Genomic DNA, 143,584 nt, shown 5'->3' on the forward strand with positions numbered 1-143,584 from the left:
TAGATTGGATATGTGACAGGAATTGTTGTCTGGGAGGGTGGTGAGGCCCTGGCACAGGTTGTCCAGAGAAGCTGTGGCTACCCCTGGATCCCTGGAAATGTCCAAGGCCAGGTTGATGGGGCTTGGAGCAACCTGGGCTAGTGGAAGGTGTCCCTGCCCATAGCAGGGGGTTGCAACTCGATGATCTTTATGGTCTCTTCCCACCCAAACCAATCTGGGATTCTGTGATTATTTTTCCATATATTTGTTTTTGGTTTTTTCTATTCAGTTGCTCCAAAATCAAATTAAAACCTGTAAGAGGAAGGTAATAAATTGCTCTCTGCATCGGCTGGCAACAAGCAAAGAAAGTTTAGACTAGAGCAGAGGAGAACTTCTAACCAAGAGGGCAGGGATTCCACTGCAGGAGGGGAAAGCCATCATGAAAGGTGGTTTTGGAACAGAGAAATCCATTTGCAAGAAAGGGGCTTGGACCAGATTCCCACTGTCCTTGTCCCATCTGTTCTGGGGACAGCTGATGGCCACCAGCACTGCAGGAGGGGAGCACACAGTTCAAAACCAAACCATACCCAAAGCAGCCACATTCACATGAAAAGGAGAAAACTTCGGGAGAAACTGTACATGTAGTAATGGCATTGATGTGATAGTGGCTGGGATGGTTTGGGGGAGCAGGAAGGCAGAGGAAAAGGGAAGGTAATACATGGCTGGGTAATTTTAGGTAGATATCATAAGAGGATGCTTGAATTTTCTTCCCCCCCTCCTTTATCATTCAGTTAAAATAAGCTATTTCCTTATTCTTTTTGCCTCATTGGTTAAGACATGAACATTCAAAGTGTAGCCTGGCTTTTCCTAGATTTCAAATAAAATTGCCACAATACAAAAATACCATCAAAACATGCATTCATCACACAACCTTCACAAACCTCACTTACAACAACAAAAATAACTCAACCCAGCGAAGCCAAAAATAACATCGTAGAATCATTCAGGCTGAAAAAGAATATCACCACAATCCAACAAAAAGGTGGGCAATTTTCACACACTCCACCCCTCACTCACAATTAAAATCAAAATCCCACAAAATTCTAATGCTCTGCAGCAATGTCCAGTCCAGGTTCTGCCCACTGCCTCTCCCAGTTACTGACCTGATCTCCAGTTTCTCAAGAGTTCCATGTTTGGGAACAAAAGATACAGCAGTTTAGATTTGAGTCATCCCTTGCAATCACTCTTAGCCTGTTTTTCAATGTGCTTGAAGACCTGGGGTCAGCTGGACACAGGAGCCAGCAGAGCTGGACTTGACCTCAGAGGGACAAGCAGCAAAGATTGATCCTGGCTTCCCAGAGCATTTTTGGATGTTCTGACCAAGGCAAGGCAACCCCACCTTTACAAACACCTAAATATTATCATTTTGCCACTGTTCTGCATTGACTGTGAGCAGGATCCATTTTGCCCACCTCTGGAGCTGGGAAATGCTGCAGGAAGATGCACCATGGCCAATCTTCCTTTGCAGAGCAAGGGAAGAATCACAGAATCGTGGAATGGTTTGGATTGGAAGGGACCTTAAAGATCATCCAATTCCAACTCTTTGCCACGGGCAGAGACACCTTCCACCCAAGGAACCCCTCTCCTTGTTATAAACCCTGGAGTGCATGCAAATGTTGATCTGCCTAAGTCCTAGGATAACCTCTGCCCCAAAAGGATAAAAAAGTGTAAAAAAAAGAGGGAGGAAAGAAATGTAAAATATCAAGAGGGAAGGAGCTGTATCTCTTTCCAGCTCAAGTCCAGCAGATCGTCAAGGTCCCAGGCACTCAGGGACCTCTGTGTGCTTTTTACTTCAAACCCTTCAGTTCCTCCACGAAGACCCACCCCAACACTTTTATTTGGGTTTAAGTGCATCAGTGTAAACCTGTTCCTCATTAGTTTGAATTAACCATAATGGCCCTGATTTAAACACAAACAGGGAGACAGACGAAAAGCAACGGTGGTGAAAGGACCATAATGAGCTGATGATGTTCTTCAGCTGAGCCGGGGTGACAGCACTGGAGGTGATCTCTCCCTGCCCTGGCTGGGACAGAAAAGGCTTCTGTGCAGCCTCAAGGGTTTTAATCATGGTTGGGGGAGGTCCATCCATCCCGAGCAGCTCTTGAAGTGGCAGTCCCCAGCCTTACCCTCACCAAAAGGTTCCCCTTCCTCTCACCCATCTCAACCCTACATCCCGCTCAAACCCTGCTGTCAAACCTCTCAGCAACATGGACAAGTCGCCTCTGGAGACAGCAGGAGTGGAGGAGAGCTCACCCAGGGAGGGCAAGATGCAGGGCAGGTGCAACCCTCACCCTGATGGCATTTCCTAGCACGGCACTTGGGAGAAACCCTCTTTTCGTCCTACGTGGTTCAAATCCTGCCGTACGTGAGAAGCTTCAGCCCAGCCTTAGCTCTGGAGAAAGGCACATGTTTTCTTTATCTCTGGATGTCACTGGATAGATTAGATGAGATATATTTATCTAGACAACGATCTGTGTTGCTGCAAAGATATGGCTACAGAATTCCATGGGTTGAGATCATCCCGTGCTGAGTTTAGCACCCGGGTGAAAAACGATCCTTCATTTCGGTGGTTGACATGTTTTCACCAAAACATGAGGAAAGTGAGTAATTTGGACTCGAGTGTTGGGTGTTTGGGCTTTTTTATTTATTTTTTTTTTTTTAATTCACATTCAAAAAGCAGTAAAGAGTTTGTGGGGTGGATGTTATTTTAAGCAAAACCATCCCTATGAACGTTGTCCTGGTGCAGTATTTGTTCCTGCTTTCTTGTATTTTCCAGTTTGCTTGTTCCCAGCAGGGTCAAAAACCCAGCTCAAGGAAGGAGGATGAAATCTTAAGGAAGAAGAGAGTGCATGAAAGAAATAAGGAAGATAAAAAATTGTGCCATTTCCTGCAATTATTTTGTCAAGAAAAATAAAGAAATAAATATGCTATAATATTTTTTGTCCGCTCTCATACCCAGTGTATCCACAGATCTCCCATGCTCTGACAGCAGCAGTTAAATCACCCCACTGTCCACTTGGACTGCCCTTTACAATAACTTTTTTTTTTTAAGAAAGAAAAGTTGAAAAATCATGGATAAACACACTCCAAGGAAATATTTCCTGTGTACAGCAGAAAGAAGCTGAGGGAGAGCCCCTGCTCCACACTGGGGTCAGTCCCCGTTGCAATGTATGGAGGCAGGTCATGGGGAGGAAACCAGTGTAAACAGGATCTGCTTTTATCAGTGGGAAAAAAAAACCAGCCGCGTTTAAATTGGTCAGAAATACGTGTCTATATGTTATAGTCACAGGCTGCTGTGTCCAAGTCTTGCTGCAGGGTTAAGTCAGAGGCATAGAGCTGATGGTCACACACCATCCCTGCCTGTCCCCTCTGCTTTGGGAAGGAGTTAGTGAGGGGCAGCCCATGCCTGGACCGGGGTGTTATGTCACTCATGCAGGACATCGTCCTGGTGGGATTCTAGGGCTAGGGGGGACATGCCTGGCAGGGCATCTGCCTGCTGGGACGCTGGGGCTGAGGGGGGCATGCCGGACTGTCAGAGCATCCTCTCGGTGGGACACCTGTGCCGGGGGCCACGGCACGGGTGGTCTCCAGGGGGGAAGGTGCAGGCGGTGAGGTCTCCGGCGGGAGGGTGCAGCTGCCCCCCAGCCGCAGGACCCCCGCGCCGGGGGGACACACGGACCCGCTGGGGGGACACACGGACCCGCCGGGCGGACACGGACCCGCCGGGGACACACGGACCCGCCGGGCGGACACACGGACCCGCCGGGGGGGGACACACGGACCCGCCGGGCAAACCCTTTGCTCTGCTGCCGCCCGGCGGTGACGGCCGGGACGGCTGCACCCGGTACCCCCACCCACCCCGGGGGTCTGCACCCACAGCTGCGAGACCCCTCCGCGGGTGGGTTCCCTCCCCGCCCCGTGCGTGTCTGAAACCCCCCTCCATCATCTCCCTCTCCGCCCTGGCTCTGCTCCTGGCTCTGCTCCCGCCTCGTCCTGCCCCGTGCTCGCCCAGTCCTGCACAGCAGCGCTGCTGCCGCCCCCGCCGCCTCCTCCTCTTTCCCTTCCTCCTCCTCCTCCTCCCCCCACGGCAGCACCTGACGCGCGGGGCTCCCGCCCGCCCCCGCCGCGGTCCCGTCCCGCCCCTCCCGCCGCTCCCGGTCCGAGCAGGGAGCGGAGCCGCCGGCGCTGCCGCCCGAGCCCAGCGCAGCCCCCGGAGCATGAGAGGGCGGCGGGGGGGCTCCGACCGCGCTGCCCCCCCGGGCTGAGCGGCGGGGAGAGCCCGCGGCGGGGCGGGGGGCAGCGCGGCCGCACGGCGTGAAGCCCTCTCTCATCCCTCTCTCTTTCTTATCCCCCTCTCTCTCATCCTTCTCTCATCCCTCTTTCCATCCCTCTCTCATCTCTCTCTCATCTCTCTCTCATCCCCCTCTCCTCCTCTCCGTCCCTCCATCCCTCCCTCCATCCCTCCATCCCGGCCGGGGGAGCGGGGTGCGGAGCGGGTCTAGGCGGGGGCTGCCGGCCGGGGATCATGCCGGGGGAGCTGCGCCTCGGCACCGCTTTCTCCTCGCCCTCCATGGAGCCCGGACTTTCTCTACAATGACTTTCCCCGAGCTGAGCAATGGCAGCTTGAGTGGGAACCGGACGGGACAGGGCAGCCAGAGCGGTGCCAACCGGTCCTGGGGGCTGCAGGCTGAGGAGGGCCCCGACGGCAACGGCACCACGCTGACTTTCGCCTTGGACGTGCAGGCGGTGGGCGTCGGGGTCTTCCTGGCCGTGTTCATCCTCTCCGCCATCGTGGGGAACATCCTGGTCATCCTGTCGGTGGCTTGCAACCGGCACCTGCAGACGGTCACCAACTACTTCATCGTCAACCTGGCCATCGCCGACCTGCTGCTCAGCACCACCGTGCTGCCCTTCTCGGCCACCCTGGAGGTGCTGGGCTTCTGGGTGTTCGGGCGCATCTTCTGCAACATCTGGGCGGCGGTGGACGTGCTGTGCTGCTCTGCCTCCATCATGAGCCTGTGCATCATCTCCGTGGACAGGTACATCGGCGTCAAGTACTCCCTCAAGTACCCCACGATCATGACCGAGAGGAAGGCGGGGGTCATCCTCGTGGTGGTCTGGCTCTCCTCCATGGTCATCTCCATCGGGCCCCTGCTGGGGTGGAAGGAGCCGCCGCCGCAGGACGAGAGCATCTGCAGCATCACGGAGGAGCCAGGCTATGCCCTGTTCTCCTCCCTCTTCTCCTTCTACTTGCCCCTCATGGTCATCCTGGTGATGTACTTCAGGATCTACGTGGTGGCCAGGCGGACCACCCGGAGCTTGGAGGCAGGGGTCAAGAAGGAGAGGAATAAATCCATGGAGGTGGTTCTGCGCATCCACTGCCGCAGCGTCCTGGAGGAGCCCCTCTCCAGCACCCGGAGCAAGGGGCACAACTTCAGGAGCTCCCTCTCCGTGCGGCTCCTCAAGTTCTCCCGTGAGAAAAAAGCAGCCAAGACTCTCGCCATCGTCGTGGGCGTTTTCATCCTCTGCTGGTTCCCTTTCTTCTTCATCCTGCCTTTTGGTAAGTGACCCTGTCCCCCCTCCCAGCCCTGTGACTGGACCCCTGGGGACCTGCTCCTTGGGACAAACTTCCAGGACACAACTCACACACGGAGGTGAGGGATAGATAACTGATAAGTGAATAAGCCAGCAATGAATTAATTCAATTAATTAACACTTACTCAATATTTATTAACTGAACTCACATAATCAGTCAAAGTAAATAGCAAATGAATAAAATAGGAGCATACTAATTGTTTTAATTAATTCATTCAGCATTTTAAATAATGAAGTTCAGGCTGAGGAGGAAGCAGCTCTGTTTCAAACAGGTTGTCATTATGGCACAGTGGTCTCCAAAGAGTTTTGCTGTCCTCCCTTCCTCCCACTTTGGGAAAGGCACTTGGATGTTCCTCTGTGGGTCCAGGGCTCCCACCTCTGTTGGAGATGAGTGAGGTTTGATTTCCCCAGAGAGTGTCAGAGCATGAGTCTCACTGACTTTGCAGGATGTCGTTGTTGTGCAGGGACCTGGAGCAGGACCAGGTATTATCTAAAGGTGATGGGAGAAGATCCTCTGTGATTTCCCAGGACACTGGGTGCTCCTTTAGGGTTGTCTGACAAGTTGTGCTCTAAAGTTTTGGCAAGTTGTTTGTGAAAAGGACGCAGCCACCTGCGTGCAGAAGAGGCTGAGCAGGCACAGAATGTGCTGGGGACGTGTGATGTCCAAAGCAGCATCCCCCTCTAGCACCAGTGCAGGGATGCCAGTGCTCTTCCTCACCACCTCACTAAACAAGCACCCAGCTCAGGGGACCTGATGAGCCCTCTGGAATGCTGTAACTAAACCTGGAGGGGAGGAAGTAGAGGTTTAAAATATCTTCTGGGTGTCAGCAGCAGCCTTTTGCACAGAGCTCAGCAAAGCAGAGAGGTCTGTCACTCCATCTGCCAGCAGGGACCCACGTGTCCCACAGCCCACCGGGGACTTGTGTCCCACCAACCCTGTGGCCAGGGAAACATTACAGCTGGTTCTGCACTTTTTCTCAGGGTTTTGCAAATCCTCTTGCCTGGGGCTTCCTCTCAAGTCAGTGCAAACAGCATCGTGACCACGGGACCACCTGCTGAGGTTTTGAGCTCCCTCCAGCACTGGGGCTGTCCCCCTGGGACAGCTGGAGCCCAGGGCTGTGAGACACCCTCCAGTGGAATAAATCACCAGGATTGATGGTGTCTTGGGAGCTGAGGTGTCCCTGGAGTGGTGGATCAGGGCTTTGCATGTCTGCTGTCACCATGCTGCTGTCTCGTACTTCTTTGCTCCAGTTTCTCTGTCTGGGTGAGGGTGTGTATTTGGGGAGTTTACCCCAGCTCTCCACGGGGGTGAAATCGCTGCTGTGGGGAGTTTTCACCCTGTGTGAGCATTGCAGTTCGTGGTAAAACTTAGGCAGGGAGTGTAGGGCTGCACTGAGCTGCTCCCTCTGCAAGACCTGAGATTAATTACCTTGTCAGACCATGCCTCACTTTCCCTTTCACTGAACAGGTACGTGGGAGGGGGTTGCAGCCTGCAAATAAATAGTTTGGGAATTGTGGGGTTCAGGTAGTACCCAAAGGCTGAGCTCTCTGGGCAGCCCCTGTCTGATACTCCCCTCCTCAGCCAGAACAAGCAAGAATCAGCTCCAAACCTCATTCACACCTTGACACCTTAAAATCACAGAATGATTTGACTTGGAAGGGACATTAAAGATCATCTAGTGCCAAGCCCCTGCCAACCTTGCAGCTAATGAAGCTGGGAACTGGGATCCCATTCCTCTGAGTTACTCCCAGTACTTGGAAATAGAGAACAAACATCAGGCAAACACTTCTCAGTAGAAATAAAAAATATTTTGCTTTGCTGTATCTGTTCTCCCTTGAGCCAGCTTTTCTGCTGGTGTTCATCAAACTACCCCTGTGCAGAAGTCGAAGGAGACAGGGTGATTTCCACCAGCTAAAAATCCAAACTTCATTCCTAAAGTACCTCCCACCAACCCTCCGAGCACCCAACTTGCCAAGTCCTTTATAAACAGGGCTTTGATCTTTACTTCCTGCTGTATTATGTGCATAACATAAACACAGCAAAACTTCATTTATTTTATGACTACAAAATATTCTGCTTCTCGTTTCTCCACCCTTTATTAATTGCAGTTTTCCTGTTCAAATCTCAGAATCGTTCGGGGCTATCTGGGAGGAGAACAGAAACTTCTAATCTCGTGTTTTACAGCTCAGGAGATGGGTCTGAAACTCACAGAAATCAGCAAATTCACAGCTTGAAACATGCTGGGACCAATTCTCCTTGAAAAGAAGGTTGTAAATGGTTAGGTAGAATGGGTTTTATTTATTTGTTAGACCAAAATAGGTGAAATAATTTGGGACCGAGTGGAAAGTACATTTATACACATTTTAAATGAAAATCAAAATTCTCGTGAGAAACTGAATAACTTTCCACTGAAGTGAAATGTGTTGTTTCAATCTGAGTAAATGGGAGTTTATTAAAAAACGAGTGCTCAGAGGCATTTCAAAGTGAGCTGTTGCCTTAAAATGAAGTGAATAAGGGAATCTATTTTCTTCCGAAAGTATCCAAATGTTTTGACTTTTTTTTCCTCCTCTTCAACACAAATTCACAAGAAACCGTCCTCGGCTCGCACTGCTCGCTGTCACCTGATTATACTTTTTAGGGATAAGAAAATTTGCCAAGTGAAAAGAGACTCCTCTCAGCTCTTCTTAGCATTCCCTGAGAGCTCAGAAACTTCCGCGCTGGCTCCGTCGCCGGTGTCTGTGAGCCTGCACGGATCTTTGCAGCCCTCTGCAGAATAGTTTCCACATTAGTTACACGGGAGCAGCATTTATCACATCAGGGCTGAAAAGCTGAAATAACCGGTAATTTTGAATAACACAATCTCTGTGTGTGTGTGTGTGTGCTAAGTGCTGTCAGCTGTTTCTCCGTGCTTCAGCAATCTGCAGCGATCTTTCTTTAGATCAGCTCAAATCCCCCCAATACCTCCGTGGGTCTATTTATCAGCTGAATAATTTAGCCCACTCTTGGGTGTGTGACACGTGGGATGCCATCACCAGGAGTTTAAACAAAATTAGCGGTTTTGTGGGTAATGAGACTCCTCAAGCAGCGAGTTGTTGGAGCCGAGATGAAATCCTAATTCCCCATGTGAGGGTGGTGTCTTTGCTGGGTGTGCAGTGGAGCTCTAAAAACTGCTCTGTCTCGGGATCCTGGGTGATGGTGGTGGGGTTTGAGGCAGGATTCCTTTTCCCTTGGCAAACACCCGTCAACAGAACATAACTGGAGACTCTTCAGAGGTGTGGGCAAGGAGTTTAAGGCTGGTTTATAGGACAGGATTCATCTCCCTTTGGTTGTGTCAGACCACGAAGATGATCCAGGGGCTGGAGCCCTCTGCTCTGGAGCCAGGCTGGGAGAGCTGGGGGGGTTCACCTGGAGAAGAGAAGGCTCCAGGGAGACCTGAGAGCATCTTCCAGGACCTAAAGGTGACTTAAAAAAGGAGACAGAGCAACTTTCTGTATGGGTAGATAGTGACAGGACAAGTGGTAATGTATTTAAACTGACAGCAAGGTTGGATGTTAGGAAGAAATTCTTCACTCAGAGGGTGGTGAGTAACTGGCAGAGGCTGCCCAGAGATGTTGTGGATGCCCCATCCCTGGAAGTGTTCACAGCCAGGTCAGGTGGAGCATTGGAACAGGCTGCCCAGGGCAGTGTTGGAATCCCCATCCCTGGAGGGATTTAAAAGCTGTGTGGATGTGGCACTTGAGACATGGTTTAGTGGTGGCCTTGGCAGTGCTGGGGGAACTGTTGGACTTGATGATCCCTGGAGGGCTTTTTCAGATTTAACAATTCCCTGATTCTAGAGAGTCTTCACTGGCTCCTCTGCTAATTGGAAAACTCTGCTAAAAGTTGGGTGCTGAGTTTGCCCTTGCAGTGGGGGCACCTGTGCAAGGTGGTCAAGGAACCAGAACCCCCTACACAACACCTAGAGATAGATAGTCCCCTGCTTTCTGAAGCCTGATCCAGGGGGAATTAATTAAGAACAGGAGGAGGGATGGAACCCTGGTCCCCATCCACTCTTCAGCTGGGGAGCATGCAAAGGCTGTGGGGGTCCCCAGATGGGGCCATCTCAGGAGTGGAGTTAGAGACCTTCTCCGGTCAGATTTCAGATGAGACCAAGTCTGTTCTGGTAGACATGGAGGATCTAATTCTACTCTGATATAAGAGAGCATTTAGCATGGTTTCCTGTTGAAAATAAAAAGGGCTTATGTCATCACTCTGTGCCTAAGAGCATGGAAGTTTTCAAGTTTCAAGAGCTCATTTTGATGAGCTCTTTCATGATAGAATCATAGGATGGTTTGGGTTGGAAGGGACCTTAAACACCATCCAGTTCCAATCTCCTGCCACGGGCAGGGACATCTTCACCTCTCCCAGGTCACTCCAAACCCCATCCAGCCTGGCCTTGGACATTTCCAGGGATCCAGGGGCAGCCACAGCTTCTCTGGGTAACCTGTGCCAGGGCCTCTCCACCCTCTCAGGGAACCATTTCTTACTAATATCTAATTTAACCCTGCCCTCTGGCAGTTTAAAATCATTTCCCCTGCCCTGTCCCTCCAGGCCTTGTCCCCAGTCCTTCTCCAGCTCTCCTGGAGCCCCTTTAGGCCCTGCCAGGGGCAGAGGGAGAGATTCCCCTCTCTTGACCTGCTAGTCACCCTGGTTTTGGTGCAACCCATCATCAAGTTCAATCACATTTGATAAAATTATGAAAGTCCTCAATATACCAAGTTCCAGTAAAAATGGAGAGATGAGTAAAGGAAACTTTTATACTCTCCCTCACAGAAGAAAGGTTGCAGAGCAAGCTCAGCCCCTGCTTAGACATCAGAAAATACTCACTAAAAATCTACCACAAGACACAATCCTAGAAAAAAAAACAACTTTAATGTGGTTTTACACAGGGGGACCTGATAGGAAAGGTGATTTGAAAGTAGGAGGGTGAAAGATAGAACATTTAATCACTGTGATTTTCAGGGTAGTTCCTTGTATCTCCACAAGTTTTCTGAGTTACGGTGAAAGTGGTAAAATTGACATGGAGAAAGGAATGCCAGTTGGTTCAAATAATTATTTATGGCCCAGAGCATCAGATCAACCTGGAGCAAGAGCAGCTGGGATGAACTATTCCATCTGCCACATGTGCCCCCTTGACCCTGGTTGATGGGAACCATACACTGATTAAAAACACCACCAAAGACATGGATGGAGTCTCAAAAGCTCTGGTTGGATTTATTGGACATCATTCAAACAAGAGGCACCACAGGATGTTTCCATGAAATGAGCTCATGAAAAATTAGCATAAATTCATTACATTATAGGGAATGGATGGATGGATGGATGGATGGATGGATGGATGGATGGATGGATGGATGGATGGGTCTTCCAGCCCATCTCCCTTTCTCAGGGAAAGACCACCTGGCCCCAAACCATTCCTGAGCCATTTCAAGGCTATTCTTAAAGCTCTGAAGTGAGGGGAAATCCATTGCTTTTCCCAGATGAATTTCCCTATTGCTTCAGCAGCCCTCAGGTGTGATTTCTGCCGCTCAGAGTGCCTGCAATAACCCCAGGGCTGTGTTGAAGCCTTCCAGGGTGTCATTCCTAGGGCATGGCAGCAGGGATCCTGCAGTGGGCCCAGCACAGGATCGTGTGGGGGTGTTCATCCCACTGGGATAGCACTGGAGGAACAGTCCAGGCACAGGGCACCTGGCTGGGAGTCACCTGCAGTGATTGTGTCTGTCTAGAGAAACTCTGTAGAAAACAACCTGGGAGCTGGGCTTCTCCCCTGAGAAAACATGTTGACACCCTGCAGAAGGGCACAGGGGAGAATTTATGAGTAGGCACGTGGATAACAAGCCTGTGAGTAAGTTATGTAGCTAAAGCATCAGGCAGTGTTGATTCCCTCCCTGTGCCCCAGTGCAGAAGCCCCCAGAGTGCAGAACAGCAGGGAAACAGTCTATGTTTGTTTGGAAACAGCCAGCAAAAACCAATTATTTGGAGCCCAACTGAGTGCATGGGGTTCCTTTCCTGCCCATCACCTGTGTGGAAGGCCAGAGATGGACAGAGGGGCTCAGTCCAACTATTGCTGCTGTAAGAGATGCCTCATTCTGGACCTCAGATAATGATTTGAGCACCCAGATTTGAATATCTGCTTTGCCCCTGCCTGGCCAAAGGAATGCAGGGATTGGAATTAGGACCCAAATCTCCCACGACCTGTGTGTGGGATTGCTCTGCTTCCAGTCTATCCACTGCACCACCAAACAAAACTATTTAAAGCCAAATGTCTTTTTATATGGCAGAGTCTTGACGCATCTGGAGGCAGTTGCTAAAGGGATGTACCACAAACAGGAAAAAAAATAGATCTTGAAAAACTTAAAACTACTGGGATTCAGTGGGCAAAATGTTATAAAATCTCTCAACAGGGGTTTTGGAACCAATACAAAAATACAGCACATAACCTTAAATTCATCTGTGTCAAGCTGGGTCTGGTGGTTTTACTACATTTGACAAAACTTCATCCTGAATATTCTGAGAAGGAGTTTTCAATTAGTCTGATCTATCCTCGTTAATTTGTATTTGGGTAAATATTTTCTTGTTAGTTCTTATAATCTGGTTAACGTGATGTAACAAAAAACGAGCAGAAGAGTGGGCTGCTGTTTTGTATGGTCATGCCAGGTGGTTGGCTGATCTCTTATTGCCAACTTGCTTTTAGTTGGTTTTGCCACCAAAAAAAAAAACAAAAACAAACAAACAAAAAAAACAACACCAAAAAAACCCAAACAAAACCAAAAAACCAACCAAACAAAAAAAACCAAAACACACACACACACAAAAACAACAAAAAAACCAAAACAAAACAAAAACAAAACAAAACACAAAAAAACCACAAAAAACCAAAACAAAACAAAAAAACCCAAAAAAACCAAAACAAACAAACAAAAAAACCCACCACCTAACCAGAATGCATTAGGTATGTCATGTTAGCAAGTAACAGGGTCAAGGCTTCATGATCCCTGTAGGGTTTTAATTACAAGTGCTGACTTTAGTGATTACATGCAGCATTTTTGCTCAAGGCACTTCAGAAAATGAGTGTATTTTCTTGAGAGAGCAACCTGAATTGTCTTCTGATTGATCAGTCAGGAGTTTTCTTTGCTGTGATTACTGTGCTCTATTCTAGGTAGGGCTGATGGTACCTTTTGACATTATGGGATCCTTCTGGGGTCAAGTCGCAGTTTTTGGTGCCAAACATCAACTTTTAGGTACAGTTTTCCATCCTGTGCCTTTGTAGCAAGCTGAGTTTGTTCTGCCAAATGTGAGAGAGCATGAGATGGCCACAGCTGAGAAAGATGACAGGAAAAACACAGCCTTTGATTCCTGTCATGAGTCCTGTGAGATCAGGCTGGAGTGTAAAAAGCTCTGGCAGGGCCCTGTGTCAGAGCAAAAACATTTCACTCTGGTGGGGTTTAGGGATTCTTTATGTCAGGACAGGGCAGGAATTAGACAAAGCTGGTTCAATATGGCCAAATTCTGTGAAGAAGGAACATTTCTGAGGAGCTGTCAAGGCTGGGAAGTTTAGCAAGGCTGGAGTTTGCTGAGGAAAGGCTTTTAAGAGCAATGACCTGATGGTGTCTGATGGGCATTTCTGCTGCCCTGCAGTCCCCTGTGGCACCTGGGGACATGGTTCAGTGGTGGCCTTGGCAGTGCTGGAGGAACAGCTGGACTTGATGATCTTGGAGGTCTTTTCCAACCCTAGTGATTCCTTGATTCTGTGATTCCATGATTCTGCTTCTGCCTGCCCTGCTTTCCCCATCTTGGTGCTGTATCAAACTGTCCCATGGAAACAGAAGAGTGTACTGCTCCCTGCACCGTAATTTAGGGGTGAGATCAGCCCAAGGAGGGATTTACTGGAGTGGCAGGAACAGGATATGGTCTTTTAGCTGCTCCTAATGAATAGCCTTTCTCTGAGAGGTCCCGTAGCTGATGCATTTGGAGCCAAGCCCGAGAACCACCGAGGTCTGGTGGCAGAAAACCAACTGCCAGCTCGATCAAGAGAGGGCATTTCCTGCTCCTGGGAAGTTTCCAGCCTGAGGGAATTCACAACTCAGTCATCAAGGCCCCTGAAATGCAGCTTTTATTTTTACCCCCTCTAGTAGTTGAGGAAAAAAAAAAAATTTTTAAAAAAGCGCCATTTACAAGGGATTCCTGCTGGGAGAAATCCCTGCCCCAGACAAGTCCAAGCTGCCTTTCCTGTTGCTCACAGTGGGTTGTCACATTGATGACATTCAGCTAAGGAAGATCAGCAGGATACAGGGAATACAGGACTGGCTCCAGCCAGCTCTCCCCAACACAAATCTGCCTGAGAAATGTGCCTGGAGGTGCAAGGAACATGAGGTTGTTGGTGCCACGTGGGTTCAGGACCTGGAATCAGGCCTTCCCCTCTTGTGTTTGGGAGTTTGTTTATTTATCACGTTTAATGGGATCTGTGTTTCCCCCAGTGAGTCAAAGGCTGGAACAAATCACAGGGGTTATCCTGCCTGATCTCCTGAATTACAGAACTCCTGGCTGCATTCCCCTGCAAGTGTTGAGAAGCCCAAGGGCCAGGCTGCAAAAGAGGTCCATGATGGGGGGGAAAAAAAACCCAAAAAATAAGGAAACAAAAAGATCCCCAATTAAAGGATCAATTTTGCAAACACTGAGCAGGAAACAGCCCCCACTGCAAAAGAATCCTGCCCCAGACTTTGCTGGAAGGGCTGTGCCATAGCTGAGCCCAGGAGATGTGGGCAAGACCTTTGTGAAAGCATTTAGGTAGGGAAAAGATAAAAAATAAACTTGTTTAGAGGGTCTTTTCTTGTGCCAGTGAGGCCAGAGGAGGTTAGGGCAACTTGACCAGGAAAGGGACAGGAACCTCCACCTCAACCCTGTCAGTTTTCCAGCTGCAAATTTCCTCAGACCAGCTTCACAAATCACTGAGGGACAGCCCATGGGTAGTCATAGGGGTCATGGAGGGCAGTGACCCCAAAGTCCAGGGACTCAGACCCACTTTTGATCCCCCAGGTCACCAGATGAAGCTGGCAATGGTGTTATTTCTTGCCCCCTCGCCTGAGTCCCAGGCAGGGCACCTGACACCTGTATTCCCACCCCAGATGTGTTCTCAGAAATGCAGTTTGGAAGGGCATGGGGCACACACACACACAGAGCACAGCAGTGGGGGCACCACCAGCTGCTCACTGCCCTGGTTTGAGTGCAGAGAGCAGAGGATTTGGGTTCAGAGGAGATTCCAGCTCTTGAATCTCAGCCTTTGAAGCCAAATTCTCGCAGAGACACTTGTCAAAGGTCACCAGAAAGATTTTTCAGCCACGGGCTGTTTCAGTTCCCAGGGTCCCTTCCATAGGAATTGCCTGGAAAGCTGTGAGGATGCAAGTGTGAAGTTCCAGCTGGCATCCAGCCATGGGCTTGTGGGGATCTGGGGAAACAAAACAGAGTGACTTCACATCACAGGGTTTGCTTTCTGTGTATTCCTCACTCAGGAGCCCCTGGTGGTCTAGTGGTAAAGGCACTGCGCTATCACCGCGGAGACCCGGGTTCGATTCCTGGTCAGGGCCACTCCCGGGCAGGTGGGGCTCGTTAGCCCTTAAAGGCAACCCACCTACGTCCTAAGGACCTCGCTGCCACCGTCCAAGCTCGCTTGACCCCGGCAGATGAACCTTAGGATTAAAGGGTGGGCTCAGTTCCGCGCACACTGTGTCTCACCTAAAAAATCCAATGCGCAGGCTGGAAGGTGTAAGACCTTCCCCGGATCTTCGCTTGCGAAGACTGGCCATTATTATTCCTCACTCAGAGAAGAGCGTAGGATCGTAGACTCATGGAGTCATGGAATGGTTGGGGTGAAGAGGGACCTTAAAGATCATCTTGTTCCACCCCTGCCATGGGCAGGGACACACCTTCCACTAGCCCAGGTTGCTCCAATTCCCATCCAACCTGGCCTTGGACACTTCCATGGATGGAGCAGCCACAACTTCTCTGGCCAACCTTTGTGAGGGGCTCACAACCTTCCCACTAATGAGGCAGAAGAAGAAGAAGGAGCAAAGCAGAGAGTTTTACAAATATTGCATCTCTCCCTTTTTTCTGCCTTGTAAAAGCCAAATTGTTTGGGATTAAATCCTGAGGTGCTTCCCTTCCAGTGACACCACACAGTTACAGCCCTTCAGGGCTCTCTGCAGACGGATCTACCTGAGATCCTTCATGATGCACAAGCTCATCAATCACGTGCTTCAGCCCCTGTTGTGTCAGGGAATGTACAAACAGGAGTGTTATTTCTAGCCCAGAGGAGCTCAAACTTGTGGATCCAGATGGATGTGGGAGGCAGGAGAGCACCCAGTGGTATCTGAGTGCAGGCAGACTGCAGTTTTGCCAGCATTTGGGCAAAGGAGTGGGGAATAGGGGTGTATTGACAGGAATATTGGCAGGGAGCTTCTGGGAATGCCAGCAAGGAGAAGGGACCAATTTTTGTTGCATCTGATTGCCTCCTTGGCCACCACTCTCCCTCCCTGGGTGTCCTTTCCATGGCTCTGACAAACAAGGAATGCAATTATTTCTGGTGTGCAGGTAAACAAAGAAATTAGGACCAGACTCACAGTTGTCTGTGGGTAGGTGGATGTCTCAGCTCCCATTGCTGACCAGAGCTCGATTGTTGACCAGGTTTGGATTGCAATTCACTTCCCTAGAACATGTCCAAGATCCCCTAAGGTAGATGAAGCAACCACATCAGGTTTTTTTTTTGTTGCAAGACCTCGAGATGCTCTGTGCTCTCCTATGGGGACATCCAGAGACCAGGAGGGACATGCCAGGGCATTTAACTCCAGTGGCACAAGACGTGTAGGCAACCACAGTGTCTTCTTTAAGATGACTTGAATTGCACCCTTGGATTGCTTTCCCAAGAAATTAAAAAGAAAACCAGGCACCCATGTGTAAGATACATCTGGTAACACGCCCACACAAACATTTCTTTCTCTGTCCCACAAACTGGAGTGTAGGATGTGCCCTGAAGGTTGATATCTTGGCATGTCAGTGCCTTTCCCTCAGAGACACCTTCCCAAGGCTCATTCCAAAGCTGTGTCCTGAAAGTAAAAATAAATGGGTCACTACAGCCTTCTCAGGTGGCCTGTGAGGAATCAGTCTGGCTTCCCTGATGTCGCTGCCAAGCATTAAAGGGCACACCTAATGCTTCAGGGCAGGAATAGCAGGAAATATACACAAAAGTCTTTGAAGGAATCTTTGCTGATGGGCAGAGATAGAGAAGAAAAGTCAGCTGAGGGTCTGTTTCTTTTGTAGTCTCCATCACTTGGCCTGTTTATCTGGACAGCTTGGGCTCCACTGACTTTCAAAATAGATGGAAAACACGGAATATCAGTGGTGGGCTTGGCATCTCCATTTAGGACATGCAGTGACAGGAAGGTGTTGGGTTAGGTGGTGGTGCACACAAAGCTTCTCCCATCCCAGCTTTGGGTCTTTGCCCACCTGCCAATGCTGAGACAGCAGAACCAGCTCAGAGACACACAGCATTCAAGGCCAGGTTGGACAGGGCTTGGAGCAACCTGGTCTGGTGGAAGGTGTCCCTGCCTGTGGCAGAGGGTTGGAACTCGATGTTCTTTAATACTCTTTTCAACCCAAACTCTTCTGTGACACACCATGATGCTCAGCCTCTTCCTGGGATTCATTAGCATCCCTTAAGGACCCCAGCAGGCAGTGTGGCTCCTGCTCTCCTACAGGAAGGATCCATGAACTTCCCCCAAAGGTCGGGGGAATGAGGACGTGGGCGGTTTGATTTTCCTGCAGCGACCACAGGGCAAGGGAAAGTATTTACATTCAAAACAGAACTTTCCCAGTGTCTGTGGCTGCTTGAGTCAAAGGCAGTGAGGGAAAGGGGGCTGAGTTGAGAGTGTTTACACTGAATGGGGCGTTCAGCCTGTCAGGATGTATTCCACAAGTTCTGGAAAAGGTCTGTTCCTTCTCCCTGTGTACTCTCACTGCACAGCCAGCAGCCTGCACTCAAAAGAAACCACAGGTGATTAAATTAACAGCCTAATGTATGGAACAAAAATAATTTGCTGCAAACCCAAACATTTACTGCTCAAAGCAGAGCTGGGTGACTCACAGCAGACTTCAGATGAGAGAACTGGAGAGCAACACTGCAGAAATGTGATCATGTCTGCCACCCCACCATGTGCAGTGGCAATCCTCAAGTGCCTTCTTCCTTCCTAGCTCTTCATCTTCTTCTTCTTCTTCCTGTTTCTCCTCCTGTCTGTACCCCCCTGTGGCTCTGGCGTGCAAGTACCACAGAGAGCTGTCACCACCTCGAGACAGGATTGACTTCCACTGCAGATCCCCATGGCTCAACCATGATCCCATTCAAGATCACCTGAGCTTCACATGTGCCCCAGTCCCAGAAACTCTGCTGCTGTGCCTTTGGAGAGGCCATTCTGGATCCTTATTGCATCCAGTTCTTGGAAACTTTATTGTTTGCAGCGGGAACGTATCAGTGTCTCATTGCAAATTCGTTTTGTGTCCACGCCATCTTCCTTAAGAAGTTTTTTTTTTTTCCTTGACTTTCACCCTTCTGGCAAACAGCTGGTCAGGGGTCTTCCTCCCCTGTAGCTTCTTCTTGTTGCATTGAACAACCTAATGAATTCCCTTTTGCCTTTATCATCCGTATTCCCACCCTGGTCCATCTGGATTTACTCCCCTTTAGATCACTGGTGGTTTGGATGCTTTGGGAGACCAAGCTGGTACTTCAACATTCAGGTTCTTGAAGATACACCAGACAGATCGGCATCTGGGCAAGTATTGCTTTGTGGTAATAACCCTGATGTCCCTGCTAACAATATTTGTGGCAGATCACACTTCCCACCTGGAGAAGAGATGGAGAAGGCAGCCACCTGGACTGTGTTGATGGACATCCCCTGTGACTGCCATGGCACAAGCTGTGCAATTTGTTGCTCTGGCTATTAAGTTGGCACTGGGTTTGGACTCTTCCAGGTCGTGCCACAGAAATTTCCAAGGCAAAGTGCCTAAAAAAAATAAATGGTTGCTCCCTGCCATGCCCAAATTCATGCTTAGGATTGTACCATCTTGTAAGCTCACCTCTTTTGCTGCTGTTTTGTTGTGACTCTCCAAAGGACCCTCCTTCCAAAATCAGCTGGAAACACCTCCCCAGGTCACTGGAGGGGTCGCACCTTGGAGTCTCGAGGTCCCCATCAGCCAGTGCTGGAATGTGGATTAAAAAATGTGGTTCCACTGCCAGTTGTGAGTCATCTGCCTCTCGAACTTATGGTCACCGTGGTGACCGTGTCAGCCACCTCAGCAAATGGTCTGGGAAAGTCCATTTTTCTTCTTCCCTGTTTATTTCTTGACACTTCCAGATGACTTCCTCTCACCCTTCTCCTTCTCCAGCCCAGGACTGACTGCATTTCAAGCTCACAGGGGACCACAGAGGCTTTGTTTTATCCCATCTCTCAGGCACATGGTGTGTCCTATGTGCATTCTTGGGGTGTCCTATGCGGGGTCAGGAGTTGGACTCCATGATCCTGATGGGTGCCTTCCAACTCAGCATACTCTGTGATATTCAATTCTACCACCAATGCATTTGAAAATGGTGTCACAGTCCATGAAAAATCACTTCACTTGTGAAGAGAGAGACAGAGGGTCTGAGCCAGCCACAGGTGATACCAGGACCTGGTTTCCTCTTTTCCCATCAAATAGTCCATCAGTAGAGCTTTCAAGTGGACAGACATTGTAAGTTAGCCCGGGCTGCACCTCTTCCATACTGGTGATCATGGATCATACCTCTGTCTGCACTCAGGACCCAAGAAGGAGAAAACACCTTTGCACCAGTCACAGGACCAAAGAATCTCAAGGTTATACGACTTCCTTGGATGAAAAATCTAGGAATCTCTTGTCTTAGCTAACCCTTAGTTTATGCTTAGCCTTGCTGTCCCATCCTTTCCCAACCCCAGTGCCAAAAATGTCCTCTGGGACCTTTGCAAGCACCTCCCAACCCTTCAGACAAGAGGCTCAGCTTTTCTCCCTCCTCCATTTCTCATACCAGTGGACAGTGTTAGTAAAAATCCTCCTGAGGGATCTGTCAGGCACCCAGGCAATGGTTTGGGCATTTTTAATGTCTCTGCAAAGTAAGACACTGAATTTAGGTGTCTGCATTGGGGTCACCACTGTTGTCACCCTGGTACTTGTACAAGTCCTTGTACTCAGAGCTTGTTTCTTTCTTTCACAAGGTTTTGTCCCTCCTCCTTGAGGGGCTCTTGGTCTCCATCCCACTCTGAATGTCTCTTTTAACCAATTCTGATGCTGGTGGGCTCGTCACTTAAGAAAGTTCCAGCACCAGCAAGTTTTCCTTGGTTTCATCCTCTCCAAGGTTATCCTTATTCCACGTTGCTCCACTTCATTCCCTACACAAACCAGAAACACAGTGGCAGGTTTTGACAGGTGGACTGGAGTTTTGGGTCCTGCAGACTTTGTCAGAAACCACCAAGGCTGACAAATCAGTCACAGTGCTAAGCTGTGCCTCTGTTACCCCAAATACTGGTAAGGAGTAAAAAAACATCCCACTAGACAGATGTTTCCATTAAATTTGGGAATGTCTGCAAAACCACACAGAAAAGACTTACAAATGAAAAGCAAACCGAGCTGTTTATTGCCATTAACAAATAGGAAAAAAAACCCAACCAACCAAACAAAAACCAAACAACCAAACAGCAAAACAACAGCGAATGCAAGAATGTGATCATTTGGGAACAATTCATTATTTGTTATTCCTACTAATAAAATCTGTTTGGACTGCAGTTCCATCCAGGAGCATGCGTGTAGGAGCTGGAATTCCCATTACAAAATGGTAATTCCTCACTCTAAAGACTTTATTGCTTTGGTTTTGTGAGCTTAACTGTGCAAATTGTTGACCTCTGGGCTCCATTAGGTTGTGGAACTACCACAAGTGGTCCACAGCAGATGCACAGAAGAATATCAGGCATTAAGATGTGTATGTTTTCATTGGAAAGATGGATAATGATGTTGTTGAATCACCCAAGGGAGATCCAGAAGGCTGATGATGGTCCTTTATCAGCAGGTTTAGGATCAAATGAGGGAAGAGTTGGGCCAACAAAAGGAAATTAAACTCTCTTTTTCAAATTGACCCATAGTGTCCTATTTCCTCTTGAGTTTTGATTATATTTGTTTTGTAAACTAAAATATAAGCGAATTTTAATGCAAAGCACTTTGGAACGTGTTCCTCCCTACCCCAAAAGAAAAGGTTTGCTTAAAAAAGTTTCAGCATTGAAACTTTGCCTTTGTTTTCCAAATCCTCTCTTTCTGTCTCATCTGCTTTGGCCCAAATAATTTAGTGAGTTTGGTCCTACATGAAAATTTGTGTTTGTCTCCTCTAATCTGTGAATGAAAGAGACAAACAATAAATTTTTGCCCTGCTATCATCAGATGCCTCTTTTTTTCTGGCAGGCTGCATGACAGTGGTGTGAGGAGAGAAAGCCTGGCACGGCTGGAAAGCTCTTGGGAATCTCTGTGTAAAAAGTGATTAAGAAGGTTGTATAATGAAGCAGACACTTGTTATTGCTATTAACAGCTACAATATTTCTTGGTTGTGCCAATTTTTTGGATTTCCTTTGCAGAACAAGTCCCAGGTTGAAATGCACCATTGTTGCTCTGTATATCCCAAAAGCCATTTTAAGTGGCCTCTTTCCAAGGAAAACCATGGGCTGTTAGCAGTGGCAGAGAGCAAGGAAGGATGTCACCAACCCTTAAAAACTAATCACCCTTGAGCTATCCCAAAATTCAGGCAGGAGGGGTCACTTGGATGTTGTTGGTCTGCAAGTTGTCAGTGCTCTTGGCCATGGGAGCCTCACTGAGGGTCAGGCACCAGGTTGGGCTCAGCCACAGGGAAAAATTCTTCCCAGTGTTACCTCAAAATCCCTCCCTGGGGCCCTGGGATGGATGGGATCACCCACAGCTCCTCGTGTTGGCCACAGCTGGGACACCTGTGCCACAGGAGATGAGGAACAAGGGCAGGTTCATGACCACAGAGGTTCCCAGGCCGAGGACCAGAGGAGTCTGCAGGGCCAGCCCATAAACTGCACTGCTCCCTCTCTCTCAGTGGATTTCTCAGTGCCAGGACATCAAAGAGGAGATTATAACCAGCTGTCTCATGGAGCTAATTGATAGCAGACCTCTTTACTCCACAGGGAGGTCCTTGAGGGAACCCAGCCAAGGGAGGTCGACAGGAGTGAACAAAGGATCATGGATTTTCCAGAGTGTGAGGAGGGCAGAGACCACCTTCACCCCAGGGTCTCCTCCAGGGAGCAATGTCCCAGCTGGTCCAACCTCTCCTCCTTCCCTGAGGATAGAGTCCATCAGTGGACTCTGGACTGATTTATCGCCCACCACCCAGGGGAATATCTTATGTCACTCGACTTCGTCTTGTTTAACTGGCCCAGTGCAAGGACAGGGCAGGACGCCAGTACAGGCTGGGGGATGAAGGGAGAGCAGCCCTTGGGGCCCTGGCAGAGGAGCATCTGGACACAGCCCAGCAAGTGTGTGTTCACAGCCTGGAAAGCCAGCAGTGTCCTGGGCTCATCCCACGCTGTGGGCAGTGGGAAGAGGAGGTGATGCTGCCCCTCCACTCCACTCAGGTGACACCCCACCTGCAGTGCTGCCTCCAGCTCTGGGGCACCAGCACAAAAGAGAGATGTGGAGCTGTTAGAGCACGTCCAGAGGAGGCCATGAAGGTGCTCCAAAAACTGGAGCACCTCTGCTGTGGAAAAAGGATGGGAGAGTTGGGGGCTGTTGAGCCTGGAGAAGAGAAAGCTTTGGGAGACCTTGTTGCAGCCTTAAAGTACCAAATGGGGGCTTTTAAGAAAGATGAAGAGAGGTTATTTCATCAAGCCTGTAGTGACAGGGCAGGGGGCAACACTTTAAAACTAAGAGAGAGTGGGTTGAGATTGGACTTAAGGATAAATGTTTTTACAGTGAGGGTGGTGAGGCCCTGGCACAGGTTACCCAGAGGAGCTGTGGCTGCCCCATATCTGGAAGTGTCCAAGGCCAGGTTGGATGGGGCTTGGAGCAACCTGGGCTAGTGGAAGGTGTCCCTGCCCATGGCAGAGAGTTGAAACTGGATGATCTTTAAGGTCTCCCTTCCAACCAAAATCATTCCATGATTCTGTGATGCTGTGTCACTCCAGTGACTGGGAATCATCCTGAAACTGTGGCTTAGAAAAAGCAGCCATGATCCCTCACTGTCTCCTCCACAGGGTCAATGAAGGATTTTCTGCAACTCAGCAGTATTCTTCCTTGTTTTGATTTTGCACAGAAGCAAAAGTTGCCTTATTAGAGAGCTCAAATGGGAATTTTTCCCTCAGGGTAATCTGAAAATCAGCATCCATTTGTCAAGGCATGTTTCGATCTTCTCCAGTAACTGGAAGGACTTTCTTCTAACAGAAAGTGAACTTGTCTGAGGATAGAAGCATTTTGTCCTCCATTCTTATCATATATCCAGAGTAAGAAGCTATTTCCCATAGCTTGCATCACTTCTGTGCTTTCCAAATCATCAGCTGAACTTGGTGCCCCATCCAGCATGGCTGGAGATGGAAGTGTTGGAAGTGATGGAAGTCAGGAGAGCAGGGCTGAAATGCCTGATGGCATCCAGAGTTATGCAAAGCACAAACCTTGCCGTGCAGACCTGCCTGCATTTGCATTTTTCAACCCGAAAAATGGCTATTCCAGGTACAAAACTGGCAGTTTCACTGCCTGCAGGTGATTGATCGCCTCTTTTTGCATCGAATTGCTGGGAAACGGCGCATTACACATGTGAAGAGGTGAGAAAAAAAAAGAAAAGAAAACAATTAGGCAGAGGTTAAAGTGGGAACAGAGAACAGATCCATCTGTGCAACCTCTCCCCTTCTCCTTCATGGATGAGGTTATGCCAGAAGGTCCTGTGCTCTCCAGTGTCAGTCCAGGGTCAGAAACAAATGCAAATCAGCCACGTTTGACTTTCTTGTTGTAATATTTGGGGCCTGGACTCAGCCTCCTGCACACCTGCAAAGCACTTGCCATTCTCCTGGGTGTGGTGGCCCAAAGTGAGTGAAACATTTAGAGCAGAAGCCGAATTTAGGAGATTCCAAAGTATCTGGCCTGGATGTTGGCCAGCCAGGGAGGGTTTCGTTGGGAAACGCCAGCTGGAAAACCCAAGCGGAAATGTCCCAGGTTTAGCAGCTCCGCTTCAATCACCGCTCGTGGCTCCAGGGCAAGTCCATCCACGCCAAGTTTCCATGGCTTTCTTGCCATGGAACCATCAGAGTGAAACCTTGGCAGCTCTCTGCTAACCCGGGGTTGACTCCTGGATCCAACGCCAGTAACCTGGAAGCCCTGGAGCATCCTGGCTCCAGAAAGGATTTGCTCGTACTTCAGGGCTTCCCACCACGAGTATGTTAATTTGGGGAACTTTGAGACACTCCAGGTTCCCAGATTGATAAATTCCAGGGATTGCAGGGCTCCCATTGCCTGGACTCCTGTGTTGCTCTGTCCAGGGAGAGCCCAGGGAATGCAGCTGGCCAAGGACTTTTCATCTTCTGTACCCTGTGGCTGGGGAAGCTTGAGGAAGGGGAGAGGGGAGGCTGCAGATCCATCTAGGAGTGGTTGACTGTTGGCATGGTTGTCTCCATGGATTAAGAAGTGTTTCCACATCATGTGGTAGTTGTCAGGTTTCCAGGGATACATCCCTTTTAGACAACAGTGTGCACTGGAGGTTCTTAAAATTAATTTTTTTTAAATTTATGGTCCCTTGGAAATTTTCATTATTTTTTTTTATTGCTGCTTTTTTTGTTTGTTGTTCTTTTTTTGGTTTTTTTTTTCTTGTTTGTTTTTTGTTTTTGTTTGGGTGGGTTTTATTTGTTTGGTTTTGGTTTTTTAAAGAAAATAAATATCAAACACTGAAATTTCCCACAAACCAGGCATCTGGATTTCCAGATAACTCTGTTCCTGAGTATGGATTGGCATGCTCTGCAAAACCCAAGTCTTAACAATTCCATCTCGTCACATTAAAATCATGGGGGTTTGAGCCACTGGCTTTGTGTAACTGTAGATGATTGAGGATGGGAATTGTTTTAAGGGATGATCTTGTCCCTCCCTTGACTCCAGGTCAGAGAAAATAGATCTGGCATGTAAAATGAGCACACAGTGGAGTATTTCCATTACATGGGAATGTCTGGTGGTCCTGGTGTTATGAAACTGGTTCCAGTGTGCAAATCTGCTTTTGCTGCTTCATGTAATTCAGACAGAATCTTCATCACTGCAAGTCAGTTCTGTACAGATGTCACTGAGGACAAAACTCTTCCCCCCAACAGCAGTGCAAGTACAAACTGTGTGATATAAATTCACCCTCAGTCCAATTCCTGATTAATACCTTCAGCCTTCGCTGCCTCCTCTTTCCCAACACCCCCTTTGTCCCAGTCTTGTGCCTGACTTCCTTCATCCTAGAACTCCCCTACACACAACACACCCATCCTCACCCTTCCCTGAAGTTGAGCTGGTTGTTTTAGGATGTGAATTGTCTGAGAACGTGGTTTTCTAGCAGATGCTTCCAAGTAGCACAGCTTTCAAAGGACTACAGATTATCATATGTGTAAGTGAAATGCATGAACCCAGGGTATATGTTGTTCAGAAGTGATTATTTATCTCTAATACTGGTTAAATACAAAGCCTGATTTGATTCTAATTTCGTGGTGCAGCTCAGTATTGTCACTTGTTAAAAGCATAGTGTCATTCTTGGGATGCTGGAATTTTGCCACCCTCAACCATGGCATGTTTTGCTGTTCCTTGCTTGATTTAGTGACTTAGAAAAAGCTCCAAAATTCTCGCCAGACACTTGGAATCCAGCAGGAGAGATGGACACCAACACCATGCACTGCTGTTTGCTCAGAAAACCTTCTCGGTCCACATTTTCAGTAGTGGTTGTGTCAGATACCTCCAGAGATACCCAAACTCACTTATTCCGTGTCTCTAAAGTCAGATCCAAGTGGAAAACCATATAAATCAGTAAAGCTATAATTGATACAGCTTGTTACACTTCATTATTCCACTCTCAGCCTTTTCTTCCAGCATGTTATAATGTCCATATCATTAGATAGCTGACTCCCACCTGCATCCCAAAATTGCAGAGAAGGGTCTATACCAGTGCATTAAATGCCTGGGAATTAAATGCTGGGGAAGTCCCCAGCTGGTGAAACCAGCTGGCAGATGACAGCCTTCATCCCAGCCTTCAAAACAGGGTGGCTGTGTGCAAGCCACCAGTTGGGAGTGGACCTTGGCGGGTTCCTCTCCCACACCACGCCTTGTGCTGGTTGCACAGGCCAAAGTCATTCCCTGCTATTTTCATTCAAGGTGTTCTAGGTTTCCCAGTTAGATCCAGTTTCCACTCCAGGAAGGGGCAGGCCCTGGGTCACAGTTTCCAGCCCCCTGTGAAAGTTTTGGATGCCCTGTCTCCTGCCAAGCAGCACAAGGCACTTCTGCATGGGCACTGGAATCGAGCCTTTCACTCACAAGCAGGTAACTAAACGTAGGTGTCAATCTGTGAGATGAATCCTACCCTTGAAGATCCCAATAGTCTGGTCCCAGCTGTTCAGGCTCATTGAAATCATCTCCCTTATGCTTCTTCTCTGTCATTCAGTGGATTTCCTCCTTTTTAAGGGTTTTGTTCCAGTCCAGCCATGACAATTAACAAAGTCTGGTGTTGTGCTAATATTTTGTCCACACTCTGCATATCATTGCCTGTATTTATTCCAACAACTCCACCTTCAAGTGAGCCTTGACTTCATGTGTGTTCCAAAGTCCCTTGCTTGTCCTGGTCTTTGCTATAGGAGGTAACTGGGATCCGTGGAGCCTATCCTTGTTTTAAATGGATATTTATTAATTATCAAGGGAGGACTCTTGAGCTGACGCATCCCATTTCTTTACCAAAGCAGGGCTCAGAAATTTCAGTCTTTTCATTTGTCCTTGTTTTTCCCCATGGATGGAAAAGGACACATCTGCTGAACAGTTTGCAGCTTTGCTTTCCAGAAGAGAGTTTACTTGGATCCAGGATCAGTCCAGGCTCAACTCCAAGACCGGCAAGGAGTTCCTTCTTTTCTGCTCAGACGTGGATTTAATGGTATTAGGCAGGGTGTTGATGGTTTATAGCTACTTGTAAGAGGTATTAAAGAGGTTGTCAGACCAGGGCAAACACAACTGAGGTAATCTGAGCTTTCAAGCTTGGATAACAGTAAAAAAAAAATACACCTGGAAAAACTCAATGCCTAGAAATCAGTCACTGGGTAGCCACGTGGTTGTGTGCAGTTTGGAACTAAATAAGCCCTACTTTTGTGGAAAATCTGTCTGTGGAGTGGAGTGATTTGGGCTTTCTGAGTGTAACAGGACACAAAAACAAGCATGGGTGGTAGGGAAAGCATCACCTGCAGATATCCAAGGATAAAGGCAGAAGTTTTCAGCTTCAGGTCCTCCCTGTGGTTTGGCCCCCATGTGCAGGAACAGCATCCCAAACACCTTTTTCTTCACCCCAGCACGCACAGAGGCACATCCAGATTTTAAGAGCTTGGTTCAGTTAGAAAAGCAAGGTTTTTTTAAACACCAAAAGAGTTGTCTGGCTGCAAACAGTAATTGCTACCTTAGGTCATGCCCTCTGAAATTCAGACCAGAGTATCCCAGTGATTCCTTGAGGCCTGATGAATAACTGGGAGGCAGCATCCACTGGCATGCACATTGGGAAGAGCTGGGATCAGGGGACTAATCTGCTTTCCTCTGGAGACAAATGCCAGGAGGTCACTCTGGGTGTCATCAGGCTTATCCCAACAGAGAGCTGGGCATCCAAGGTGCACTGGGAATAAATTACACTGATTAAGACACTCCCCAGCAGGGGTGGCTTGGAGGCAGTGGAGGAGACACGTGGCCAGGCCAGTCTCTGCAAAGCCTCCCAGAGCTGCCACTGCCTCCTCAGCTTCACAGTCTGTGTGTGGTTTTTCACAGCTTCATGTATCCCCTTTCCAGACATCCAGGATGAATCCAGTGCTGCAGCTCCAGCTGGAGAGCTGGCACTGAGGAATATGTGTTTGTTGGCCTGCAGTGTTTTTCAAGATATTTGCTGAAAAAGAGCCATCTCTTTTCTCTCATAGTGTTCTTGTGCACAAGGACGTCATTCTCAGGTTCCAGGCACTGCTCTTGCACACTCACACTCAGGCTTTCAGCCCCTCTCTTTTATATCCCATAAAGTGTCCTGGCCAGTTCACCAGATTTTTTTTTTTTTAAATTTTATTAGTATTCATTTTATTTTGGAAAGTGGACCAGCTCTAACTCCCCAGTCTGACTGAGGAGAGCAGTCAGGTTTTGAAAGGATCATCCCTCAAGGATTTCCCTCAGCACCTTGCAGGGAGAGGTGCAGGTGACGTTCACCCCAACCAAGTCACAGAGGAGAGCAGCCCATCTCCTCTGGGCCAAGCAGGAAGGAAGGGAACCCCTCAAAGACAGAAACAAGGGAGTAATCACTGAAATCACCCACAGGTGGGATAAAATAATATCCCAGCTGCTTCTGTGCTACAGTCATGGGATTTGAGAACTTCTTTATGAGAAAGCCCATATCACCCATGGGGTATCTGACACCTGGAGTCAAAGGATTTGGCTGAAGGTGAAAAAGACCACAGTAACAGTGTCCCTTTGCATGGATCTACATGTCTAGGAATGGAAGGGTCAGTTAGGTGCACTCACCCTGAGAGACATTTGTGGACAGTTGCCTTGCTTTGTCTCTGACTTATCTTCATGGGGCTGAGATAACCTCCTTGAGGGAAAATATGAAAGCTTAGCAAAAAGGAAAAAGGTGGAAACACCTTATGGAGAGGAGTCTTGTGGAGGGAATGGAGAAACAAGGGAGTCACCTACCCACCAGCAATGCCAGGTGATGGGAGCACTGGGATGAAAAACCTCCCTGCTCCTTGTGTTAATACCTGTGGCTTGTGGGACTCCAGTGCCACTGAACAACCAGCAGAGTTTGCCAAGTGCTTGCAGGCAGGGCTGCCCTGGGTTTGATTTTCCTCATTTGGGCATGGCCAGGGACAAGTGTGTGTCCTTTGGCACCTGTCCCTGTGAGAGTGAGGCATCGCCGCAGGGATGAAGGCACAGGAGAGAGGCACTGGCAGCAGATGCTGTTTGCTTGGCCCAGCAGGGAACAGGGAATTTTTTGATGGGGATCTTCAGACAGTCTTCCCAGAGAAAGCATTGGGTGTTAGAAGGAGGAGCGAGATACTTATTTATAATAAGCCATTTTTGGTTTTTCGAGGGTTTTTACTTCTCTTGATCTTGGTTATACATATTCTGCTGGACTGACAGGGAAGGCTCACAGATCAGGAAAAAGGCATGTTATTAGAAAAGCTCTTTTTCATGGGGTCTTGCATCAATATATCTGCTGTTCCAGTTCCTTCAGGGGTCCTTAGAACCACTCCCAGGTGTGTGCCCCACAAATACAAGGCAGTATTAGCAGTCAGACACCAAACAGCACAAGGACACCCCAGGTTGCCCCCACCAGCTGTGCCCAGAGCTGCAAAGCAGCTTTAGCATGTCACAGAATCATCATAGGGTGGTTTGGGTAGGAAGGGACCTTAAAGATCATCCTGTTCCCACCCCCTGCCATGGGCAGGGACACCTTCCACTAGCCCAGGTTGCTCCAAGCCCCGTCCAACCTGGCCTTGGACACTTCCAGAGATGGGGCAGCCACAACTTCTCTGGGCAACCTGTGCCTGTGACTCACCACCCTCACAGGGAAGAATTTCTTCCTGCTATCTAATCTACCCTCAATGTCACAGACTGATTTCCTCAGCAGCACAAAAAAAAAATGCAGCTTTAATGCTGCTGGGACCTGAATGACTCTTCACAGCTGGCTCCGGGCTCTGCTCGTGGCATCCACAAGGTCCTTGAAGACCTTGGCATCTGTGTCAGCTTGCTTTGAGAGGAAGGGCCCAGGAAACCCTCAGTGGTGCTTATTTCTTCCCAGCTTTGTTTGCTCTGGGTAATTACTGACGCACCAAAGACATTAGCTCTGCATGTGAGGGTGCAGAGAGACCGAGTGCTCTCAAATACCAACACCGTAGTTCACTGTAATTAATTAAATGTTGACATGATCCCCAACAAGCAAAACCTTCATTATGCCCAAATTAAACCCCTTGACACAGATGTTTGAATCGTTGTCGGTCCCCCCTAATTGCGATCAAGTGCACAGAAATGTAGACGCACTTGTGTTGAACCCGGGGAAAGAACTTACAGCAGGGAATAAAGGTCACTGCCATTCCTAATTAAAGCAGTTTCTGGAGCAGACAAAATGATTTTTAAATAGTTCTTACCCTTATTGTGCTTTAAGACCCGGGATAATTTTTACAACTCTTCTATATTCAAGACCTACCGCATTTTGGAGAGGAGTTTGCAAGGCTAGAAGGGACTTCTCCGAGGATCCACTGTGGTTTACAGACACCTGCAACCCCAAGGGCCTCCTTAAGGATTTCTTGAACTCCTCCATTACTCAAAACCAGGTTTTTTTTCCTTAGAGAGACACTCAGCATTAACTCAGGACTGGAAATAACGGAGAGCCCATGCTTCTAGTTATGTTTTTCCCAGTTGTTTTACATCCTTGCTATCACAAATTACATCTTTCTTTCCAGAGTAAATTTATCCTGCTATAACTTCAAGTCTGTACATTTTTCCCCATTCTTGGCTAGATTAAAGATGTGTTTGCTGTCAGAAACAGCTTCCCCTGCATTTCACTACGATGCATGAGCAAGTTGCTTCAGTTTCTCCTGAATAATGCAAATAGATCAAGACCCTTTAATCTCATGTCTAAGCTGAGTTTTCCAGACCTTTGTGTTGTCCTCAGAGCACTTTCTGTCTCTTTGACTTCTTTTCTGCACTGTGGGCACCCAAAAGGGACGTGATTTTCCGTGTGAGCAACCTCCATTTTTCAGTCTTCTTGGTCTGGTTCATCTGTTCCTGTTCTTGGCTTTTTAATGAACTGATCATGAGTTATTACTGTTAATTCTCCATGACATGTTGCTCCTAGGTGGATTACACGTGTCTTTTTGCCAACAGCCTTGACAGTCACTCAGAGAGGGAGGTGACTGTAAGAGCAAGTCATCAACTTGTTCCTGGAAGGAAAAATATTCCTCCAAGGAACCAATTCACCAAAATGTTCCCACGTGCTACTGTTCAGGGTGAGCACAAAAATACCGATCCAGAATTGACATTATTGCTAATATATGCAATACTGGGATTGATAGTGGCAAATGCTCATGTTCAGGAGATATTTTCATGCTTAATGCCCATGATTTTAGTGAGAGTTCAGTGTGTAACTACCTTTAAAATCTGTGCCATGACCTTTATGTCAGGGATCATCACACGGCTTGGCTTCACTCAGTAGCAGAAGATACCTGTCTTTAATTACAAGCAAGTTGATGGTACTGAAGAAGCATATCAGTGGTGTTTTCTGAGACAGATGGTTTGAGTTGCCAGGGAAATTGCTCCTTTGGTATTTTGAATATCTGGAGGCAATTTGTAGGGGACCTGCATTGAAGGCAAGCTCAGTCCTGCCTCACAGCAGATGTGGAACCTCCTTACCCAGCCATAAATTCATGGCACAAAGCTAAGACTGAACAACTCTGCTTGAAGACCTGCTGGCCAAGACATCCTGGGGATGAGTTGGACCCCCAGACTCCCTCCCTTTAGACAGCACTGCTGGTGGAAGGACACAGGCAAACCAGGTTATATATGGCATGGGTTTCTGTCCCCTCGACGTGAGAAGCCATCAAAGTGCCCTAAGAGGGAGGTGGCAAATCAGAAACTACTTGGTGATGATGGAAGAAAGGAAGATAATAATTTCCTGGGATGATTCCTTTCTTGATAGGGGCTGTCTACAAAAGCAGCAGTTTCCCAAGGAGGGGTGGAAAGTCCTCCTAAGGTCACTTCCCTGCAATGAGAACTAAATATGCAAAATTAGCATATCCAAAAGCTAATTAAGAGTCAAGCCCTCATGACTCCCTAGGCAGGGAGTGCACCCCATATCCCATGTCTATTAGTTCTGAGCAGTGAGTGAAGAGCACAGGAGTCAAAGAGACTTGTTTATCTCAGGAAAAGGCGAAAGGCAGACAGATATCTCCTGGGAGGTACTCAAATTGCCATGAAAATTGAATGCAAATCTTCATCTTTTCCCTTCAGGAGCAGAGATTAAAAAAAGAACTAGAGATAGGGCTGAGATGGAGTAGGAAGCATGTCAGTGGAGAATGAGCCTCATCACCATAATGAGGCACTTTGAGACACTCATCTCTCCTCAGCAGAGACCCCATTGCCCTGTGCAGGCATCTAAACCAGGCAGTGCAGCACGGGTTTTGCATTCTCTCTCTTAAACAAAACCACTCTGATATGATGGTTGATCTGCTGCTACATTTCTTGGTCCTTCCAGCATTGTCTTTGTGCTTGTCCCAGGCCTGGAGAAGACAACCAGCAAGCAAACTTTTACCTCTTGTGTTGTTTTACTTTCTGTTCAGCCATGACATCCTCAGGTAACAGAAAACATTGGTAATCTGGGTTTTCTGGGCTTGTCATCCCTTCCCACTGTCAGGTCCTGACACCACTGCACGTGATTAGGCTTTGGTCACCCCATCATCGTTCATAGATTGGAAAAGACCTCCAAGACCATCAGCTCCAAGCTTTGACCAAAAAGGGATCAGGGTTAGATTTTTAGCCATGTGCTTGGAATTGCCACAGCCAGACCCTCCCAAAGAGGGATCTGCATGCAGGTACATCCCTCAGCTCTGCTGCCCGCTGCACCATGTGCAGGCCAAAGCCACCCCAGGGTCTGTGCTAAGGGCCTGGGTGCCCCTCAGGTGAAATGTTGGTCCCTTGTGCTGTCCCTGCTTGCTGTACCCAAAGAATCATGGCTTAAGTGCATCGAGAGCAACCTGATGTAGTGGGTGGCATCCCTGCCCATGGCAGGGGGTCTGGAACTAGATGGTCTTTAAGGCCCCTTCCAACCCAAACCATTCCATGATTCTGTGATTCTGTGCAGTGCTGCTCACATCAGACAGATGACATGACTCTCCCTGTGGAGATGGTGGAAAGGACTGTGTAATTGGGATCCTGCACGGGCAGCCAGTGCAGCATTAAACAGGAGACCTTATCCCTTCAAGTTAAGGGCTTCAGGAACTGTTGGGAGTGATGAGGATGTTGTTATCTCACCATTCCTGTTATATTTTTGGAGCCCTGTTCCACTGACCCATTGTTTTCTGAGAGGGGGGAAAATGTCTCTTTTTGAAGTGCAGTGTTTTTAGAGCTTCATATCAGCTGAAAAGTGGCTGGGGTGACACAGACCAACTCTCTGCTATCTCCCCTGAATATTTCCAGGTTGGGGGAGAAGACAGAAATGCGATTTTTTTATTTTTTTTTTTTTTTTTTAAGTTTCCCTTCTTGATGCAGAAAAAAAAAAAAACATAAAGAAAGAGAAAGCGAGTGATGAGAAACTGTGGATTTTTCCATGCAAGCTGAAGCCAAAAGGGCTGTGCCTTGGAGCCGAGCGCGGAAACAGGGCAGGCGTTGGAGGAGGATTTTCCCCTCCGAGCCTGAAAAGAAACCAGAAGTTGGCTGGCTGGTCTCGAACAGCCCCTCCTGAGCCTGTGAAACCGGTCACAATTTTTCATCAGAGCCGAAAATATCAACCTCCCCTGGCCCAAACTTTCTCCCCCACCCTTTCCTCCGTGACGCCACAGCTCCCGTGTCCGGCGGTGCGGCTCTCTGGAGGGTGCTGGTCAGGATCCCTCAGAGCCAGCAGGGCTGGCAGGGGGGGCACGGGCTGCAGTGCCAGGCTCTGTGGCCAGTGACGTGCTGTCTGCCCAGTTCTGAGAGAAACAGAATGTCCTCGGGGCTGGCACGGTGGAAATGTGCTGAGGAAGCTCCCACACTTCCCCTCGATAGCGTGCTTTCCAAGCGCTGACAGTCCCGCCACTGGAAGGTTCTCCAGGCTGGGAGCCACCAGAATTCCCAGCAGTCAGTAAACCTTCCACTGTGGCACTTTTTCCAGCTCAGCGGTGTCGCCTGTGTTCGGGTCCCGGCAACACTCACCCGTCCAAGGTGAGTTCTGCTCACCCTGAGCTGTAAATTGAGGTCTGGGATCACGTTCTGGGTAAGGAATATTTTCCTGATTTGAGTTGGGCCCAATGAAAAATTGCCTTTTTCCTCTGCGCGGCTCAGATCTGGCCTCGCTGTGCATGGAATGCCATGTGTTCCCAGCAGGATTCAGCCCTTCCAAGGCCTACCCTGCAGCCAGATCTGATCTACATATTTACGAGCTTGTAAACAGGACAGGGCGGGTGAGTTCACATTCTTAGAAAACCAAGTACAGAGAAAAGAACTTCTGAGTTGGAAAAACAAAGAGAAGTCTTGGGTCCGACCCAGCAAACACAGTGGTTTTTCCAAGACTTGGATGGATTGCTTGAGAACCATTCCCCACCATTCCTTTTCAACAGGATTCCTCAAGCTTACTCTTTCGTTTGGGGGGAAAAAATGCTCATTCCCAATGTTTCTGACCAGAGTGGAAGAGGCAGCTTGATAGAAAAGGGACATGTTATCTTGGAGGTGAGTGGAAGCCAGGCTTCTGTTTGCAGCAGTCACTGAGGAACAGCAGTTCCTTGCAAAGGGAGGTTTAGGGAAGCTGTTAAAGGCAGAAGGCAGTTGGAGGGCTCACCACGAAGTGCCACTGTCAACAAATGCAAGGAGTAGTCTAGAACAGTAGTGGTTGCCAGATCTTGATAGTCCATGAGGGGCTGGTAAATGGTCCATGGACAGCCGGAGTGCAAGGGAGCCAGGCAGCAAAAAATTAAGGGGATTAACAGTTTTTCAGAGAATGACAGAATGGTTTATGTTGGAAGGGACCTTAAAAACCATCTAGTCCAAAAGACACTTTCCACTAGACCAGGTTGCTCCCTATCCAACCTGGCCTTGAACCCTTCCAGGGAATGGGGCATCCAAAGCTCCTCTGGGTGACTGGTTCCAGAGCCTCACCACCCTCTGAGGAAAGAGCTTCCTCCCAATAACTGATCTAAATCTCTCCTTTTTTAGATCAAAGCCATTTCCTCTTGTCCTACCACTATCTACCTGTGTAAAATCAATGCCTATGGCTGCGTTTTTGCCCAGGAGACATTCTACTTATGTCTTACACTGGCAGAGGCGGCGTTAGTCAGCTCTCCCATGAATTCTTCCCTTTCCCTGAGGGCTGATCATCCTGGCTGTGGTACCCAGAGGTGCCTCGTGCAGAGTAGAGACCCCCCCAGCCTCGGACGCAGCACGACCGTCGCGCTCGGGATGCTCCCGCTTGGGGAACGGAGAGCCACGGGAATGCTCCTCTCTGAGCGTCTCTAATGACAAGCTTAGCATTGCCCTGGAGGGAACCTAGCAACCCCACAAGGCCACTGTGTCCATTCACATCCCGAGCCAGATGGAAATTTTCTTTTTAGAGGCTGCCCCGAGCGTGTTTCCTCTGTTGAACCATCCAGGCAGGAATCTCGCTGTGGTCTCTCACATCAGCACATGGATTCCAGTCTCCTTTCTGCTCAGACAGCAACACAAGAGCTCTTGACATGTGAATTGGTTACCCTGACTTTTTTCCTTGTCTCAGGAGATTTTTTTTTTTTTTTCTTCATTTGCTTCTGGTAAATAAGGACCTTCCTGATATCTCCCTTTGGATTTGTCAGACTGGTCAATCCTTGCTTTTTTTTTTTTTCCTCCTTTTTTCCTAATTTTATTTATGTCCTTTTGCTGAGTCTCACGATTCTAAGATTTGTTTTCAAGTCCCCTTGGGGGCTGCAGTCAGGCTATTATTTGTGAATCATTAAGGAGCAGGCAGTTGGATACACATTTATCTTTCCCAAGCATAAGAAACACTGCAAAAAAAAAATATTACCTCTAAGGGAGTCTGTACTAAAAGTCAGATGTAAAAATCCTACACTTTTGTCTTCTATTTAATTTTGTGACTAATTTCAAAGACCATCTTCCTGCTGACCCTGCTCTATTCAGCACTGCCTGAATGCCCTGAATCTGCTGCCCAGCCCTTCTTGGAGGATGAACCAAGCAGCTAAAAAGCTATTCCAGGGCAGGGGAGTGCTGAGGTGAGTTAAAGGACAGCTTGGTTTGAGGGCATGGAGAGGGCAGTGTCTAACACCAAGCTTGGGGCCATCAGGCCCTCTGTGCAGTTCAGTGGAAGAAGTCCCTGTCCATGGCAGGGAGTTGGAATTAGATGGTCTTCAAGGTCCCTTCCAACCCAAACCATTCTGTGATTCTCTCCTGAAAGCATTGCCTTAACCATTTAAAAGATTTGTTATAGAGTGAGCTTGGTTTGCAGTATCCAAGCCTAGATTTGGTTTCAAAATCTCTTTCCCTTTCCTCTTCCTATTCCTGCCTGGGCAAAGTCCACAGAGCTCCTGATAAAAAATCAAGAAGCAGGAAAAACTCTTCATAGAATCACAGAACACCAGGTTGGAATGGACCTCAGGGATCATCTGGTCCAACCTTTCTTGGCAACAGCACAGTCCAGACAAGATGTTTCAGCACCCTGTCCAGCTGAATCTTAACAGTGCCAGACACTGGGGAATCCACCACTTCCCTGAGGAGATCATTCCAGTGGCTGATTGTTGTCATGCTGAAAAGTTGTGTGCAGTAGGAATATCCCCAGGGGTGAGCTATACCCATTGCCCCTCACCTTTTCCATGTGACTCGTTGTGAGGCCAGGTTGGACGGGGCTTGGGGCAGCCTGGGATAGTGGCCCATGTCAGGGAGTGGAACTGAATGATATTTAGGTGATATTCCCTTCCAAAGCAAACCATTCTATGATTCTGTGACTGAACCTTCTTTGAGCCCCCTCACCTGTCCATAATCATGTCACATAAGCACATTCCCAATGCTATCCAGCAGATGACAAGTCTAGCTACACTTGGCTCAGGAATCTAGCTAACTACTTAGATGTCAGCTATGCTGTTAAAAATAAAAGAAGAAAATGGGGGGGGAAAAAAAACAACAGTTTATGGTCACAACCCCCCAGAACAAGGGCTGTAGAGCAGGCCAGAGCAGACTAAGTACTTTACAGGACCTTGCCCAAAGCCTGTCCTGTGCAACATGCAGTGCCCCCATGGTCCTACCACATAATTACTCTCTTGTGGAGTTGTGAATCCCTGGAAGAGCAGGGGGTGTTGTGTGGGAGCCCACCAGAGTGGATCTGCAGTCTGAAGCAGATGCTTTGCATTTCATGCCCTGTGATGTGGCACAAGGGCATATGGAGGTAGTTAAGGGTGCAGAGCCTGCTGGGACAGTGTTGGAGGGCAGCACATTCAAGTCTTTATGTTCTTTTGAGGGTGGTCTCTGGAGTGAAGTGTTCCCTGGCCCACATGTATGTGGAGGGGTCTGTCTGGACCATGGTAAACAAATTAGCACTGTGCACAGTCCAAGACTTGACATTGCCTGTGAGGTTTCTGACAGGTAATAGTGTAGATGTATCTGTGAGGCCCTTCACTGTCACCCTGCACTGGTGAGAATTCTCCCACTGGTGAAAGTCCTGTCCTGCACAGGAGAGAAACAAATGCATGGGAAGCTTTGGAAGCTCCTGAGAGAGGATCAGACAACCAGATACCCTAAGGGTGAAATCCATCAGGTATTCAGGTGTAACCTTGGGTTGCTGGGATGTGGTTGCCTGTGAGCCAGGATCATCTGAAGCCTGGTGTGATCCATCTGCCCAGGGAAGGCTTTCACTTAGGAAGAGATGGATCACTCCATTCTCACCACAAGATCCATCATCTAAACCACTGAGCCCAAGGACCTGCTCAGATACCTAAATTCAGTCGGGTGATTCACAAGAGAGACCCACAGTTTTCAGGAAATTTGATGTCTCAGAAACATCCTCCTGGCAATGGCTCCCACCAGTGGTCCAGATTCCTGGGATTGCCTTGAGGTGAGCTCCAGTGTGAGATTTGAGGGGAGTGGAGGGAGATTTCAGTCAGAGTCCTACTGATGTGCTGCAACTCATGGGAAAGCTTTGGAGACATCACTAGGACCACACTCCTGGAGGTTGGGGGACAGGTTTGGGGGCCACAGATTAGACCAGCAAATGATGAGAACAAGGCTCTGCTGCATTATCCTTCTCTTGTAGACGGGCAAAACACGCTCAGACCTTAACTTTGAGATCCTGCTTGAGAGTGATGATGTTTTTCAGAGCCCTTGACACTGCCCAGGCTGATCTCTCCCGCCTTTGCAACCACCCCAGATTAAACCAAGCTCCCCTGGTCCCCACCACACCACAGGCCTATCGCCCACCCCCTGGGGACCCCACACACCAGGTATCACACCCCACCGTGGGCTCTGGCATGGCCAGGGGCTCTCCAACCGTGGTCTGGAGCAACATTAGGGACAATCTGGAACAGTCTAGAGTGTCAGCAATGATCAGGGGAGTGGTGGCTTCTCCCTGCCTTTCTTCTGGGCCAGCTCAGGGTGCAGGATTGGAGCAGGCAGGGAGATGCACAGGCAGCTCATCGGGGCTTTCACTGCAAGGCTGCTGCTTATCTGTGACACTGTTTGTGGGGTTGGCTGAAGGCTCACAGGCTGAGGAATTCCACCCGATATCCCAACGCCGTCATCCTCCAGGGAAAACGCCGGAGCCGCTGTGGACACGCTGTCCTCCTCCCTGCGCCAAGCAGCTCTTGGATCCATCCTGGGAGGGCAGTGAACTCCCTCATCCCTCCAAGACACACCACCAGCTGCAGGGAGGTGTTAACCCTCTAAGGACCCTGCAAATACCCAGTGGAGGTGGCCAGCAGAGGGTGGAGGAGAAGGCTGGGAGAGACTGATGGGAATCTGAGGCTCCCAGTCACACACAGAGAGGCAGAAATCCTTGCTGATATCCAGCCCGCTCCCCCATAGCTCAGAGCTGCATCAGAGGGATTATCCATCATAGAGGGCTGGGAAGGAGCTGGCAGGGAGAGAGGCAGGCTGGGTAGTGAGCAGAAAGGGGCAGTTCATGATTACCTTGGAATAGATTTAATTAGTTTACTTTGTGAGAGTACAAAGAAGGAAGAGACAGTGGGTCAGGTTGGATCAGATGTAAGGAAGAAGTTTATTACAATGAGGGTGGTAAAACACTGGCACAGGTTACCCAGGAAGGTGGTAGATGCCCCATCCCTGGAAGTGTTCAAGGCCAGGTTGAATGAGGCTTGGAGCATCCTGGCCAAGTGGAAGGTGTCCCTGCCCATGGCAGATGGGTTGGACCACATGATCCTGAAGGTCCCTTCCAACCCAAACCATTCTACAAATCTGTGATTCTGTGATTTTATGACTCTTTGTCCAGGAGAGCCCACAGTGAGCTTCAGCAGCTACAGTACCTCCTGTGTCAGGGCTTTTCCTATACCAACTGCAATTCTCTTGACTTGCTCCTCTGATACGTCCCAAGGGAGTCCTTAACCCCCTCCTGAGTCTTTGAGGCCACATTCAGGAGAAGCTCAAGCAAGAGACACCTGTCCCCACCACAATGCTAATCCTATATATGGCTTTCTGGAGCTTCCTAACTCAAGAACAGATTGGTTGGCAACTTGGCAGATTTTATTTTCCATGAGTTTAGCCAACCAGCTTTTAGGATCCACGGCCTCCTGCTGCAGCTGAGCAACCTGCTGTGAGATGGACCATCTCCTGTAAGGTCCAGCTCTCCACAAGCTATTTCTTTCCAAGCCCATCTCTGATACAAAGTCCACACCAAGCAACAGCAACACCCTTGCCAGTGTGAACATCCCTGCTGGTCCTCGCAGTTCCAGGTTCATGGTGGGACAGCACTGGGGCACCACTTTGTCACTGTGTTTTTCCCACCTGCTCTCACATCTACAGAGTTTCTGTGCCATGGACCTTTCAGGACGTGCTGTAAAGCAGGGAGCTTTTAAAACAAAGATGTCCTTGCCAACTGCAGCAGAGAGCAAGCCTGCTCACAGATTCTGGCTGTGCACTGGGAGCCAGGGCCAGAATTTAGATTGGACTGGCTCCATTTTCGTTAATGCATTTGTCTTTTTTTCTTGTTTTGCTTTATTTTTTAAGCACTGAACACTGGGACCAGCAACTCTCCAAACAATCCAGTGATATCACCTTCGAGTGAGTCATGGGGAGGGCAGGGTGGAGAAGTGCAGGCAAGGAAAGATCATGAGATTGTGCTAGCTCAAACAACCCAAAAAAAAGTGGGATATGTGTTTGGATATGTGGAGGAGAGATTGCATTCACTAGTGACCCATTACACAATGTCACAGCATTGGGGAGCATGCCTGTGGCTCCAGACGTTTATACCTGGCTGCTTCTTTCCCAAATATGAGCAGGGTGACCAGGAACAACTAGGGAAAAAACGTATGAACACATCCTTCATTGCCTCAACTTTTGAGCCACCAAAAAAAATAAAGTTTAATCATCAGATCATGTTAAATCTGTGACTTCAGTCACTTTGCACAGTGCAAACAGGCTTTCCCTGAGCTCACCCGCAGCTTTCCTAATTTCTTAATGGTCCTGATAATAATTATTCAGGGTTACAACAGGATCTTCAACCCTTGCTCAGACCCAGCTCTATCACTAGGATTCAGGTTCTACCAAGTTGTGAAACAATCTTTTATAAAATGATGAAAGGGATAAAGTCCCCACATGGACTTAATAACACTCAGCATTATTATTAGAAGGTTTTATTTATTAGAAGAAGACAAAGTCCTCAGCAGGATCTCCATAAGCCAACATGGAGCCTTCCCCATAAGACAGTGGAAAATAGAGAGGATGAGGCTCTGTATCCCACCCTACCTGGGAGCATCCTGCACTGAAGTACAACCAGGATCCTCTATCCACCAGGAGAGGGAGAATCACTGGGCAGGCAGCCAGGGTGGAGAAAGGGCACCTCAGAGGTCTGTCCCTACTCCCCAGCCTGTCTCTGTGTTGGATTAGGTTAGGTTGGATGGAGACTTCCCTGCTGGGAGCACTACCCCCAAAAGCAGCAGTCCTGTTCAGGAACAAGCCAGGTCTCCATTGTCCTCTCCCTGTGAGGGCTCTGGGATCCCAGGTGCTCCAGCAGGGCAGGAGGTTGCTGGATCCCAGCACAAATACTGTGGGGAGTGTCAGTGCCTACTAAACCAACACCACTCAAAGGGTGGATGTCCCCAAGGTGGGTGTGACAGCCTCCTCCTTTGGAAAGGACACCAGGCTTTGCCAGGAAGTGTGGAGCTGGATGCCCAGGAGAGGTGCCCTGAGGGCTGATTTTGAGTGAGTAGGAGGAGCTCCTCTTTGAAACAAGACCAGGTTTCACTCTTTTACTGTGCCACAGGTCCTACAGTAATTGTTCTTCCTGGTCTTTGATATTGCCCCATTCTGGCTTTGATGTTTTCGGGGCCAGATCATCAGAAAGTGCTCTTACACTGAGATATCGGGTTAAAGTGCTGGTGCATCACTCTGTGTTCCTGCTCCTGATCTTTTACTCCTGTTTTCTATTACTGGGCCTTGGACACATCCTTCTGTGTTTCCTGAGCTCTTCCAAGTGTCCACCACTCAATACTGCCTTCCACACATTCTAACACTTATACTCCTATACAGTAACTCTTTTACAAACCCCAGCCCAAAAAACGCTCCCTCCCTCAAAGTGTCATTGCATATTCACGTACATGAAAGCAAGAGCCAATTTCTTCCATTCTTTACTCAGTCCCTAAATAAGACCTCCCAACCCCTCCTTAGGTGCAGCCTCCCAGGGCCCATCAGAAGACCCCGATGCTCCAGCATGTACAAATTCACCAGCCAAGGAGCTGTTCTGGGGACTCCCTGCCCGGTTCTGTTCCTCCCAGAGCAGTGAGATGGGGAAACTGGTTGCACTCAGGGCACTGTCCCTTGCAGGGGGCACGCTTATTTGCATGGCAATGAGGATGCTAATGAGCCCCTTGTCTTCAGATGTACACGGGGTTCTAGCGGGTGAAAACCAGGCCAAAGTTGAAATTCAGACGATTGGCGGCTTCTCTTTCCTTTCAATCTGTGTTTTGTATCTGGATGCAAAAGACAAAGCAGGTAGTACAGAGGCTGAATTGTGCAATGGACCACTAAACTCTGGGTGTAAGTTATTATTTGAACAACCATCAGGCTGTTTAAGCAAGCACCAATCTCTTAAGTAGCCTGGCTCAAGCAGTAATTACTGGCTGAATTTCAAAAGAGACCCTTCTTTTATTTGCTTTGTTACCATAGCTTTTTGTTTTCTTTTCCTCTCTCTTGAAGCTAAAAAAATGCGCTGCATAAAGCTGCAGCTCCTCTGAGAGCCCAGTGTGCTGCGAACAGGGTTCACAACAGCACTGTGAAAGAGTTCATGGTAATTAGCCCCTTTCTCCAGTGGGGAAACTGAGGCATGAAACCTCTCCATCACAAGGCAATGAGCAGGGTTACATGTTTAGTGAAGTCCTTCACCTGCCTTGCTCCCCAACACACGGAGTTACGGCAGGATCAAGCTGGGACAATGCGATGTTGAAGGGCTGAGAGCCAGGGATTGCCTTGCTCAGGGCTCTGGGTAGAGGCTGGTCCCCAGGTGGAATCAAAACATCATAGAATTCTAGGACAGTTTGGGTTGTAAGGGACTTAAAGATCACCTGGTTCCACCCCCCTGCCATGGGCAGGGACACCTTTCACCATCCCAGGTTGCTCCAAGCCCCATCCAATCTGGCTGGGGTTTGGAATGAGATGATCTTTAAGGTCCCTTCCAACCCAAACCATTCTGTGGTTCTGTGATTATTGCTCCATTCAAAGCCACTGACTACACCACCAGCAGCTGCTCATTAAGCTGCAAATGCCATTGATTTCCATGAAGTCCATGGGTATTCCCAGCACAGAGATGTTATTCCTGCTTCCTGCCCTTGTCCAGTGCCTCCTTCAGCACACACTGACAGCCAGCATGGACTCCAGCCTGGCTTGGGTTGGCCTTCAGCAGATGTTTAAGCTGCATGGCCACCTCTGTGCCTTCCCTGCCCAACCATCATAAAATGCTGGGATCTGTCTGTCTCCTCCCATGTCCCCATGATGGAACAGCCCACATACCTAATGTTGAGTTCTGGCTGTAATTTCTCCACTTTTTAGGGATGGGTGGAAGGAAGTTTTACTGGAACCAGTGCTCTGAGTTTCCTGGATGATGGTTTTCCTCCAGCAAACAGCCTGGGGAGCTTTTATGCAGCGTCAGTCACGAATTTCTGGCTCCTGGCACCTGTTTTACTGTTTTGACACCAGGCTTTTTAGCTCAGGGAAAATAATAATGATATCCAGAGTTAATGTTATTTACTAAAATACAAATTAACGCTCAGTCACATGGCACGATTTGTCATCCAGAGCTAAAATTAAAAGAAATTAAGGCTGACTCAGAAAGTTATTTCAGATCTGAGTGGGGAATGCAAAGTGTTGAGGCCATGTGGGAGCAACACTGACATCTTCTGGCTCCATGAAAAATCTGCAGCTTTTTCACCAAGAAAATCGCTGGGAAACTCCACCAAAACCTAAATAGGAGTTGGGTGGACAAAAAAGTTTTCAAGTGGGAGGGACAGGGTTTGTGGCAGTGGATATTATCTGAGCCCACTTTAACAGCCCACTTTATTTTGAAAAAATAAATTTGAAGGGAGGGTGTGTGACACTGATGATCCAAAATGAACAAGTGGAGGAGTTGAAGGGGTGGTGCTCTTCTCTCAGTGCAGGTGACAGAGCTGTGTCCACACTTTCAGGCTGCAGTGGAAGGGCAATATGTAGGAAGAGGCAGGCACCAAGAACTGATCCATGCAAAACAAACATTTTTTCTTGCAGTGGGGGCTAGGAGAGTCCTGCCAAAAATACAGTATTATCGATCGCACTCTTAGGCACAGGGTGTGACTCTTGGGGATGATCCTGTGCAAGGCTGAGAGTTGGAATCGATGATCTTTGTGGGTCTTTTCCAACTCAGCATATTCTGGGATTCTGGGATCATTATCACTGCAGGGTCGATGTTTTCCAATCCTGCAGGGGCCAGATCTTCCCTCTGGTGGCAATGGCATTCCAAGTCAAGGACCTAACAGCAGAATCAGAGAATCACAGAGCGGTTTGGGTTGGAAGAAACCTTAAAGGTCATCCAGTTTCAATTCCCTGCCATGGGCAGGGACACCTTTCGCTAGCCCAGGTTGCTCCAAGCCCCGTCCAATCTATCCTTGAACACTTCCCAGAGATGGGGCAGCCACAGCTTCTCTGAGAAACACGTTCCAGTGTCTCTCCACCCATCACACCTTCAGTCTCTTCCACATGCCTCCACCTCTCCCAGGTTGGATTGACCACCGCCCTTGCTCCCCCACGCTCCCGCCCCCCTTCCCCTTCCTCTAACCCTATTTCTTTTCATCTCTTCCAAGGCTCTTTCTTCCCGTCTCTGAAGCCCTCCGAAATTGTCTTCAAGATCATCTTCTGGCTGGGGTACTTCAACAGCTGCGTGAACCCCATCATCTACCCCTGCTCCAGCAAGGAGTTCAAGCGCGCCTTCATCCGGCTGCTCAAGTGCCAGTGCCACCGCAGGAGACGGCCCATCTGGCGCGTCTACGACCACCACTGGAGAGGGGCCTCTGTCAACAGCTCGGTGCAGGACTCTGAGACAGACCTGAGGCCCAGGATTAACACCCTGAACAGCTCCTTCATATTTAACTCCTCCTTCCAGGAGAGAGCCAGCAAGAGGCGAACGCTCAGCTTCAAGGGCTGGAAGATGCTCACTCCTTTCCAGAAGCCAGCGTCCACCCAGCTGAAGGAGAAGATGAACAGCCTTTCCAACAAAATCCGGGGTGGCTCCAGCAAAGGGGGGGTGACAGCCACCTACAAAACAGAGGTGGAGTCTGTCTCTATTGGGATCCCCCACGATTTCACGGAAACCATCGACTATCAAACCCATGACTTAACAGACTGCTGTGGGCTGAGAGAAACAGATATTTGAACCCTCTGGGACAGCTGTCGATGGTTTCTTTAGAGGTATCCAGCAGAAATGTGGAGGGATACCATCTGTGGGTCTGTCAGGCAGACTGGAAGCAGCAATCAGGTATAAAATGCAGGTGCCCAAAGGTTAGCCAAAAATCCCCCACGTGGAGCTCGGCCCCTTCGGTGGGATTATGGGTTCCTCAAATAAGAGCCAATGGCATATCCCATTTTAACGAGCCTCAGCAGGGGGGGAAGATGTGGGGTGGATATGGCCTTAGGAGAAGAGCTGTCTCCCTCCAGGGGATGGTTGTCTTTGACTTTGGGAGAAGCTGTGCAATTAAGGGAAACCAGGATGTCTCCTTTGCCTTAAAAACACCACCGTGAAATCTAATGGAAAGATCAAACCCCAAAAGACGCCAACCCTGCCTTAGCCCACGTGATCACATTTCCACCCAGAGGCAGCATCCAGGAGGGACACTGCCGAGCAGCAGCTGGCAGCTGATCCTTTAGATGGTGGATTGGGAGCTTGTAGGTCTGCAGGGCTGGACAGGACCTCCAGCCGAGCCCTTGGCTCTGGAGGCTGAGCAGACTGGGGTGTTTCCAAGCAGAGTGGGGGGATCCTGGCTCTCAGTCATCACCTCTGCAGTGATCACAGCTTTGCCCCTTCCACATAACCTGGTTTTAGGTCAGAGGAGGAGCCCAGATGCGTACACAGGGTGTGCGGGTCTCTCTCCTCTAATTCCAGCCTGTGAAGCATTTCCCATTTCACCTTCCAGTGAAACACTTGCAATCCCCCTTGCTTTAGTGCTCATCCATCTGTGATACAGAGTGAAACTGGCTCCTTTTGGTGTCAGTCATCCCCAAACTTGTCTGTCCCCCTCTTGCTCTAGTTGTTTCTCTCGAAAACCACAGGATAAAAATGCACCCCGGGGGCTTCACTCAGGACGAGAGGAAATGGCCTCAGGTTGCACCAGGGGAGGCTTAGGTTGGATATTGGGAAAAATGTCTTCACTGAAAGGGTGTTCAGGCATTGGAACAGGGAAGTGGTGGAGTCACCATCCCTGGAAGTGTGCGGAGATGTGTGGATGAGATATCACCTGGTGAGATGTGCCACGCAGTGAGCACGGCGGTGGTGCCGGGTTAATGGTTGGGCTCGATGATCCAAGAGGTTCTTTTCCAACCTCAGTGATTGTGTGATGCAGGTCCTCAACCAACCGACCTGCTCTGTGGCTCAGGACAGGTGGGATGGCTGAGTTTGGAAGTTTGCATTCCTCCTGCCCATCGGGTCAAAGCTAAAATGGAGCTGACGTGCGGATGGATCTCCTCCCCGGTCAGGGTCACGCTCCTGACTCTTCTCCCAAGGGACTTCCCACATACCTGATACATCCAACCTTTGGTTTTGCCTCGGGTGTGTGTCCACTAACACGGTCAAAAGCAATGACAGTAAGGGTTGGGTTTTTTTCCCTGCTCACAGCCCCAGAGTGTGAGCACCCCTCAGGAGGGCACCATGGGCTCCTCCAGGACACTCAGGGAGTTGGGGCCATGACAGGCCCACCTCGGCCAGGCAACTCAGAAGGTGGTCACCCAAACTCTACTTGGCCATGTGTTGCAGGCACTGGTTTCAAAATTCAGGCTGGTTTTGCCAAGCTTCAGATAATGATCATCAGGTTAAGCCGTGAGCAGGAGACACGCAGGTGATGGAGGCGAATTCTGGGTCTGAGCTGCAGCACCCCAGGCCAGGTGACTAAAGAACAGGAACATGAAGTCAAAGGGTGGAAACGTGGCACTGAATGTGTCCTGGGTGGGAGCTCATCCACATCAGCACTGTCCCCCAAACCTATGAGGAGTCTTTCATGAAAGTGCCTACAGCACATGCAGCTAATCAAGGGTGGCTGTGAAAGGGAAGATGAAAAGCTCCTCAGCACATTAGAGGGAATGTCACCTTTCTTTCTGCTGTTCACTCACTTTGAAGTAAAACAAAACAGGGAGAAAGTTGGACTTTTTTATTTTTTAGTCTTTTGAGCAGTGCATATTGAGACAAGATATCTGGGGTTGGCCCCATCTCAACACCCTTTAACACCCTTTACTTGATGCAGGACTCCAAACTGGACCAATTGTTGCACCAATACCAGGAGATTTTGTCCAAATATTTTCCTCCCAGCAGCAAATCCCACCAAGGCACGTGGGCAGCACTGCATTTACACTGAACCCAGACTCATCACCTTCTCCAGCATCTGCAAAACCACACAGAGATTCAACCCCAAAAAAGCAGGGACCCAACACCCCATGGGAATTTCTGTGGGGAAATACATCTCTTTTTTTCCCCTATATCTTTGGCTTTTCAGGGAAGTGAGACCCTGCAGTGACAGTGGGGTGACACAGAAAGTCATTTTGCAGTGTAAGGACTGCAGGTGCCACTGGTTTCCTGGGAGCTTTTGGGATCCTGATGGGAGGCACTGGAGATGTAGTAGAGAAGGGACCAGGGAAGGGGCAATTCATGAGCGCATCCATGACCAGAGAGATACACAGACACACTTTACTGTAATTATATACATGGGTCATCTCCAAAATACGAGGCATTCTCCTACAAATGGGCCAACATCCTCCTATAAATGAAGATTCAGCAAATGCTGGCAAGCAGTTCATTCCCATAAATGAGTTGGTATTATTGCTTACACTTCTCCCTGATTTTTTTTTTATATATATATATTTTTTTTTTTTTTTCTTCCACTATTGAAATATTTACATTTACAGCCTCCAGCCCCTTGAAAGCACCCAGAAGGGAAAGAAAGATTAGTCTGGAGGTTTGCTGCCTCTCCACCTCAATTCTTTACACGCCTACCAGGGAGAAAACAAGGATAAATATTTAAGTGCACATACACACACACATAAATGCCCAAACTCTGGCTCAGTTACTTACTGAGCTTGATCTGGCCCCAAGAGATGCCGTAGAAGGTGCTGTAGGGAAACCTTGAGCTCTGCTGTGCTGCATTCAGGCAAAATACTTGTTTCTCACCTAAGCCAGAGCCCTCCCCACCCACCCTTTCATTTGGCCTCTTGCAGCAGAAGCAATGCCAGGACTGGACTCTGGAACTGCTCCTGGAGGGAAGTGCTGGGAGCAGACAGGGCTGTCTGTGCTGGCACAGGGTGGGGGAACAATTTTATACAAAATATGACCCAAGTGTGTAAAATTGAGCATGTCTCTTTGAATCCCTTACTTTTCCAAACTCCCCCAAGTTTGGAAACACGGGCTCAGACCTTCAGGAGGTAAATTCGGTCTGATCCCGCGGATTTCTCTGGACCCACAAGGGTGTGACCAGCTGAGGGAATGGCCCTGTTTCTCCAAGTTTGCCCCACAGGCCGTTCCCCAAAGCACCTGCACCTTGGTTTTCCAGCAGATCTCACCTCACTGCACTTGGTCCATGTCACTGTTGCATTGCCAGACCTTGCTGCTTCAAGGAACCAAGTGCTGATGAGTTTTGATGTCACTGGACTCTCCCAAGTCCACGAGGGAAGGAAGGTCCCTGTCAGCCTGAGCTGGACTGCAGTTGGGTTGCATTACTATTGTTTACAGCGTGTATATAAGTGTACATTTTCTTTAGCAGACGTTGGAATTTTTTATGTATAGATTTTTATTTTTCATCCCCAGATGTATTTATTAGCCAGAGTATTTCTGTTTTGTGTTCCGAGTTCTGTCAGATCGGTGTAAGCTCTATGGAACAGAATGCACATATTTTTGTTTTTGTTTGTACCAAATACATGCACAAACCTGTCTGAAATGCTGCTGTGAAGCGTTGCTGTGTCTGATTTTTAAAACAAGGGCAGTAGGGGATGAGGAAAGGGAGGGAGGGAGGAAGGGAGGGAGGGAGAAACACCTGAAAATTATCCACTCGTGGCTATTTCTCAAAGGCTTTTTTTGCCATTTCACAAGGATAGTCTTTCCCACATGGAAGAATTTGTGATGAAAGCAAGTCAGGAGAGGACAATCTCAGGGATGAAGGGGTTGCACCTGCCACATTTAGAGAGTAGGTTTAGATTAGATATTAGGAAGAAGTTCTTCCCTGTGAGGATGGTGAGGCCCTGGCACAGGTTGCCCAGAGAAGATGTGGATTTCCCTTCCCTGGAAGTGTTCAAGGCCAGGTTGGACGGGGCTTGGAGTAACCTGGGATAGTGGAAGGTGTCCCAGCGAGGTTGGAACGAGATGGTCTTTAAGGTCCCTTCCCACCCAAACCATTCTTACACGTGTGTGTATATATATATATAGAGAGAGAGAGATGAGATACATCTCTATAAATATATATGTGATACATATCTGAGACAGGAAAGGGAAAGGCAAAAGGAAAAACCAAAAGGAGAAAAACACTGGATCAATATTTGATGGCAGTCAGAGGTGAAAAATATGTCAGGGAATTTGGGGACACAGAATGGAAGGGATGGAGAACGACCTTGAAAATACCTTTGCATCTCTGAATACATCGATGACGTACATGTAATTTGACCACTGTTTGCTTTTGATCAGTCCAGCTCTAACAAGATTGAATGGACCTAGAATGGATCAAAGATACAGGATAGTTTCCACCTAAAGGACAATTAAATCAAAGGGCACTTTCCCGGAAAACAGAGATGACTGAGGAAGAACACAGTGGGGCTCTATAAAACCAGGAGTGTTGGGGACAGGATGAATAGAGGATGGCTGTTCCCTGCTTCTCATAAAACAACATGAAACCCAATTATCAAAATGAACAGAACGAGGTACATTTTTGAGCAGTGGAGCTCATCACCACGAGATATTGCATCTGCCAGAAGTCTGCAGGGGTTAGAACAGCAGCTGGGGGCTTTGGTGACAGGTAAGTCCATCAAGGGCTGTTGGAAACATTTATATAATCTCTGAGCTGAGAAAGCCCTTAGGCAGCAATTGCTGTCAGCTGGGAGAATATTTCAGGGGATATTTCACTGCTGGCTTTTTCTTTCCTTCTGTTCCTCCCAGTTTCCATCATCAGAGAGGGGATTCAGCTGGAAGGACCCAGGCTCTGTGTGTCCCCTCCAGCTGAACTGGGCCCATCCATGCCCCAGTTACATCGTTCATTTTCCTGCTCATAGGCTGAAATGAGAAAATAAACATAAAATCCAAGATTGGTCTCCAGTGCACATTAAACCATCAGGGTTATATGATTTTGCCATCACCGTGTGCCAGGTCCTGCTGGGAGTTCCTGTTACCACTCAGAATTTGAAAACCACCCCCTCAATAAACTGACTTTTACAATCTTTCCACAGGACAGAGATTGTAGCTGGGGCTGGGATTTGCCCAGAGTTTTCCCAAGAAACTTCAGCCATCCTGTGGAAGCAAAGGCTTCCACCTCTTTTTTTTTTTTTTTTTTCCACTTTCAGACATCTGAATGTCCCTCCTTGGAGACACACATCGTGGAGAGTGACATTAAGGTCCCTGATAATTAGGTTTGCCTTTTCTCAGTCCCGTCTGTGGGATTCAGCTCATGGATTAAAACATCTCCATTCCAATAAGGTCTGTGTGTGAGTCATGTTTAAACCTCACTAGAGGAAAAAACCAAAAAACCCACAATAATTTATGCCTGAATATAGGTGTTTCATTGCATTTGAGCCATCCCAGGCTATCCAAGACATCTGCACATGGAAATAGGATGGAAAAACCTGTTGTGCAAAACTGACTGAGGATCACAACAGAAGGACCTGACCTGGGAGCTGGGAGCAGAAGTAAATGTTGGGCAAAGAACAGACAGAATATGAAGGTCTGCTCCCTTCTCTTCCCTCAGGAAAAGAGGACACAGGGTATTTGCTGAGGTTGAACTCATCATCAAAAGTCAGATCAGTGCTTGACTTGCAGGGTGGACCAAACCACCCCGTCCCTGTGGCATCCTGGAGAGGTCCTTGGAGTCCTGGCAAGGCGGTGGAAAAGGACAAATCAGAGGCAGAAAACGACACTGAAGTCCCACGAGACCAGGAAAATGAAAGGTTTATAGCAAAATGTTCAGTTCCATTCAGTTCAACAAACCAAACTTACCCAACATTTCTGCCTGCAGTGCTGGTGGATAATGGGTGCCTTGGGGTTTGAGGGGAGGGTGTGGGCATCCAAAATAGGCTTTATGCATTTTTATATTTATGCCCATAATAATTCAGCTGACCAGGGCTAAAAGTCTCACTGAAACCTCAGAGAGGGCATTTGGATTTTCACAAAAAAAAAAAAAAACAATCCAGGCCCAGTCCAGCTCCTGTGCTGAGTATTTACTTTTCTTTCCTTCACAGCTGCTGCTTTCTGGATGGAAAATAAATAAATAAATCATTCCCTAAGGGCTGTAGATGATTCATAAATCTCACTGAAATGTGACCATAATTAAGTAACAGCACCACTGCTCTGAGACACAGCCTGTCCAAATCCCTCTGCTCTCTCCTGGCAGATCTGTGGCTGCCTTAAAGCCTCACAGAATAACTCATGGATCAGATATTTGAGTTCAGTCGTGGCAGGAGGGTGCTTTTGGGAAGAGAAGGTCCCAAATCTCTGCCCCTTCCGTGGCCAGGAGGTTCCAGGCGGCATCATTAGGAGAGCAACACCATTGCCTTTCTCCTTGTCAGTGGGGACTTTCCATTGCCAGGGTTTGCAGAAGGTGTTTGAAATGCAGAAAACTGACAGGAACACGAGAAAAGAAGACCCCAAAAGCCTCAAACACAGCATTAACCAACTAGAACCAAATTTGCACTGAGTTATCCCAAAAGCTCCTTCTCATCTACAAGTTGCCTTGGCACAGGTTGGAATTTCTTGGCACTTTCTTGGAAAAAGGGAATGCCCTTGGGTAACCCTGTTTTTCCTCACAGCAGGGCAGTTTTATGGGTTTAAAAAGGTTTGCTACCTCGACAGCACAGTTGTTAACCTGTGAGTAAATTGCCTTTGTTTTGTGCATGTTTATCACCCCAGTGCTCAGCAGATGATTCACAGTGCAAATCCAATTTAACTCTGATTGCTGTGGCACTTCCATTTCTAACCTGTTTTAGGCTTGCAAGCTTAAATGATGCTTCTCAAAGCTCCAGGGTATGTGGGAGGGGGGCTGACAGAGTATAAATATATTTGTGTATATGTACATATATATTAATATGTATTAATAGATGCATCTACACAGACACAGACATAAACATGGATAGAATTTATCCTTCTATCACTTTTTGGTGCTCTCTTTACTCCTCTGTCTGTGGTCACCATCATACCCAGACTGTGTCTCACATCCTCCTCAGACTGCCCAAAAGTCCACGTGTCGAGTGCAGCTGCTGCATCATCGTGTGGGTGATGCAGAAATCAATATTTTCTAACATTCCATGACTGGAATCAGCTGCCCAGGAAGGATGTGGACTCTCCCTCACCGGAGTCCAGGTAAATATTTACCTTGGGTGGCATTTTAGACAGGATGGGTCCTGCTGCAGGTGGTGGGGCAGTTCTGAGCTCCCTGTGAGCTGCATCATTCCATACTCTGAGCTGTTCCATGTGTTTGCTCCCACCTTTTTTAGGGAGCTTGTGGGAAAAAAAAAAAAAAAAAAAGAGGGAGGGACTTTTTACACAGGCAGATGGTGATGGGGCAAAGGGGAATGGTTTTAAACTAAAAGAGGAGAGAGTTAGATTAGGTGTTAGGAAGAAATTCCTGGCTGTGAGGGTGGGGAGGCCCTGGCACAGGTTGCCCAGAGAAGCTGTGGCTGCCCCGGGATCTCTGGAAGTGTCCAAGGCCAGGCTGGATGGGGCTTGGAGCAGCTTGGGATAGCGGAAGGTGTCCCTGCCCATGGAATTGGATGGTGTTTAAGCTCCCTTCCAAACCAAACCATTCCATGATTTTATTATTATTCTTCCCCAACCTACCCCTGAGGAATTAAAAACTGGGTTTTTTTCAATTTTTTGTGACTTGCCCATCTATTCCTGGTTGCACTGTAGGTTTTTATCCCACCTCCAGCTTTTCAAACTGAGCAAAGACGAATGGCTGTGCCAACAAACTGCCTGTAAAATGTAATTAAACACACCCCTGCTGATTAATTTAATATAGACATGATTTTGTGCAGTCTCTACTTTCTCCTGTCAGCCCCTAAATGATCATCTTTCCCCTGGCATGGTGCTGTTCCTGAGGGTCACACAGGCTCCAGCTGAGCCCCTGTCTCTGCACTGACCTCTTGGGATCTGGGAAGCAGGACTCTGTCATTCCACAGGCAAAGGATTAGTAAATCCACTGGCAGGAAGATGAGGTCAGGGAAATCGAAATTAAATCCAAGTGGCCACAGGGAGTAATTAACAAACTGAACAGTTTTTCTCAAATACTTGAGGAGTTCTTGAAATGCAAAACCTGGGAGAAAGGAGAGAATTATTTTGCAATACAGGAGAGAAAAGGAATGGGCTTGATGCAAAAGTTTGCTCTCCTGCCCTGCTTACGCAGGAGGTCAGGCTCAATTACCAAAATATGCTGCCTGCCCTTAAAAGCAAACTGTTTTCTGTCTGGTTTGGCAAGTCCTGCTGAGCTTAAACTATTGGCCCAAGATTGCACCTGCTCTGCTGAAAGGAGAAAATACCCTGTGCTGAGGCATCTGCTGCTGACCTAAAGGAACCTGCATGGAAAGGTAAAAAGTCTCCTCTCCTCTCCTGTAATTTATTTATTTCTAACTTTATTTTTAGCACCCATTTTCTTCTGAATTACATTTTTCTACCGAGGGCCCCTTCAGCTATTTTTGCTGCTGGAAATTGGCCTGACAAGTTATTTCTTTTTATTTTTTTTTTTTTTTTACCACCCTTTTCATTTAGGTATTTATGTTGGAGGGATTTATTAGCAGAGGAAAGAACCTGACTGACAGCCTGAGAGCTCTCTCTCCATCCTGCCTGTAAGCCAAGGAATCGGATTTTGACACTCAGGGCATGCAAAGAAGTTGTCACCAATGGGCCTCGGATCACTGGATTTTTCTAATTCCTTTTTCAGCCCCCTCTCTGCTTTCAGCCTCCAAGTTACCCCGTGGCAACAACTTCTGCCCATTTGCTCTGCATAAATGGGTGTAATTAATTCACAAATTACAGACCACCACGTCCATCCTCACCATCCCTTTTCTGAGGGAGGATTCCTGTCACAGAATCATGGAATGGTTTGGGTTGGAAGGGACCTTAAAGCCCATCTCCTTCCACCCCCTGCCATGGGCAGGGACACCTTTAACTAGCCCAGGTTTCTCCCAGCCCCCTCCAACCTGGCCTTGAATATTTTCAGGGATGTGTATCCCAACCTTGACCTTTTCTAGGTTTATTACATCCTTTTTAAGGGCTTGTGGCCAAAGTTAACCTGACTATTCCAGTTGCAGTTCCACCAGGAATAACATCCCGTGCATAACATCATCATGGTATTTGTCTTTATCCTCAATTCTTTTCCCAGCAATTCCTACCACATTTTGGCCTTTCTGACCGCAGAGATGATGTTCCCATTTCAGCTATTCCCAATGATCCAGCAGCCCTTCCCTGAATGCTAATTCCCTGCTTCCTGAGTGCATGGCCACCTCTGCATAGCTTTTCCCTCATCTGCATTATTTTGCATTCATCAGCATTAAATTCACCACCTGCTAATCTGATATCAAGACATCTCCTGCACAAATATTCACATTTAGCACTCGCTTTGACTGCCCTGAATAATGAGAAATTGTCACCAAACTCTCACCAACCTATTCACCCTTTTCCCCAGATCTTTTGAGGACCTAATAAACTTTGTCCAGTGTCAGAAATGACTGCTTCATCACCTTGGTTGGGGTTTTTGGGTTTTTTTTGCTTCTTCTCTTGTTTATTCCTTCTGTTATTAAGCCAGAGGACCTTCTACCTTGTCCCATGACAGCTTTAAGAGACGGGAACTTTGTCAGGATAAACTGCTGAATGTAGAAACAGGACTATAACCACCATGAAACCTTTATAAAAGCAGCCAGTAGATCCAATACTTTTGGGAGTAGTGGGCAGTCAAACAGCAGATTCCATGTGAGAGGCAACTGCAAAGTGAAAGGGCCATGTGTTTATTTTAAACAACAAAATGGTGTTTTTGCCAGTGTATTCCTAAAAATACTGTTAGCAACACAGAAAGAAAGAGCTCATGGGCAGTGAACAGACACAGCTCAGGCTTTACATAAATTAGTTTATTCATTTTAGTAATTTAAGTAAATAGGAAAAAAAATAATCCAGAATGGCATCAAAATATTACAAAAAACATTCCAAATCCTAGCTGTCTTCAAGAGGTAATACCTAATGGAGCCATAAGGTACCAAAATAACTAAAGAAGGATTTGGAAATGCCTTCAAATGAAATTGGAATCCCTCAGCAGAGTGCAGAACAAAAGGAGGAAAAGGCTTCCAGCTCTGCAGCTCAATATGAGGGAGGTTGAAAGAGGAGCTGGGTGAACCTCTTGCTTTGAGAGTCTCAGATCAAACAGAGCAGAGAGAATATAATCATGAGCTGAAAAGGGGAAAAAATAAAAGAGTATAAAGGAAAAGAAAAGGACTTTATCATTTGCATAAGCCATAAATAATTAACTAATCAAGGAAAAGGAAAGTTAAAGCAGTGTTATGCTTCCCCATCCAGGGGAGACATCTGGGCCTCTCCAGACGTCCCTGGGATCCACAGGTTTGGGAAGGGTTGTCAGTTTGCTGGAAGGCCAGGCTGCCCTGCAAGGGTGGACAAGTGAGTCCAGAGGTCACAGAAGTGGTCAGGAGTTTGGAGGGTGCACATAAGGAGATACCAAGGCAGCTGGGCTCACCCATTCCAGAGAAAACAAGGTTTGAGGTGGGCATCTGGTTGCACTGCTCCAGTGGGACTGCAGAGGAGACAGAGCCAGGCTCCCCTCGAGGGGATGGGCTCAATATCCAACAAGAGAAATTCCCATTTTTCCATATTTCCTGACCAGGGGTCCAGAAGGCTGAGTAACCTTCACCTTGGAGAAACCCAAAACTAGATGGAACAAGACCCTGGGCAACCTTGAGGTTGGCCCAATGTCGAGCAAAGGACTGAATTAGAGACCTCCAACCTCCTTTATTCCCCAAAACTAAGATCCTTTGGAAAACAGATCACATCTGTGCAAAGCTTCCAGCTCTGCCCTTTAGGAGATGCTTTTTTTGTAGGCTACCATTTGTGTGGGGTTAAATTCCTCCGAGGCTCCAGTGAGAAATGTCACCCCTTTTTCCACAACAGGCAGAGTGTGGAGCTTTACGTTTTGTTTTGTTTTTTTTTTTCTGGAGAGGAACAGCCAGATTAGAGGCTCTGAAGAGCCTCAGGAGCAACAGTTCCTACCAGGCCACAGAGCAGCCCCACATACACCCCTTTAAACAGCCACATTTTTCAAAGACACTTCATCCAGGAACATTGGCTGCTGTCCAGAATATTAAAATTATAATTAAAAAAAAAATAAATAAATTAAAACTGCTCTTCTTCCCTGCTGGTTTTGATTTGTTTGCACCAAGGGGAAACCACAGTCCCTTGTTGTTCCATTTCAGATGTGCTCCGAAGGTCGGCACACCCCGCACCCCGACAGCGCTCGTAAATCAGGAGTGAGCTAAGTTTTCATCATCCAAATTCGTTCTGACTGGCTGGAGCTCTTCATTGCATCTCCCCCATCACCAAAAGGGTCAGCAACTCAAAGGGCTCCAAGGCCAAGGGATGTGTTTCCAAGAGAAAGATCCTCTCACCCTGACATCCCAGTACTTACTGTTTGAGTCTCACTAAAAAGAGAGGAGAGGATTTAGGAGCTGGTTGTGACCCATCTCTCCAGGACGCTCCACATGCTTGACAGCACCTCCCAGAGCTCGTGTTTCCAGCCTCAGGAGATCCTGGGAGTCATTCAGGAGCACAAACAGCATTTACCCAGACAGTGGAGGAAGTTAACCAAAAATCCCAGTGTCATTTGGGTTTTTCTTCACTCACTCCAAAACAAAATGTGTGTAAATATCATCAGCTGGTAAAAAAAAAATTGCTGATGGCTGGAAGTGAAATTTTTCATTACAAGTGGAAAATAAATGGGGTGTACTCAGAAGCATCTAGACACAGAGACTGAGTCACTTTTATGCTAATATGTCCTCATCAGACCTCCCCAGTGGATACAAAAAAATGGTCCTATTTACTGTAATTGAAGTTTATGATAAAAGCACTTTCATATTCTCTGTGTACATACACATCTATTCAGGTAAAAAACCACAAACCTTCTTTTTCTCTCCCTTTTTTTGTTCTCCATAATTTCTCTCTTTTTTTTTTCTCTCTCTCTTTGGAAAGTGTGGCTTTCAAGTGAAGCAGCAACACCTGCTCAGAGGTGTGAAAGCAGAGGTTGGCTCAGGTAGGTATCACACCACCACCACCCTTATCCCTGGTCACTGGGGCTGCTCTGACACCAATTGCCTCTCTCTGCTGAGGTGCACAACTTCATTTTTTGTGCCCTTCTCCTGCTCTTTTTCCTCCTCCTTAATGACTCTGAGCTAAGAAGAAAATTGTTGCAATTACTGGAAGGCTCTTGCTCTGATCTAAAGGAGTTGCAGTTCAATAAAGGCCCCAAATGCAGCACTTGGCTGCAAAGCACCTTGATGTGGGGTGGTGAAATCAGCTGCAAAGGAAATAAATACAGCTCTGACAGTTGGTCTTGTCTCTGGAAGGGTTTGTTGCGTGTGAGCATTCCCATATCAGAGTCCACTGATCCCACAGATGATCTATCCCAGTGTTTTCCATCTCTTACTTCTGGCTGGCTCAGATCTCTCTCTAACCAGGAGCTTTATGAACCACACCAGCATCTTTTCTCCTCCTTCTAGCTCCTTTCAAAATCTTGATGGTGGTCAGAATATCCTCCATTCATGCAGGGATTGGGAAAACCTTCCTTGCTCCCAAACCCTTTTGCCCAGCATGCAATTTAACTCCCACCTCCACCACAGCACAGAGATCTGCTCCAGGCCACCCTCCCTCCTCCACACCCACACCAATGACCTGCAAATCATTATACTTTGAATGATTTGTGCTCTTCTTGCACCACAGCTCAAGAAATCCACCAGCACCTGCGCTCCTGCCCTGGCACAGAGGTGGGATGATGCCCAAGGATACAGCAGTGCCAGGAACTGGAAAGCTGTTTCAGTGTTGGTCAGAGCATTCAGGGACCTGCTGAAGGGCTGATGTGACGTGGACATCACAAAATCTCACCAGATGAAACCAGAGACACCCCAGTGGGTCGAGTGTCCTGCCAGGTACATGAGAGGGAGGTCAATGTTTTGATTGCATCCACATGGAATCACAGAATATCTCAATTTGGAAGGGATCCATCTCGATCATCGAGTCCAACTCCCTGCCCAAACTCATCAGTGAGGAAAGTCCAATAATCATATTTGATGGGACAAAACTGAGAGCAGATCCACCAGAAACTGCCTACATCAGGGAAAAAAAAACACACAACAAAACAAAACAAAACAAAACAAACAAACAAAAATCCAGCAAAATTTATCTTTACCCCTCCATGAACGACTCAAAATGTGCAGAGAAGCTGCCAGATTTTTCATATGGCTGATGCTACCAGGGGTTTTGGCTTTCTGGAAAAGGGCCAGCACTTATGATCAAGCATCTAAAAATCGTGTTTGGTCAGAGCAGCAGCACTTGCAAGGCTTTGTGGCTCTGGGAAGGAAAACAGCCTGTACCAGGCAGACCTGGGGGCTCCAGAGGAGCTGCCACCTCCCATGGCCATCTGGAATTTTTGCATGACAGGCACTGGGAGGAAGGGATGTGAGATAAAAAAAACCACATCACCTTTTGACAGTGGGAACAGGACCTGCCATTCCACGACCCAGCAGCTGCCATGTCACTGCAAGTGCTTAATGAGAGCTTGTAAAATAAGAGAGAGACTTTTTAAACAGGCAGAGCGTCAAAGGACAAGGGGCACAGTCTCAAACTAAAAGAGGAGAAGTTTAGAGTAGATGTTAGGAGGAGATTCTTCCCTGTGAGGGTGGGCAGGCCCTGGCACAGGTTGCCCAGAGAAGCTGTGGCTGCCCCTGGATCCCTGGAAGTGTCCCAGGCCAGGCTGGACAGAGCTTGGAGCAACCTGGGATAGTGGAAGGTGCACCTGCCCAGGGCAGAGGGGTGGAACAAGGTGGTCTTTAAGGTCCCTTTCAAACCATTCTTTGTGGTTCTGTGGTTTACTGGTAGATTTGGCAGGGCTGGGTTAATGGCTGGACTTGATGATCTTAGGGGGCCTTTCCAGCCTAAATGATCCTGTTTTGATGACACTGCAGGAAGGAAACACAGGCTCACCCCTGTGCTTGTTGGCCTCCTCTGGAAGGAGAGCTGGCCAGATAACCTAATCCCAGAGTTTGTTTGCCTTTGGAATCTGCAAGACAACAAGTCCCAGCACACCTGTGGTCTGCTGCATCCTGTGACATCAAATAGCCTCTATTATTTCATGTGCTTCTCCAAAATAACCCCCTTATTTGTGTTGTAAACAATGCAAGTGGTTTTTTTAGTCTCTCCCAGTGACTCAGCTGCCTCAAGCCCTGGGCCCCAGTGACGACAATCTGGGTGACTTTGCTGTTACTTTTTTGAAGACAGCAGACTGATTTTTCTGTGAAGGTGCTACCAGCATTAGTCAGCTCCCCAGTATTTATAAACCACACTGGTTTGTTTGCTTTCGTGACTGCAATTACAGAGTGAAGAGAGGTTTGTATTGAGCTGCCTGTCCTGATGCTGAGGTGTCACTCTCCACCAGGCACAGGTTATCAGGGGACCCTGTCCAGCTTGGGATTTGCTTGGGTTTCCCTCTTCTGTGTTAGTTTGTGTTCTGTCAGAGCTTGACGTTCTCTGCTGTGGTGGTGCTGATTCCCTGGGCTTGTTTAGGTGTCTCTGAAGTCCCTCCTTGCTTTTGACCACCTAAATTAGTCCTGTGCCATCAGCAGCCTCACTGGCCTGTATTTCCAAGCTGTGCATCAGCCCATTAACCAGCACAGCACGCCTGGGGCTAATCCCTGCACCGTGACCTTCTGCCACAACTGACCATTTCATTTGCCATTTGCTTTCTCCTGCTCACCCTGAGACCCCTTATCTCCCTCAGGAGGCTCTTTAGACCCTGTCAAAGACCTCCTGGGTATCCAAATGCACCGTGTCCACCAAAGTCTCCCTCATCCACCCTTTTCCTGGTGCAGCCATTGAGTTGCAATCCCTCTGTGAGACCTTTCTCCTCCACAAGCTGCTGGGTCCACGTGCTCCTGTGCTGAGCTACCTCCCTGAAACTTCGTTATCCTGGTTTTAAATACCATTTCAAACTGATTTCCCCAGGACACGTGTAAGGAGGCATGGCCTGTCATTTTCCCAGTCTCACTTGAAGGGTTTTTGAATATAAATGGAAACTTCCCTAAATCCCAGTCCTTGCTTCTTTTCCTTAGTAAGCCCATCAAATCCCACCTAAATTGCTTAGAAATGCTCACCCAGTTTGAACCTCCAGGAAAGAGCTGGAGTTGTTCCTTCTGGAGAAGAGAAGGCTCTGGGGAGAACTTAGAGCCCCTTCCAGTACCTAAAGGGGCCTAAAAGAGTTGGAAAGGGATTTTGGACAAGGGCCTGGAATGACAGGACAAGGGAGAATGGCTTCCCAGTGCCAGAGGGCAGGGATAGATGGGATATTGGGGAGAAATTCTTCCCTGTGAGGGTGGGGAGGCCCTGGCACAGGTTGCCCAGAGAAGCTGTGGCTGTCCCATCCCTGGAAGTGTCCAAGGCCAGGCTGGACAGAGCCTGGAGCAACCTGGGCTAGTGGAAGGTGTCCCTGCCCGTGGCAAGGGGGTGGAACTGGATGGTCTTTAAGGTCCCTTCCAACCCAAACCATTCCACAACTCCATGAAAATTTCTCACTGAAATGTGGTGCAAAAACACCTGCCCAACGAAAAACTGTGTTTCTTCTTGATGTTTTTTCCATCCAGCAGCTCACACGCTTGGCATTGTCCTAAGAGCACCTGCCTGGAGACCTCTCTTCCCGAAATCACAGCTTTCCTCTGCATTATCTCGTTATTTGCTCTCTCTTCCTCCTCACCCACAGAACAATTCCTGTCTGTGTTCCCTGGAAGGACCGATCAGTGGATTGGCACATCCATCCTGACCCAAATCCTCCAGGAAAAGGGGATCTACCCCATCCCAGGATGAGCTGAGGTCCTCAGAGCAGGGATGAGTGTGGCACTGGGCCTTGCCTGGTTCAGCAAAGCTCCTTCTCTCCCACTCCTGCATTTCCCAGTGGAAATATTTGTCCTGGAGCAACGGGCGTGGCTGCAGTGACGCTGCTGCATAGCAAGGGCACGACACGGTGCACAGGCTGAGGGGAAGGGGAAGGAGGGTGGAGAGTGCAGGGCTGGAGCAAGCTGTGGGAAGGGATCCTGCTGGAGAACGACTTCAGAACTTATCTGGGAATTCAAGGCCATGCAGACACTTTACAAAGTCCACTGCATGGGCAGCTCCTGCTTAGGAGAGCAATAAATATGCACTTTTTAATATATATAATTTTTTCTATTTTTATAGTAAACAAATTATATCTATAAATTTTACATTAAATTCTATTTGTAATCCTTCTAGTGGGTATTTATATATTTTTATATATATATTTAGATCAAAATATATTTCTATATAAATATACAAAGCAGAATATATGAGTTTATATATCTATATGTATATATAGATATATACATATATTTATCAGGTGTTTTCACTTCAGCAAATAAAATATGACCCAGCTGCAATAACAACTGAGTCCAGGTAATTTGAGGGGCATTTTATCCCAAATCCACCCTTTTCCACCCACCTCTGACTTTTTATTATCTACTCTGGCTCTCTCCCTACCCCAATATCTGAAAGTAGGGGTGTCTTAGCATGATTTTTCATGAAGTATTTCAAGTACAGCTTTTCCACCTAAAAATGTGGTTCAAAGAGGTGAGACAGAAGAGGGTTTGACCAGAAGGGCCATCTTTTGCTAAGCCATGCACAGAACACTGACTGCATCATCTCCAGATGGGATTCAGGAAACAGAGATAGCCTAAAATTAATCCTCATCTGAAAAGGTTTTAAGGGAAAAAGCTGTCATTGCTCTGCCCTGAATGTCCTGAAAGCCTGGCCCAGTTAGGGCCAACTGTGCCAGCAGGCAGCTTTATATTCCTGTTCTTCAGGGACAGGGAAGTTTTTATGTCATTTAAAAGTGATGTCAGGATGGTGTCCTTGGGCTCAGCATCACGAAAGAAGGACATGGAGAATCCCCCAGTCCTTCCCAGCCATCCTGCCAGAACCACATGGGAATTAAACTGGTGTTTTGTTTGAAAGGGGAGCAGAAATTAGAGGATCAAACCTCTTGGGTTGTCCCCAAGCCTGGGGATAGCAGGAAGGGATTGGGGTCTGACTGAGAACCCCCTGTCTGAGGGAGGAGCAGGACGAGTGCCACCAGCCCCAAGCACAGGGACCAATATGCATAAAGGTGGGGTGGCCACCTCAGACTTACTCAAAACAGGAGCCTATCCTTATCCTAAAATGTCCAGTCTGGGCTCTGGTTCTGCTTGCAGAGAGATCCAAAGGCCCATGGACCATCTTGGGGCACATCCACAAATCCCCTGCCAAGCCTGCAGTGTCCAGGAACGCGACCAAGGTGGCACAAGGTGATGGACTCAACCTCCAGACATCCCACTGTGAGAGATGGAGGCTCAGGTAAACAAGGGAGGGACAGGTGTGGTCCAGATGACAGAGGCTGGCAGAGTGGGACAGGACAGGAGCCTGGAGAAGAGGACACTGAGGGGAAGCCTCATTGCAGCTTCCTCACAAGGGGCAGTGGAGAGGCAGCTCCAGCCTCTGCTCTCTGTGATCGGTGACAGGAGCCAGGGAATGGCTGGAGCTGTGCCAGGGCAGGTTCAGGGTGGATCTCAGCAGAAGGTTCTTCCCTCAGAGGGTGGTTGGCACTGCCCAGGCTCCCCAGGGAATGGTCACAGCCCCAAGGCTGCCAGAGCTCCAGGAAGGTTTGGACAATGCTCTCAGGGACAGGGTGGGATTGTTGGGGTGTCTGTGCAGGACCAGGAGTTGGACTGGATGATCCTTGTGGGTCCCTTCCAGCTCAGGATATTCCATGATTCAATAATTCCTGCCTTGTGCAAGTCTCTTTTTTTCCTACCACACAGGAGCACAGGGATTGTCATCACAAAGCAGGTAAAAATTCAACCCATTCACCTGGGAAGCAGCAGCATGACAAGCCAAGATTGGTGCCTGTGTTTATGGGCACAAACATATCCAGCTGTTGTCAAGATGGTTTGAACATCCCCAGGTAAGGAAAAAAGCATCTATTTGGACTTTGATGCATTCTTACCTCTAAGCAGGTACATTCAGGGCTTCCAGTCGTGTTGTAAATGAAGGCAGGCAGTGCAGGGAAGGAGAGGTTTGTTCTCATGTCCCTGTGCTGAAGTTTCCTGGAGATTTACAGCCCTCAGCTGGTGACTCTCGGCACAGCCCTGCTGCAGACACCGGCACATCCACGTTCCCATCTCAGGATGGGTGTGTGCCCTCTCCCCTGGCTAATCTGTCATCTGCACCCACCCACACCACCCATGGCGGCCACAAATCCTCCCCTGGGCATCCCAAAACTCCTCCTGGTTCCTGGCATCCCACTAGCTCAGCCCTCACCTGCTGCCCGGCCAAACGTGACATATTTAGCTCTGCTATTTTTATTATTATTTTTTTAATCTCTCCCCTTATAAATCAACTTCCCCAAGCCCTGAATCCCTGCCTGTGCTGCTGCCTTTCCACTTGGCAATGCCCGGTTGCCAAATGCCTGACAAATTGCCCTCTGGCAGCCACCCCGCCCGGGGCCACACTGCCCGTGAGAAAAGTGATGCTGTTCCTCCTCCTCCCAACATAATTCCTGCTCCTCCCAGCATAATTCCTCATTTTATTGCTGCTCTCCCACTCGTGTCCCTCATCCTACAGACACCCACAGCAAACCTCCTGCCAGCAAGGGACTGCAGTAGGGAAGAGCAGGGGAGCAGAGAGGTCCTGGAAGGTGCTGAGCTCTCATATGTGGCTGCCCCATCCCTGGAAGTGTCCAAGGCCAGGTTGGACAGGGCTTGGAGCAACCTGGGCTAGTGCAAAGTGTCCCTGCCCAAGCCAGGGTGTTGCAACTGGATGATCTTTAGGGTCTCTTCCAACCCAAAACAGTCCATGATTTTATGTCCCTGCAACTCACGGAAATCCTCCGCATCCAGCACATCACCCTTGGACCCTCACACGGGTCCTGATTAATCACTGTTATCTCTCCAAGGGGACACCCAAATGCCCCGGGGGATGGGAGGCTCCTCAGCCAAACCCACTCCCCGCACACTAAGCAGTGGGCACTCGGTCTCTAAGGGAGCCTGTAGCACGGCCAAAACCTCACACACACGTGGGCTCTGACAGATGGGAGATCAGCCAGCTTCTTCCCTCCACCTCCCACAGCTCCTGCCAGCCCCTCAGACATCCCAGGGCATCCCAGGAATGGAAACGCAGCTCAGTGATGAACAACCTTCTCCCTGGGCCGTGTCTGTGTCACCCCTCTGGGCTCCCACTGCTCTTACTTCACTCACACACACGTGTGTGAGTTGGCACGCATTTCTCACAGTGTCTATTTTAAAATAGTTCCAGGGAATATTTTTAATGCCACGAGGTGGCAGCAAAAAATCACCTTTCCCCCTGTGTGTTCGGGTTGCAGAAGACCCTGTGGCAGGGAGCAGTCAGTGCTCTCACCCCGGGGATGGCCCCAGCAGGAGAAGATATCCAACCCCATCAAGTGCAGAGCCAGGACCCTCGTTTTTCATCACTGAACCACCTGTAATTTCAGCATCCCCTCATTGCAGGCACTTTTCTTTCCCTGAGCTTGTCCATCTTTCAGGCACTCGTGTAATAACCCCAAGGTGGCTCTGAGGGAAAAAAACACCTCACAAGAGGGGATGTTTGGGCTGAGAAAGAGGAGATGAAGGCCACAGGGAGCCCTGAGCAGCAGCAAAGTCAGAGGAATATGCACAAGTCAAGGTAATGGCATGTCTGGCACAGAGGCACATCACAACCTGCTGCCAGTCCTACACACCTCAGGGGGTCCCAGTCTCCTTTTCTGCTTTGGGTATGTGTTTCTTACTGGCAAATAAATCAGCACCAGGGAAATTTCCTGGGCACCAAGCTCTATCCTGTACACTGCTGTACAATCAGCACCCCCTGGTGCAGCCTGGCTTGTGCCCATTTACACAGCTTGGAGCCCAGCATTGGCCCTGGACAGCTCCTGCAGAGCAAGGGGGAAGGGATTAACACTGCAAACATCACAGAAGATCACGCTGGGAGCCTTAAACATGCTGGTGAACACGAGTCTGGATGGTCCCCACTGTGTGGGGCAGCACAGACACCTGCAGGCCACTTCGTGCCACCAGCTCGGGCTTAACTGCTTGGACTGGATGAGCTCAGAGCTCTTTTCCAACCTTAATTCCGTGATTCTGTGATTAAGCACAGTGTTACCCTGAAGGGTTCTCTGCTCACCCTTGTGCCAAGGAGGGATAAAGGCTGAAGCCAGGACCTGGCCCACAGTCCCACCACCCTCCTCGTGCAAGAGAAGCTTTGAGCTCTCACTTCAGCTTTTCAAAGAACCTCCTTATAAAGCATTTCTTGCTGCTGAGTTCAAGGATCACAGAATCACAGAATTTAGGTTGGAAAACCCTGAGATCATCCAGTCCAACCGTTCCCCCAGCACTGCCAACCCCTGTCCCCAAGTGCCACATCCACAGGGCTTTTAAATCCTTCCAGGGAAGGCGACTCCATCACTGCCCCGGGCAGCTGTGCCAGGGCTGGGCAGCCCTTTCCATGAGGAAATTTTTTCCTAATAATTTTCCTAATAAAATTTTCCCAACCATTTTTCCTGGATCTCCCAGGAAAGGGACAGCCAGGGAGAGGTGTGCCCGTTCCTCCTGTGGCACCATCACCTATGAGGCTTCAGAGACCCACCTACCGCCTTCCCCACCCAGCCAAGCAGGGGAGCTCTCTCTAATTAATCCTGAGCAATTAGATGCCTCTTACCTTCCCAGCACCCACACCTGCTTTCCACCCACCTTCATCTTACTGCTGAGCTCTTGGTGGACATGGCTGGAGTGAGTCTTGGAGAAGAGGGAGCAGGTGGGGACGGTCAGAGAACCCTGTGATGACACCACCTCCCCTTGTCACATGCTCAGGGTGGCCTTGGCTGCTAATTTTAAGCACCTCTTAGTAAACAATCGCTAAATTTAGCGTCTTTGGAACATGAGCCTCGTTTTAAAGGCTTGGTTGCTGGTGACTGATGGAAGCAGAGGAGTGAAGGGGCGAGGCAGGATTGCCCTGACACGGATCCCTGCTTGGCAAAACCAGACACCGTTGTCACTGTCTGCACAGAGCAGGAGAGGGAGCTTTGAAACCCTGATCACCAGCACAGCAGCTTTTCTTGGATGTCCCATGATTAAGAAGCCACAGGAGTCACAGAATTACAGAATCATTCAGGTTGGAAAAGGCCTCCAAGAACATCGAGTCCAACCTGTGACCAACACCCGCCTTGTCACCCAGCCCAGAGCACTGAGTGCCATGTCCAGGCTTCCCCTTTTAACACCCCCAGGGGACAGTGATTCCACCACCTCCCTAGGCAGCCCCTTCCAATGCCTGACCACCCTTTCAGTGCAGAAATTCTTCCTGAATTTCTTCACTGAAGGGAGAAAGCAACTCCTTGTTTTTTTCCTGGGTCGCAGCCTCATATGCTCAAAGGCTTTGGTTTTCTCCTCTGATTCCACTTTGCAGCAGATCTGGCTGCTGGGAAATCAGCTCTGGCTCCTTGAGGTTGAGCTCTGAGTGACTGAAGCAGGACAGATTTTTTTTCTCTTTTGTTCTCTTTAAGGGTGCTGTGCTCTCCTCCCACAGCCCAGCTCTCTTCCAACTCACCCTCGTCATGAAAAGGGGGTTGCTCCTGAGATAAAACGGGAGAAAAACATCATAAATTCAAGACACCACCCTCCTTTCCAGCTTTCCAGCAGCCAAGAAGGCATCCCACCTCCACACTACAGCAGGGAATCAGCACAGCTCAGCTGAGCTTGGAGACAGCCAGTCAAAGTTGGTGCCTTCTCTGCAGACATCTATCTTGGGATGCACTGACTCATCCTCTGGAGAGGGATTTTTCCCTTTCTCTGCCCCTTTTCCTCCTCTCTGTAACTCGTTTATCAGCATGACTCCCCCACAGACACACACACACAGCTTCACATGGGGCAGCAGATGCCAAACCAGACACATCCTTCAGTCCTCACACGGAGCCCTGGGCCAGCGGCCAGACGGATGGAGAAACGGAATGCAGGGAGATAAGGCAGCAGCTGAACACCCCAAGTCTTCATCCTGAAAACTTTTTTTTTTTTATTTTTGGAAACTGTTTAGACGTTTTTAAACTGTGCTGATGGCTGCACTGTGCACGCTGGACTTTAGAGAGGAGCAGGATTTCTCTAAGGAATTAAAGAGAAAAAGAAAAAAAACCGCTTTTCGCATTCCAGATGGCAACTTTCACGAGGTCCAAATGAAGATCATCAAGTCCCACTCTGGCCCTGCACAGGACAACCCCAAGAATCCTTCCAGGTGTCTGAGTGCTGTCCAAACCCTCCCTGAGCTCTGGCAGGGTTGGGGCTGTGACCACATTCACCACAGTCCTGTCAGCTCTGCCCTAACTGGACCTCTTTGGCCTGGATTGTATTGCTGGAACAGGAAAACCCCACAAACAGCATTTATGTGATGTATTTCTAACCTACTTTCAGCCTCAGGAAGGTTTGATCCTGGATGCTTTCCCAGAGGTTTACACCATCCACATCAGGACAGGCTTGTTGCAGTATCTTTATTCTTTCACCCCAAGTTCATTTTCAAAGATTTTTCTTGATAACTTCTCCTCTTTCACCAATTTTGTTCATAGACATTTTTGATCACTTCTGAATGAATTTCCAAGCAGTTCTACTCAGTGACCACGAGAGGTGGCACTGCCAGAGCTGCTGTCCTGATCCCACCAGGAGGAGCTGGCAGGCTCCTGAACAAACCTGGTCACACAGTCCTCATCCTTGGCACCGGTGTTTGGTCTCCCTGTGGTTCGGCAGCACTGGCCTCTCTGCCCCAAACAATGAATCCTGTTGATGAACCAAGGCATTTACACACAGCTGGGCCCAAGCTGAGCACAAAGGAAAGGACGTGGTGACACCGTGTGTCTGAGCTCTGGGGTGCCACCACCTCTCAGAGAATGTGCTTTGGTATCCAACCCCCCATCTTGCCCTGAACTGATCCCCCAGCATGGGCAGCAGGACAGGGGGGGATTCTGCCCCTCTGCCCCCTCAGTGAGACCCCCCTGCAGAGCTGCCCCAGCCCTGGGAACAACAGCACAAGGACGTGGAGCTGCTGCAGAGAGTCCAGAGGAGGCCCCGGAGATGCTGCCAGGGCTGGAGCCCCTCTGCTCTGGAGCCAGGCTGGGAGAGCTGGGGGGGTTCCCCTGGAGAAGAGAAGGCTCCAGGGAGACCTGAGAGCCCCTGGCAGGGCCTAAAGGGGCTCCAGGAGAGCTGGAGAGGGACTGGGGACAAGGCATGGAGGGACAGCACACAGGGAATGGCTTCCCACTGCCAGAGGGCAGGGTTAGATGGGATACTGGGGAGAAATTCTTCCCTGTGAGGGTGATGAGGCCCTGGCACAGGTTGGGCAGAGAAGCTGTGGCTGCCCTGGATCCCTGGAAGTGTCCAAGGCCAGGCTGGACAGGGCTTGGAGCAACTTGGTCTACTGGAAGGTGTCCCATGTCAGGTACAACATGTAGACATCATGGAAAATGTATTTTTAGTCCAGATGTAATATAACTAAGCCAAGCTTTCACATTCCTTCAAAATTCCTTCCCAGTGGGAACAGCCTTGACCTCCCTGAGCAAACTCTTCAATATCAAAGTTGTCATTCAGACTTTTGGGCCTTCTTTTGTGGGGACAGGGATGAAAACCTCACCTATTCTGGGTATTGCTGTCCAACAAAAGATGGAGTTCTACCACAGAGGTACCTGAAGGAAGCTGGTTCTCATCACTCTTCTTGCCCACACTCCCACACCAGTCTGCATGTTTTTCCACTTGGATTAGAGCACACTCCAGCTGCACTTGCATTCCCAAGGTAGTCTGGTGGGCTTAATTTGCACTTTAGTCTGCACAGACCTGAACTCTCCTTCCCCAGTGTGGTTCAAGAGTTTTTGAAGGAAAAAGGACAGGTCAGGCTTTGACTCTCCCTTTACTGGCAGTTCCTGGAGAAGCACTCCTGGGTTAGTTTCCTTAGGGAAAAGCCTGATTTCCAAACATCAAACCCATTTTGTGAACCAAAGGAGTTTAAAGTTACTGAACAAAGCATCTGGGAAGTACCACAGCACCCCCAGACTTTTTATTACAACATTTATTTTAGTATAGAAGGCACTTACAATACAGAAAGAGAAACAGAAAAACAAAAAAAACCCCAAAACATATGATAGGCACCAAAAGTGAAATTAGAATTAAAATGACAAAGAAAACAGTTTACCAGACCAAAGGAGCACCCTTCCCTGCTAACAATACAGCACATGGAAATGAAGCTATTGATGACTAACATTTTTAACAATTAGGGGGGTTTTATTTTTTTTTAATAGAAAAGATAAAGGCTGTTCTACTGTGAAGTAAAAAAAAAAAGAGCCCCTCCACACACCTGCAGGAGGGCTGGGGAGGTGTGGTGGTCACTGGCAGGGCTCTTTCAGGTCCGGCACTGCAGGAGGTCCTGGTACATCTCGATGAGACGAGCGGCCTCTCTCTGCCCAGAGAGCACAGCACCGTGGGTCGTGGAATAATACTTCCTGTGAGTGGCCTCCCCCGAAAACATCACCTGCATCGGCTGCAGAGGGCGGGAAAAGGGGCACAGCTCAGCAGAACTCGCGGGAAAAGCGGACGTGAGGCCAAGGAGACAAAACTCCCCGTGCCCTCCCGCATGGAATCGTGGCTTGGGGTTGGGAGGGACATAAAAGCTCATCCATTCCAACCCCCTGCCACAGGCAGGGACACCTTACACCGGGTTGCTCCAACCTGGGATGGGGCATCCCCACGGGTTGGCATCCGTTTTGGAATGTTGGCTCTCCAAATCCCAAACACGGTGTTCCAGCTCCAAGAGCCTTAAACAAACCCGCACCTCCTCTGTACCATCTCCTCCCCTAAATTATACCTCGGCCTTTTAGGTATTAATGTCATTTTGCTTCTGGGCAGCAACTTCAGAAGGTAAAACCAGTCATGTCTCAAATCCCAGAGGGTGAGAGTCAGTGTTGTATCTCTTACACCAATACTTGCTACGACTCAGCTCCAAGGCAGGAATTTCAGGTACCTCTCTTCCCTGGGAACTACACAGAAAGATTCCTAAAGCTCCTGCTGGTTGTTCTTTTTTTTTTTTTTTTAAGTAGATTTCTGTGCTGAATAAAATTATTTCTGCTCTGGTGGAGGGAACAGACTGGGCAGCTGCTTGGAAGGCTGCATTTCCATCAGCCTTTGTCTTTGGATTTGGACACATAACCCTGAATGATGGGGTGAGTTTGGCTTAATGTGTTCCTGCTCGTCAGCTGAGCTGTGGTAACCATCTCCATGTGTGCTCCTTGCTATATTCAGAAAGCAAAGGCACTGTCTGAGGAGAAAATCCATCCTCCCTTGCCAAGAACTGGGCCTCCCTCAGCCTGCACTGCCAACACAGAGAGATTTCCTAATATGCACCTCTGACACATTCAGACCTACGACATCAGCTAAGACATGTATTTAATAATAAGCTTTAAAACAGGTGAACATGTGGGTTTTTCTAAGGGATTCTGAGCTGGACAACAAGGCTAATGGCCATTAAACACAGAGATCACAATTCCAAAAGCCACATGGATGAGCAGCTCTTGATAAACTCAGGGAGAGAATGCGGGAATGCCGGCATTCCGAACACTAAGGGGATAAAATCCTACAGACACCACTTGTTCAAAGGGGTACGTACAGCTTAAAAAAAACAGGAACACACACTACCAGAAAGCCCAACCAGGGACTGTGTTTTACAACCTCCCTCCCAGAAAACTCTCTCCCCGGTGAAAATCCCACCATTTTCGCTGCCGCAGCCCCGTTTTGGGCCCCACTTACAGGAGTTTTGGAGCTCTCGGCGTAAGGCAGTGGTTTAGCGAGTTTCTCCACGTCGGCCCCACTAGACCCAACCTGGGTGTAGGAGTAGGATCCACGGAAGTGGGGGTTGCTGCCCCAGGAGGACCGCAGGATCCGGCGAGGTTTCGGAATGTTTGGATTCCCTGGGTGGAAAGCACAAGAGGAAAGGTAAGGCTGTGCCCAGGAGCGCAAGGTGCGGCCTGACAAATTCGGTCTGATTTATTGGACACCCACCCTAACAGAGCCTGCAGGTTACAGGCAAGAACCCCCCCAAACCAGATCTTTCTTCCACTGCTAAGTTCTAACTACCTGTATAACAGAAACAGCATCCCTTTTCATCTCAGCTCTCCCATTTTCCAGGGAGGTGGTGGAGCCCCCATCCCTGAAGGTGTTCAAGAATCGACTGGACACGACACTCAGTGCTGTGGTTTGGTTGGCAAGGTGGGGATTGGTCACAGGTTGGACTCAACGACCAGGGGAGGTCTTTTCAAACCTAAACGATTCTGTGGTTCATTTTGGGGAAGATCTTTACATTCCTGAAAGGCTGGGGAGCTTCAGTGAAACCCTGGACACGGTCTAGCTGGAAATACAGAGCATGTCCTGCTCTCCTTTGTGGTGGGGAGACTGCTGGTGATGAAGCACGTGATTGATCTCACCTAATTTTAGGTATTTAACTGGGTGCCTAGTCTAAATTGGATTTTTAGGTAGTCTTGAGAGAGAGATGTTACCTCCGAAGAGAGGTAGATAAGGATGTTAGAAGGCAAATCTTCATTATGTGGGGGCACAGAAAAACCTGTCAGGAAGTTCCCAAAACCCGCATTACTCATTCCAACTGCAACCCTCCCCTCAAATGAACCTAAATTCCAACAGACCCATTTTGCAGAACACACACACACAGCATGGAGAGAAGACTTTTGAGGCTGGAAGTAGGATTTCTAGATTGCTGTAGGATTTTCAGGACCTCTAGATGAGGGGCACTTGAGTGCACCGATGATCATCAGCCACTGTTCCCACTCCAAAGTGCTCAGGAGCACACGGGATGCAGGAATGCAGCCAAGGCAGCCGAGCACCAGCTGGTGGCAGAAGAGCTCCAGGTACAAACAGAGAGAGCCAGGTGTAAATAGGGAGACCCCCCTTGCTGGGCTGGTTTGGGGCCATCTCAGTGTCATCGACTCATGTTGGAGTCCCATGATCATATTGGGCTTGTCAGGACAAGAACAGGGAGATGGGACACAAAGAATTCCAGTGGAGAGAAATGCTCTCAAGATCTCAAGATCCACCCTTGAGGCAACTTTGAGGCAGTGGTGGAGTCCCCATCCCTGGAGGGATTTAAAAGCCATGGGGACATGGGTTAGAGGTGCCCTTGGCATTTCTGGGGGAACAGTTGGACTTGATGGTCTTAAAGGGCTTTTCCAACATAAACCATTCTGTGATTGTTAAGAGGCTGTCACAGGAAGGAAGGGTTTTGAGACATGTGTGCATCTCACACAGATCCTATGCCTGCTTCAGACCCTGGCTCTGTGACAACTCAACAGGTTCAGCCTGCTCTGAGACAACTCAAACTCCCCACAGCTTAAAGAGGGAGACATTCAACTGTAAAGACTAGGTAGGCACTGTGTTGTTTAGTTCTACTAAACTGTTATTTAGCTGTGCCTTCAATTCTTTGAAATCAGGAGCAGGTTACTTCCCTGGTTCAGCTGTTGCTTTCAGGAATATTGTGTGTCAGCCAGAGTTATGGAATACAGGGCTGGAACAGAGCAGAAGCCCTTGGATGGCCTGCCCAGAGTACACTGTGAACACTTTCTAACCACCAGCCCCCAGATCAAAATATGTCCCAGACTAGAAAATAAATACAGGCCATAAACAAACACATCCTACAAACCAATGTTGTTTCAGGAGCAACGGCTTCGCATAACAAAGTGTCTAAAATGTGCTCCTCCAAGACTCTTCAAAGCAGGAATGCCTGGAAGTGGAAAGCCCAAGGGAGTCAGAGAACAGGGAGCTCTCAGACGAGTCAAAGAAACAAGTCATGGTGTTTTATTTTTGAGGGCTGTGGGAAAGCCCAGGGGAGCACACCATGGAAGCTGTCAGACATCACCCTCCCCCAGGCAGGGCCATCCATCACCCTGCACTGTACAACAACCAGCACACAATGGATTTTCCAATCAAAGGAGACTCTGCAGAGGGCTGGGGGTGCCTCTTCCTGTAGCTGGTGTGTGTTTCCATGTCCAGGTACCCAGAAGAGTCAACAAGATGTCGATAAACCCACGATTAACATGAGGAGCACCCTCATGAGATGAGGGTTTGTCAGCCTGCAGGTGAGGCCACAGGTCTGTGAGACGGCTGAAATTTGTTCACAGAAGGGTTTGTAGGGCCATCAGCCCAGTGACACAAACCCAGCAACGTTGAGCAGAGCAATCCTCAGACTGGAAAAATCCTCAGGCAGCTCTGTCCTTCTGCAGTGTTTCCCACGGGTGACCTCGCACAGGCAAACACCAGCCTTCCCACAGGGAACTGCTCTTCACGTAGCAACTCCACCTCAAGGGAAACTGCAGCACAGCACAGGCAGGTGGCAGAGCTTCGTGGAGGGATGTCTGAGCCAGCTGCCAGTGTGGAGCAGGGGAAGGAGCCTGGGTGCACCAAAACACAGCTGTACCAGCTCCCAAAACCGGAGCCAGCATCCCTCCCCAGCTCTGAGCTGCAGAGCTCTCATGAGCTCCTTCCAGGCTCTCCAGCACCTCAGACCATGTTAGCAAGACCCACGAGCCCGCTGTGCAACCACTGTGCCTCCCTGCATTCCGCATTTCTGCACCTTTTAATGTCAGCAACTGCTTCTAAGAGTGAGATCAGGAGGCCTGCACTTCTGCTGCAGGCAGAGAGGAGGATTCTGGCTGAAGGTCAGACAGAAACATGTAACAGGAGCTCTGATCCTGAACTGTTGTTTGCAGGACAGAAAGTACAAAGACTGGGAGCCACACTCCTTCAAGGAACATATTTAATTGGACTTAATCTGCTTTTAAATAGGGTAAACACATACACGCCTCTGCCTACAGATAAAAGTAACAACACAGATGTGGAAAATTCTCAGTTTTCACTGTCCAAAGAGAGATAAAATGGCTAAAAAAAGGCTCGTGGCCTTCACTAAAGTAGGAGGATACATACTTTTCTGCCACAGATTTCCACTTGTGAAGCTATGGAAGATAAATCCAGATGCCTCACACAATCCCATTCTCATTCAGCTCCTGGGAGGTGAGGCTACAGAGGCTTATTCCTTATGGGGCTGACGAAATTATCATAAAATCAACTCACAGATCTAGATTAAGACACCCAAATTTAGTTGCTCCCCTGAGAGCAGGGATCTGAGATCCCATCAGGGGAGATCTGTGGCACTACTCACACACTAGGAACTACAACCACCAGAGAGGCATCGTGGTACCCCAGACACCCACGTGGGGCTGGGGAGATGTGAGGCAGAACCTAAAAGAGATCTGCTCCCCTCTACACAAATAGCTGGAGCTCAGAGAGGACAACTCAGGGCATCTCCATCCTGACAGGCTCCAGTGATCCAGGCCTGCAGCGACTGCCGCTGGCTTCTAAGTCTTGGAGCTCAGCCAACAAAGAGAGCAGAGCAAGACTCCTAATTGCTCTGAGGTATTCCATTTAATCAGATCTGGAGGACACTGCTTTTCACCATCCAGTTGTGAAAAGCAGTAATTGTTGATGGCTCTTGGGTCAGAACAATCCTCAGGGCTTTTCACAGCAAAGCCAGATAATCTGCAGCCTGCGGGTGAAATTTAAGGTCAGCTCGCAGAGAGGGATTCTCAGTGTGAGTCCAAAAGAATGGATCTAACTTAGGACTGGTATAACCAGCTCTGAAGCCAAAGGAAAGGCCACCACGGGCAGCAGACTGGGAAAACACAGCAGAAGGTGGGAACCCACCTGGTATCAATTCTTTCTTAAAAGAATAAGAAGAGTGTGGGGGATTTCATACCCAGAACATGAAAGGCACAAAAGGCAAAGTGAACATTAAACGGCTCAAACTGTCTACTTTCATTACTGAATATAAGGCTCCCTCTAAACTCAGTAGAGAAAAGCTGCTTCAGAAGATGTCAGAGAGCAGCAGGTGAGGTGTGGAAGATCTGAGCTGCCTTATGGAAGATCCAGGCTTTCCACTGAGCTTAGGATCCTGGCAGGACTCGTTTCCTAACTTGGTTAACTGACTTAGGCAAACTTGAGTGGTGGGAGAGGTTCTAAAAGGTGAGTTTGGTGGTGTGAGTCGGACCAGAGGAGTCCAGCCGTGCTCAGAAGTGACTACAGGTGTATCACAGACAGCAGGCTGCTGGTCCAGCTCCCTCTCCCACTCCCAAAGGAACAGGTCAGCGGAGAAGGCAGGAGGTGCACAGAGAGCTGAGCACACTTCTGTTATTTCAGCCAGCCTGGCACCTGGCCCAGCACCTAGCCCTGCTCCTCCTGTGAACCTGCTAGGGAAAACGGGAGCAAGGGCAACAGGATAAACCCAGCACACCAAGCCAGGCTGTGAAAAGGTTTTCTACAAATTAACAGGTTTTCCTGGGGCAGAAAGAGGAACAGCTCATGTTGTGTAATGGGTGCTCCAACAGCAGGTCTTCTTCTGTTTTGAGCAGCGGTGAGGCCACCTCTCAGCTGATGCACAAAATGCTCAGTGCAGGGCAAGGCCCTGGTAACTTCAGTCTGAAATTCTCCAGGGATAGATATCCTGGGATTAGCAGGAGGCTGAGACAGAGCTCACCCTGCTGAGGAGTCTGATGGACAGTGACCAGGTGCAGCACCAGCTGGAACAGCAACTGCAGCACGCACCCAAGGACCCAGAGCCAACACATTTCCATCCTGGGAGGACGAGGGGGAACATCCAACACATGCAAACAATAACACTGAATGAGCCCAAAAGGAAGGGGGAGAGAATATTCCCATGTGCCAAACTGAGAAAGGCCCCAGGAGCCGAATTCCCACTGATGAACTGAGGTGTTTTGTGAAAAAAAGAAAAAGAGGAAAAAAAAAAAAAAAGAAAAGATTTTAAGCGAGAAAAGCTGCAACAAACAGGGTTGTTTGTACACTCTGGGAGACGTCAGCACTGGAACAACTTGGCCTGAGAAAGAAGAGCCTCCTGCTATGCCTTCCTAGAGCTGCAGTGGCCTGCTGAGGTCAGAGGGAAAGAAGGTGCGTAGGAACTGACGTGACACGGAGGGACACCCAACACCCCTGAACACAAACAGCTCAGGAGGCACCAGCTGAGACAAGGGGGCAGGTCTGGGCACTGCGTTAAGAGGTTCTGAATCCAAACTTGGGATGTCTGGAGAGAGTGGTAAAACTTAAAACCTCTTTTGGCAGTGGCCAGTTATGAAACCAGTCCTCAGATTCCAGGGCCCTTTCAGGGAGAAGGTTCTTCCCCCAGAGGATGGTTGGCACTGCCCAGGCTCCCCAGGGCAGTGGGCACAGCCCCAAGGCTGCCAGAGCTCCAGGAGGGTTTGGACTCTCAGGACATGGTGGGATTGATGGGGTGTCCTGTGCAGGGCCAGGAGTTGGGCTTGATGATCCTGATGGGTCCCTTCCAACTCAGCACATTCTATAATTCTATGATTTTCTAGATCTCCAGATTGTTGGTAGCAAATGGTCTGTAAGGAAAAGGAAAAGCTACACTTGTGGAGGCAAATTTCTCCAGTTAGTCAGAGGTCCATGGGAAGCGGTAAGGCTGGAAACCCACTGGGTGTTGAGATTTAGCTAACAGGAGCTGGCCAAAAAATATAAATCATTTAATCACAGGGCACATCTCCAGAAGAGCATAAACCACATCTAATCGTGGAAGATGCTGCTCTTGTAATCATGTATAAATTCAAAATCTTCACTTCAAAACTGCTAATGAGTCCATCTCTATTTCTTTCAGCCATCAGAGGACCTCAAAGACCTCTGCAGTTACAAAAATCCCTTTTCTTGGGAAGGTGTGGGACATCTAGAGAAGTGACTATGGACAAACTAAAGCCCAGCAAGTCAAGTATTACTAGTTTTAGTGATTTTATCTTGGATTTTGTCACTATAATAACTCCAACTTCTGTCCTTGATGTGATGTGTGCTCAGTAAACACGAAAACCTGTGAAGTCCAGGAAGGTTTCAGTGATGCACCCAGAAAATGGGAGCTCTCAGGATCAACAGATTGTTCGAAATTTAGGCTGATGAGATTTCCACAGAGCTGATACTGAATGGGAGTCAGGGATGTGATCTGACCACATCTCAGCTGATCTAAACTGGTTCAGCTTCTGAAACAGCCCCGCTGTTTCCCACAGCTGAGACCAGCCCTCAGAGGTACCGAGCCCGACAGCTTCAGCTGCTGGAGAGTTATTTGTGTGAAGAGTTATTTGTGATTAAATAAAGCAGAGGATGTGGAATCCTCAAGCACTTCTGCCCACCACTTCCTGAGCCGGTTTATCAGCCCCTCTGTACATAAATAGCTCCCAGGCACACCCAAGCAGGAGCTTTGCAGGGAGCACACGCACGTTCAAAGGGACATAAAATGCCAAAGAGCTAAAAATGACTTTAAAGCATTTCCTTCCTCGTGGCTGTCCGACACCCCAGCCCCGCGCTCCCTCTCCCACCAGAGCACGGCTGACCTGTAAATTTACGTAGCATTTCGGTGCAGGTTTCTGCCACAGTTTCATCATCGCACTTCTCCATAATCAAAGCCTCTTCTCCACAGATCCAGCCACTGAGGACGTGGCCGTACCTCTCCGGTGGGTACAGCACGTCAAAGCTGCAGATCTTCTTGTACCACAGCTCCTCGGGGTAAGTCAAGCTCTCGCTCTCCGCCTCATCTTCCCAGACGAACTGGATGCTGTTGCACTCCGAGCTCCAGAAAGGCTCCTCGAACTCCAGGAAAATCTTGTCGGTCGTGTTGATCCCGAGTTTCTCAATGGCCATCACCTTGTCCTCGGGCAGGCGGGGGTGGAACAGGCTCTCGTGGCGCTTCTTCAGGACTCCCAGCGACACGGTCACGATGACGTGGTCAGCTGGGATGAACTCGCAGTCCTCGCACTCCACGAAGACGTCGGAGCTCTTGTTCTCCTCGGGGAGGTCACTGTTGTGGTCAGCCACCCTCTCAATCTCCTTGCTGACCGACTGGTTCCAGTGGATGCACTTGACCGGCTTGCGGAGCTGAATGACGGACTTGGGGATGGAGCGGGCCAAAATCTCCACGATTTTAATGAAACCACAAGGAATGACGTGATGAGCCCCAGGGATCTCGGTCCATTCCCCAAATTCGCTCAGCGAGACTTCATCCATGCTGTGGGAGCTGCTCTCACAACTCTCTACCTAAGGGAAAGCAACACAAAAGCAACATTGCCACAGAGCAACTCCTTTTGCCGCAGCACAAGGTTTGAAGGGCACAGAGGAGCTGCACGGGATGGGAGTCCTGAATCCCACTCTGAAACCACGTTATTTTTGCTAGTAAAGAAGTGCTTGGCCACAGGATCTGACAAAAATCAGTCCTTAGCCTTCCTTCCAACCAGAGGAACCATTTTGTCATGGTAAGGAGCTTGGGCTGCATCAGCAACACTTGCATCATCCAGAGGTCAGAGACCAGAGGGCTGGAGCCCCTCTGCTCTGGAGACAGGCTGAAAGAGTTGGGGGCATTCAGCCTGGAGAAGACTCTGGGGAGACCTTAAATCACCTTCCAAAGCCTAAAGGTGCTACAAGAGAGCTGGAGAGGGACTTTGGACACGGGCATGGAGTGACATGACAAGGAATGATGGCTTTAAACTGAGAGAGGGTCAAATTAGATGGGATATTAGAAAGAAATTCTTGGCTGTGAGGGTGGTGAGACCCTGGCAGAGGTCATCCAGAGAAGCTGTGGCTGCCCCATCCCTGGAAGCGTTCAAGGTCAGGTTGGACACGGCTTGGAATATCCTGTTCTGGTGGAAGCCGTTTCTGCCCACGGCAGGGAGGTTGTACCTAGATGTTCTTTAAAGTCCCTTCCAACCCAAACCACTCTGGGATTCTATAATTCCAATATGTCTTTGCTTCTGCACGACTGTGGGTTACATTTCTGACTGTTTTCTATCCTTTAAAACCCACTCCACTGGCCAGGCACCGGCTGCTTGGTGCTCCTACAGCAGAACCTGGAGCCGCGTTAATCAGATGCTCGTTCCAATGTTAATGGATGTTCCCATAAGGAGCCATGAAAATCTTTTGGCAGCTCCTTCTGCTGTCTGCAGCTTTCAGCGTGCTGTCAAACAGTCAGCAATCAGCAAACTAACAATCTGCTGGAGGTGAGAAGACCCAGCAGAAGGAACTGAGGGAGACGGGAAAGGGAAATGCCAAGATGTAAGACACGTGTGTTTGATTCACTTGATGTGATTACCAAAGCTTTAGATTCATTAACCTGTTGGTTAATGTGTGTAGGAGTATTAGGCATAGCCGTAGCTTCCAACAATCCCTGGAACAAAGGCAGGATGTTTGGGCTGTCTTGTGATAAGCTTGTAATGATAATCCTGATGCACGGGACACAGTGATCTTAAAATCTTCACCGGAGTCACAATCACTCACACACTACAATTCTTTAAGCATTTTGGGCAAAGGGAACATTGCAATTCCTTGCCTCACCCTTTGACCCATTTTCCAGGCCTTTCCAGACTTTACTGACTGTGTTTAGAAGCCTAATGAGCCTAGACCCTCTCCCTGTGAAGCATCACCGTGCAGGGCAGAATCTCTGCTGGGATAAGGTGTCAAGGTCTTACCAAGTACTTCACAGGCTGCTCCTGTGACTGCAGGGACAAACAGGTGGTTTTCCCATCCTGGTCATTGCCCAGTGGCTCCTGTGGAGACCGAGTGAAGGCCCACCCTCAGAACGTGCTGTGGTTCCAGCCCACCTGCTGGCGGAGCGAGAACTTCCCGACACACACCCAGGCTCAGTTCTGCTGACCCACAACACAAACCCTGCACCCCCAGGGCACACAACAGGATGCTCATCCTGCCTGGGTGCCCCAACAGGACACTCCACGTCATGAACTTAAACAGTGCTGGCCTTTTGAGTCTTTCAACCGTGAAGCCAAAACGCCAGAGAGAAAACCAAGCAACAACTAAGACTATACTTTGTCTGAGAGCGGTTAATCCCCACTTTCTCATCTGATAGTCTTAAGTATGAGAAGCTTTGTTGTTCTCAGGTATTTACACATGAGAAGGGATTTGCAAGACTTGCAGAAAAGGCTCTGGCAACCTGTAGCAACCACAGAAGAAACCACCAGGCAAACCAGAGCTGTATCAGATGACTAACCCTCTCTGCATGGATGGTGCCCACACAATAAATAACTGGCCTTCACGTGGCAACCGTGGAAGTACAACATGACACAAGTTTTTGGGTTGGGACACTCAGGTATCAGGCTCAGGACACCAGGGTTCAAACCTCAGCTTTATCACAAATCTCCTGCGAGACTCTTTACATCTTTATTTCTCTTTCCCTTAGGTTCCCACTGTAAAAAGTGAATTCCGTGCACCTCCCCACATGACAAAGAGCTGCCTGCCTCCCCTGCCTCATTTCAGAAGATTTTAGGTCATTCTAATTGAAATAGAAATGGTTGTTACACTCTACTTATGGAGTGCCTGATGCAGCATTTAGTCCTCATCCCACAGAGAAGTCATTCAGTCGAGGCATCAAGGAGCTAAAAAGAACTAAGAAAGCCATGAGGAAAGATGATTAGGACATGGGTTTATACAATCTACCTTGGATTTTATTGCTTTACCTTCAAAATGCTTTCTGGGGATTTCTTCAGCAAATTACTAGAATTAAGATTACATTTCTTCTGGTCTCTGAGGTATGGACAGAGGTAAAAAACACTGAGGCATGATCATGTGTAAGGCACAAGACAAGATGCTGCTAAAAGACCCTGACAATGAAGTAGTTTCAGGTGGTAAAAAAAACATTAAATCACATCAGAAAGTTTAACAGGGCCCAAGAAAGCCACTTCTAATTAGAAAGCTTGGAGTTTAAGGGGAAAAAAAAGGAGTAAAGGCAGTTTCTTTCAGCCCATTGTCTCTGGATCAGCCTCAGGAGGAAAAGCTGTCAATACAAACACAGAAAGCAATTCCCCAGTGCCAGGTCCTGAGGTTGAGGATTTGTCTGATCCTAGTTAAAACCAAAAAAATGACCCCAATGGCACGCACACATACCTTCAGGTACTGCTGGATCATGGCCAGTTTCAGCCTCTTGACGGCCTCCGTGTCATCCGGGTCGGCCTTGACACGTTTGCGCACGACGTCCCGCGTGAAGACGCCCACACTGTTCTGGCTCTCGGCATTGACTGGTTTACCTCGTTGGAAGAACTCCTGAGTCAGGTTATAGACCTGCCAGAGACAGGACAGAAGGATGGACAACGTGATTGCCAGCAGAATCCACGCCCCGAGCGGGACGCTTCATCCTCCACCCCAACCCAGCGCAGTCAGATCACCTTCTCCCGCCAGCAGAACCCACGGGCTTCCTCACGGCTTCTCCCATCTCCACGTCTCAGGTGCATTCCCAGGTTGCTCTAACCTGGCACCAGCCCTTACAGCTTCTCCATTATTTAGAAGGAATCCACCAGAGTGGGGGAATTCAGTTCCATGGTTATTTTTGCATTGTCCCATGAAAAAACAGGAATTGACCAGCACAGCAAGGGAATTCTGTGTGCACACTTTTACTTGTTGAGCACAAGACGGGTACAGATCCATGGAAAACAGTGACATCTCTAGAGCCCCTCACCAGGAGCCAGCCTGATGAACACTTCACAAGGAAAATCCCCTTGCAACAAAACCATTTTTCTTTGAAGAAGATATTCCTGATCATTTTTTAACCCCAGTCTTCCACTTAAAAAACAAGAAAACACCATCCAACCTCAGCCCTCTGCTTGTGGCTGCCTGGAGTAGCCTGTACTTCTGTCTAACGTTGCCAAGAAGAGCCCGCAGTTGTGTCATGGCCCTTCATTTCCATGGAAAACCTCCAAGGAATCTTTCAACACAGGAAAGCTTTCAAAAAGATGCCTCTCAGAAGTGCAACTCATCCCATTAACAACTTGTTTGTCCAGAATGTGTCCATTTACATCACTGCCACAGGGTGCACAGTACTCTTACTAGGAGAGGTGACATCCCTGCTTGGCGAGTTTTTCCTGCCAAAGATGCCAAAGATTGGAGACAGATTATTTGGACATGCTGAGAAGTCAAACTCAACAGTAAATATCTGGTAGGAAGCCAGCAGGACTGTGGCAACCTTGCCTTCAAAGGCTCCTAGAGCTTCCCGTTCCCTGCTGATAGGGCTAATCCACCGTGTTTAAGGTTCTTCCCACTCTGACTCTCCCCATGAGCTTGATGTTCCTCTTGGGTTTCAGGAATAAAGCGAATTTGAGGAGGCAAAAGAGAGGGATGATGAGGAAAGGGAGGTGGTGAGGAGAAATGCACAGCAGTGGTACGAGTGAGAAAGATCAGGTCTGTGAGTGAAGGGAGGAAGGTGAGTTGATAAGTAAGGGATGTGGAGGAGACTGAAGGAAACTGTGAAGGAAACTTTGGTAGCTTCAACACCCCATGTTTCCCAGGTCCACTGATTTCTGAGGCCCCAACCACTTCCAGCAGGTCGGAGCTGCACAGACCTTGCGTCAGCACAACCAGCTCAGCTTTCATAAGCTGATTGAGCTCTGTAAGCAGATAACACAGGCACAGGACAAGCAAAGCTGCGCTAAAACCCAGCTACCACTTGGCCAACAGGAGGAGTGAGCCTGAGCATGTTTTTGTTAACCATTATATTCTTCTCTACCCCACAGAGGAAAGGGCAGAAAGGTCCACTTCTCCGTGCTGGAACCATCAAGTAAAGTCTTTCCCATGTGTGCCATCCCATTGATCAGGGAGCAGGTGAGTTTAATCACCATCAGCATTTCTTATTTTTTTTCTCAGAATCCCCATTATTTCCTTGATTTTCAAGTTCAAGAAGTGTTTGGACCAAGCCCTCAGACACATGGTGTGATTTTTGGTGTTGTCCTGGGCAGGGCCAGAGGTTGGAGTCCATGATCCTTGTGGGTCACTTCCAGCTCAGGACATTCTGTGATCCTTGGGGGTGCTGAACCATTTGGTGAAGAACAGAAAGCAAAGCTGTCATAAGCAAGAAGCACAGGGAGAAATAACAGCAAGTCCTGCATTAAGAGATGAATTGTCAGAACAAAAGAATCAAGAAGATTCTCAAAATGTATTCTTTAATGTACACATGCAACAAACACAGCCAGTATAAGAAACCATGGAAAAGGTTCACTAGAAGCCCTCATTTAAGGTAGATTCCCAATGAAGAAGGAGCAGAACTGTGCTGTCTGGAGTTGGAATTCCTTATGCTTTCTTTACCCAGGTGGGAAACTGCTGACAGTAACAGAAAGCATCATCATTCCTATGGGACCACCACTGAAGTTACTGGGAACAGGCATTTGTAGGATTTGAAAACCAACCCTCCTTCAAGGTTCATGAGAGAGTTCATGGGGGCTTTCTCTCCAAGACCCTGGTGAAAGGCAGCATCAAGAATGACCTGAAAGATCCTGGTGATGACAAAATATCCATGCATCCAAACCCAGAGCACCATGCCCAGCAGCAAGGGGGGAGCTACACCACACACAGTCCAGACTCCTCTCCATTTTCAATTATCACACACCTGGATACAAGCAGGTAGCAAAAACAAAGACCAGACTGCATTAACTCCCAGCTCCTACCACTGGCAAACTCCTCTCAGCACAATGAACTAATCACTTCTCACTCTCAAGCTCCTCTGGGTTTGGGCAGGCCCTAGAAGCCTGCCTGAAAAACAGCAGCAGAAGCAAAAGACACAGAACACCTCAAACAACCCTTCATTCTCAGCAGATTTCCTTCCCTGATTTCTGAGGGTTTACATACAATCCTGCAGGGAATTCACAGAATCACAGAATGGTTTGGGTTGGAAGGGATCCTAAAGACCATCCAGTTCCACCCCTTGCCATGGGCAGGGACACCTTCCACTAGCCCAGGTTGCTCTGAGCCCTGTCCAACCTGGCCTTGGACACTTCCAGGGATCCAGGGGCAGCCACAGCTTCTCTGGGCACCCTGTGCCAGGGTCTCCCCACCCTGATACTGCAGAATTCCTAAAATGTAATCTAATTCAACCCTCTTTAAAGCCATCACTTCTTGTCCTGTCACTCTATGCACTTGTCCAAAGTCCCTCTCCAGCTCTCTTGGAGCCTCCCAAGGCACTGGAAGGGGCTCTAAGGTCTCCCTGATGCTTTCTCTTCTCCAGGCTGAGAAACCCAAACTCCTTCAGCCTGGGGCTGAAAGACAGAAAGGGCTGAAAGTCAGAAATAAAAAGGAGTTAAATGAACGTCCATAATCCTAAAACAGCTTCACTTCAGCCTACTTCTTTCTTCTTCTTCTGTCTTCTTTCTGAGCAGCCCTGGGGCATCCCACAACCAGTGTCTGTGCAGAGAACGTGGATTCCAGCAGGGATGTCCCCTCTGTCACCTACCAGCTTCTACCTCCACGTGTTCCCTACATACGTGCTCCTCCACCACAGGAAAAGGCAGTTTCTTAGGAAGAACAAATCTAAATAAAGAAGTTTCTCCGCGCTGAAGGAGGCCAGGAAAGCACATCCCCATCCACACTCCTTCCTGTCAGCGCCGGTGACGATCCACAGCATTGTCTTTTTCTCACTTGGCTTAAAAACTGCAGTGACTTAATCCCCGGGGCAGTGAAAAACCCCGACGGAGACAGGTCCGGGCTGTTTCCAGGCCAGACATCTGTCAGTGCAATAGAGGCAGGGAGGGAACGGTGACTCTCGGTGGCCCTTTGGTCCCTGCTTTCCATGATAACTGCAAGGCAAGGCACTGGAGCTTAATTGGGGATGGCAGGAAGCCCAGCACGGGGCGGGGGTGAGGAGGGTGGAAAAGGCTGTCATTCTTTGGCTGCATCCCTCCCCCAGAAGCTGTTGCAGAACACGGGGGAAAGCTGACAGATAACAAGGCTGTTAATTAGCTGATTGTTAAAAGGGAGGGTTCCTGGGAAGCAGGTCTTGAGGGACCAAAGCCTTACTGAAAAGCTGAAGTAAAAATAGGCACTTTTTTCTAAATCAGGCTGGTCGATGCACTGTGTGATTTTTCACCTGCACTCAACTTGTCCAGCTCACCACCTCCCTCCCAGCCCTCACTAATACCTGGGAGGTGGCTTTAAATACCTCTTTGGAGAGGGAAGTGAGGACTTAGGAGGGACAGAAGATCAATTTTCCCAGGAGTTATACACTGACCCTGAAGCTGCAGACATCACCCTCAAAGGCCACACTCCTGACACTTTTCTGAGGGTCAAGCAGATGTGGCATATGCTGGAACAGGCCAAAATCCTCCCCCAGCCTCAGAATTCCCCCAGTTACCCCAGAAGGAATGGAGAGGAAGGTGGGAAGATTGTGAATATGTGGCAAGGGCATCACAGCCTGGGGAACCTCCCAACGCTGGTGTCCCTTTCCTTCTGGAGACTGACCAAATGGAGTGACAGTGACCCTGGGCACTGCCAGCCCCACACAGCACATGGTTGAAGAAGGATAGTGTTTAAACAACAGTGGCTGGAGAGCTCTCCTGCCCTGTCTCAGTGCTTCCCTTGGCAATGTGTGGTTGTAAATCCAGGTGAATGCTCTGCAGGACTGGAGACCTTCCTTGGAGGCATTGCCCACTTTGCAGTGCTCTCCCAAGGAGGATTCGGGTCACCTTGGTCACAAGCTCATGACAGATCCTGACTGACTTCAGTGCAGGGCAACAGCCCCTCAGAGGGAACTTTTTGCTACAGAAATGAAGAGCTGAGCAGTCTTCAAGCAGTTGGATTGCTTGGCTTCCTCGTAACCAAATAAAGGCTTCTGTGAGACATCCCTACAGCTATTAAAAATTCAGGCTACTGCAAACAAAAAAGAAGCAAAACTTGTATTGAAGTAGAAGAAGCCAGCCAAAAAAAGATTGGAGAAGTGCCTGGAAAAAGCCTAAGGACTTTCCAAATGAATTAGTGAGGCAAAGCTCTGGAGGTACAGGGGTGCTTTGCCTTTCACTCCAGGAAAAATCAGCACACAGAGACCTCGCCTTGCTAGAACTGAGCAACTTCTTTTCAAGTCACAGCCTTTGCTATCCCAACCTCTTCTAAAGGGGTGAGATGACCTGATGGTGGGATTGCTAATTGTAACCTGAGAAGGGTCTGGAAGTTCCTATGAGGCAAGGGAGGAGCCTGACCTCAGGACTCAGTGATCTGTTAGATGGCTTTTTATCCCGGACAACTTCAAGATGTTTTAACAAAACCACTCAAAACACCCTGCCTCCTCAAAACAACAAAGATGCAGAACTGAAGATCAAATCCCTGCTGTTCCTCCCCAGCACCCATTTCACCAGTTACAGCAAAAGAGTTTTGGCCAGCCAAGATGAAATAAGAAATGATGGAATGGACTCTAATGAAAATAATAATGAAAACTTTTGAGAGAATGGGGGACTCAACAAAACACAAACCAGAAATGCCCCAGCCAGACTCAGGATGTGTGAAACACTCTCTGCACTTTATGCCAGAAGAAAAGGTCCCCAAAGCCACACACCTTCTGCACATGCTCCTGGCTGCCCACCCTCCAGGGCACTTGTATTTCCTACAGTCATTTTAACTGGAGATTTTCAGGAGATCACATTGCTCCTTGCCTTAATTCCCACTTTTCCTACACAGCACAGGGCAGAAACCACAGCCAGCTGTCTTAAATCACTACGGATCATCCAACCTGGCACCCCAGAGGGGCTGGGACAAGCAGCTCAACAAAACCTTGAGCTGCCTCTGCAAGAAATTCCAGCAGGCTTTGGAGGAAGGCAGAGAAAGCACCTCCCAGCAGGAGCAATTAAGGGGTTGGCTGGTGCCCTGTGCTTGGCTTCAGCTGTCCCTTACATATTTTTTATGGCTGTGAGTGCCTGCAGACATTTTTACAAGCCATAAATGTGAAAGCCTTTTCTGTCTCCTAGAGATAAAGATATCCTGTGGCAATGATAAGCTAATTAGGTGTTGCGTAAAGAAGATTAACTTTTAATGTGTTGTTCTCTCCTGTCACTGGCTGTCCCTTTCTCTCCCCTTTAAAAGAAAGGGTAGATTTACCAAATTAATCATTTCTAAAACACTGGTACCTTGTTATAGCCCTTATCTTACCGGGTTTATCTCAAAGCTGAGTAGCTCTCATCTTTGCATTCTCTTCTCATTTCGGAGTCTGCCCTCCCCTTGCTGGAGATTTTCCTATCATCTTCCAGACAGGATGATCACTGAGCCCTGCCTGCAGTTTGGCACTGTTCCATTTACATAAATAATGCTGCTCACTGCAGTATTTTCACTTCTCTCTCCAGCCCTACTCGCTGTTCATCCTCCTCCACACACATTTCACCTGTCTTTTTCTCCTGCTTGGCTCTGGTTCTGTTTTCAATTCAGTAACATGAAAAGTTGTTCAGACGTATTCTCTCCACCTGCATTTGTCCAAGAAGTTGTCCACAGGTTGTTAAATCCTTCCATACCAGAGTTTCTTTTAAATTCCTACCACTCCTCTCTAAAACTGAAATGATTTTGTGCCATCCCATCACCATTCCAGTTCAGAGACACAGGACAGTGCCAAAAGGCTTTCCAAATTAAAAAAAAAAATAAATAAAAAAAATTCCCTTTTCTGCTCCCCACCCAATTCTTGATAATTCTTTACAGGCTACAGTGACTTTTCTAATACTCACAGACATATTTTTAAACAAAGTATGCAAGAGAAACCTGAATCTCGTGTGTGTTCAGCCAAGAGTCAAACACTGAAGTTCACTGTCAGACGAAAATCCAAAGGTTTTGGGCATGGCTACAGCTTGATGAAAATCCTCATGTTCTGCTCCATTTTACATAACCCACTGGGAGATCACATTACCTGGAGGGCCAGACAGTCTGTACAGACCCCTCTGAATGTACTTCACGAGACATTAAAAAATGTGTGGAATAATTATAATTAACATTGGCAAGGAAATGACTTAACCTTAAAGTGAAGTCCATACTGGTCTGAATCCCCCAGCAAAGATGTCCCTTTCCTTCTGATTCAGGAAAACTTACAACTCTTATGATACCACACACTTTGGCACCCTACACAGCACATTATGGTATTTATAAAAAGTCATAGGGATACGATATTTAGCTGGTTGTTGCCAAGGTTTTGTATCTACTTCGTTCAGTAATTTGATCCCTCCTCTACTCTTTTAATTAAGTAGCAACTTCCTCCAGCAAATAACTCTATCTCCCCAGAAATAGCTGCTGGGAGTGATTAAACCGATGACAAACGTGGAAAGATTGTTCTTCCTCACAACAGTGAGTTAATCCCACGTCAGTGACAAACGGGGTACAGTGAAGCAGGTGAGAGAAAAAAAACTTAGTGGGTTTTTTGTTTCCTTTTTTGCAAAGAAATGAAAGCCTTTCTACCTTTGTCCCGGATTGTTACGATTGTGAAGGGGCCTCAGTGTTTCAGGCAAACCTACGACCTCTGCCAAAGCAGCTGAGCACCAACCTCGTTGTATAAATCACTGAATTCTTCAACCACATCTTTCGGGATCCTCTGCCCGCTGTTGGTGAGGTGATAGGCCACCCCATTCTTGGAGTAGAGACTGATCCGCCCCACGCTCCTCTCGCCGTCAGTGGTTTCCTCGAGCAGACCATTGTCTTCTGCTAAATGATAGACTGGGTTTCCATGTGAACCATGAATCCACGTAGCTCCCAGCTCAAAAGTGGCATGCCCTGAGGGAGAGGAAGCCAAGGAAAAATGGTTATTGAAGCCTGTTTTCCTGAAAGCCTGTCACGCTCAGCTAAAATGTTCACGAGCAGAAGCAGAATTGCCCAAGGACTACACGTGTTTGATCATCACTTCAGTGAGGTTTTCTCTGTCAGACACAGGCAATGACAGTGTTCTTCAAACCTTCAGGATACAGGTTTGGATAGTGCTAAAAGTTTCCATGTCTCCAATGAAGATCCACCACAGTGACACACCTCTGGTACTTGAGGAAAAATTCAGACCCTTCTCAGTTCCTGGTTCTTGTTGCCAGCAGGGAGATGTAGGAAAATTTGGGCTGCCCTGGGATAGTAACATTGGCCTGAATATTGAACCTTGTCCTATGATTAAAAATGCTCGTTATTTACAAATACACCTCAGATTAACTGCAATAAAACATGCATTTCCATTCCCCAAATGAGTAAATAAGCTGCATTGTATTATTTATGCCTTTGAAGATTTATATCAGGCTCTTTAAAGAGATGTGCACCATTAGGTTAAACACCAGATGCTTTTAGTTTTCATCACCTGTACTCTGGGCCTGCAGAACACAAAGATTTTGGTCATCCCCACTCTCCCCCTTCCTTACAACTATTGGGGTTTGCACCAGGGCTCTCCCCTGACCCAGCACTGCCAGGACTGTGCTGAGAGCACAGGGAGATGCTCAGCAGCTGAAAGCAGGTGCTAAAAATAAGCTTGGGGTGTGTTCTCCCCCTACATTTCGACAGATTCTCAGGAGTCCTGAGCTGTTTTAAAGTCTGACAAAGCTGGGCAGCCTCTCCCAGCACCAGCACCGTGGGAATGCCCAATTAAGTGGGATAGTTAACAGGATCCTGCTTGATGGAGAAAGGATGGTGCAGTTACCAGTCATCATATGCTGTTTAACATGTAAATATATGCTGAGACAGAGACACTGCAGCACTGTGCTGTAATGCAGTCAAGTTTAATGGGTGAAAGCCCCAAGGAATGCTGCTCTCCAGCTGAGACTCTGCCTCCCAGGGAAGCTCCATGGATCTCATTGATTTCAAGCAACCTCCTTGTCATTAAGTACCACGCTGACTGCCCTTCAGAATCTGCATTACAGCACAAGCTTTCTACACCAAAGCACAGCGTCAGCTCACAAGCCTGTGAATATTTGAGGTGCCACAAAGTGCAGAGCACCCAGCCAGGGGGAAATGACTGAGCACTGGCAGCCAAAGGTACAGAGCTCATCAATATTGCATGTGGCAGTCCCCCTGTTGATGCAATCCCCCTGCAGGCATCATCCCATGCCAGAGCAGCAGCAGGAATACTGCCTCCTGCTTTGTGGCAGGAGCTTGCTCTCTGCTGCACAGCAACCCTCTGTCTGCACCTGATCTTGGAAAGAAAACAATGTGCCAGCAGGTCCTGCTGTCTCAGTGCTGGGGAACAATGATGATGTCCCCCAAGTTCTCCTGTTTTCGGTAGCTGTGTGCAATAGAAGCAAATACCTGCAAATTAAAACAGTAATTCTTGCCTTGTAATACTCAAACACGTCACTACCAAGCAGATAAGTCAGTTGTTACCGGGTGTTAAGTTACACGATGAATTATTTAAAAGTGTAAAATTTAATAAGATCCTTTTAAACAGAGACAGCCAATTTACTTTCAGGGCCTTAAAGGACTTTAGGTTCAGTATTAATCTACTTTGAACGAATCACCCGATACAACAAAAATAACCAAAGGAATACACAGATTGTGCACGAAGCCCCCTGAATATTTACAGCAACTTCCACATTTCCCTTCGCAGCCCTGACTATTTCTTGGCTATCCTGTTGTGAAATATCTGCAGTGGATACAGATGGTACAGATCACAAGAAACACACAAGCCACAAACACAGAAACCCTCTGCCTCACCTGTGCCAGGACAGATAAACCAAAGCTCTGAAAATTCTGATTATTCCCCTGTGCTGAGGAGCAACAGACTCCATGCACTTGAGGGAAAATACAACCCCCTACAAGACACAGAGTGGCTCGGTGGGAGTGCAAGGATATCACAGAATGGTTTGGGTTGGAAGGGACCTTAAAGATCATCTTGTTCCAACCTCTGCCATGGGCAGAAATACCTTCCACTAGCCCAGGTTGCTCCAACCTGGCCTTGGACACTTCCAGGGATCCAGGGGCAGCCACAGCTTCTCTGGGAAACCTGTGCCAGGGCCTCCCCACCCTCACAGGGGAGAATTTCTTCCTAATTAGTAACTGTGATAAAGACTTAAATCAGATCTTTAGTCAAGTGTGCAGACAGGGGTGGGGCCAGAGAAGTTTAACATTTAAATGCCATTTAGACAATCAGATCAAACTGGTCATATGTTGAAGGCCCAGAAGAACCACTTCTTTAACAGTTGTTTGTGCAGCTTTAGCCAGTTCTGAGAAATAAGCAGGTCTGGCATGTCCTTGGTGCAATCTCGCTGTTCCAGGCAGCACAGAAGAAGAAAACACAGGCCAGGACCATGCCCTCGTACCAGGGAAGATGGAGCATCTCAGTATGTGCTGCTTCACCACCCAACAGGGCTCCAAAATCATTTGCTAAAAGGCACATGGATCTGTCAAGAGCACGAGGGTCAAAACATGGATCCACCTTGAGTTTGCACAAGGTAAGAAAAGACCATTTGTGCAGTTTTAGAAAAGGTGTTGAAAGATCAAGACTTTGGATTCCAGTCCCTGCCTTGCAAATAACTGTTCTATCTGCAAACTGTGAGACCTCCCGCAGAGCAATGTCTGCTCTTGTCTCGCGTTAATTAAGAAGTGTTAACGAGCAGGAGGTGGATTCCCAGCAAAGGCTGGGAGTTAACTGGTGAAGGTGGCCAAAGGTGAGAGAATCAATCTCAAAACTAATACACCAAAACTATTTCACAGGTGCACTGGCAGAATGATCTACTGCTCCCTGAAGATTTCAGCTCTTTGGCACTTCCCTCCTCTCACAGGCACGATCCAGGATATTTTTAATACAGCGGATAGTGAGTAAAGGACACACTTCCCATCCTCAGCTCTATGCCAAGTCTCAGCAGAATGTGAAGTGCCCTGTTCAGACCCTGGAGATTAGAGTCACCCAACTGCCTTTCCATTCACTTCCCTCCTGCAAGTTCATGGGACGCTGCTGTTTGTTTACTGCGGTGAGTTTACTGAGCAAAACACAGTAAGTGATGTAATCACCTAAGAAATAAAAAAGAAAACAGGGCAGCAAGAGGCCAAAGGTAATAAATGCAGAGAGTGGGATAGAAACAGAACTAGTTTGTCGAAATCAGGAGGAAAATTTAGTAAAAATGGAGAGATTTTCCCCTCCTGCAGGGAAGAGACGACGTCCTCCTAGATACCAGGGAAAGTTTCATTGACTCCTGTGCTGCAAAGGACAACGTTTGCTCCACGAGTTTTGCATTGAGAGATTTTACAAGCCCTTCCAATTGACACGGGATTCAAACATCCAGCACCTGCACCTTTATTACACACCGAGAAAGGAACCTGCAGAGGTGGGAAAGCTGCAAATCAGGATGAAAGGATACATTGAAGAGGTTTTTCCAGCAGCCTGATTCCCAGTGGGTAGTGCCCTACACAGTAAATTACTTCAAGGGAAATGAATGGGGCTGTTTGTGAGGCAGAACAGCTCACAGCTTCCCCTTTGCAAGTGCTATAAGCCCTGGGAAACATTTGTCAGCCTGGAGATTTACTGGCTGCTCCCGGGCAGGAGTCAGGCTGGAAAACCTGGGTGGAAACTCTCTCAGTACAGCTCCTTAATCACAGAGCCGCTCCTGTGAGCGCGAAAACAATCATCCAGATCTTTATTTCACGGAAACACGGGGTTTGGAGCAGCGCTGCGTCAGAATCGACGCACGAGACAGCGCGGGATCACCCCGAAAAAGGAGCCCGGGGGATTGACATTCCCGACACCACCACACCCCCACCAGCGCTGCACGTGCGCACACATCCCCTTCCCGAGGCCGAACCACCCTAAGGACCAGCACAGAGCCCCGCTGGGAGAGCACAGAAAGGCCACCCTTACCGAGTTTCACGCTCTGCACGCGGCCCCCGATGCGGTCGGTCGCCTCAAGGACAGTTACATCCGTGAAGCCGCTTTCCAGGAGCGCCTTGGCTGCCGACAGGCCCGCGAGCCCAGCACCGATTACGACTATTCGAGGCTGTCGCTTTCTCCGTAGGCCACTACTAAGAGGATCATCCGTGCTGTCTGCAGATATTTCACAACTTTGCATGCCGTCCAAGCTCTCTTTCTAAGGAACCTACAGGGAAGAAAGCAAAAAAGCGCTTACAAACACTTATCCTCTGCGGTTAAAAGTCCCCGGGAAGAGCAAAAAGAAAATTGAAAATAAGGAAAGTCCGGCAGAAGAGAAGAGAAAAGCTGTGAACGAGACCCAGCCTTTCAAAATGGGATGCACGGAAAGGATAACTGAGGTCAAACTGGGATGCAACAACTTTTTAGCCTGGAGGACCAGTACTGGAAACTGCAGAAATCTCCACCCTCTTGTGCCGTGTAGACTATTTCCAAAGGACTTTCAAGCTCCCATGTTTTTATATAACCTCCAAAAGTGGCAATTTTGTGGTAAAGGCTTTGAAAAACGAAGACAAAGGAACCACGTCCCCAGTGCCGGCGAGCTCCACGACCCAGTGGTGAAGCTCCACTGTGCCACTGTGGCAACCACAAAGCACAAGCTTCAGATCCTCTACCCAGGGCACTAGGTAAGGAGGGTTTAGCTCCAGGCACGGAGATGGGATATCAAAACAATCATTACAGAAACGGGACAGACTGGAAAACGTTTCAACTGATGAAAGAAAACGAGGGCCAGTTCAGAAATTCACAGCCACGTGACGCAGCCCCTGGAGCCAACACTGTCCTGCCACACCAGGACCAGCCTTGGGCTTCGATGAAGAGAGGTTCAAACCCACACCAGTCCTGACCAGTTCAATTCTACCTCCACCTACCCAATATATTCAACTGCCCCTCTGAGCAGGACCCAATTTTCCTTTGTTAACTCCCAGAAGTCGTCTTTATACCAGTGTCCATCCTTAGTTCTCAGGTCCCATTACCTTATTTTAGTGGGTGGGACTCAGCAGCCTGAGTCCATGGTTAAGGATCCCTAATCAGGGATCACCAGTGCAGGATTGTCTTTACACACAAATGTCAGTGTGTTCACATCTGGTTCTGGGTAGTTCACACCTGGCCTCCCAAGCGTGAAGGAACAGGGTACAGAGACTCAAACTGCACCAGGCCCACACTGGCATCAGTCCCAGCTTACAAAGGATAAACACACAGCCCAGCACTCAATGGCCCTGGAATCAGCTGGTGCCCAATGATTTGGATAAAACACACACACAATTCCTAGCTTTACCATCCTCCCTTCCCAAACACTTACTGAACACAGAGCTATGCAAGGACACTGTTCTGCCTCTACCTGTGCTGGATATCCCTCTGAGTTCCTCCTCAGCTCACCCAACACTTGGCCAGTGTCAAACTGTTGGCTGTTCCTCTCTTCCATCACCAGAAGGGCCGAACCTTTGCACTGAAGGCACTGCTGGCCTACTGCAGTTTATGATCACATGCACTAACAGAGTTCAAAGTAACAGCAGTGTCATTTGGAGAGTCCCTCTTTCTCCAGGATCTTAAAGCATTTATGTATGTTGACCAAGCAACATCCACTCTCTGAGGAGGGCTGACACCAGACTGCAGTTTTAAGCAGTGGTATGAAAAGGAGGGTGGTCCCACTGGAGCGCAGAGAACTGTTTTGAAAATGTTTAAACTGGAACAGCTTCAGCTCAGTCCACCCTTAGCTGGACTCACCTGCAAGAGGGATCTGCACAGAGTGTGTAAACTCTGGCTCTGCCACCAGAGCTTGTTCCAACTGGCACTGCAGCACTTCCAACTGCCACTGCAGCAGGTCCCAACTGCCACTGCCCAACGGAATGGAGAGACAGAGAATCCTGACCGGAGGGGACCTTAGAGTTCATCTCATTCCAACCCCCTGCCACAGGCAGGGACACCTTCCACTAGCCCAAGTTGCTCTGAGCCCTGTCCAACCTGGCCTTGGACACTTCCAGGGGCAGCCACAGCTTCTCTGGGCAACCTGTGCCAGGGCCTCCCCATCCTCACAGGGAACACCTTCATCCCAACATTCAATCTAAACCTCTCCTTCTTTAGCGTAAAACTGTTCCCTCTTTGTCCTATCACTGTCTACCTGTGTAAAAAGTTGCTATCTCTCTTTTCTGTAAGTGCTGGAAGGTCTCCCTGGAGCCTTCTCTTCTCCAGGGGAACCCCCCCAGCTCTCCCAGCCTGGCTCCAGAGCAGAGGGGCTCCAGCCCTGGCAGCATCTCCGGGGCCTCCTCTGGACTCTCTGCAGCAGCTCCACGTCCTTGTGCTGTTGTTCCCAGGGCTGGGGCAGCTCTGCAGGGGGGTCTCACTGGGGCAGAACAGAGGGGAAGAACTCACTCCCACAGACATTCTACAACACTCCTCATTCTCCAGATAACACTCTGATCCATGTATTTTAACTGCCACAACATCTTGTCTGCCATCTACATCCTATAGAAACTGAACCAGGTCAGCTCAGTTCTTCAAGCACAGCTTTCCTAATCCTGGCTTTGGCGAGCTCCTGTGAATTCTTCACATGAAAGCTTCCAGAAAATGTTTTCCCTCCAGTTTCAGCATTTTAATGCTGGATTAGGTGACCTGTCGTCTAGACAGATGAGAAAATAACAGGGTATTTTGTGTGTACAGAACCCTGATTTGGAAACCACCCCTACTCAGCCAACAACCTTTACTGTATGATCAGCAGGGGAAGGCAATTAAAATTTAGCAAAAGCTTGAGCTTTCCAACCAGGATCCACGTTCCATTGTGAAATGAACAGGTGATATAAATACACCAATCCCCACTACACTTTATTTCAGTATCAATTGTACACTTTGCTGGGCTCCCAAGTTAAGACAAGAACATAAAACACAGTTCAGTGTGTTCAGTGCTCTCCCTTCAGCACTTGCCAAGCCACCAGTCAGGGCTCGAGCCAGTGAACATCACCAGGTCCCCTGACACAAAGATAGTTTGGCTTTTTACTTTTTCTTAGTTGCCAAAAACAGTTGTTTCTTTTTCTTTTTCTTTTTTTTTTCTTTTCTCTTTTAATCACAGGGTAAGAAATGTGTTGGCTGTTGTACTGTGAGTCTCTCTCATGCTGCAATTTTACTTTGTGTCCATCTAAGAGCAAGGGTAGCACTAAATCACAGCTTCACTGAAAGTCAAATTCCCCTGCTTTGTCTTGCTTACAGCCCTCCTGCCCGACAGCCAACAGGCCACAATAAAATATTCAAATACACATCTTCCTTTTGTCTTAAATATACAATTTTGATCCTCTTACCTCATGTGTGTCTCAGGATATTTTAATCACTTCTACTCCCTTTCCTCAGTCTCTATCACCATGCTGCCCCTGCCTCTCTATGTGCCATTACCCTTCATTCATCTCCTTCTATTTCCTTCTTAAAAAAATAAAACCCTTTAAAAAAAAATCCCTGAAACCAACCCCTCCCTAAAAAAGAAAATAAATCCTGAGCATAACTGCCATTTCCCAGCAGACAAATCTTTGCAAAAATATGTTTTCTATGATGGGCATCGTTCTACCAACCCAGAATCATGGGTTTCCATTCCTGGCATTTTTACCCTTCAATCCTCTGAGCTCCCCATCCTTTCATCTCTGCTGATCTCAGCTATGGAAAGTTCAGAGGTGTGACAACTTCATGAGGGGTTTTTTCCCTCATTTTGCCAGTAAAACCTTGCAGGTCACAAGGAAGAAGCCAGAGAATGAATGCAGTTCACAACTGCCCTCCTTATTACAACAATGCTCTCTGACCAGGCTATTCTTCTAGGACCCTTCAGAGAAAGGTCACCAAGGCTCCAACTACATAAAAACACAAAACCCAAACAAACAAAAGCATTTCTCAAGGAAATCTGCTATTCTTAGCTCACCCAAATGCTCCCATGGTAGTACTGCTGTAGCTGTGATGATACAAAGATTTGGGCAAGGCAAACGCTCTGAAAACAAGGTTTGTGTGCTTGGAGGATGGGCTGGGGGTTGGCTGGGATTTGGGGGGTTGTTTGGGGTTGTTTTTCTTTTCCATCAGGATTGGTTGATCTTTAAAAAGTGACCTTCCTTCAGACTTCAGGTTGCCTCACACCCGTGAGCCATAGCTGTGAGCTCCTGGCATTCTACAAACCCTTGCATTATTTTGGGTGTCCAGCTTGCATTTGCTGCCCTCAGCCTTTCAAGTGATGGAGAAGAGGAGCAATCCATCCTGCAATCCATCTGACAGTCCCATCGCAGGATGGGCAAGCTGAAAGCTTACAGACCATTTAAAACAGATCTCTAACCTTCCTGAGTGCTCTTACACCGTGTTAAATCAACAGTCTTCCCATTAACAAGTGTAACAGCCAGTCTGGAGGGTGAGAAATGCACCATCAACACAAACAAATTCCCTGCTGACTGCACAGACTGAGCAGCCCCAGCATAAAAAACGCACCAGAATCACTTTATTCCCTCCAGGTTTGGAAATGATGGGAATTAAGCATCATCCTTAATCAGAAAACTAAGCAACAATATTCCATGAGCTTGAAAGGAACTCGGGTAAAACCAACAAGACTCAGCTGAAGGACTAAATGGAAGCACAAGAAATAAACATTCTACTATTTTCTCATTATTTTAAGTGCAGCTATTCAAGATGCTATCAGCACATGACGGGGCATTGCACACACATGTGTTTGTAATGCAGGTTTCTCATCAGAGCCTCAAAGTGTTTACAAACACAGAGTACTTGACACCAAAAGCTTCATTCAATTTAAGCAGAGACAGAGTGAGGCTGAGCAGCCCAGAGCAGAAGCCAGGGGGAAAAAAAAAAAATCACAAGAAGAATAAAATATCTCATTTTTAACAGTGATGCTAATCAGCTGCTGAAATCCTTTTCACTACAGACAGAGAGGATATTGCTTGAAGCTTCGAAATCAGGATCCCAATCTATCTCAGACATTTACACTCCCGTCCTACCAGAAGACAGGGCTGTGGTGCTGGGAATGCTCCTGCCCATTCCACAGATGTGGCCAGGGCAGAGCTGCAAGACAAAATTTTCTGGACTTTGCACCTCAGGGATCTACCACGATGCAGAACTGTCTGTCTGTGAGCCCTTGCATTATCAGCAGGGTGTTGTAGAGATGGAACACGCATGCAGGTGGTTTCCAGAGATTCCTAAGGAATGGAAATTTGCACGCACCATCCAGTCCAGAGCATCTCCTGGGCCTCAGAAAGCAATAAAAAGAAATAATAATAATACCAGCAAACCTTTTCATACAGAGTTTCAAAAGCCTTTTTCCAGTAGATGTAATAATCTCTATTATTTCATCAGCTGCATAAGGAAAAGTGGTTATCTGAAAGCTCTATTAGCTAAACCCATTTGCAAAAGCTCCACAGCAGAAACAGAAAGGTGACTTATTCAGCAGATGGAAAGACACTCCAATTTTTAGGCCATTAACTCATTACACAGCCCAGCACTACTTGTACTGAGCAAGTGCACAGCTGTAATGAGTAACCTTTGCCTAAGTAACTGCAGTAACAGAATTTTCAATTATCATCTCTAATGCACCTTTTTTCCCCGAAGCTGGGGGAGAAGTGCTTGGAAAGATTATTCTAGTTGGAGCAGTTTTATCTCTCATAACACCTTTCCAGGCTGCAGACTCAGGCTGTCCCCTGAGCATAGGTGAGGGCAGAACAGTGATCATATCTCTGAGTAGATACAAAAATGAAGTGGAAGGGATTTGTGGGCTGGCCCCAGCATTGCCTGTCAGTGCCTCCCGACGCTGATTTGCTGTGGTTCTCCACAGCTCCTGGCACAACAAACAGGCATTTTGTAACTTCTCCCTCTTTCCCCCTTTCATCAGCCTTCTCAGACACAAGCACATTAATCCTTAGTGCCTGTTATTTCAAGATGCTCTTTCCAAGCTCTGCAGGCTGTAAACATGTCAAACTGGAAGATATGTCTCTTTTTCCCTTCTCCCTCCTTTTTCATCCAGCGCGCTGCACGTCAAACTCACAGTCCTTTCCAGAGTCACCATTCACACCCTTTCAGGAGAAGGCAGGAGTGTTATTAACTGAACTCAAGTCCTGCACGTCAGGCAGACACCCAGGTGAGCCCATTCTGTTACAAACTGCCTTTGTACAGTGGCTGTGCAAACATCAGCCCAGGCTGCGACTGCGGCGCAACGGGAGCTTTATTGCGTCGGAAGCTGACACACCTCGTTTACTCGACTACCTGGAGAGCTGCAGGAGCAGCATAATGGTCCTCAGCCTCCTACATACATACCAGAGCCCCTCCCAAGCTCATAAACCTGTGTCACTGAGGCACAAGTACCTCTGAGATCAAGGTTACCTCGTGTGACACTTGCACATGCCGGCAGCTGGGCTGAGACTACCTGGAGAGTGGCACTTGATGGGCATCCTCAAACTCAGGCTTTACCCGAGTCAGTATTTTAGTCTGAACAGGTTTGCCAGGTGGATGCAGCACCTGGGACAGTCACTCAGCCCCAGACCAGCTCTGCTGCCCCCTTTTGCAGGCAGCTGCCGGGTGTGGGCAGAGCAGACCTGTTCTGACAGCTCACAGAAACTCAAGTGTTGGTCAGAGGCAGCCCCTGAAAGACCCTACTCCAACCAGGACCATCACCGGCACGGTGTCCTCGAACACGGTGTTTTCCAGTACTTGAAACAAGGAATGCAGATGCAAAACCCCTGCTTTTCCCATCACTGTGACTCCATCCCCTTGCTCCTCATCATCTAATCACGCCTGACCAGAGCGAGGAGCCTCGTGGGTACTGCACAGGGACACCTGAGCCTGGGTGGGCAATTCTCCCTGGCCCTAAGCAGGCTGTGGGTGCAGCACCTCCATCACCTCTGCAGCACCCTCTCCACTGCACCCCACACCATCACCACAGTCCATTTGTCCTGTGTGCCTCCCCTGTCCCCACCAGCCCTGGGGAAGGAGAGACGACCACGCTCACCTTTCTCACCATGGTGGCACAAACAAGCCAGCACTCCTGCTGCCCATGAGCAACTCATTAATCCCTTACATTTCCACGGGCAGCAGCTGAAATGAAGTGGTTTGATATCCAGAGAGCTTCTGGAGTTCATAGGGGTGGCTGTGAGAGACAAACTGAAGTTGGAACTGAAGACAAAAGCTACAATCCACTAAAATAAACCCAGGTAAAAGCCCAAGCCATCAAGTGTGGCTCGAGGCACTGAAAATGCCGATCTCCCATTAGCACCTACCAGCCCCAGTTACAAATTACTGACCCACCCCAATGACTGACACACAGGCTGGATCTGAGATCAAGGAAGGAAAGGCTGTAACAACGCCCCACGTGTACTCCTGGACAGCAGCGTGCCAAAATGCTTCCTGTTCTTCCCATACACCAAACCTGCAGCCTCATGCCCAGAACCTCCTCAGCATCCTGCTTTTTTCAAGGCAGGAGAGAACTTCAGGCTGACTCTGAGCGCTTCTTCCTCAGAATGCGTCACAAAAGAGACAGAGGGAAATACAGCACTAAAAAATATAGTCCAAACTCAGGTCTCCAGCTTTAGAAGTTGACCTTAGCTGGGTTTTTGTTCATTTACCTGAAAGCTTTAAATTCATTTACCCACTCACTTCCTGAAATATAACCTCCTCTCATCTCAGGAGAGACAGAGAGAGAAATGGCCATACTAATTAACTGTCTCCTCTTCCCAAGCTGGGAAGAAGCTGTGCTTCTTCAATACACACACAACAAATAATGGACTCTGTAGATTACTCCACTCATTATTAACGACAAGCAGCCCAAAGTTCCTGGATATTAAAGTTGAGGCCATCAGGCCATTCTGCAGCCTCCCACCACAGCACCACTGTGTGCAGGAAAAAGGCAGGGGGGGGAGACAGAGAACAAACCACAGAACTGCTCAGGTTGGAAAAGAACCTTAGCCATGAAATTTGACATTTTATAATTAAGTCTGAATCGGCAAAGATGGTGGAACAGGTTCCAGGATGAGATCTGCTATCTCAGAGGCACCAGGCACCTCCTTTGCCACTCAATTTTCTGAGCAGCTTATCAGAAGCTGTGTTGCAAGACAAGACATAGATTGTGTCCAAATCCCTGAGTGATTTGGCTAATCAGTCCATGGAGAGAGGGAAACGTGGATGGAACAGCATTTAGGATAATTCAGTCTTCCAGACAAGGAGGGATGGGGAGCAGTGGAACAAGCCACCAGCTCCCACACTCACATCCAGTGGACCCCTGAAACACTTGCCCTATTAAGCCTCCCCTATCCTCCAGAATCACCAAAAATTTACTAACTGTGAAAATCTCAGTGCTTTTGAACGTTTGGAGGAGATTTAAACAGAAAAAAAAATGGGTCACTGGCTGGTGCTTTTGATCAGGAAACCACTGCACATTTTTACCACTGTGATCCAACTTTTTTTAATGCCTGCAAATATCCCTCGAGTCAAATGAACTTGTTCAAAGCTGATTCACACCAAGGCTACTTCTTAAATTGGGTAGTTGTTGACAAGTAGAATATATTTAACAAGCCCCAAGCGTCTTGGCATGCAGTATAAAGACTTCCTATTATGAGCTGGGTGTTGTGGTTTTTTTAATTTTTTTTTTTTTTTTAAAGTGAACATATGGGCAGAGCAGGTTGTCTGCCACGGGGCACTTCCATACCGTGCTTGGCACTGACAGAACTGCACGGATACCCAAAAAAACAAACCGAGGAACGTCACACGCCAAGAACACGGGGGATGAATCACACCATTTAAAACTCGCTGGTAAAATGCACCACATTATGTGTTTTTCCAAATCCTCCTCAGCTGAGGGAAAAGGAAATAAATTAAAATAACTGCGTTCCTCTGGCTGAAGGGTCCGGTGAGAACGTGGCAGGCCCTGCCAGCTCCGATGGGATGGGATGGGATGGGATGGGATGGGATGGGATGGGATGGGATGGGATGGGATGGGATGGGATGGGATGGGATGGGATGGGATGGGATGGGATGGGAGCAGGCCATCTGGAACTACTCTGCACAGGTCCCTCTGGCAGCCTCTGGAGCACCCCTTGGCCAGTGGCTCAGCATCTTGATTTACAGTGAGGGCATAAAATTAAAGACTGGAAGATTTTCTCTACCATCAGACACTCCTGTTGGAGGAGGTCATCGTCCTGACTGACTGATCATTCTGATTCCCAGAGAAACAGGCTGAAAATGAAGTCTGGGCTCTGGAGCTTCTCCTGCCTACACAGCCAGCAGGATCAGAACACTGTAGCACTGTGGTTTGTGTGTCAGAGGCTGCAGTATTTATTACACAGGACACAGCTTATCAGAGCAGCAACAAAAAGCACAGCTTGGGCATGTTCCTTGGACAACAGAGGAGGAAATCCAATAACTCCACTGCTCTGCAAATCCCCTGCAGACAGAACAAGCATGTGCTGTAGCTGGAGCATCAGCACCCCTTGATTTTGGAAGGTTGAAGATATAAAAAGGTCCCACCTACCCAGAAGGCATCCCACAACATCCCTCTGCTGCAGCAGAGAGACAGCTTTCACTGCCAGAACACTCCTCTTCTGCATGGGGAGAAGCTGGAGAGGACAGGGACACCAGAGTGGTGCTCAACCTGCTGCAGTGAATGGGACATTCCCATCTTAACCCCGGGTGTAGAAATGGTTATCTAGCCAAAAACTCTCATGCCACCGGTTTCCAAATCCTGTTGACCACCGGGGATCTACCCACACTGTCAGCTGGCCAGAACCTAAACCAGCACAGCAAGCTCAGGACAAAGGGTTAATAGCTCAGGAACAGAGCTGTTGAACTAACCAGGACAAGCAACAACCAGTCCCAAACTGGCCTGCCTTTCCCCATGTCTTTGCAAGCTTCCAAGGCTCTGGTGGACCTCCTAGTGGGAATCTTCCCCTATTTCCAGCTCCTCAATCACACATAGCATCGGGAAGTATCTGCCACCGCTGAGCTCCTGGTGAAAGCAAAGCTTGGTGTTTCAGAACTGTAAAAGGAAGGAGAGAGAGACAGTAAAATCCAAGGGGAAATGAAGAGGTTATAAACTAAAAAACACTGACATAAAGGATAGAACAATGCTGCAAACAAGTTTCCTGCAGAACTCCTCTTCCAGCTGCCAAAAGGAGCTGTATCCCATCCCTCCTGCACAACTGTGAGATCTTATCTTCTCCACCCTCCTTCCCTCTCCAATTGTTTGGGAAAATTAATTGATAAAAGCAGCCTTAATTAAATAGGAAACATGCCCATGTTTGCACAACTCAGTACACAATCGTGTCTCAGTCAAATAAACACTGGTGCCCAAATTACACTTGGGAATTCGCTGTGGCTTGGGGTTTTAAATTTGTTGCAGCAAGCTTGGGAGCAAAGTTCCAACAGGAGTCCTTTCTTCTCCTCCCATCCTCTGTACTAGGAGGAGACAGGGAATAAATCTACATGCAGAGAGGCTCAGTATTGGTTCCAGCTCAATGTGTACATGAGGATCATTTCAGGACACACCATATGAGACACGCTAGCCCAAAAGCAATTATTTTTTCTCACCACTTCTCAGAACCCAGACCAACCAAACTACCCTGAAATAGCAACACAGCTCTCGAAATAGCATCATTTCTTCTCTTTTTGAAAGCAACACCCACACTCAATCTTTGATTTCAAGCCATCCCCGAGCAGTTACCACTTCTTCACCATTCAAGCCACAGGGAAAATCATTAAATCCAACAGAAACACCATGGGAAGAGAGCCAAAATTAGAAAAGCCAAACACCACACAGATTTACTCCCACAATAACTGGATCGACTTCAGCCTGGAGCAGACCAGACGTGACTCCAGGAAAAATACATCTCTCCAGGTGCAGCTGCGTGGAGGGGACTTCTCCTGGGCTCGTGGTTAAAGGCAAACCACACGTTCCAGCTTTCAGGCAGCAGACACGTAACCAGGGCTGGCCTCAGCACGCTGAGACACACGGCCCCTGCATCCTGCTGTCTGCACAAACACACTCACACAGCAGCCCAGAGCCCAGGGCAGGGGAATTCAGGTTGGGAAGCATGTCCTTTGGATCCTGAGGAAGCCTGGGTTATGGCTGGCAGACCGGCTGGCTGAGGTCTGTACCCACCAGAAGCTTCCCCTGGAGAAGACTTGGAGTTTTGCCCACGGGTTTGCATGCAGCAGCAAGAAATTTTTGTTTTAACACAAAAAGCACTGACCTTCTCCTCACTATACACTGTCTGCATCCAGGTAACCTGGAGATATCCAAAGGAAATTGGTACTGCTATGGAAAACCTTTTATATAGGAATATATCCCTGCTGTAAAGCAACAGAAGCAACTCACCCTGCTGAGTGATTTTCCTCCTGAGTGTGAAATGGAGCAGAGAGCAGAAACAGCTCATGAATCATGAAATCACAGAATAGTCTGGGCTGCAGGGGACCTTTAAAGGTCAAACGAAATCATAGCCAAGGAACAGAAGGGTGGGTGAGGAAGGAGATGAAAACACCACAGTGACACCTTGGGCTTTGTTCCCACCTTGTTGCAAACCTCAAAACAAAGCCCGAGAATGAAATTTTGTCTGGAGATTCCAACAGAAAACCTCCTCCCATGGACTTCTTGTGCTTTGAGGTTACTAAGTGCCTTGCAGCCAAGTGCAGCCTGGAGTGCCATGGGATGCACTCCAATGATGAATTATCACTGCTGCAAGGTGCCTTTCATTTCTCCTGACACACCTGAACTCAAAACATTTCTTCTCTGTGACAGTCAAGACATTTTAATGGAACAAAGGGAAGTTTACTTTGTACTCATCCTCTTCATGGAACTGTGCCTCAAACAGCTTCACAGAATTGAGGTAAAATGTTGCTCAGAAAAATTAAATAGCTCAGGCTGAGGAAGAAAAAAAAAAAAAGACATTTTAGATCTAAGAGATTTTTCACAGAGCAGGAAGACTTGTCATATGGTAAACAGTAGAATCTTGGAACTGGGACACTTGGGATTTATCTCTTCTTCCACAGCCTTCCCATGTGACTGGGGTAAAAGAATGACAACCCTACCCTTAACTTGCTAAAAATTTAGCACAATTTCAACGTGTTCAGGTGGGGGCTCATTTTATTCAGCACACCACACTCGATCCTCCCAGCGCCTCAGCTCCGCCGAGTGCAAAACAGCACGAGCACCTGGCTGTGCCAAAAAAGCAGTCCCATGAATGCCCTCGAATGAAAAGGAATCAGTGTAAGGTATTAGATCCCCACCAGGACTGAGCCATGTGCAAGTCGGATGAGGCAACAAGCCAGTAGATTTCAAATCACTGCTCGCATCCATCCCACAACTACACGCTGAAATCCCTACAGCTAGGCTGGCGTGTTGGCAGGGAAAATTTGTCATTTCTAAATTTAGCAGACACTTCAATCATTGTGTGATGCTTCAAAAGCAATGGAGATGTAAAGTGGAGCTTGCAGGACGACCATTTAAACCGAAATGAGAGCTCCGCTCACTGAGCAAAGGCTTTTCTTAATTCCCTTCCTGTTTGGACAATTTGATCCACTGCTTTTTTTCTCCACTACAACCACAAAGGTCTGTCCTGCAGTGAATGGATAGGCTTTTTTCTGGGATAACTTCCAGGTTAAAGAGAAAGGATTTACACTTGAATGAAACATAGGCACTGTATTTGGAAAATTTGTTTTGAAAACTTGGGAAGGAAGCAAAGCCTCCTTCATTTAAAAAGGGACTCAATTAACATTCTCCAACAAGTCTTCCTATCGAAAGAACAGTACTTGCTGGGGGACATGTGATCTGAAACTTGTTCTCCTCACTCACAATGTCCCTTTCTGAGACACAGGGCACCGCTCTGGGGAGCCACGAGGATCTCCGCGCAGCTTTCCAAAGGCCTGCCTGTCACGGGCAAGGCCTTGACTCCAGGCATCAGATGTTCTGTGACTTAGGCTCAGCAAACTTAAAATAGTGCTTAAAGACCCTAATGAAGACCTACAGTGACACCATCCTACTGTGGATCCCTCTACAAAGACAGCTCATCCTCAGCCAGAGTGGCAGGATGAATCCTCAGCAGGCAATTGTCACTTCTTTGTTTTCCTGAAAATGAGTTTTAAAACCTGTAAAGAAGACACTGATGACCAACCAAGAAGGTGTTCTGCTTTTGATTCCTGCATTTCTGGGTGTGGGTTTGATCTGCAGCAGGCTGCAGCCAGACAGGACCACCCTAAGGGTTATCTTGGCTTTGTGAAACAATCCTGCAAGAGCTGGGCATGCCCACATATTGCCCACGCAGGAGGAGGAAAACAACCTATGCCATCATTTTTTTCCCAGCTAAACTTAAAGGGGGGGGAAAAAAAAGGCTACTGACAATTTAATGTGCACTTTTATTTCTGAATTCCCTTATCAACTGCACATGACAGAGCATTCTTCACCCTTTAATAAGCACAGGTTGAAGTCGAGCCTGACTGGAAGTTGATGACGGATTGAGAATGGGAGTCTGTGTCAATACACAGCAGATTGGGATGGGAGATAAAGGCATTATTAGTGGATATTGCAACAGAAAACATGCAACCATCACCTCATTCAGCACTCTGGGGACTATCTGTAGCAGACCACTCTCCTTCATTCCTTCTGGATGCCTCCAGTTCCAGTGTGACCCAGGTATGTGCAACAGAAGGGAAAAAGTTACCTGCAGCTCCCCCCCATGAGTGCCTCAGTGGGACCACGCAGGGAAAACAAGGACACAGAGCTTGTCCCAGTAATCTGAATGCTGAGATGTGAGCTACCCTTTAGGAAAAAATATGATTTTCCCTGCTGACCACACTTTTAGTTCAGGTACTAAATCAGGTGTGGACAACTATAAAAACTCTTCTGCATTCCATTGATATTCTTTAGATCATCCAAAATAAATTGGTGGTTTTGGAGTCTGTCTAAACAAAAATGGACTAAACACTTGCCCTGAAATCTTCTCCCACCATCCAAAATAAAAGCAATTACAGAGTTTTGTTACCAAATAGGATTTTCCAGGGGAAAGTAAACAAGCTCTAAATGCACAACACAGTGGAACACAATACAAGTACCTCCCTCTTAACCCTTGCTGGTCACAAACACAGATGTCAAGAGAGAAAGCAGCAAAGAATCCTCTAAACATTTCATGCAAATGAACTGCAAGGTACTTTGCACAGCTGGTAAATGAGCTGCTTGGTGATAAACACACTTAGCAGAGTTTACATTTGCTGAAGACACTTAAAGATTAAGAGGCCTGCTCCTGTCTTTCCTGCCAACTACAGGCAGATGCTGGACAGCACAACAAGGTTAAGGTACTTTTTAGGTGAGGTGAAGCAAGAAATAAATGAAAATCTGTAGCTTTTCCCAAAAGCTCACCCAAGATATGGGGCCAGAAGTCGGGCTCAGCTTGAGCCTTGTGTGAAAACCTCCATCCATCCCAAGGCCATCCAACATCTGGACAGGACACAGTTCACACAGTCACTCCCCCACTACCTTGAGCTAAAGATCCCCTTGGCAGATGGATCTTTTCCACCTTGTAGAACTTCCTCCTGAGAATATAACAGGTGGTGAACAACTCATGAAATGTGCTCATATCCACACACCTTTAAATAAAAACACTCATCTACAAAAGTCTGGCTTTGTTTTTTTGTTATGCCTTTGAAAAAGAGTCAATCCACTCCATAAGTTTAAAACTGGGTAACTGCAGTAAGTTCATCTTCTCAGGGAAGAAAGGGGAAAGTATTTAATGATCAAATAGTTTCTCCCCTCCATATATAGAACTGCTCATACCAACCCCTGTCAAAGCTTTCTGATCCTGCCCCTGCACAGCTTCATGTACTGAAAACAAGCTTTAGGACCAGGAACTTGCTGCAAAGTCCTGGTGTCCCACACACACAAAAAGACAGAGGCATATTCTGTGCTGTAACACATTAGATTTAAAACAGGGATGAAGTGATCCTGCATGTTTTATCAAAAGGCCCCTCTGAGAAGGATTTATCCACTAAAAAAACTGTGCTTTTAAAAGTGAAGCTGCCTGGCCAACATGGGCAAAAGTCTGAAAGTGCTGCAACTCTTTTGCTCTGGGACTCAAATATTACTGTAAATTTTGCAGACAATACAGAGCCTCTGCCTCAGGAAGTTGCTGGAACTGAAGTGACGGGGACACGGCCCCGTATTTACACCCCAGCCCCACTGTGCATCTTCTTGTGCCCATTTGTCACCGAGCACATCTTCCCCTCCCTGCTGCAAAGCAGATTAAACTTAATAAACTTATGTAGTTGTGAAGTGTACTGCCTGTTATCCAATTAGACAGCTAACGAGATCTGAGTAGCAGCACGTAGGCACCGGTGACTGTCGGCTGATACCTGGCACGGATTAGACACGTTCCTTATTTTTCCAGCCCTTGCAGAAAAAGGGTTGGGATTGGTTCAAAGGCTGCTCCGAAGACTGGATTCAGGTAATTGTTTAATTCTGTTTGGGACCCACGAGCACATCACGTTTGTTTCCTCTTGATCTCCTGGAGCTGTCACATCGCAACCGTCCCGTTACGAAACTCCCGGTAAATCTGCTGCGACCTGCTCACCTAAACTCCCAGTATGGAACAGGGGCAGATCCCACCACCTTTATGGTCCCTTCCAGCTTCAGAAATACATGGAGCAATAGAGGAAAATGTCCAGAAGTGATAAGGACATTCAGAAATTCACCTTTATTAGCTCTGGCGCTGTTCCACGTGATGTTCCCGTAAGATCCACGCAAGGAAGCGCGGATCAGATGCAACCACCATAAAATGGCTGCATGACAACATCGCTCTCGGAGCATAATTATCAAGGGTTTCTTATGTAACTGGGAGAGCACTGGAAAGCGGGTCCAGCCAGGCACAAGGGCTGTGCAATATTTTCATTGCCAGTGTGGATGACAGACCGGAATGCATGGCCGCAAACCCAGCAGATGATTCAGCTGGGAGGGTTTGCAAACGCCGCTGGTGTACAGATTTCAGTTTCTGAATTATCTTGATGCGCTGGTCTAATAAACGACAAGAGGAAATACCTGAGCAAGGGAAGTCACAGGGACAAATGCAAAGGTGGGGAGCGACTTCCTATTCAGCCACACTCCAGAAAAGACTCTGAGAGGGCCAAGGTAAAATCAGGAGGGTCAACAGTGTCCCACAGCTGCACAAAGGCAAAGCTCAAGGGATGATCCACAGAAAGACTCAGCTATGCCTTGAAAAGTCTTGCCCTCAGGTGCTCACTGCTGTGCTTTTTGTGAAAGCAGACCTGAGAGAATCCTGTGGAGAACAACAAAATTAAAAAACACCAGGTATGAGATTAAGCTGGATCCATTTAAGCCAGACATGTTCCTAAGAGCAGACGAGCCCAGGCAAGCAAGCAGGACGCAGCCTGAGGGGAGTCTCCTCCATCCAAATCCTGCAGGAAAATTCAGGGTTTCACCCTCCTGAGTTTAACCCTCTGGCTTTAATCTTTGTTTAAAAACAAGGTAATGGCCATCGATGGGTATGGAACGAACAAAAGACTGGGGCTCATCAACATAGAAGAAGAGACCAACACCTTCTTTTTAGAATCCCACTTTTCACCCCTCCCAGCTCACTCACTGCACTGAAAAGCTCCACACAGGTCAGTCTCAACACAAATTTTTCACTGTTTTGAAGCAATCCCCTCATTAGCAGATCTTCTAAAGAGTGACCATCCTAGAGACACTTGAATTGTTCTCGCAAATGGGGAGATAAGGATTGGATGGGTGGAACACACAGCTTTAAACTGCCAGAGGGTAGGGTCAGATTGGATACTGGCAGGGGGTTGGAACTGGATCGTCTTTTAAGGTCCCTTCCAACCCAAACCACTCTGTTATTCTGTGACTCTGTGGTTAAAATTTGGTTGGATCACTGAGCTTGAAAGGTAGGAGCCAGTAGACTGGAAAACATGATGGAAGAAAAGGGAATGAGGGAACAGAGTTTGTTAAACTTGGAGAAGAAATGGAAGTTAGTGGGGCATCCAACTTACACCTTCCACTGCCTAACTGGGGGGCTACATGTGACTGGAAAAGGTCCAAAACTTGACCAGAAATGTTCACAAAAAAACTACCTTTGATCCTGGCCCTGTCTGGAGCAGGAGGTCAGGCAAGGAAGCTCCAGATGTCCTATTCCACCTCAGTTACTCTTCAGTTCTAAGAAATCTTTATCAAGGAACACTGAACAAGGGAATTTGCCCAGTAGTCTACATCACTCTACACCTGTTCAGTGCTAACAAGTACTTTAGACTCAAAAGCTGTCAATAAAATGCCTTCCACATGACTAAACGTCCCAGTATCTGAAACTGGGGGAGAAAAAAGAGTAAGGAATTAAACACTAAGAGCTTTCACTGCCACTGGAAACAGAACAAGAGAGACTGGAGACTCACGTTATGCAAGCTGTATTGATGAAGCTCTGGAGAAAACTGTGAGGAATTCAAAGAAGATACACAGTGATAGTTCAACAAACAACAAAATCCAGACTGCTCCTCCCTACCTGCTCTTCCCACCGCAATAAACACCGAGCTGGTGCCAAGAGACGTTTCAGACCTGTCCAGACCAGCCTTCTTTTTTGGTGAGAGCTTCCTCAGCTGTCTCAGGACAAAGGCTCCCTGTGTGCAGACACACCTTTCACACAAACTTCCTATTCTCTCCCACTGAAAGGTATAAGAGGTGTTAATAGATCCAGAGAAAATGCCTGGAACAATATATACAGACAAGTTTTTCCTTCTCCCTCCCCCCGCCAATAAAGTGAAGCAGTTTACCTTAGTAAATAATGTTTCTAGTGCTTATCTGCTGCATTTTCTGTCACGTTTTATGTTTGAGTGCTACCTCTCCTCTCAGAATAATCTTCACATCCACGCTTTACCAGCTTTAGAAATGCATGAATAACCGAGTCCTTCACGGAAACAAAGATACAGGAGGTACAAAGTCAGATGCAGGGAGTGTAACCACTGCAGGGAGGGAGGAGGGAAGGTCACTCCGGAGCTCCAGCTGGGAGGTCAGAGCAGGAAAGCACACCACCTCATCTGCAATCAAGCTAATCATGGGCAAAGCCTTGGCCCGAGCAGCTGGTGAGGACCTTTTCTTCTTACAACAGGGAAGAACTACTCTGGAACAGTCAGAAATCCATAATGCATGCCTGTGGAAAAGCACTTGAGTAAGAAGAGCATGTGCCCTGTTTTTATAATGGGTAGAAAGAAGAAGCCATAAGGAAACCTTTCATGGCAAAACACTTTATGTGTGCTCTGTCCAAAAATAAAATAAAACGCATCCATCATACCCCAAGGTCCACATGAGAGCTACAAAGTGGTGTTTGCTGGCTCGGTACAGGCAGGTCCAGGCAAGTTTTGGACCCTGAAGCTCAAGAAAGACACGACCCAGAGACTCCCAAAGGCTGCTGCAGAGGATGGAACAGCTCGCTCTGTACAGTAACAAAAGGGCAAGAGGGCAGCAATCCCCAACTGCAGCACAAGAAATCAAAGTCAGAAACTAGGAAAATCTTGGTAATGGCAAGAACAATGAAGGACTTTCAAGGATCACCCCGGGAGGACGGGGAAAGTCCATCACTGGAGGCTTTTAACAACTGTGTTGGACAAACATCTGCTGGGAAAGTTTAGATAGATCTGACCCAGTCTTGGGGCAGGAGGTCAGATTAGACAACTTAAGGTCCCTTCCAGCCCTGCTGCTCTTTGCTTGTAACAGAAACGTGACAGCAGAACATGTGAGCAGCAGCCCCAGAGCACAGGACCTTCCCTGATATTTCCATCACACACTGGAGAAATTCTGTAAGATCCCACGTGCAGCAGCTGCCCATTCCCACACGGTACCTGCTTCCTCCGTTCCTGCAGGAGTAACACAGGGATAACACAGAGCTGGACTCACAGAACAGGCATGGGAACAGGAGCTCCCCAGCACAGCCTTCGCAAGGAGACAGCCCCTCTCCCACCCCACAGCATGGATACAGTTCTTAACAGGAGCACATCCACATTTTTCTTACCATTTGCCTCCTTCCCATCTCACCCTGCAGTCAGAGCAGCTCTCTTTTATTTTTTTCTACTTTAGGCCTCTCTTCTGTTTCTCCCTGGACTATTTTCATTTCAGCCCTGGATCCCACCCCAAGGGAACCTGGACACAAAAAGATAAGCGACCCAGTGCTTCACTCCAAAGCCCACAGTCACATTCAGCCCTTTGCCAAGTCCTCCTCAAAGCCCAAACAGAGGCACCACTGGAGCACTGGAGTGATGGTGTGAGCTCCCCACGACTAGAAGGGGGCATTCAATTCAGTCTGGAGGACTCTGTGCCCCTGCAAGCATTTAATGAGCAGCACAAACTGTTCTGTGGGATCAGAACACCCAAACAGCAGGGTGTAAACTGCAACCTCCAAAGCACCAACCTTTACCTCAGGGCTAAACCTTGGCCTATCAAAGGGGTTTTTAGTCATTTTTGCTTCCTCACGTGCCTCCCTGGTCTCCCCCCAGACTCCTCCTGGCTTATTCTTGCACATCCAAAGTCGATCTCCAAGCTCTCAGTTGCATCTGCGCATGGAAGAACACAATGAGGAAGGTGACAGAAGTGGTCACAGGGAGAAGTACCCACATGTGTGTGTTTGGGAGCACATCCCAGCACATCTGAGGGCACAGTTATGCAATTCCAGAAACCTTAGACTCAAGTTTGCACCGTCCTTAAGGGCAGCCCTGTCTGCCCGTGTGGTGCTGACAGCAGCAGTCACGGGACAGGCCAAGGATTGGATCCAGCTGAAAAATAACCCCATAAAAATAAGTAACAATCCACTGCCAGGTGTGTGGGCTCCCTGACCAAGACCTGTCACCCACGGTCCCACCAGGACTTGCACAGGAATGGGGTGAACCCTTTTACTAGAAGTAGAGTCTCAAAATTGTGTAAGTCGCCTGTGAGTCTGTGCCCTTCCAGGGCTGGAAAACAGTTATGCAAGAGAGGAAACGAGCAGTTGGAGACAGGACAGCTCAGAGAAAACATCTCCAGTGCAGTTCCACTCCTGGAACCAGGGGCTTGCACAACAACGCTCCCTGCAGCTTCCCAGGCTGTCCCAAGGGATCTGTGAGCTTCAGGAGTTCAACCACAGGATTACCAGACACGTCCTCCTGGCAGAGTCCTCTGGGATCGCAGCGGTGGCTGATTCCACAAAAGAAAATCCTGTTAGAAGAAGATTGGAGATCAAAGCAGGAGGTTACACCTACATCCTGGAACATGCATGCCCATGGGAGAGGAGAATTTTTAATTCAGCTTCAGACTAAGTGCCCAGCCAACAGAAACATCGGTTCAGAACACTTGAGCATTACACCTGCATGAGGTCTTTGGGAGAAAATCCATTCCCCACCTGCCCTGAAAAATGAATTAAGGTGAACTGACTCTTAGAAAAAGAAAGAAACTCCTCCTTTCCTATAAATTCCCAGCTTAAGGATAGGCCAGGACTACCTGCTTCCTTTAGCACAAGGCATTTTTTGGATATGCCAGCTACAAGGGAGCTTGAGCAGGTGCTTCACAAAAGAAATGATTCAAACCAACATGCCTTCCTTTTTTTTTCCCTCTCGTCCTCAAAGTGTGCAAACATCATTATATTCCGTCCAATATTTCAGTCATTCCAAGCATGCCAGCAAAGCCTACGCTGTTCCACGCCACTCAGCTCAATCTAGAGGACACACTTGAGAAAAACCTGGCTTTATGCAGAATAATGAATGAAGAAATGAATAACTAAGTATCCATTCTTCACAAATTATCTACATCCACTTAGTTCTCTACTTCGTCAGCCAGGAAAACAAATATTTTCCTATTTCTTAAAAGGTAGTTCCTGCCTTTGAACTCAGTAGATAGACACACACATGATGAAAAAGTGGAATTAAATGAACTTTTCAAGCCATTATAAAGACTTTGCAGCCCTTTAAAGACCTATTGCATAAAAGAAATGCATGTGACCAAAGCAAAAAATTCCCCAGAAGCTGAAATTGCCTGTGTTTACGTCACTGCAGCTCTCTGGGCTCCCCACAGCTGAGACTCTCCTCTCTCACTGCAACCTCCATTCTGCCCCTGATCCGCTCCGTGGCCTCCAGTTCTCCCTCCTGGAAGTGGGATAAACACGGTCTCAGAGCATGATGTGAAAAACCACTCCAAAGAGGGAACAGGCAACAACCAAAGCCCTGTGTAAATCTCTACCCCAGGGCTGCGAAATGTGTTTCCCTTAGGCCCAGCAAGCTCCCAGCCACCATCATTTTGAGTTCTCCCAGAGCACTAACAATAGCTGCCTTGTTTAGGGTTTTAACTGATCCTTGTAGGATGGGCTGGTAGCAGAGAACTACCCGGGAACAGCTCAGGGATCAAACTCCAGCACGAAGAGCAAGGAGGGGCTTTTTGACCCTTCTTGCATTACATTCCTGTTGATGAGCTCATCTCACTACCTTCGGAGCAAGCCAGGCCTTCCCTGGCACCAAACCCCTCCCTGCTGTGCCTCACACCTTCCCTTACATCCCAGCCTTGCAGCCTCATGGCCCCGGCCCCAAAATGTCTCAAAACAAAAACTCCAATCGCCACAAAAAAGGAAAAAAAAAACCACCCACACTAAAATTGCACGTAAACCCAAGGAGATGATTAAAATTCACCAAACACCACCACTGCTTAAAAATCTACTGCATTTAAGGATTTCCACAGGAAAAGGTCACCAGTATATAGAGCCCATCTTCCAAAGCAAATGTCCTTGTCAAAGTGCTGTCAGGTTCAGATGGCAAATACGTTGTTATAAAAACCCTGTGTGGTGTGTTATCCACAGCTCAGGGCTGCTGGTTCAATCCCAGGATGGTTTGGGTTGGAAGGACCTTAAAGACTATCTTGTTCAAACCCCTTGCCACGGGCAGGGACACCTTCCACTAGCCCAGCTTGCTGCTCTAAGCCTCATCCAACCTGGTCTTGGACACTTCCAGTGATGGGGCAGCCACAGCTTTGCTGGGCAACCTGTGCCAGGACATCACTACCCTCTGAATAAAGAACTTCTTCCCAATATCCAATCTAAATGTTCCCTCTGTCAGTGTGAAGCCATTCCCCCTTGTCCTGTTGCTCCAAGCTCCCTCTCCAGCTCTCATGGAGTCCTTTAAAGCACTTAAGTCCCACTTAAGGGAGATGCTGGAAGGTGTCCCCAGAGCCTTTCCTTCTGCAGTCTGAACACCTCCAGCTCTCTCAGACACTCACCTACAGTCCAACCCCTGTCCCGGGGTCCCTCAGGGTGCTGGCTCTAATATGCAGAGCCTTTTTTTCCTGTGCAATAAATAAAGAACACACTGTGTATTCTGGCGATGCAATGGGCACCACATCTGGTCAGATGAAGGGAAGGACAGTGCCATGAATTCCCTAAGGAGCACACATCCTGCACAGCAATCCCACTGCAATACTGACTGATGGTCTCCTATTTAACAAAAGTCAGTTGTACGTGGTCAACTTTAACCTCAACAGGCTTTGTTACAGGTTTGAACGTCCTTTCATAAGGTACAGGGAGGAGCTGAACCTCACAGGACTCCCCATAATATGTTTGTAATTGTCCACAGACACAGAAACAGGACCTCAAAATAAGGTTCTTGAGTGGCCACTCTCCAGAATGGAGCCACCTCCCGCCCCGTGGAAGAGCTGCACCACATCCCTGAGCTCTTCAGGTGCCACCCATGCACGAGGTGGTAACTGGAGCAGCCACCGAGTCTTATTTTCCAAGCAGCTCACATTCCCACCCGTGGCATTTCTGGAATCTTTCCTCAAAATACAAAGAAACCACTGAAATATTAGATTATAAAATATATATATATATATAAATATATATATAAAGCAGAGATTTGAGGCCAATTTCCATGGTGACTCCCTATAAACTCCAGTGCACACACCCACGGACCCTCCATGAGGAGCATGGAAAGCCTGGACACAGCAAAGCCAACACATCCACAGAGCCGTTGGGAATGGGACACAGCATCAGGGTGGCTGGAAATTGTCATGTTCCCTCAACAGGAAGACAACAAGGACAGTAACATGGCCTAGAAAAACCACAAAGGTAGTTTTGAGATGCCGTTTGTTAAATCATTCGCTTCTCAGGAGTCTGTAATGAGACGAATTGGTTGCATTTGGGGTTTTTTATGGCAGTGCTTCTATTCCCCATTCCCCTGGTGGGTTACCATCCCTCTCCCACATTACTGCTGTGCTACTGATTATTTTTTGCACCCAAGCAGAGCAGGACAGATCCTTAAGCCAACATTCTTAAGCCAGAGGTTTAGACTCCCTCTTGAGAAGGGAGAGTTCAAATCCATTCTTCACCCACATCAGTTTCAAGAGGCAATCTTTATATCCCTTTATTATTTATCCCTCTGACATTATGTTTTAGCTCAACAACAGAGCTCAAAAAAATCAGTTATTTAATTTCCATAGACTTGACTTCATTAACTTCTGGAGAGGACTAATGTTTGTGGCCACTGGGAAAGGGTATTTCTACATTTTTCCATTTTCTGGTCTGTTAATTACAATTACTGAGAGAGAAGGAGACAGCGGTGAGACTTGTGAAACACAGCAGGCTGTGCTTTAACATTTGTAAAAGGAACAGAGAAAATAATTTCTCTCTCTTTTTTTGTATAACCCAATCACACAAAGTAAATCCACATACTTCAGAAGTCAGCATCACCCTTCTCCTTAGGAGCTCATTTGGGCCAGCAGGAATTTAGCTGGAGAACCTCAGATTTGATTAGAAGGGATTACTTTTCTGTGGGGATGACAGGAGCAGAAAATACAAAGTGATGTAAGTGGCACTGAGAGACGGGCGGATACACTTTGGAGGCAGGCAGCAGGAGGCAGGAATACTCCTCCAGCCTTCTGAGGCAAGAGACAGGCAGGAATCCGATAGCTTTTGAGGGATGGAAGATGGTGAAAAACCCAAATTGCACTACTTGGCAAAGGTGGAGGCCAGTAAAAGCACCATCACACCTCATAGAGCAAAGGATGCTGTGGGGAGCCCATAAATTGCTGAGTCCCCTGTTTGTGAGGAACGCTAACAATTTGACTGAGCTTTACAAACTCCACCTCAACTCCTTCAAACCCACCAAGGCAACTGAGACCCCTCCATCCCGTGTTTCAGAGGCACCACAGCTGACTTGTGACAGACAGCACGTTTTGGTGGGAGAGACGCAACAGGAGAAAGCCCTTTCAGCACAAACCAGAGAGGGACACCCAGGAGTGCTTTCATCAGCAACAGAGACGAGGACATGGGATCCCAGGACACGTGCAGTGCGTTTGTGGGGTTCCAGCCACACACCCCAGCATTCCAGGGAAGCGTGGCACAAAGCTCTGCAGCTCCAGAGCTGCTGCTCCGTGGAGCCAAAGGATAGAGAAGGGAAAACAACCACAGCTAACAACATCAGCCAGCATTTTCAGGGCTTAAAGCCCCAGAGCTCTGTGCCTACTCCCATGCACAGCTCAGCCAAAATACCAGCTGGATGCTCCTCCAAACCCAGAGATGCCCAGGTAAACATTTGAGCAACTACACAATGATTTGGAAGCAGGCACTGAGTCAGACCCAAGACCTTTGGATCTTTGCCAGCTCAGTAGTCATCCAAAACTGCTTCCTAGTCCGGCTACCCACTCCACAACAGCAGCACGAGGGAAAGGCAGCCCTGGCTTTTTTTAGAGGCACAGCCAGCTGAAACCACGGAGCCTGCTACTCCCTAAAAAACACGGTACATCTGTTCCACAGCAGTGCCATAAAAGATTAGTAAGTGCTGGGCTAACAATCTGGAAAGGGAAAAGGACCTAGGAGAGCAAAATGTTATCACTAAGTCAATAAAACAACATCTGTAAAGGACTGAGAACATAACAGCGTTCTTGCACAACACGCAGAAATGCTCCTGGGCTGATTTCTTGTTCTCCACTAAACCTGTCTGGTAACTCTGGGAATAGGGCTGCGTCGTACAGGCTACGGGAAAAGTGGATCAACAGGGTGAGCTAAGGACAGAGCTCCGGGCTCGACTCTGTTTGTGCAGGATCTCGGAGTGGATGCACGTTAGCTGATACATATGGTTTCACTTTTACATAAAGCTTGTGTTTACATCTGATATACGAGCAATTACAGCTGTCCCCGGCACCGGGTTTGAGGCAGAGTGTCTACACACCACACAGAGCTCTTTTTGGGGTGATCAGAACAAGGCTCTGCGTCTCGGGGTGAGGACGTAAATTGCTGAAACGCTTTGTTTTGAGGTCAGGTTCGGTAACTGACAATTGGCTCTGTGCATTTCACCACCGCGAGTCCGGGGCTAATCCCTCGCCTATCCCAGCGAGCAATTCCGAAGAAGTCAATGGATTTGACTGAAAACGCCAGACCGGTGCGAACTGCCAAGCCCCCGGTATTTGTAACAGCTTTGTGTAAACAAGAAACACCGAGCGAGTCTTCACAGCTCGTCATTTACATCCCGACCACGGTGACTTCCCCACTTAACCTTTCCTCCTCATGTCATCGCCTGGAATGCCAAGGCGGGGAATGCGGAGGCGAGCATCGCGTGCGGGAGATACGCTGACATCAACACACAGAGGGGGGAAAAGAGACCCAAAGCATCCCAAAATCCCGACACGACCATGGGCTTTTCTGCCCTTAGTCAAAACAGCGATCCTTTCTCCCACCCTCCCCAAAAAAGAGGGGTAGGGATGACACCGCAGCCTCCTGCTCTGCACCTGAGCTGGGGTGTCGAGGGGCTGAGGAACGAGGGGTGGGCACGTTCCTGGGGTGTTTTGGGGTGTATGGGGTGGGGTAGAGGGAATGACCTCTCAGGGTGCTGTTTGGGATGGGACAGAGGGAATGACCTCTCAGGGTGCTGTGTGGGATGGGGCACAGGGAATGACCTCTCAGGGTGCTGTGTGGGATGGGGCAGAGGGAGTGACCTCTCAGGGTGCTGTGTGGGATGGGGCAGAGGGAATGACCTCTCAGGGTGCTGTGTGGGATGGGACAGAGGGAATGACCTCTCAGGGTGCTGTGTGGGATGGGGCACAGGGAGTGACCTCTCAGGGTTCAATGTGGGACAGGGCACTGGGCTGGACCGTCAGGGTGGTGTGCGGGATGGGGCACAGGGAACGGCCCCTCGGGCAGGTGTGTAGGACAGGGCACGGGGATGGACCTTGGAGTGGTTTGGGCAGGCGGGTGTGCGGGATGGGGCGCAGGGAACGGCCCCTGGAGTGGTTCGGGCAGGTGGGTGCGGGGAACGGGTCCCGGGCCCGTCCCCTCAGACAAAGCTCCCCGCCCTCTCCCCGCCCCCTCGGGCGCTCCGTGCGGGGCCAGAGCCGGGCAGCCCCCGCCGAGGCGGCACCGGCCCTCCCTCCGCAGGTGCCGCCGAGGGGACGGACCCCTCGGCGAGGGGACCCGGGGCCGCCGCCGCCCCCCGCCCGGCTCGTACCTCTCTGTGCGGTGCCGGAGGGGACTGTCGGGGTCTGGGCGCCCGCCCGGCTCTCGCCTCGCTGCCCTCCCGCGGCTGAGCGGCTCCCGGCGCTGCTGAGCGGCGGCTGCGGGCACTGCGGGGCCAGAACCAGCGCCGGCCTGTTTTCCAGCCGCCTCCCCTGCGGCCCGCCCTGGCTCCGCCTCGAGCGGCCTCCGCCCCCGCCTCCTCCTCCGCCGCTTCCCCCTCCTCCTTCGCCGCTTCCTCCTCCTCCTCCTCCTCCCCGCCCGGCAGCCTGGGCGGCTCGGACGCGAAACTTCAAGGTTAAGGGCACCTATTCGATGAAACAAGCGCGTTAAACGCGGTTTTCTTCCTGAACGTGAAAGGGTCTTTTTCGCCGTTCGCCGCTGCGCTCCGAGGCTGCCGTGGATGCCCCCGCTCCGAGGCGTTCTGCGGAGCGCAGAACGGACCCGGCGTGGAAAAGCACTTAATTCAATGTGCAGTTTTTTTCCTACTCCTGTCCAGACAATGAAATTAATCTCGTCGGGGCCCATCGCACAACTACAGCCCAGCCCACCGGGGACCAGAAGACCACAGCCCACCACAACCCTCTCCGAGCGCCGTCAGGTTTTTCTTATCTCCCGGCGTCCGTTTTCCCCTTCTGCCACTCAGTCCTATCAGTGTTTATGCAGTTGCACGAGGCAGTGTGATAGAGCGAAGAAAAATGCTATAGAAAATCAAAAATAGGCGTAGCTTTGAGCTTTTTTTTTTTCCAGCCTGAAGACCTCTAAAATCCGCCGGAGGATTATGTCCCTCTTGCAGGGCAAGCCTCAGAACAAGGGACGCCTCAGCCGCAGTCCATTGCAGAGACCCGGTGTTAATAAACCCCCCGGGATAATAAACCTCTCCCTTTTCCTTCAGAGGTAGGGATGGCAATGGGGGCTCCAGCACTACCCCACAGTGGCCCTCAGGCAGACCACACAGCTGATACAATGCATATAGGATACATATAATATAGATAGTATATATATATAGTGTATATCTATAGTATATATATGGACTATAATACATAGAGTATATAGAGTTTGTATATGTACATACAACTCTATATACTACATAGATACTATAATGCATATAAACATATAATACATAATGTATACATAATGTGTATATATGTATACATGATAAATACATGTACTCAATATGCTATAATACATACAGTGTAAATATATATACACTATATGTATAATATGTACTATATATATAATACATGGTATATATTGGATGCACCATCCCTGGAAGTGTTCAAGACCCGGTTGGACAGGGCTCTGAGCAACCTGGTCTCGTGGAAGGTAACCCTGCCCATGGCAGGGGGTTGGAATTAAGATCCCTTCCAACTCAAATCATTCTGTCATTCTAAATATGATATATAAACGTTTAAATAGAGGCACAGAGCCTCTGCCATGGAGACTTCTCCCAAATGGAGGGGAAAGCCAAAATAATCCAATTCCATTGTCACTAGTGGGGAGACAGCATCCAGAGCCCTAAAGCAGAGGAAGGACATCTCTGCTCACTCTGAATTTGATGCCTTCGGTGCAGCTATAGGGTAAAAGTCTCCTCTCCAAGTAGCAGCCCTGTAAACAGCATGTTTTATTAAGTTATATCTTCTTTGAGAAAAAAAAAATAATTTGTTACCAGAATTGAGCAATGTGTAACACCCAGGATGAGGGTTCATCACAGAGCTGGAACACTCAGACACCCTGCGGCCTTCCCATTAAACACTGGCTGAAATTGCTTTTGGATGCCTGGAGAGAAAGTCTGGAGGAAAGAGTGCACCTTGGATAGAAATCAGTCGTGTCTGCAAACTGCCTTCAAGCATTTTAAGGCTTTATAAAACACAGCCAGCTGCCTGCCAGAGGTTTGCACCTGCACGGCTGGGCTGAGGTTGCTGAGCCAGCGGGAACATCTGAAGGAAACAGCAAGAACAACACGGATTCGGGTTTCCCAGATTCCATCAGATATTAAACAACTGTGCAAGTTTTCCATTTCATACACATTGTGCTTGAAGGCCATTTTATTCCAGGCCTTGTGCTTCCCTGACTGCCCTTCACTGCTGGAACCGATACCCTCAAAGCCCCTCAGAGCACCCAGGTGCTGAAGCCACTGTAGTGTTTGACAACCAGTGTAGGACAAGGGACAATATAAGAAGGATACACTGCTATTAGAGAGCGTCCAAAGGAGTGGCATGAACATGGTGAAGAGTTTAGAGGGGAAGCCACACGAGGAGGGGCTGAGGTAATTCGGCTTGTTCAAGCGTGGAGGAGACTGAGGTCAGACCTCATCAGGGTATGCAGCTTCCTCACAAAGGGCAGCGGAGGGGCAGCACTGATCTCAGCTCTGTGTGACCAGTGACAGAACCCAGGGGAACAGCTGGAACCTCAGGGGAGGTTTAGGTTGAATATTAGGAAAAGGTTCTTCCCCCAGAGGTGGTCGGGCACTGGAACAGGCTCACCAAGGCAGTGGTCACAGCCCTAAACCTGCCAGAGTTCAAGGAGCATTTGGAAAGTGCTTTCAGGCACATGATGGGATTCTTGGGGTGTCTTGTGCCGGGTCAGGAGTTGGACTTAATGATCCTCATGGAGGTCCCTTCTAACTCAGGATATTCTGTGATTCTGTAGCATCTCATGTCCACACGCTGTGTTTGAAATGTGGTTTCTGAGCCTGCTCTGCCTTCTCACACATGCCCCACAGCCTCAGCACTGGGTCTCCACTGAGCCTACAGATGGAAGCAGAGCTTTGCAAACTGAAGGACTTGGGGGAAATGAGCCATATCCCTCTTTTAACCAGCTATATCTGGAAAGAGAGGAATTGGCAGCAAGGTTGGTTATCTTGGCTAGAAAGAGCAATCTTTCCCACCAGGCCGGACACAGTCCGAGATGATGAGGAAATGGGATCAGTTTTATGGTCCAGCTTGGAGATACCTGTCTGGAGGGAACAGTGGGAAGCCAGGATTTCCCGCCTGGAATCCTTAGCATCTCACAGAGCAATACCTGCCCCTACGGCTGCCTCTAATCCAGGCCCTGTTTGTTTGTAGACAAAGAGGAGCCCCAAGGAACAGACTGGTGCTCCCTGTTCCCACAGAGAAGCTGACCCATGAGGGATGCTAGTCATCCAGCAGCTGGGGAAGCTGGTGAGCCAATTCCTACTGAATGGCACTTCTATTTCCTCCATAGCAAATAAACAACCGTGGTGCAGGGCTGCACCAGCTCTGAGCTCTCTTGGCTGCAATTCGAGGGATTTGAACTATATCTAGAAAGCTCTGAGTAGTTGGGGTCCCCTGGGCTCTACCCTCTTTCTCCAGTTTAAATTTGCAACAGAGCCCAGCCAGCCCAAAGCCCCAGGCATGGTTGTGAGGCATTTTGAGGGCACACAGAAATGCAATAACCTGGGGGAAAATAAAGCTAAGATGAATTCCAAACCTATATTTAATGCAGCGTTTGATTCATTAAGGAAGAGGAATTGACAGATATGGCTGAGGTTGATGACTATTCAGACAGTAGTTCCAAAGAAATTTGATGAAATCTTAAAATCAGCTTTTTTTTTTTTTTGTGTGCCTCTCTTACTTGTTTTCTGTGAACAGACCACATGGTAAGTAAAGCATCTTTCCTGGGAGGAACACATGAAGGACAGGTTTATGAATAAAATGTAAAGTGAATGATAGAAGTCTGGAGAGTGTAACCTAAAAGGTAGGGAGGAGAGAAACCTTGTGCAACACACTGAGGGCACTGCCAAGAGCTGCAATCCAGAGACATAATCAATGTGGAGAAAGAAAAGTGTATTATTGCCTGAAAGGTCTCTTTCTGGGAGCATTTTTTGCACCATGGATAGATCTCCTAGGAATGGACAGAAACAGCTCAGGTCTCATGTCCTTCAGCACACACATTCAGGTGGGGAAGGGAGTCCAGCAAACGAATCAGGAGAGCACACGGTGGGCACAAGTTGGGTGGAAGGGTACCTGGACACTGTATGAAGCTGTACTTCTGGGTCTGGGGCTGTTTGTGAAGTCTGGCCAAGGAGGTTTATTGGATGGATTGATTATTTTCTTTCCCTGACAAGCAAAATAATGATTTTGAGCCATTAAGAGATTGTTCTCTAGGTTCCTATTGACCAGCATAATGCCCCGTTCCTAGAACTGTCAGGTGAGATGAGGAACAAGCCTGGTATAAGCTGGTTTTTAGGAAAATAAAGATCCAGCTGCCTGGAAAAGAAAAAACAGGCAGCAGGCAGTACCCCTCCATGCTCCAAAACACCTCATTCCTGGCTTTTGGAGTAAAAAGGCTTTGCCTCTTCTCACGCAGCATTTTTCATCCTCAGATTTAAAAATATCAGTAAAAATGCCGTTATCCACCTGAAGCCAGAAATCTCCCAGTGCAAAGACACCTGACATAAGCCAGGGTTTGTGTTGTGCTTTACAGGTTGCCCGCCCTTGCCAAGATCCATTGTTGGCACTGAGAGCATGTCTGTGGTGAAAAGGCCTCTGGCACATGCTGAAATCTTCAGGGGATCCACCCCCACACTGTCATCTAGCAGGAGACCCTTGTCAAGTTAAAATACAACTCTCAAAGGTAAACAGAAAATAGGCAGCTTAGACCAGGAGGGTTCTCATTTTCTAAGCCAGGATTCTTTATCACAAGGGTACCTGGGTGCTGATTTTGGCTCCTGCTCTGGGCTGGGTGACAAACGACGACAAAGCCACTTGTGTTTCCCCAGGCAGGACACCAAGAACAGTCTGAAAATACCTGTGTTAAATAACTACAACAACTCCAGACAGCCCAGCTGAGTTTTCCATCCTCTACACTGTTTGTTTGCTAGAGAAAGACTAATCCCCGTTACCTGCAAACCAGGCAAAGCAAACTTACCATGGAGGGCCCAGATTTAATGCTTTATTATCTTTCCATCCATCCACAATACGGAATTTCCATGATTCATTCACCCACTCGAGGGACACTTGAGCAGTCAAACAAAAACATACATTCCCAGGAGAAAAACCAAAACCACGTCCGGTGCAGGAGAAACGTTCCAACATAAATACAAAACCCCGCTAGAAATTCTATCTGAAGCAAGACTGGGGATCACAAACACAACGGGGAAGGGCAAAGATCAAACAGTATCGCTTCTTGTGAGTGCATTTCCCCTTTTTCCTCACAGTCCCCTGACAATAACTCAATGAAAGGTTTTACCAAGACTACAAAGGCAACCTGAAAGCCCAGGAGCTTCCCTTTGAAAGTATATTCAGGCTACAGGCGGTTTCAAAAGTCACTTCTGAGAGTCTGCCCTTTGCTAAAAAGGCCTTTGTGACCTTTCAGTCATCCCAGTGTAGCTGCTGCAATTCATGGGAATGAGTAATAATGACATTTGCTATTCAGTCATCATTTGACAAGCTGTCCAGGGGACGGGGAGCTCTATCATAAATATTTCCCTGTGATGATAAACAGTCCAGACACAGAACAACCATCCAGCTCACTTTTGTGATTAGAAAAAAAAAAAAACAACAAAAACGAGCCCAGATAAGGAGGAGAAATTCCCCCTTTCAGGTCTGTTCTTCCTTATTCCCTCCTAGGAAGGTGATTTCCAGAATGATAAAGCTCAAATGATATTTCCTTCTAATATCCTGGGAGCTACAGGCTTTAAGACTTTCCTGCACGAATACCTGGAAAGGATACAGCTGCTGAGAAAAGTATCCAATCAACAAAACTGGGGCAAAAAAAATCCATGTGTGGAAGACCCATCACAATCCTCAATAAATCGTTGTAGCAAACACACCCCCCAAATGCCTGAAATTTGCTGCTGTTTATGGCTTGTGACTGCGAAGTCCCAAATACTTATTCTTACCACAACTTCCTCTCTGCTAAATTTACAAGTCCCCCACGACTGCATTTCTGCGAGTTCTCGCACCTAAAGCATCCCTTTGGCTTCATTTGGATTAGGAAAATGGGAAATACTTTCCCTGGGGCGCAGGAGGGAAGCAGGATCAAAGGTGGCACTATCTCACACACACACACACACACACCTGAGTGCTGGCCAGGGGCTGTGCTGTCCCACAGCCAGGACATCTCCCAGTGCCTCCCTGTAACCAGGGAACAACCTGAGCTGGTACAGCCAAGGCCGTTGTCTGGCTGTACTGGAAAGAGAAAGTGCACAGGACACAAATCCTTCCCAGACCTTTGGCCTCAGCATCACCAGGTGAGCAGGGCTTTTAGTGCAGAGATCCTGGTGTCGGCAATTCAGGCTTTTCCCACACTGTCTTTTCCCTTGTGCCTTGCTGTGTCGCTCAAAAATCCTGGAGAAAGTGATCTCCAGGGAACAGCAGGAAGGACGGCAGTACCCCAGCCACCTTCCAAAGCAGATGCCTTGGAAAAAGGGAAAAAAAAAAAAAAAGAAACAGAAAAATTGGGCTGGAAAAGAACAGAAGAACAATCAGAGAATGGTTTGTGTTCTAAGGGACCTTAAAGATCATCCAGTTTCAACCCCCCCTGCCATGGGGGATCTGGGGATCCAGGGGCAGCCACAACTTCTCTGGGCAACCTGTGCCAGGGCCTCCCCACCCTCACAGCCAAGAATTTCTCACTAATATCCCATCTAACCCTGCCCTCTGGCAGTGGGAAGGCATTCCCTCTTGTCACAAGTCTCTGTCCAGTTCTCTTGGAGCCCCTTTAGGCACTGGAAGGGGCTCTAAGTTCTCCCTGGAGTCTTCTCCAGGCTGAACAACCCGCAGCTCTCTGAACCTTTCTTCATAGGAGAGGTGCTCCAGCCCTCAATGCCCTCGTGTTCCTGGGGTGAAGCAGTGAACAGCCAAATTCTTGGCAATTTATCACAATTTATTTTTTACACCTCTAGCACATCCTTCACAAGTTATTCCTCGGAGATCCAGACCTTTCTTGCCCAACCTGCCTTCCTAGGAAAGCAGTAAAGAACCTTTCCCCCAGTTTGTCGCCGGTTCAGCACAGTTCGCATGAAACCCCGACCACTTGAATTACTCCAAACACAAAGAATCCAGGAAACGGAAATTTGGCAGGTACAAAGGAACAGGGCTGAATGTGGAAATCTGGGAGGAGGCTTTGATGATGACAGCAGCTCAGCTCCTGCCTTATCTCCCAGCAGGTAGCAGAGGAAAACGCAAGGAACGGCAGCGAGAACAGTGGGAAAATGCAAACTAGTCCTACGGGTTTTTTGAATCTCTAGCACTGGCCAGGTGACAGCAGGGTTAAAAACAGTATATCCCTCTTCCAGGTAACGTGTTGCAAGTTTGGATGTTTCCCCTTAAAGGCCGGGGGGTGATACCTGCAAAAGCCAGGGAATGATCCTGAGAAGCTGCACTGTTTCCACCCCAATCTCCGCAGCCCCTGCCTCGGCTCCGGGCACTGCGATTCCCACAGATCCCACAGATTCCCACAGCTCCCAGCCTGCAGCCCTTCTCCCGGACCAGAAGAGCCCCGTTGTTTTGCTGTGCCCTGCTCCCTGCCCGTGCCTGCCTCAGCTCCTGCCGATGCCGAGCCGGGACAGAGCCTGCCTTTGTGTTCCGCACGTGTCCGCTGCCAAGGGCTGCGAGCCATCCTGGGGCTGCGCTCCCTAAAAATAGCCTGCCCCACGGATAACCTGCCGCCTCTAGGAGCCCCAGGTCTTAAAGATAAACCTTCCCGTGAACCTGAACAAAATGAGAAGTGGAAACACTCCTGGGGGGATGGGAGGGGGTGAAGAGAAAAGCTCTGAAGAAATAGGCTAAGAGGCACAATAGAGAAGACGGACTCGGTACATCCCCAAGCAGGCAAGGAAACCAGCGCCAAGGGGAGCAAGTGTTGTGTGTAACCTGCACACAGACAGAATATGACAACTGCTGAGCTACAGGCGCTTTTTACAGTCACCTCCAAGTTCTCTGTGTGAAGACACGGCACTGCTAGCAAAAGTAACCCAAAAGAATAACAATAAGCTTGGAAAAACACTCTAATGTACCCCTTCTCTACAAAAGGATATGTATTTAGGATACAAAATATACCCAGATAGCGTTTTGCCCTTCTACAACTTGCAAAACACACCCATTTGCTCTTTCACATTTTATTTTAATAACAGGGGAGTCAAACGAGCTCGACTGACAGGCTGGTTCCCAGGGAAACACGAGCAACTTATTTCTCTTAAATAGCAGGCACAAATGTTTCCTGTGTTAAACTGTGCAGCCTGCTGTGACATTCAGATCTCTGGGATATAATCCCAAAAGAACAGAATGTGTTTGCCTGGCTCTGAGGTGGGGAGGGAGAGAGGTAGCAGCACACTACAGCCGGCAACGGCACTAGCGGGGATATGGCACTCAAATCCCTTTTGTGACAGCTGAAGGGTAAAACAAGAGTTTAACAAAAAAATAATAATAAAAAAAATTAAAATAAATAATAAAAAAAAAAAGGTAAAATTACCCAGTGTTGCTAGGAGAGAAATGGAAAAGGGGAATTGGTAATAGCAAGCCATTAAAATCTCAGTCAAAATGCCAGGCTGGCTGCCCGGTGTTGCTGGGACACATTAAGAGAATAAAACAGTCAGTGCTCTGGCCCAGGCTCTATCCAGCTTGGGAAGCTGCTTTGGCAGGTACAAATAAAGGCGGGAAGGGACTTGGAAAAGAAAATGTAACACAAAGCTGAGCATCCTCATCAGGCGCGTCTCAAACCTGGGATTACCTACGTAGGGACCTGCAGAGAGCACATTCCTGCCCCATGTGACCAAGGATGCTGTTCCCAGCTCCAATCACATGGTGTGAGGTGCAGTGGCTTTGGTGGCCAAGCTCTGCCTGGTTCTGCTTCCTGCTGCTTCAGGTTAACTCGATGAAAACAAAATAAAATCAGTGGCTGTGAGTAGGTGCTCGAGGTTGGGTCAAACACATGTGACATGCCTCCCCAAAACTCTCTCTGCCTCCTTTATATTCAGCTCAGGCATGTCCTGAGCCTGATGGGATTTGTTTGCTTAGCAAATCCCAAAAGATCTCTCTTACTAAATTTCATCGTCTTTCACTTGCCCATTCACCACCTGGCCCTTTGTGTAGCCACAATATCCTTCAGAAAGGTGTTTACAGCTCAGCTACCCCTTGCATGGGGACCCACCTTCATGGGCTTGCCTGGAGCCCAGATCCCACCATTTGCTGGCCATTAGTCCCTGTAGAGGCCAAGACCCTGGATGGCTCAGAAAATCCCTCACCAGCTTGTCCCTGGCACACAGGATTTTCCAGACCTCCTTTGTGTGTCTAGGGCCACATTCTGCTTTTACTTATCTCATCTGAGCAAATATTTATAAGTGAGCAGGTGATAATTTAGCCTTGGAGCCACTTTTCCCCCCTTCCTTGCACAATTTGCTTTTTTTTGTTGAAAAGACAAAAGCAAACAAAAAAAACCAAACAAAAACCCCAAAACAAAACCCAAACAAACAAAAACAAACAAACAAAACCAAAAAAACACCAACAAAAAAACCTTCAACATTTTACACCTTCTCTTTTTCCTCTGATCCTTTAGGGTTCAGAAGAAAAAAAAAAAAAAAAAAGATAACGAGATACAAGTTTTGCGTGCCAGAGGTTCCAGGTGCCCGATGTCCTGTAAGTTGGACGCTGAACAAACAGCCTGCAAACACGATCCCTGCCTTTGTTCTGCCAGCTGGAAACAGCGGGTCACTCTGCACCGGGACACCCCCACGGGGCAGAGCCTCTGGAGGAGACATTCCACCGAGCAAAACGCTCCTTTCAGCAGGCAAAGGACACCAAAAAGGGACCTGGACTTTTTTTACCGAGTTGGTGGGGTATTTTGTTCACAGAGGAACGTTTTCTGGGAGGTCTCTGTCCACGCAAGTGACTCAGCTTGGACTCTGCAAACAGCCTCAGTGATTCACTGCTCCGGGGTGTGCCAGCACCAGCTGGTGACCTGTGTGGGGCTGAGTCTCTTCCTCACCAGGAAACAGCCTCAATAAATGACATCAGCAGCGTGATTCAGTCGGTAGGACCATGGACTGCCAGGCTCCCACTCGGGCACCCCTTACAGATTTCCCTTCCCCAGCCAGGTCTTTCTCTCCTGTTCCCCTCAGCTGTTGGTTCCATGTGCAAGGACTGGGTCTGGCTGCACATCTAAATGGTCCCCAGCACAGTGGAAACTGCAAGGGGGGCTGTAATGCAAACCTCAAGGTGACTGAAAGAAGGAAGACTTAGATTGCATTTTGGCAAAAAATTCTTCCCTGTGAGGTTGGGGAGGCCCTGGCACAGGTTGCCCAGAGAAGCTGTGGCTGCCCCTGGATCCCTGGAAGTGTCTAAGGCCAGGTTGGACAGGGCTTGGAGCAACCCGGGATAGTGGAAAGTGTCCCTACTCGTGGCAGGGGGTTGGAATGGGATAATCTTTAAGGTCCCTTCTAACCCAAACCATTCCATGACTCTATGATTCCATGACTGAATGGTGAATTCACTCAAACAACAGAATTCAAACCACTGCCCTGAACTTTTCATGAATACACAGCAGAAAAATAAAGTTACCGAAAGGAAATTAGGTGGACCAACCATCAAAGGTACCAGACAATCCTTCATGGAATTACGTGCTCACAGGTGCACATCCCCCCATCTAGTTCCAGTTGGAAACCTCTTAGGAGGTCATTAAAACAAATCAAAAGAGGAGATGAGGCAGATTTTTAGTGCAGCCTGAGAAATTGTGAGAGTGTGTTAAAAAAGTCATTCTTTTTCACTGCTTTAGGACGAATTTCCAAATACCCAGCAGCTCTCCGTGTCCTGATGTTTCATGTTTGCCTGAATCTTGCAGATATTTCCCACAGAAACAGACAGGAGTTGTCTCAAATAAAACCACCACAATCTCACGCAACTCAAACACAAATCTTCCAAACCAGGAACACCTATTTGATGAAACAAGCACATTATGCCCAGTTTTCTTCCTAAACATGAAGGGCCTTTTTCATCTTTTGTGATTGCCTCTGTGCTCCTGCTACCAAGACATTGAACAAACCACAGACCCAACATGTGAAAGCACTGAATTCATGTGCAATTTTTTCCTATTCCTGTCCAGACAACGCAATTAATCTCATCAGAGCCCGTCTCACAGCTAAAGCCCAGCCTGTGGACCAGAAGACCACAGCCCACCACAGTCCTATCCAAAGACTGTCAGGTTTTCTTATCTCCCAACACCCATTTTCCCCTCTGCTGCTCAGTCCTATCGGTGTTTATGCAGTTGCACAAGGCAGTGTGATAGAGAGAAGAGAAACACTATAAAAAATCAAAAATAGGCATAGCTTTAAACTTTTTTCCAGCCTGAAGACCCCTGAAAGCCAGCAGAGGATCAGCTCCCACTTGTGCATAGCTCAACCTACAGCCCATGGTCGTGCTCACCTTAGTTACCTCCAGCTGGATCGTGCTGGGGGGGGTGGTATAGGTGGATCAAAGCAGGTCCCTTTAAATCCTTTGTTGTGTTTGCACAAGTGGAAAACAGCTCCTGGTAAAAAAAAAAAAAAAAAAAGACAAAAAAAATCCCCTGTGTGTGCCAAGCCGTGTGTAGAGATTATGAATCACTAAATGGCAGCCACGTGTCAGCAAAAGTAGCAGGAAGTGTCTTGTGTTTGACCTTTATTTATAGTAGCAAGAGCACTCGGTGTTGTATAGTTACAGCCACCTAATTATCCCTGCTCACCAAGAAACATCGGATCGACTGCCTGCACGGGATGGTTTTGCTGCTAAAATGCAAAAAAAAAAAAAAAAAAAAAAGAAGAATATCTGGCTTATCTGGTGAACAGTTGTCAGTCTGGAGGCACTCTGAGAAAGCCCCTGAGAAAGTCTGTTGCCTTTGTGTTTTTTTGGAAGGCTGAGGATCTCTTTGGAGATTCTCTGGGATTCTGAGGGAGCAGGGCAGGGGGGGACTTGAAATCAAGACCTGTCTGTTGGCCCAGCTCTCTCGTCCAGCACACGCCCTCGTTCCACAGAATCGAGCTGCAAGCTGGGGAAGCAGCAACGTGCTGAACCCTCTCCTTGTTGCACACAGGGAATTTGTACACAGGGAATTAGGGAATTGTCCCTATTTTCTGGTGAATCCCACACATCAGAGCATTACTGAATCGAGACAAAGTACCTTTGGGCTGCCATCCAGGGGTGAGCCTGGAGATCTGTGTGAGTTATGCAATGTTGTAAGTGCTGTGCCTGGTTCTTCCTCGGATGCAAGAGAGCGCTTTGGCACCTTTTCAGATCAAGGGCCACTCAGGTGCTTTTCCCACAGGAAAGAAGGGGGTGGTGGTGGGGTCCTGGAGCATAAAGATTCATTCTTTGGACTCCCCAGACCTTTCTGCAGGCCTGTCACTGAGATCAATGAGATCATAGAATTATATATCCATAGAATCATAGAGTGACTTGAGTTGGAAGGGACTTTAGAGCTCATCTTGTCCCACCCCCTGCCATTGACAGGGACACCTTCCACTACCCCAGGTTGCTCCAAGCCCTGTCCAACCTGGCCTTGGACACTTCCAGGGATCCAGGGGCAGCCACAGCTTCTCTGGACAATCTGTGCCAGGGCCTCCCCAGCCTCACAGGGAAGCATTTCTTCCCAATATCTATTCTAAATCTCTCCTCTTTTAGTTTAAAATGACACCCCCTTGTCCTACCACTCTCTGCTCAGGGAAAAAGTCACTCTCCTTCCTTTTTACAGAACTGCAGAGGATGGTCTAATCACAGAATCACAAAACTAACTGGTTTGGAAAAAACCTGTGAGATCAAGTCCAACTTATCACTCAACACCACCATGTCAACTACATCAGTGCCATGTCCAGTCTCTCCTTAAACAGCTCCATGGTCTTTCTCAGCCTTCCACTGGGATCCTCGCTGTGAATCCAAAGGCAGAGACAAGGCAGGGTCCCTCATGTGTTCAGAGCTCATGGTCCATCCAGTGGTGGGTCATACTGTCCCCCCCATTGACCAGCTCGGCAAAACCCTTGCTTCTCCTCCAGCTTTGGTTTAATTAAAGCTCTTTTAACCGCTTAGAGATATCCATTCTGCTTTAGGCATTAGCTGGGGAAACAAGAGCAGCCTCTTGCCTTCCCTCCACCATTGGGTCTCCCTGTCTGGTCAGGAGTCCTGGAGCTCGTCCCAGACATCCTGTGTAGGTGTGGACAACACATGGCTCTTGCTTTTTGTGGTAGCTGTGGCCATTTTACACCCATGGCAGAGTCTGGATGCCAGGATTCAAAGGTTTTATCAGATGCCAGAAAACTTGTCCTTTCCGCGTTGACGCATTTTGTCCACCTGAGATGTTTCTGGGACAAAGGACATTGCCAGCTCACACCTCGTCATCAGGAGTGTCCAAATCTTCATCACCCTTCCTAAACCCCATCCTCACAGTTGCTCAATTAGTGGAGAGACCCAGATTTTATCAAGCCACACACACACACACACCAGAATCCACTGAATTTTCCAGCCTTCAGCTCAGCGGAGTTTGAAGGGCTGACTTATGACTCTCAAAACCTGTGAGCAGGTTGCTCCTGGAGCCTCCCTGCAATCCCTTGAGGAGCATGTGAATTTGAAAGCAGAAATGTTTGTTCTCACATTGCAGGCCTATGGCTGGCCAAGCCAAAAGTTGCTCCATTAACATGAAAAATTAACATCTCCTCCTTTTGTAAAGGGGGAGAATCTGAGAGGATTTTGGAGGCCAACACAGGATCTGGAGAGCAGCTTCATGGGCAGTTATCACCAGGGTTCTGCCCCACTGGGCAAAACCCAGAGGGGAAAGAGAAGAGACCCCAACCCTGACTGTGAGTTGTGGAGAGCTACTACAGACCCCAAAGGGGGGGCAAAAGGGAAATAACTCTGCAGATTTCTTTTGCCAGCCACGTGGGCCTTTCTTAGCCCGTTCAATCTCACCCTGCAGGGACAGGAAGAGAAAGGCAGCAAGAACAAGTAGTTCAATATGCAACTAAGCCGACAATGCCCAAGGACTCCACATGGATTTGTGCCTTGTGGTCCCACTCTGGCGCAAGTCAACTCCCAACTTGTAAAAGCCTTATAACTCTGACTCTTGCTGTGAAATCTGGTGGGAGGTGGTCAAATGCTTTAAGAGAGGGTTAACTAGAGAAGGTTACAGATGAAACCAGGCCTCTTTTATACATATAAAAAGTGTGCTCACAGAATCGTCCTTAGGGGACCAAGATAAAGCCACGTCAGTGGAAGACATCCACGGAAAGAAGCTCAGTGGAGACAGGGGAGCCAGGGCAGAGAGCCCAGAGTGACAGGTTATTCAGGTCTGGGATGAGGTTACACCCAAGAGATGGGATGGACAGCGTGACACAGTCATGTTTCCTAACACCACACCACGCAGAGCCTGTCAAGACGCTCGGGAATTTTCCAGGCAAACCTTTTTTTTTTTTTCCCCCCCATCAGAATGTGCCAATTTGTGGAATGCTAAACATTTCACAGAAAGCACACTGCATTTGGTGAACCTCTGGTGGAGCAAAGCCAGGGAGATGTTTCCACCGGACAAGACAAATTTCCATCAGGAACCTGACTGCCAGTTCACGTGACGGCGCGAGGAACTCCTCACAAACCCCCCTGGCCATAATTCCTGGGAGCCAGGCTCGTAGATTTGCAGTCAGGATCCCAGGTGATGACTTGATGAGCTGCTACAAAAGTCTCTCTTACAGCTCAAATATTGGGACCATCTTGGCAGTTCATGGCCCTGGAGCGGCTCATGACAGATCCATCCCAACTCACATTATCTCCAAGCTGCTGGACTGTCCTTTTGGGAGCTTCACTGCCCCCCCAGTCAGGTAAATCTGCATTACCTGAAGCCATTGCTCCTTCTTTTACCCCTAAAAATCCCTCCAGTCACTGTCTGAAGCCAGCACAGCTGGAAATAGCAGCCTTAAATCTGGCAAGAATCCCACCAGCTCCAGCCCTCAGTCCTCAGCTGGGTCCTGCAGTCTGAGTCTGGAAGCACTCGGAGTTGGCATCGCCTCAGACAAAAATGTTATGAGATTTCCATTTGGAGGGGGGAAAAAAAAACATATTTCTGTAGCCAGCGAGGATTTAAATGAAATTTACCCTTCCAATAAATTTCTAACGCTGTCTACACTCATACTCTGACAGCCCAGAACCCTTCCAGCTCCCCTGCTAGCCTTGCCTTTCTGGGAGATACATGGTCCCACCAAGCTACATCTCTAACATGGTTGAAATCCACCTTTTCCTATCTCAGGGCCAAGGATTAGCAACTCTGGTCAAAAATTTCGTGTGTGCAGATGAAACACACGGGGAGGGGGGACAGTGACCCACAACCATCAGCTGGGTGAAGGCTGGGGAGTAACACACTCCAGGTGGTCCCTGTACAGGGTCTTTCTCTCCTGCAGAACCCCTGCACCATTTATTGGCCTTGATAGCCCTGATGAGCTGCATGGAAACAGTTTTACTCCGAATCCTCACCTCATTTTTTGCAGGTATTGGCAGATAAAGTGGTAGAAATTGGTAGAAAAAGATGGGTTATTCTCAGAGCTTGGTTGGATGGGGCTTGGAGCAACCTGGTCTTGTGCAAGGTGTCCCTGCCCATGGTAGGGGGTTGGAACGAGGTGGTCTTTGAGGTCCCTTCCAACCCAAACTATAATCCTATGATTTAATCCATGATTCAAATCATGATTTAAGCCATCCTGTGATTCTATATATAACAGTGACATTCCTGAGAAGTCTGCAATCTCAACTTGTCATTTTTCTTAAACTTCTCCTTTGATTTGCATAGGAGCACATGTTCAATAGGACTGTCCTGCAGTCTTTTGACTGCAAATTCCACAAGGAGGCTGAACCAGGCACATAAAAAAACCACGAACCAGCAGTCTCTTCCCTGATGTGGAGATTGGCAGAGGATTTTCATGGACTTGGAAGAGCATTTGGTGCCAACAGCAGGAGGTTTTTGAGTTTGCACATTGAAACACGGGGGGTGTTGCTTCTTTCCTTGCAGCCAGAGCAGCCTCACGGCTTCTCCCATAGGATGAAGAGTTGGTGTCTTCCCTCAGGAAAGAAGATGAGGTGGATGGAGATGAGACAAAGGAGTGGAGTGTGAATCCAGGAGAGCCAGGCTTGCTCCTCCTGCTGCTGGTGCTGGAGGGGACAGAAAAGAATGATGGAAATCACTTCCCCTCTCAGCCCCCCTCTCCAAATCACCGAGCTGAGGTGCCAGATAAGAACTCATGCTTGAACAGGCTGGTGACCCAGTTAAAGGGGCCCAGGAGGGACACAACAGCAGTTCAGATTTTAGGTTAGTCAGAACAAAAGAATAATGAAAAACTGTAAAGGGGTATCAAGGGACAGGTGAGATTCACTGTTTCCTTGGGGATGCCATCCCAGAAGTTTTGCCTGCAATGGGTTATCCACTCCCCCATTTGCTAATGGATAACTCCAGGAGGCATCTCAAAAATTACGTAGTAATCACTCCTCTACACACACCCACTACACACACACACACACACACACATTCACATGTCCTAGAAATGCTGAACATTTTCATTTTAGGTGAGAAGGTACCTCTGGAGTTCTGTGATCCAACCTCCTGCTCAAAGCAGGGATACTTAGCTGAGATTGCTCAGGGCTTTCTCCTATTCGGTTTTGAACATCTTCAAGGAGGGAGATTTCCACCTCCTATTGCTGCCTTTGTTCCCTGTTTATCCATCCTCGTGAGGGAGATTTTGTCCTTGTATTTCCTTGGAATTTCACATAGAATCATGGACTGGTTTGGGTTGGGAGAAACCTTAAAGATCATCCAGTTCCAACCCCCCTCCCATGGGAAGAGACATCTTCCACGATCCCAGGTTGCTCCAAGCCCTGTCCAACCTGGCCTTGGACGCTTCCAGGGATCCAGGGGCAGCCACAGCTTCTCTGGGCAACCTGTGCCAGGGCCTCAGCGCCCTCACAACCAACAATTCCTTCCCAATATCCCATCTATCCCTGCCCTCTGGAAGTGGGAAGCCGTTCCGTGTGTCCTGTCACTCCATCCCCTTGACAAAAGTCCCTCTCCAGCTTCCTCTCTATAACCACCTCTAAACAAAAAACCCAAGGGTAGTTTGGCTGCTCCATGGGCAGGGAGCCAGGGTCCCCTCCCCATTCTCCTGCTGGGAAATGCCCTTCCCACCGTCCTTGTTCCCACTGCTCCCCTTACATAACAAGGCACACAGATTCCCAAACCAGTCCGGGCCAGGACAGCCCATTACCCTGTTCCAGCCTCTCTTTGCAGACAAGGTCCTTACAGGTCAGCTGTCCATACTCTCCACTCACATTTTCTGTGTGTAACTACTTTCCCCAGGGCTTAAACCTTCCCATTTCACTGTGTAAAATGAGGCCGTGGGCTTTTTCATTACAAAAGGTCAAACGGATGCTTCACACCCTTTGAACGAGCTGCAAATGATCTAATTAACTGGGGCTATCTTCACGCTGCCAGTCGCCCTCCCCAGGAAGCAGTGTCTGGTCTCCAGGCTAAATGCTGCAGGCTCTTCTCCACTGTTTGCCTGGACTAGATTAACCATGTCCACTCTGAACTGGGGTTGCTGCACCTCTCTTGTGGGTTCCCTGATCCTTTGGGGCACAAAATGAAATTATTAATTTTTTTTTTTTTTTTTCAGTTCAAAGACCTCGTGAGGACTGTGCTGCAACCCTCCAGAGTGGTGTCTGGGGTATGTACTGAGTGCCCTTGGACAAAACCTTGGGCAGATGGACATGGCAGATGGTGCAAGACGTGCTGGGGTGGTGCTGGAGAGACCTGTAGGTTGGCAAGAGCCAGACTTCAACTCTGAACGCTTTCAGCCGAGATGCCCTAATGAGGAATGAATGGAATGAAGCCCCAGGCTGTGTGCAGCCCCCAACCACAGGTTTCTCAGCCCCAGCACGACCCCAGCACTGACAAACATGGGCCAGGACAGCACATCCCCATGACCAGGGGGATCTGTCAGTGCCCATCACAGGCTGCAGCTCACAGTTGTCACCACGCTCAGCAGGTTGCTGGTCTCAATCCAGGGATCAGTTCCTTGTCCCCAGGACAGCTCCAGCAGCCACATCTCCTGCTGGGAGATCAGCCTCCACCCAGCCTGGCTGTCCCAGAGGTCGTGGCAATGCACTCGTGGGGCACAGACCTGCTCTGCAGGGCACCCGCACACCATTCCTTGGGCTGACACCCTGTGGAGCATCATCATGGAATCACAGAGGTTGGAAAAGCCCTCTGAGATCGAGTCCAACTATTCCCCAGCACTGCCAAGGCCACCACTAACCCCTGTCCCCAAGTGCCACATCCACAGGGTTTTTAAATCCCTCCAAGCATGGGGACTCCACCACTGCCCTGGGCAGCTGTGCCAGGAGTGGACAGCCCTTTCAGTGAAGCAATTTTTGCTAAGATCCAGAGAGATCTTCTCTTCTGGAAACCAAACTCGCCCTGCCACGCTTGCCTTCTTACCCCAAAGCACAGCATTTGCCTTTCCCTTACAGCTGGCAAGCCCCTGCAACTCCAGGTCAGGCTGTTTAAGCCCCAGCTGCAGTGTTTGTCTCGCTGTTTTGTTGAGGAGACAGTTTCAGCATGTACAGCACTTCCTCTTCTGGGACATTTGAGGGCTAAAACTGTGACCTTTGGCTGCTGTTTGTGTTCAGCAGCAGAGGCAGCAATCCCAGGGGTGGGTGGGTTGAAAGAGAAAAGTCCTGTTCCTCCCCCTCCATTTCTTTAGGGACAAACTTGGACCAAAACAAAGAGCCAGCCAAGAGTGAAACACAAGTCTGGGACACTGCAAGGACACCTTCTGCATGCAGACCACAGCTGGAGCAGGGAAATAAATGGCTCATCACTGTCTCAGGCACTGGGGTAAAGCTGGTCTTTAAGGTGCCTTCCAACACAAACCATTCTGTGATTCCATGATGCTACGAAAGTAAGGGAAATTAATCCCAATGGAAAGTCTTTGCATGTAAGTAACCCCAAAGGGCCATTTCTACCTGAGTTTTTATGAATATCCATCTGTTTCTGAAGCCTCTCTCCTGCCTTCTCTACCAAGAGTCGTTCAGCTTTAGCTGAGCAGCCCAAAGGTTCAGGAAAAGGCTGGGAAGGTCAGGAGGGAGAGCCCCATGTTTGGACTGACTTTGGCTGGTTAAATCAGCAGCTGAGGAGGCTGAATGCTCCCCAAGACCTTGTGGGCCAGCAGAAGGAGCAGGATGCAGGATAAGCCTGACAGACTCATCCCCTTCCTGCAGCAGAGCCCACCGTGGATGAGGGAGCAGGCACATAATGTAGGGCTGTCTCCAGGAGGATTTTCCTGGCAGGAATCATAAAACAAAACAAGATTATGTCCCTTTGCCCAGAAACTTTATAAAGCTGCTGGTGAAAAATGGAAGTGACTGTGGAAGGTCAAATAGTACCATCTGCCTTGGCAGAGCCTGGCAGGACTTGGGGTGCTGCAGTCTGGCTTCTGGCTAAGATGCCAAGGCAAATCCTTCTCTGGGCTTTTGAAAGAAAACCAGAGGGAATGACCATCTTGAGAGGCATGACCATCCTTCAGGTCCACCTCAGCTCAGCTGAATTTGTGAGGAATCAACAATTTTTTCAGCCAGATCTCACGTAGGCACCAAAGCACAGCACAGATTTTGAGCACAGTGTGTGGCAAAGGTGAGAACTGCAAACCATGACAGCCTTTGGGGCCACAGTTTGGGAGCATATCAGAGTCCCTCCCACCCTCCACAGACCTCTCTTGTCAATGTGGTGGCTTATTTTGATACCTAATACTAAAATGTGGCCCCAGCAGGGGAAGTGGGCTGAGGTGTCCTGTCTGATCACTGACCAAGCAGCACACCTAAACTGGAGTGGACTCAGGGCATAGTTTAACTTGTTATAAGAGAATTCATTAAATCAGCCTCAGGTGCCTCCTTAGTGCAGCTTGGCAGGACGTGCTGTACGTGCTGAAGAGCAGAAAAGCCAAGCTGTGATCAGAGTGATGAATCCTGGGCTCCCAAGTCCTCAGTTCATGGTGTCCACTCCTGATAGGGCAGAAAAACCTCCAGGGTATTTTATGCTGCCGGGTGAAATGGGTCTTGAACATACAGAAACCCACAGCTCTGCACACTGGGTCACCTCTCCTTCTACAGAGGTTTCTTATACCTCAGCTTTAAAATCTATTAAATGCAATAATAGGGTTTTTTATAAATAAAAAGAATTAAAATAAAAATAATAAATAAATATAAATAAAAATAATAAAAATTATAAATAAATGCACCATTTGCTGCAGTGTGCAGCTATTCAAAGTCTCCATCTGTTATTAGCTCAGGACATGGCCTGTGAACCTCACACCTCTGAATCCCAGCGATGTTGTTTAGCTCCTAACAGGCTAATTGATGTTGGATTTGCAGCTCACACAGCCCTGCCCCGAAGGTTAATGTGTTGGGAACTTGCAGGTCTTCCATCAGCCTGTGTTTCGTGCCCTCACCTCCAGCCTTCAGACCCTCCAGATCTACAAGGGCTGTCACAGGGTGAGTCACCAGCCTCGTGTCTTAACTCAGGGACAAAGTCACCTCTCACTTTTGGCTCTGGACAGGGCAGGGAGTTGTCAGCAAGGTGCACCACTCACTGTTTTTTGGGGTGGTTTGACATGCCCTCCTTGGCCCTGCAGAGGGAAGCCAGATGGAGAAGCTGATGTTAATTCGCAGCCGTCAAAACAGTGAGTGCCAGCATTGTGACTTCCCCCTCCCCTCGTGATCTGTGGGAAATGGGAGAGCCAGGCTCCTCACAGAGAAACTCCCCTGCCTGGAGCTTCCCGGGCACAGGAGCTTCTTTCTTTGCTGGGTAGGTCACCTGCTGGGAACGTGCTGTGCCTTTAAAGGTCACCGAGCCGAACTGCGCTCGCAAGGACCACGGGGAGCTCACAGGTCACGGCCCGGGCTGCTTTGGTCACGTCCTGAAACCGGGGTGGCAGTTTCCATCCCTGCTGATTCCTCTGTGTTCCCCACGAGAAGCCAGTTTTGCAAGGAAATTACAACCCACCTCAAGCCCCCCGCTCTTCTCGACCAACACACAAGTCCTGTTTCAAGGCACGGGAAGCCAGAGATCCCAAAACCGGCGCCTTTGCCAATGGCGTTGTGCAAACATCAACAAGCATCGAGTCTGTGGCTTCCCAGCACCGAGTTTTTGCAGAAAAACCTGCTGGAGGTATTGCTGCTTCATCCCTCCCCACCCATCATCACACGCTGCCCCTGCCTTGTCCTCTCGGTTGCAACCAGCACAGCTTCCAAAACAACCTCAGTGATGGTGTTGATGTTGTTTAGGTGTTTTTTTCAAGTGGATCAACTCCCATAATTGCAGCTCTGTACAGTCAGTAGACGCACACAGGAGATGGCATGGATAAAAAACAGGGATGGGCACTGGGGAAGGGGTGCATGTTTATGTTTTACCAGTACTGAGGCACTCAAGATAAGCAAACACAAGGGCAGGGAAGTGCCTTCAGGTCCCAAAGGTGCTGTGTGATCTGCCCGAGGATCCTGCTCCACACAAGGCTGGGATAGGAGGCAACAAAAGTTTCTCTGATGTGCCTTGGCTATAAAACAGGTGTTTGCTCAAAACTGCAAATAGAGAAATATGTAGAATCAACAAAGCTTGGTCTAAGCCTTGCTGAGATTAGTCTCTTGAGTTAGGATCAGGAAAACCATGAAATGTTCAACACAACCAGCCTTGTTGCAGGTGATTGAACTCCACTACAGATGCAGTTGGACCTCTCCACACTGGGATGGTTCCCACTGAAGCCAGAGAGTCCCACTGTAAAGGATCCACAGCTGGTCTTTAGATGCAGCTTAAACAAGCACTTTTCTTGGTATTAGGAGGTTTGGAGAGCATGGGGAGCATGGAATTTTAAGAACACAGCAATGACACAAACAGCTTCTAAGCCATTTTATGTGTGGTCTCTGTGGAAGTGACTTACCCCTACCTGTGCAAAGCCAGAAGACAGAAGAAACAACAACAGCACCCTCACAAGTCCTGGAATATAAAAAAATTAAGGGGGCCCTAAGTTACCATTCAGGAAGAAAAATGTGGGACCATCAGAATGGCCATCAAGGCCCTTTCACCCCAGTGACTCCTCTTTGGCCACAGCCAACAGTGGATATCTAGAGGAGAGTGTCAGAACACACCAAATAGCTTGAGATACTTCCCCAAAAATATCCAGTCAGCTTCCAACAGCTGGTGGGTTCGTGTGCCATAGAGATCGATTGCATATTTAATTACCCATAATGATTTTTAGTTCCATCCATTTGTCTCGCTGATTTATGAACCCCCCCATCGATTTTCAGCGTCCACAACATCCTGTTGCAAGGAGTTCCACCGCTTAATTACACGCTGGGAGAAGAGCCACCTCCTCTTGTTTGTTTTGGACTTAGAGTTTCTGGTTTCACCTGATGTCCTGTAATTCCTGCAGAGACAGAGGTGGGGAACATACTCTTCCTGTCCACCCTTCCCATACCACCCAGTGATTTGTAGTCCTCTGACATAACCCTTCTCACACTGAGGACTCCTCACGTACTTACAGATGCAGCAGCTACAGCAGAGTTTTGGGCATCTCGGTGCCCTGAGTCTTTTCCCACTCCCCTTTGTGTTTGCTTGTCCTTAGAGGCCAGGGGACCATCTTTCAGATGCTCCTCAAAGGGGACCAGGAGCAGCTGAAGCCCCTTCCAGCGAGGGTCTGTGCATCCTGTATGGGATCAAAACAAAGGGGCTGCCAAACGTGGGAGCATGGAATCACAGAATCATGGAACGGTTTTGGCTGGGAGGGACCCTAAAGACCATCCAGTTCCACCCCCTGCCATGGGCAGGGACACCTTCCACTAGCCCACGTTGCTCCAAGCCCTGTCCAACCTGGCCTTGGACACTTCCAGGGATCCAGGGGCAGCCACAGCTTCTCTGGGTAACCTGTGCCAGGGCCTCCCCACCCTCACAGCCAGGAATTTTTCCCTAATATCGAATCTAAATCTCTCCTCTTTCAGTTTAAAACCATTCCCCATTGTCCTATCACTATCTGCCTGTGTAAAAAGTCCCTCTCCCTCTTTTGCATGAGCCCTCTTATGGTGCTGGAAGGTCCCTCTGGAGCCTTCTCTTCTCCAGGCTGAACAACCCCTGCTCTCTCAGCCTGGAACACAGAGGCCCATGAGGCCAAAGCAGCTCCAACAGCTCTAGTAACACATTTCTTCTTGCTCACCTTAGGAAGTAGGAGTCTCTCCAAGCAAATGGTCTTGGAGAGAGGCATTTTTCCAAAAAAAATCGGGAGGAAAAAATGCCAATATTTTTGTATTAGACTCCAGGGATACTGGAAGGGAGAAAAAGAGCAGAGGAGATCTGAATTTCTCCAGGGTGATTTCCCTGAAAGAAAGCCTGGAGGATGGGTGACATGACAGAGCAGAAGTCTCTGAGCAGCATTATCCTCCCCATTCCCTTTCCATCTGCACTATCCCAGGAGCTGGGCAAACCCTCCCGTGCCCCCACCCTGCTGATGAAGCCACAGACAACGCAGGGCAAATCTCACACGTGCTTAGCTGGGCAAACAGTCCATGTTTGCAAAGTCAGCAGAGGAAGGAACAAGCCTGGGAAGGTCAGGCTCGTTCTACAAACACTGACACACGAGGAACCCTCAACAGCCAAGGCAGGAGGCACGTGGATCCCAATCCACAGCCTGGGAAGGTGGGAAGTGTAAGAGGGCTTGTTGAGTATTTTCTGTCCCTGATCACAGAAATCACAGACTTGCAGAGGTTGTTTCAATCCTCTCCTTGCTTCTTTGCCTTAAGCAGAGCATCCAGAGAGGTGCTCAGGGCACAGGACTGCGGGGTGTTCAGGGGTGCACAAACACAACCAGCCCTTTCCATGGACACAGGTAAGGCTTTAAGAGGCTCAAACTGAACTGCAGAGTCACCAGCAGATCCTCTTGGAGAGCAGCTGGTGCTGGCTGGCAGTGACAGCCTGCCTGCCATGCAAACATCCTCTGTCTCCCCAGCACTTTTCTGGGCAGCATCCTACAGCTTTGCCTGTCAGAGCTGGACTTCACTGATCCTTGTGGGTCCCTTCCAACTCAGGATATTCTATAATCTGTGATTTGCCTGTCTGGGACACCCCAGGAAACCAGACTCAATGCTGTTGATATCACAACTCCACCAAAAGAGATGTTTAGATTAAAGACACTTCATCATTCCAGGTTCATTCAAATTCCTACTCATTCAAAACCTCAAAAACACAGGAGTCAAGTACATAGGGTCAGAGACCATCAGCAGACACCAATATGAATAAAAACAA

The 143,584-nt window shown here is 48.4% G+C and overlaps 2 protein-coding genes across 2 annotated transcripts; one reads left to right on the top strand and one right to left on the bottom strand.

Annotated features, from left to right (window-relative positions):
• Positions 1 to 4,206: 4,206 nt before the first annotated feature.
• Positions 4,207 to 48,513, top strand: ADRA1D (adrenoceptor alpha 1D). Its single transcript, XM_050321060.1, has 2 exons — positions 4,207 to 5,599; positions 44,185 to 48,513. The coding sequence occupies exons 1-2, from the start codon at positions 4,633 to 4,635 to the stop codon at positions 44,751 to 44,753; spliced, it is 1,536 nt and encodes a 511-aa protein (XP_050177017.1). The 5' UTR covers positions 4,207 to 4,632; the 3' UTR covers positions 44,754 to 48,513.
• Positions 48,514 to 69,167: 20,654 nt separating this feature from the next.
• SMOX (spermine oxidase) lies at positions 69,168 to 119,432 on the bottom strand. The gene is made up of 7 exons (XM_050321057.1): positions 119,280 to 119,432; positions 92,775 to 93,009; positions 88,503 to 88,729; positions 81,125 to 81,298; positions 77,572 to 78,271; positions 70,913 to 71,073; positions 69,168 to 69,650 (listed from the first exon to the last, which is right to left on the bottom strand). The coding sequence occupies exons 2-7, from the start codon at positions 92,980 to 92,982 to the stop codon at positions 69,513 to 69,515; spliced, it is 1,608 nt and encodes a 535-aa protein (XP_050177014.1). The 5' UTR covers positions 92,983 to 93,009; positions 119,280 to 119,432; the 3' UTR covers positions 69,168 to 69,512.
• Between the last annotated feature and the right edge of the window lie 24,152 nt (positions 119,433 to 143,584).

Source organism: Myiozetetes cayanensis, unplaced genomic scaffold (assembly GCF_022539395.1).
Source record: "Myiozetetes cayanensis isolate MyiCay16 unplaced genomic scaffold, myiCay2020 scf26, whole genome shotgun sequence".
NCBI lineage: Eukaryota > Metazoa > Chordata > Aves > Passeriformes > Tyrannidae > Myiozetetes > Myiozetetes cayanensis.

What these genes read in the sequence shown, in the direction of transcription:
- ADRA1D (XM_050321060.1), top strand. Translation starts at nt 4,633, where the DNA reads ATGACTTTCCCCGAGCTGAGCAATGGCAGCTTGAGTGGGAACCGGACG. An exon ending in CTTCTTCATCCTGCCTTTTG is followed by an intron (nt 5,600 to 44,184) that starts GTAAGTGACCCT and finishes ATCTCTTCCAAG; the next exon opens with GCTCTTTCTTCCCGTCTCTG.
- SMOX (XM_050321057.1), bottom strand. Translation starts at nt 92,982, where the DNA reads ATGCAAAGTTGTGAAATATCTGCAGACAGCACGGATGATCCTCTTAGT. An exon ending in CGTGCAGAGCGTGAAACTCG is followed by an intron (nt 88,730 to 92,774) that starts GTAAGGGTGGCC and finishes CCTCTCCCTCAG; the next exon opens with GGCATGCCACTTTTGAGCTG. An exon ending in TCAGTGATTTATACAACGAG is followed by an intron (nt 81,299 to 88,502) that starts GTTGGTGCTCAG and finishes TGTCTCTGGCAG; the next exon opens with GTCTATAACCTGACTCAGGA.